Raw genomic sequence first — 144,179 nt, forward strand, 5'->3', positions numbered from 1 at the left:
CATCCACCCCCCGCAAATGTATAATTGAAAAAACAGCTTCAAAAAGTAATACATAGCCTTATTACATGTGATGAAAAAGAAAAAAAAAAGCAAATGCTTGGTAAACTACTGCTAGCTCTGGGCCATGCAGAGGCAATGGGACAGAGAGAGGAATTTTAACAGATTTTGCTGGGTTCCTGTCTACCACACCTAGTTCATACTATAGCTATCTATGGTGACAGCTCCCTTCTAGAACAGGTCTTCTACCTACATTTCTTTAGGCAGTCAAGGGGAAGGCCAAAGTTTCTCCTCAGTCTTTTGGACCTGTTTTCACCTCAAAATAATCTGCATGCCAAAGAGACATTTTGGGGTGGCAGATTTGGGTTCCCTACAGGATGAACCTCAAACAAATCCAGGTGAAAAATATCATTTAATACACCAAATTTTTAAAATATTTATTTCTAATGTAATGTAGCAGAAACACTGGCGAGAAAGGAATACACTTTCATTCTGAATTCGCTCAAAGGCCACACTCTCTCCGTAGGTTCCCTGACGGAGCTCCCAAGGACCTGGTTCAGCTCATCCAACACCGCCCTCCCTGGGTCGGGAGCCTTTCCGTGCGAACGACCCAGGCACCGGACCTAAGGGCTTCCTGACCCTCCCTGTTGAGAAGAGGGAGAGAGGTTTTTGGCCCTCCTCCATATTAAGTTGGCCCCCCGGCCTCTCTACCTCCTTAAGCCTCAACGGCTTTCCTTCCAACCGCTGCTCTTCCCTAGCTCAGCCACTTTCCCTTTTCCGGGACCGGCGCTTTTCCCGCGCCCGGAAGTGCGTCATCAACCTGCGCCCCACGCCTGCGCCCCACGCTGCCGCGGCGCCCATGGAAGCGCTTGGTTTCTGATCCTGGCGTGCGCTGCGGGGAGAGGGTCCTGGACTGAAGCAGGGGTCTCCGACCCTCGGCGCCACCGCCATGCAGGTCTCCAGCCTCAACGAGGTTAAGATTTACAGCCTCAGCTGCGGCAAGTCCCTTCCCGAGGTGAGTCCTTCTCCTCGCCGGGCAACCGCCCCTCTCCTCGGCCCTGTCCCGGGCTTGTTTCAACTGGGCCCGCGCCAGCCTCAGACTTGGGGAGGCCCACAGGCGAGTGACGGTGCCCGGCGGAGCTGGTCGGTGCTGGGAGACGAGGACATTGCTGTCACCGCGGCAGAAGCTAGGCCGAGGGGGTGACCAGGGTCTATGAGCTTGGCTTGAACTTTTTTTTGGCTAAGTTTCTCTAGAAGAGAAGAGGTGTTCCTTTGGGTCTTTATGGATGTTCACAGCTACTGCCACACCGAGGAGGAAAACGTGGACAGATTGGATGGCAGATACTTCTCTCCCGTTTTAATGCCCCCTTATCAGCTGTTTATTGAATTCCTGTTATATGCCAAGTTCTGGAAATACAGCAGTGAAGAGAAATGCGTACTTTGAGTCTGCTGAATTTATGGTGTGAACTTAACTTGATTTCGTGGAATCTTAGGACGTCAGAATTGGAAGATGCTTGGAAAATCACTGATTCTCTTCCAATCTTTTCATGTTTAAAGTATGCAAAGGATCCAGCGAGGGGAAGGGTGACTTGTCCACTGTCAGACACGTAGGCTCTGAAGCTTGGATTTTATTTCTTATTAGCGATAGTCAGTCAGGCCACTCTCGAAGCACTGCCATTGAGAGGAAACTTTGCGGAAGCTCATTTACGTTTTGAGACTACCTGTGAGAGCGTTGATTTAAAACATGCCGCTTTCTTGCATGCTGGTGTGGGTCTGAGTTCTGCTCTTGGGAATCAGAATAAATGTAACTCTTCCTTGTGTCTGACTCTAAAAAGCTTTGGAGCCATGATTAAATTCTTCTCAGAATTCAATTTAAGCAACTCCTTGTTCTCCAGCTGTTTGTCACACAACAGGATCTTTCTCATTTTAGTACTTTCATGCTGAGCATTTGCTGAGAAGTGAATGCGCGCAGGCAGCCCGGTTCTGTGTTGGATACATGATGAACATGTCAGATAAGGGTCCCTGTTGGGGAAAAGAATAATAAATAAGCAAGTAGAAGAACTTCGGATACCGATAAGTGCTTTGAGTGCCAAGTGTCTGTGAGAGCTGTTGTGGATGAAGTGTTCAGAGAAAGTGTTTGGACTGAAGCCTTCAGGGAAGGCCTCTCTACCAGAGGTGACATTTGAGCAGAAACTTGGATGATGACAAGGAGCCGGTCATGTGAAGATACAGGGAAAGGAAGAGTTTCAGTGCTGAGAGAACAGAAAGTGTAAATGGCCCACAGTGGGAATGCACTTGGCACACTGGAGAGACAGAAGAGGCATGGTTGTAGCAATGATGTGCTCAGATGCCAGGAGCACCCACCCCTCTCCATTGTGGCAACAAAATATGTATTTAAGAATTGCCAGGTGCCCTTTGGGGGCAAAATTGAGGTTGAGAATCCTTGCTTTAAGGTAATCATAATTGTTTAGTGCTTCATCATTGGCACCTGTTCAGGCAGTGGACTTCCTGTTAGCTAAAATGAGGTAGTTACAGAACAAAATCTGGTATTAGTGAATATGACTTTTAAAAGTTTCAATTTTTTATTATCAAGTGTCAGCTATTTGGTCAGTTATTTATCTAGTTCTATTTTTTGTAAAAAATGTATTTTTAAAGAAACTTTCTCCATTTATTGTTTTGCTTTTTAAAGTTTCAGTTAAATACAGTTGTTACATCTATTAATTATAACCCATAATATTTGAGGCTTACTGCTTTCCCTTAGATTGATCAGATGAACTAGTTTTCTCTCGTGCAAAACATAATAGTTCTAAAAATTTATTGTCTAGTGTATATAAATAGATACCAAAAAAAAAATTTGTATACCAGGATACATTAACAATAGGATTAGGATTATATATAGAGTATTTTCATTTTCTATGCTGTATATTCCTGTAAGTTTTCAATTTTTTTAATATAAGCATGTATTATTTTTGTAAGCAGAAAAACAGTGCGAGTAAATATGTTTGAAAATAAAGTCTCTTCATTTTCCTTAAGTGGCTTTCTGACAGGAAGAAGAGAGCCCTGCAGAAGAAAGATGTTGGTGAGTATTATGTTTTTTCGTTTCAGCTACGTTTGTTATCTATATTATACTGCTTTTAACTCATTTATTGTTACCATATTTAGTGAAAGCTTACAAAGATGCAGTGGAATTAATACAGTAGAAAGTAAACTTTTTGCTCTTTTCCTTCTCAGGAAATGTTCTGTTGTGGTTGATACAGTCCTGTGGGTGTAGTGTTTAATTTTACCTACTTACATAAAGGTAAAAGTGGCCTGTTACTGTTTCATGGATAATAGCAGAAGACTTAAGACTCACGGGTCAGAGACAGGGACTCCATTACATGCACAGCAAATGGCACGAGTCCCAGCATTCTTCTCTTAGCTCCCCTCGCCCTGAGTTCCATGGCAGTACTTGGTGTGGCCCAGGTGGATGTTCTGCATGCAGTGGGTTTGTGTTGCAATTGAGGACCACTGAACTCGGGAAGTCACTGCTTTTAAAGCAAGCAGTAAGCAGGCCTGGTTTTTGTCTAGAGGAGGCTCACCTGTCAAGGTTCCCAGCTGCATAAATTACCCTGAGAAATGGTTAGGTTAGGGAGTAGCCAGGGCTTGCAGTCTTTCCATACCTAGCGAGATGTGCCAGAATGCAAGAGGTCCTAGAAGGACGATCTCTCCTAATGGTTCCATACTTGCTTTGTTTCCTAGTGTTTCAAAATCTTTGTCCATTTGTTAAATCTACTTGTCAGTTTTTGAGATATAGAGACAATGAACATTTTCTTTCTGAACAAAGTAATTTTACATAGAAGACATGTGAACATGAACAAAAGAAGATCATTGTGGAAGATTTTGATTCTTCAAGTTATGGTAGCAAGGAAGATAGGTTTGTAAGATTAGTTTTTAACTTAAATCATTTTGGACAAATTTCATTCAATTTTCTCTATTACAATTTGTCATATATGAAAGCTGACTTAGCTTCCCATATATTTTGTTCAAATTATTTTCTAAAAATCAAAGACCTTAGATATTAAAGAAGTGTCTGGATGTGAGATAAATACCCCAAACATCTTGGAAAAGTTGGCTTTATATAGTAGTAAAATTAGATAATTAAAACTTTAAGTTGAAGGAAAACACTTGTTTTAGCAGTGCTTACTCATTTTGATTTCTACTGATTCTCTCATTCTACTTCAGTGTTTTAGTGTGAGAAAACAGATTCAGATTATTTGATGGAAAAATTAATCACTGACTGTTCTAACCCATCTCAAAATTGTCATGTCTTCCAAATTGAGTAGGCCATTCCTGCTCAATTGGTTTGAATCTTACAGATTGAATGAACAAGGCAATAATATGTCATAGAGTGATAAACAGCCCTTGCAATGGGCACATTGTTAGAATAGCAACCAGCAAGAACCTGCACTTCTTGTTGCAGGGAACCAGTTTTTGTGAGAGTACGTTGTGGTGTTTTGATCCCAGACAGATTGTTCCAAGTCTTCTTCTAGCCTGGATCCTCTTGGCTGCAGATCAGTGCTGCCAAAATGAGGCAGAAGTCAGCTTGGTAGCAGTTGCTTATATAAACTTAAGATTTTAAAGGTTTAAACATCTTTTTTTTTTTCTAATTTTTAATGATGGTTCTGGGGTTAAACCCACGACCTTGTGCATGTTAGGCATGTACTCTGCCACTGAACTATATACCCCCCCCCCAAAACTTGTTATTATTTAGGAGAAAAAAGTGATAAAGATTTTTGTCTTAGACATAATTGGATAACAGTAGTGGTTTAATGTTTATTCTGGTCTCTCTTTATCCAGGGCTTAAAACTGGATGTTTGATGCACTTCTATAGGCATTTTTTTTTTCAGTTAAAGATGATACTTTTTCCTTTTTGAAAAGTAAAAAGTAAAATAGTTTAGTGAAATAATGTATGAGCTAAGAGAAGACATCACTGTGTAGTGAGCGGGGCTGTGTTGTGTGCTTTCCCAAGGCTTGGAAGCACTGGGACATTGTTGACCTGTTTGTAGTGACTGCTCTGAATACTTCGTCTTCCTGTGATACAGAATAAGCACTTGATAGTTAAACCAGTTACTTATTTTCTTTCTTTGTAGATGTCCGTAGAAGAATTGAACTTATTCAGGATTTTGAAATGCCTACTGTTTGTACCACTATTAAGGTGTCAAAAGATGGACAGTATATTTTAGCCACTGGTAAGCATCTTTTTGATTATGATTTACACACATTTCATAGCAGGAAATGCTGTGGTGGGAAAGATCATTTTTTAAAAATTACCCTAATGTTTGATTATTAACATTTTTTAAACATGTGGAAATATTGAAAAAATTGTAGAGTGAAAGGACCATTTACTTACCTCCTAGATTCTTCGGTAGTTTTCTGTATTTGCTTTATCATGTATCTGTCTATCCATCTCTCTGCCGTCCATCAATCCATTCTGGGTTTTTTGATGCATTTCAGAGTACATTGCAGATATTAGTATATTTCACCCTGAAATACCTCAGCATGAACATCATTAACCAGAGTTTAGTATTTGTTTATGGCTCTTTTTTTTAATAAGATAAATTTACATACAGTGGAATGCACTGATTTAAAGTATTTCCTTTGATGAGTTTGAACAAATGCATCCACTCGTGTAGCCCAAACCCCTCCAGAATGCAAAACATTCCTTTCACCCAGAAATCTCCTTCATGCCCCTCACAGTCAGTCCCTGCTCACACCCATACATAGCCAGCCACTGCTGCGATTTACTTTCTCACGACAGATAAGTGTAGCTGGTTTTAGAACTTTATGTAAATGCAGTCACACACTATGTATTCTTGTTGTATAAGACTTACTTCACTTAGGAGTTCGTGTTTGAGGTTCATTCATGTCCTTATATGTTTGTTCTTTTTTAAAAATTACCAAATAGCATTTCCTTACAGGAATATGCCACACTTTGTTTATGTAATTTTCATTTGATGAACATCTGGACTGTCTTCCTTTTCCAGCTGTTATTGGGAAGGCATTATGAACAATCTTGTACAAGTGTGTTTTGAGGACATTGCTCTGTCATAGGGAAGGTGTATATTTAGTTTGATAACAAATTGCCAGATGTTTTTCCAAGGTGGTCAGATCATTTTATACTCCCACCAACAATGAATGAGAATTCCAGGAAAGGTCACTTTTATCATAATGATTTTCTCTATTGTGTACTAATATTTTTTGTATCACTAATATTTTATGTTAACAGTATTTATTCATCTGCATCAAAAAGCCATAAAATATAGGGAACTTTTAATGTATTATAATTTAGAGCAGCATTTACTCAACCTTTTTTGGTTGTGATTTTGATACTTATATCCTGTGTATTGTCTACATACATTTTTTTGCTGGCTTATCATTATCCATCTATATCTGTTTTCTAAGCACTTTCTTATTTGACAGAACTTTTATACATAAATGTGCCAATCTCTTTTGTTCTGTGTCAATGGTTGTCTCATTACTCACACTAGCTACATTTCTTAGCCTCCAGTTTTATGTTCAGAATATAGATTATATATATAATATGTAATTATATATTATATCTACTGTATATAGAATATATGTGTATATGTATACTGTATACTATTTTTAAATGAGATCTTGGGCTTTGATCCACGGCAGTAAACATAGAACTTCTTCATTCCTTTCTTTTAAAGTATGCTTTCTAGCTTTAAAGATCAGTCCTTTCCTGATTGCAAACAAGATAAACTTAAAAAAAAATACAAACATTATAGAAATATGTAAGATAAAATGTGAAAGGCCCTAAGATTGCACTTCACTGCGATAAAAGAAGTCACTGCTTATTCCTTCGCTTTTTCTGTGCAGTGTATGAGCGTTGCCACTGCTGAGTCTGACAGACGTGGGGGCACATTAGAAGCAGTACTTTGCAGAGCTCACCCGTGCTCGCTGCACTCAGTCTCCCTTTCACTTTGTAATACATTTTGGCAGCTTTCCGTATCAGTGGTTACAGGTCTGCATCATCCTCTTTATGAGCTATAGAATGATTTACCATCATCCATTAAACCATTGCCCTATTAGTGGACATTTCATTAGCTTTCAGTTTTTGGCCATTTGTAAACAATGCTGCAGTGAACATTCTTCATGTCTTTGGTACACTTGTGGGGGTGTTTCTGTAGAATAAATTTGTATAAGTTGAAATACAAGTTTAAGGTGTATAAACATCACATATTTAAAGAGATTGCCAGATTGTGTTCCAAAGAATTTTTAACAATTTATACTAATCACCAGTGTATGAGAGTAGAACATTTTTTGAACCTCTACCACAGTGCGGATATTAACCATCTTTTCATCTTTGCCATTTTATGGACAAAAGCTGTTTTATTGTTTTAATCTCCTTTGTTAGATTATTTGTGAAGATTATTAGTAATTTGTGTTTCATTTTCTATTACTGGCTTAGAAAAAGCATAAGAAAAACCTCTGAGGAGGGCTTCTTTTAAATTCTTTTTGTTCCATATGCGTATAATGAATCCTGCTCACCTCTAAACAAAAAGTATACTCAGCATATCTGCAGGGTGTTGATAGCGGGAAGTATGTTCTTTAGGTTTTACATCACATAACTTTTTTTTACAGGAACATATAAACCTCGGGTTCGATGTTATGACACCTATCAACTATCCTTGAAGTTTGAAAGGTGTTTAGATTCAGAAGGTAAGAGGTTAAATTTGAATTCATGAAAATAGTTTTTATATTTGATTGCTTCTCTGCTTTTTAAAATGTGAATAGGTTGTGTATTAGTTTTCTTTGATGTGTAACAAATTACCGTAATGCTCAGGCTAAAAAAAATCCATTGATTAACTCATAGCTCTGTACGTGAAGTCCACCCAGGCTCTGCTGCATTCTGTGCTCAGGGCTGAACTCGAGGTGTCAGCCAGTTGGAACTCTTCTAGGGCCCCTGGGCAGGTTCTTTTTTCAAATTCATGTTGTTGGCAGAATGCAGAGTTTGTTGTGGTTGTCAGACTAGGGTCCAGTTTGCTGCTGACTGTCAGCCTGGGACCACCCAGCTTTAGAGGCTACCTGCCTTCCTCCTTACCTGGTGCCCTCCTCCTTCAAGCCAGCACAGCTTACGGGATCCTTCCTGTGCTCTGAATCTCTCGGATTTTCCCTTCTCCCACCAGCCAGAGAAAACTGCTTTTAAAAGGCTCATGTGATTATAAATCTCTCCTTTGCTGTATAATGTGATGTAATCACAGGAGTGGTGTCTCATCACATTCACCGGGTCCGCCCACACTCTCCAGAGGAGGGGACTGTACAAGAGGGGAAGGTCAGTGGGAGTCATTCTTAGAATTGTGCCTGGCACAGGGAGCAGGTTGAAAGGGGAAGGCTCAGGTACTTTCAGGTGGCCTCACGTCGTTTGAGACGGAGGGAAGAAGTTAATGGGATACGTGTCCTCCTAACTTGTTTCTCTCTTTCTAAAATCAGTACAGGCTCCATGTGCCGCTAATTGTAACTTTTTGCAGTCTTTACTTTTGTTTAGCATGTATGTTATGAATTAGTAACTGTTTATCTTTTTTTAAAGCAATAATTTCTGTGTTTTTAATATCTGCTATTTTACTTTGAACATCTCGGAAGAACTGTAGCAGAATTTAGAAGTCATGTTTTTTGAATTTATCTGTTATTTGCTTCAGTTCTGCAGAAACTATAATTGATCTGTATTAAGAAATTATAAAACTTTCAATTTTCCGTTTGGTGTTTTGGGGACAATATCATATGGCAATTTTTTCTTGTTTTATGTAGGGACGAAAAAGAAAGAAAAAGCCAGCATTTGTACATAGTATTTGTGTTGAATTAGAATCTTTGCTTCAAGTCTGTATTTTTATTAAAAACATGAATTGATAATTGTATTTTTTCTTACTGTTTCTTATTTTACAGTTGTCACCTTTGAAACTTTGTCCGATGACTATTCAAAGGTATGCTTTATCACATTGGTTTATACTGCCATATGCTCAAGAAATGAATGAGTGGAATTTATTTTTATGATGATCCCATTGTTAAAAATGACTGTATAGTGAAATAAAACCTATCATTTATTTTATGAATATGTTTTTAGTTTGTCATATGTTTGTGATAATAGTGATAGGTACAGCCTTTGGCCAGTTTAATATCAAAATAAATTTTCCATCGCATGTATGAATGAAGCCTTAACTGTATTTTTAAGAATTGGTAGCAGTCATCTTTTTAGACCATCTTACATTCTAGATGTGTGATTTTCACGATTGCATTTAAACTAGGGTTATTTGCCAGGATGCTTTCATTTTCTTATTCATATGTGAAAAGAAAAATAAAGTGTTGTATGCTTAATTTTCTTAACCCTGCAAATAAGTGGTTGTGGCATATTGTGAAACAGTTCGAGACACAGCTAATATATATACATTTTCTTTTCTTTCTGTTTTGGTGCCTTTAGTGTATCTTTCAACTCCTGTGGTAATTTTCAACAGTTACAGGATTGTCAAGTGTCTTATCCAGTTTAAAATGAAAAATTTTTAGTGATGTCATACGTCATCTTGAAAGAGAACTGAATTTTCAGAGCTGACGTGCTTTATGTATCGTCTTCAATTCTGGAAGCTATGGAGTACAGTTTATCCTTCTGCCTATTGTAGCCGTTTATCATCTGTTTTGGGACGTGTAATTTTATTATATATTTTCTCTAGATATTGATAACTTTGCTTTTAAATACCATCTGCAGATTTTCAGATACCTTTGTAATACATTAAAATCAAATTTATACAAAGTGTTTATCAAACCTTGTGTAATAATTGTGAGATTATTAAAATGTGCTCTTAAGTAAATAGAAAATTACTCGCTGAAGTTTCTGAGCAGTGCCCTGCATTATAAAGTGCTTGTGCCAGACAAATGAAGGGCATTTGTTCTAAGTCTTTTCGGTTAGAAGGTAAGACTTGCAAAAAAAAAAAACAAAAAAAACTACCTAGAATGCAGGAAGGTATTAAGTAAATAATGGAGAGGTTTGATTCTTAAACACATCCCTTAATCATGACGGTGAGTTGTATGTATCCACATGTGTGTTTATACAGAGAAAGAAGAAGGGTGAGAGAACAGAATTCTTGCTTTGCCAATTGTAATGATGATAATGATGATGATGATGATGAAATGAACACTTTACCTAGAATCCTAAGCAAACAAACTTTTCTTTTTTCATTTTCAGATTGTGTTCTTACATAATGATAGATACATTGAATTTCATTCACAATCAGGTTTCTACTATAAAACCAGAATACCAAAGTTCGGGAGAGATTTCTCTTACCATTATCCATCCTGTGACTTGTACTTTGTTGGCGCAAGGTATTGGTCTAATCACCCCTTGTTTTTTCCTTTCAACTTCCCCAAGCAACTTCTGTTCTTAAAATAGAGGAGAGGGATTAAGAGAAGAGTCAGACATTATTATCCCTGCCTTTTGGTTGCTCAAAGGATGTTGTTCAAAGTGATTGGCTCATTTAGGAATTACATCATTGATTTATAATAGCATGGTAGTATAAATCTGGAGAGACGTGGGTAACCTAATAGGGTAACGATGGTGTGAAGTCAGTATCTTAGCCTCATTGCATGCATTTTAAAACTTTTTATTCTTAAATGCTGCCTTCTTTATAAAAATACTACATACCCATTTTAGAAAATTGGGAAAAAGTAAAGTATAAAGAAGAAAAGAATTACCCATGATTATGCCACCCAGAGGAAACCCTTGTTAATATTTTGTTATTTCCTTATAGTCTTTTCTTACATACACGTATAGATACATTTTGGATCCTGTATTTTCTGTGTTGTTTGTAAATAATATTCTACTTAATTACTTCATAATATTTCCTTGACACGTGGGTGGTTTAAATCACTTTTATGCATGAATAGACTCATAAACGAGATAATTGAATTTTAGGTTTAGAATACATTCTTGTTACCAGTTTTACAAAGGGAAGTGATGCTTTATGACAGACACATATTTTGAAAAATTATATTTAGTTGAAGAAAAGTTCATTGTCATTTACTGGATTTTTAACTTTATTAATTGTTTTGCAGCTCTGAAGTTTATAGGTTAAACTTGGAGCAAGGACGGTACCTGAATCCTCTGCAAACTGATGCTGCGTAAGTATTTTGTTTTAAGAAAACTGCTGTGTTTATTTTGGCCAGGAGATGGAGCCAGATGCCCAAGCTGTTGTCAGATAATGTGCATTTCAGCAGAGCTCTGGGCAACTTAGGTAAAAGAGTAACACTGAACTTTTTCTTATACAAAAAATTCACTGAAAGACCTGGTGATGTCTTAAAATTTAAAACAGAAGTTTTTTTTTAGTATCTGTGAAAAATTTTAAACTCACCCCCAAAGTTTAACTTGTTACTATTTTTTTGCAGTCTTTAAATTTTCATTCGTAATTTAGTTTTATGATATTTTCTTTAGTGGAGAAATTTTGAATTAACTTAAAGTACCATCTTTTAATTTTTTATATTTTTGCTAGTGGACATTTAAGGTTTTTTCGGGTTTTCCTTTTATCATATGTAATAGTCTATACTTTAGTTTTATTCAGAGAAATCCTTCAGGAATGGCTCTGTCATAATATTATTGCTGAGTAATAGCAACAAGAGCAGTGGTTGTTGAAAGCACTTACTATGTGGCAGGCAGTATTCAGTATTTTATATATATTAGCTCATTTTAATCTTAGAACAAGTTACAGTTGGTACTATTATTATCTCCATCTTACAGATAGGACAGCTGAGGCCCAGAGAGGGTGAGTAGCTTGTTCAAGGTCACACAGCTTATATAGAGTGGAAGCTGGGTTATTTCTCATCTGTGTATTTGAAGAGCTTGTTGGTTTTTCCTTGCTGCTTTGAAAGGGATTTTTAAAGATTGGAGGAATAGGTAGTGATAAAAATGAGGTAAAGTCTTGGTTTTTTATTGTTTGTTTGTTTTTTCACGTTGGCTTGAAATACTGTCATTTTCTTTAAAAAAAAATGACAGTAACTTCATGATGCATCATTGAATAATAAAAAGTTAGCTGCTCTTTAGCTGCAGAATTTCCTGTTTATAGTAACAGCTTTTATTTATTGTCTTGTAAACTTTAGATGCTGTGCTGAACATTTTGTCATTTTTCCGTTTAATCCTCACAATGACCATATGAGATTGGTAAAATACCAGTCTGCAGAAAAAGAAAATGAGCTTAGGTCAGTGTACTCCCCTCAAGCTGGTCACGTCTCAGGACTGGTGTAGTGACAGCCTGTGCTCTCTTTGTCTTGGGAGAAAATATATTGAGAAGTTTATTCTCATGGTGGTGGAATAGTATTTCTGAAGAAAGTCCTTCCTTGTCTCATCCCCCAACAGATAGAGTGTTACCCTGCAGGCCTGAAGCTCCTGTGACTGTGTACCAGGCACTTAACCCTTTGATGCCTCGATGTTTTTCATAGGCTGATGAGTGAGAAGGAATCTGCATGTCTTTCTCCACAGAACTGGGTTGACCGTTTCTTTAGAAAGTTTACTGAGTACCCCTCCCCCTAAAGTAGGTGCTGATCCTTTCCCTCCTTGCTTTACTATTGTAGGGAGAATAATGTTTGTGACATAAATTCAGTGCATGGCTTATTTGCCACGGGAACAATAGAGGTAAGCATACATTGACTTTTTTTTTTTTAATATTTGCTCTACATCTGATAACCAGTGCAGTTTTATTTAAAGACAGGGTTGCTTGGTTCCCAGGAGCAGGGTGCTGATGAAGCAACAAGTCTCTGGTTTGCTTTCCATGTGGTCCCACGGAGACGCGGCTGTTCGCCACTGCAGGCCGTGCCCCTTACGCTCCGGTTCGGCCTGCTTTGGCGCTGACCATCGGGAGCTGGGTGCGAAGTCGCTGCTGGATTGCCTGCTCCCGGGGGTAGCGTGACAGCCACCCTCGTTCATCCTTGGCCAGTATGTTGTGGAGTCCCAGCTCCCTGCTGCTTATTAATTTATGACTGAATTACTTTCCCTGAGGCTTATTTCTCTCACTGGTGAAATGGAGATAGTAACACTTAGCTTGCCAACTTTATAGAGGTGCGGGTGAGGGTCCCATGAAACAACCTGCATGAAAACATGACCAACTGTAGAGATGTATAGGGTCGTGTTCTGCGCATCCCGTATAGGAGCATTCAGTAAATATGCATTTTCTTTTTAAACTGCAGTACCTTTGAACCAGTGTCCTTCATACTTGTCAACAGTTTTTCTAGATTTGCATGTTTTAATTACAACACTGTTAAATACTCATGGTAGAAAACAAAGGATAAATGTGTCAAAAAAAAAAAAGAATAATTAAAAAAGTGCCCTAAGTGCCTTCCGGTCACCTAATCCTACAGCCAGAGGGAACTCTTGAATGGCTTGCAGTGTTCTCTCTTTCTTGTTTTTCTGTGTCTGTGCAGGTATGTGTATGTGTTAATGATATGTTTTTTTAAAAGCTTTTCACAAAATTAAAATTATATTATACCGTGGTTCTTCTTTTGCTTTATTTGAAAAAATAGAATGGCATATAATGTACATCTGTATACATTGGTACTTCTAATCACTACAAAGTTAAACTTATTTTTTTAAACTGATGGATAGGATCCCATTGTTTGAATGTACTGCAGTTTATTAAACTAGTCCGTAAGGAGGAAGTTTAGGTTTTCTTTATTCAGATTATTTTTATTTGAAAAGAGTAAGATTTGAAATGGGACATGAGGTTGATTTGATGGAAATGCATAAACCACGTTGATTGTGTTATAATACTGTCATGCCCAAGTCAGGCCATTGAAACATTATCTTGCTAATTACTTCTCTTGGGATTATGAAGGAGAAATTTTAAAATAATTTTCTTGAAAAAAAATAGTTTTTTTATTGAATAGAGTCCCTAACAGAGCAAGCTGGGCTGTATACCAGGAAACATGCTCTGTAAGAAAAGTTCGGTTTGAAAAGGCTGCTCTTTCACCAGCTGTTTTAAGACCAGCCCTGAGACATGTCAGTCGGGGGCAGACCCCCCAGCCCAAAGGCTGGGTTCCTGAAATTCCTTGATTATTAGGGGCTTGAAATTTGGTATGTATTGTCAGACCAGACTTTAAAACTTCATTTTTAATTAATTTTTATTTTATATGTTGGGTTTTGATTTCTTCTGTGACAGTTATTGTGATACATATATTAAATATTTAATATTGATACAGTAATACTTGCTTATTTAAATTTTCCCATTTATATCAAAATATCTTTCATAACTCCTCCCTATTCCACCCCACCAGCCAAATCAAGGTCCAGTCAGGGGTGGTCCATCACATTTTAGCTGTTTTTTCTTAGCTATTCTTTTTTTCTTTTTTCTATTTTTAATTATAAAAGAAATGCAACTCATGATGAAACGTTCAGCAGTTCTAAAAAAGGGTATACGTAAAAAGTTAAATTCTTATTCCCCAGGAGATAATCAGTGTTAATAAGGCTTTTTTTGTTGTTGTTATTTGTCAAAAAAATTTTCTAGTAGCAGCTATTATTTAAAATTACTGGGTTTTTTAATTTAGGGTCGAGTAGAGTGCTGGGACCCGAGAACGCGTGGTAGAGTTGGCCTGCTAGACTGCGCGTTAAGTAGCGTCACAGCTGATTCAGAGTAAGTAGAATTGAATTTGCAGTTCAAATATTCGTCAGCTTCTGATTTAAACAAATGTCTCACTACTAAACTAAAATCAGTTGCTGAAGAATGAGACTCTCAAGACATATCTATCTGAGATTGTGATTTTGTGATTGTTTTATGTAAAAATCCTTTCCTGTAAAAGCTCACTAAGTGGCTAAGCCAGTTGGAATTCCTTTCTGAAGTACTATGTAGAATGCCTTATTTATTTAGTTGCCGTGTCATTTTGTTAAAACAAACACACTGCAGGAACTTTTATTTCCAATTCTGTAGGATCTGGTGATGGAACCAGAAGTCCACCACTCCAGTTAACAGGCAGAAATACGTGCTTTGAATTTTGAGGTGGAGGGAAGCAATGTTTTTTTGATTTTTTTTTTGTTCCTGTTTGCTGATATCTACGTTTAAAACAATTGGAAAAGTAATTCACACTTGAGGGATGAAAACGTCTAGATGCTTGAATTAAGTAAGACGTATAAGCGCCTCTCCTTTCTCCACTCACCAGAGTATAGTAACTCTTGCACCTGTGGTACATATGTTTTCAGATATTTTTATATGCTCATATTAATACAAATACGGATTTATCACTCTCTTGTCGGGTCCTTGGCATAGAATTAGTTGCTGTAATCAGCTCAGGAATGCCTTTTCTCTGGGGTCTTGATAGTCAGGGAAGTGTCATTTTACTAGTATGAAATCAGGACTGTTGTCCACTTCTGACTTGTCATGCAGGACCCTTTCCACTGCAGAGCATTGCTTTTGGTGCTGATACTCTTGGTTACTGAGTCAGAAGCATATTCCAAATACATAGCCATGAACATCCATCATTTTGTTACGTTTAGAGGTTCTAGCTCCCCATTTGGGGACTAGTTTTTATTTCAGCTTGACATAGCTGACTTTAGAAATGAAAATGGATATACCCATGCCTGAACATAAAATTATTTCCTCTTAAGCAAAAAAGGAGATGTTTCTGTAAATACCTTATCCTGGCTTAAATCACAATGAAAGATATTGTCATAGTGATCCTTTCCCATTGGTTTTATATTTTCAGAACTTTTTTTTTATTTGTAGCTACTTTGAGAATACTTCTTACAGTTTTTAAAGACGATCATATACAGATTTTAAAGGTAGCTTATATTTATAAGTAATGGTTATTTTTTATTTTAAGAAATTTCGGATACAATTACCTTCAAATAGAAGACTAGAAATGTGATTTTCCCCATTATAACTGAATAGTAATAACGAATTTGTTACTTGGAAGGAGGTTTGGCCATATATGCATGGAACACAAATATTTTGGTTTTCAGGATCAACAGTTTACCAACGATCTCTGCTTTGAAGTTTAACGGTGCCTTGACCATGGCGGTTGGAACATCCACGGGGCAGGTAAATATGTTTAAGTTGGAAACTTCACACTTAAGTTACTATTTCAGAGGCGTGTATGTATCATGGGAAGCATCCACATACCTGTTCACTGTGGAAACAGAAAATGAGACGTTACTGTTTTGGCTGGAGTAGAGCGGATACTTCAGAATGCTGTGTTCTTTCAGTACCTTGAGAAATCTGGTTCTGGCCTGATGGTTGATCTGAGAGGCTCTCAAGCTGGAGCTGCAGTGGCATATGCCTCAAATGTTCTCTTGAGTGTGGTCTGGAACAGTTTCCTAGAGTGTATGGAACAGAGAGAGTTCTATGGTCAAACAAGTTTGGAATTCTGTCAGATTCCTGTCCTTCGAGATTTACAGTGCATTTAAATATATATTGAAGGCTCTGAGAATTCCTGTAGACAGGAAATGTGTTCAATAAGTATTTCCGAAACTTATTTATCAAAGGGACCTTTGTTTTCACCTACTACTCAGTATTCAGCACATCCTATACAGTGAGCGGTCAGTGGACCATACCTCGGCATTTGCATCTTCAGCATCTAAGGAGTCAAATGAAATAGCTTCAGAGATTTAATTTCACCTTTTCCCTCCCCTTCACGGCAGAGCCCACGCACTTGTAAGTTTGTTCTGACCTCAGCACAGGTGTGAGCCCTGCTTCCAGTAGAGTTGCTACCTCTGTCATCAGGGCCTAGAGAGGATCTGTCACCTGGGACTAAGTTCCAGCTTCACCAGGCCCCTTGCCTGTCGTAACAGGGCTCGGAGCCTTGCCTCCACCATCTGTCTTGAATCTGCCAGGACTACCTTCATTCTTGGTTCTGTCAGTAGCTGTGACAGTGCCTGGTACATAGGAGGCCCTCAGGGTATATGTTTGTTGAATTCACAAATGATATAAATTCTTGTGGACTTTCCCTTTTGGTTCCTTTCTTAGTGTATCTAAGTAGTTCTCAATCTTAGTGTGCCTAGAAATTACTCTGGGGTTGAATTCATAAAACCATGTATTGTGAGGGTAATTTAAGAGATTTTTCTGGAGTATTTTTGCTGTTTGACTTTAGAATTTTTGTTCCCTGAGTAAAGGTGTTCTTTGTGTTGATAAAAAGGTAATGAAACATATAGCAGCCATTATTCTAAGTTTTAAAAGTTTCTTTTTAAGATAAAATATTTAGTTTGCTTAAACAGAAATAACTCTTTTTTTCCCCCTTTAGGTTTTATTGTATGATCTTCGGTCTGATAAGCCATTGCTAGTTAAGGACCACCAGTATGGGCTGCCCATTAAGTCAATTCATTTTCAGGATTCCTTAGATTTGATTTTGTCTGCTGACTCCAGAATTGTCAAAATGTGGAATAAGAACTCAGTATGTATTTTTTGTTGTTGTTAAAATTACTTATTTGCATATTTTCCTAATTTTTTTTCTTTTTTTTTAATTGAAGAATAGTCAGTTTACAATGTGTCAATTTCTGGTGTACATCATAAAGTTTCAGTCACCCATGTACATGCATATATTTGTTTTCATATTCTTTTTATTCTAGGTTACTGCAAGATATTAGAGTCCCCTCTGCTCTACAGAAAAAACTTGTTTATCTACCTAATGTTTCTTTTCTTTCTGTTGCCTGTTTTGAGTTATGTGGGTTCTTGAGAAAGAAATACTGGGTATCCATTTGGGAACTTAGTTGGAAGTTAGGTACTTCAGGATAGATAACACTCATATTCAAAGTAGTCAAGATTGTTTTCTTCCTGTTAAGACATTTTCCTGATTTGCTAAAACTGACATTCACTTTGACATGTTCAGTTAAGTAAGAAAGTAAATCATTGTTTAAAAAATTGATCTGTAAGAAACCCCTAGACCTTGAGGCTCTCTTACAACCTTAGGAAAGTTTTATAAGCCACTGCTGTTTCCATATCAGTATTATTATACACCTCAATTTCACACCGTTTCCCCATTGCAAACAATTGGATTTTAGATATGATACCTTTACAATAATTTAGTGTTTTTCTTAAAAACAATATTTTTTAAGAGTAATTGATATTCTCTCCCCTTATGAAGTGTCCTTGAAAAAAGTAACAAAACCCTGTGCTGCTGACTTAATCTGCCTCTGCTTTTCCTTTTTCATTTGTTGATTACAAACTTAGCATCCTTAGTCAAAAAGTGTCACTTTTTAATATTCACTTTTGAGATGAAGTGGGTGGGGCGTCCAGCAGCCTCAGCACTGGTCACCAGAGGGCGAGCGTCAGTCTTCCCTGGGGTTGGGGGTGGGTAGAGTGTAGGCTCCTGTGCTCAGGGTGGAGATGCTGGCGACAGCCCCGTCATGGGTCAACCGCTGATCAGAATCCCTGGCTGCTTGGACCATTACTTTTTTTTTTTTTTTAACATTTTTGTTGAGTTTTAGTCATTTTACAGTGCTGATTCAAATTCCAGTGTAGAGCATACTTTTTCAGTTATACGTGAACATACATATATTCATTGTCACTTTTCTTTTTTGCTGTGAGCTACCACAAGACCTTTGGACCATTACTTTTGTTCTTAATTTTCATTTTGTTAACTCTCTTTGTATTACCCTTACTTCACGCCCTATCCTTTTCCCTCTGGATCTGTTGTGGAGATTCAGAGTTGTCCTTGGGGTGTGTGCTGTCTCTCAAGCCGTGTTTCCTTCATAGCTCCTGTGACAGTTTGTGTTAGGGAGCAGAGGGAGGGCTCTCACCTTTCCTCAGTTCTTCGAAGAATTACCCTGATGATCAGTCGCCCAGGAACTGACTTTGCTCCTTTGAGCTGGGAGGGTTCTGAGGGCTTTCTTAAGAAGATTCATGTGTCTTAGGCTCAAATTTTCTCAGCTGTTTTCTGATAATCCGAACTAATGTAATTTAAAACTATTTTTTGTAATACTACAAATAAAGACATTTTGTTTTTGAAAGTTCATAACATACTGATAAAGTAGAAGTTGTCCTTGACCTGGCTTCCATCCTGCCCAGAGGTCGTGACTTATTAGTGTGGATGTATCCTCCCAAGCCCTCTACCTGCTGCGTAGTTTTCCATAACGTGGATTTCTCTGAACTGTGGCACCTTTACTTTTTTCTTCCATGCTGTTATTATTATTTCCTTTTCCCCTTCCTTTCTTTTCCCTCTTCCATTTTTTGTTTCAGTGAGAACTTGAGTTGAGAAGGAGGTAGCTGTGTGAGTTGCAGTGTTTGTTGTGAATTAGAATCTGGCTGCTGTTTTTCATTGAGCATAAAATTCGTTTTTTTAACTATTCCCCTCCTTTACCATGGAGCCTCTAATAATGAGGAGCCTCTAATAAGTGCAAGACCTGGCAGACATTTTCAGCATGAGTTCTTGAAATCATGTTGTAGTTGCCACAGTAAGTTGCATTTTGGCGCTGTTGTAATGACTAAATACGCCCTTCTGACCAACACCCAGATTACTTGGTTTTGCTTGACTTCCTTCCCATGTTTATCTTTCTCATCACCTTTTTCCATTTCCATCTTCTCATCTTCTTTTTTATTTTACTTAACTTCTCTTAATTTTTAAAAATATAGCCCACTTCCCCCCACATTTAAAGCAAAAATATGTTAGCCTCCTCTGTGTAACAACTAACACTTCCTGTATTTGTAGGACTTTGTTTTCTATGTTCGTTATCTTATTTGCTCCCTCAGATCCTCGCTACCTAGGGATGGTGGATACGGTCTTCATCTTACCATGCTGAGCATCTTTTTTGGTTTCTTTGAGGACAAGTTTAACTAGAATGTATTTTCCAGATTATGAGAATTTTTTTTAAGTTGATGTACAACTTTACTTTAAACTTTACCCTTTCCACTTGTGTAGACACTATCGTTAAAAGTTGGTATTTATTTTTTTTGGATAAGTCACCTTTCCCCCTTGAGCCTCAGTTTCTTTGTCTCTAAAACAGAGAATTTAATAAACTGATACAACGAATTCCCTTAAGAATCTTTTTAGAGTCTATGATTTCAGTTGGTTAATTTTATTTTTTCCCATAAGCGGGATGTAGTGGCGTTATGCCTCCAGTTTATTGTCTGTATATCACATTGCTGAAAGTTGTCTTCCTTCAACTGTTTTCTTTTTTTCCTTTAACTATTTTAATAATTCCTTTTCGCTTACTGTTTTAGGGAAAAATATTTACCTCCTTGGAGCCGGAACATGACCTTAATGATGTCTGCCTTTACCCCAACTCAGGTATGCATGCATAGCAACGGGCCGTTCAGTGACAGAAACCTGCAGTACACTTTACTGGGGCTTAAACTCATTTTATTTCTCAAGATGGGTTTTGGCTTGGTTAGGACAATTCTTGGATATTGTATTTACCTGAAAAATTAAGAACAGGAAGTGGTGTGGATGATTCAGAAAATGACACTCAGTGACTCAGTCGTCAGCCTGCCTAGCAATTAGTAGGAGCTGGTTAGAGTCTGTGGGTCGGTGGCAGGTGAGGTGCTATTTTGGTGTGCACTTTAGCTCTTTTACATGATTAGTAATTGTGAGTGGAAGTTGACGTTCGGGATTTGGAGAAGGCTGGAGTTGCCTGATGATACACAAGGCGTAGTATGAAGCCACGGGTTTGGTGTATTCTATGTTGTATGCTTTCAGTAAATGACATGGCAGGTTTCAGGGTTTAACGATACCTTCCAGGCAAGTCCGTACAGAATTTGGGGGGATAAGAGAAAATGAGGACAGTTTCCACTCTTAGGCAGAGTTGTACTCTGAGTACAGATGAGCACGGATAATTTTGATAGACGGACACAAGGCAAAGCAAGGAAAGCTCTATCATGTTCGTACGCACAGAACTGAGATGCATGAGAGAGAGAGGGAGGGGGTTCAGCCAAAGCCATGAGAGGTGAGCGTAGAGGAGGCCTTTGCCCTGGGTTTGGAGCACCAGGTGAGATGTAGTCGGTGGAGTTGGGAGTGGTCCACGTGAGGGAACAGTGTGAGAAGGATGGGACAGGATGCAGCGCCATACATGGGGCTCATTTGAGGGAGCAGAGGAGCCTCGTGTGCTGGTGCCAGGGCGGCTCTGGGAGGAGTGGGGGGCCGCAGTGGGTGCACAGGCTGCGAGGTCTGGAAACGGCCCACTGAACAGCTTGGCTCTGTGTGTGGTCAGGACCCGCTCAGACTGTGCTTTCAGAAGGCAGTTCTGCTCACCGTGTAAAAGGCAGGTCACTCTTGAACTAAAATGAGTAGGAAGTGACACTTTGAACTGAGATTGGGAGCACAGGGGAGAGAGCAAATTTGGAGAGAAAGAATATATTTTCTTGGAACATTTGAATATGAGGAGGCAGTGGGGCAGTGGCAGGGTCTGGCAGAGAGCCTTAAACCTGGCTGCCCACCAGCTTCACCTGGGAGCTTTTTAAAAAGTACAGATTCCTTGGCCCCGTACCAGCTGTACTGACTCAGAGTGTCCAGGGGGAGTGTTATTTATAAAAGGCATCCCAAGTGATTGTGAATCCCTGCCCTGCCCCACAGCTTTACCCTGGGAGCCGCGTCCAGTGCACAGTGGAAAGGGTGGTCTCCAGAAAAGCAGGTCTGCAGACACAAAGTTTTAAGGCATGTAAATAGAGGTTATCGCAGAAGTGAAGGTTATCGCAGGGAGTGAAGGAGGTTAGCGGTGGGAAAAGTGTGGAGAAACAAGAAGAGAGCAGGACCTGAGCCCGCTCAGAGGGAGATGAGAAGGAAGAGCCAGCCAAGATGCTTCATACGAGTAGACAGGGTGAAGGTACAGGAACCAACAGTTGCCAAAGAGAGAAGCTGAGATGGGAGCGATTCTTTGGGTATTGCTCAGCGAGTATGAGTATCATGGACGTGGAGGCAGGAAGGAAAGAGCTCAGTTATTTAATGGTCTAAGTGATGGATGCTGTAATCTTAATTTTTCATTTCATCTTTTTATAACCCTGTATTGTTAGTAGTACATCTTTCCCTCCCCTCCCCTCCCCTCCCCTCCCCTTCCCTTCCCTTCCCTTCCCTTCCCTTCCCTTCCCCTCACTTCCCCTCTCCTCCCCTTCCCTTCCCCTCACTTCCCCTCCCCTCTCCTTTTCCTCCCCTCCCCTCCCTACCCATCTTTCTTACATCTTAAGAGATGGGAAAAGTGACTTATTTGCCCAGGGCTGGCCTCGCAGCCGGCGTGTGGCAGTCTTGGTTAGAGCCAGCCGTTCCTGATTCCGGAGCCCGTGCTCTTTCTAACTACGCAGTACTCTCTGGAGAACGATAAGAAACTCTGGATCCTTGTCATTAGCTTTTCATCTGTGACAGTTGGGAACATTTTATTGTAACAGTGGAGGTGAGTCAAATCATGATGAGTTCAGGAATTAATTGCAGGTGAGGATGCTAGGGTTCTAGTTCTAGAGAATTGAATGGTCTAAAATGGGGTCTGGGCCAAGTACAAAGATGAGTAAAACCAGGTGAAGTTGCAGTTGGAACAAGAGTTTGGCTGGATTGAGGGAGAGTTTGAAGGGTGCAGATAATGATCAGAGAAAGAAGTTCTCGACCTGTTTGGGGCCACCAGCCACATGTGGCCACTGAGAACTTGCAGTGTGACTCATCGGAATTGAAATGTGCTCTAAGTACAGAATACACATCAGATTTCAAAGACACTGAAAACAAAATGAAGTAGATCATTAATTTTTTATATTAGTTACATATTGAAATGAAGATATTTTGGACTATAATAAATATATTTATTATATTTATATTAATACAATAAATATATTTTAATATATTTATTATATTTATATTAATATAATAAATATATTAAAATTAATTTTACCTGTTAAAAAATTTTAATGTGTCTATTAGGAAATTTTAAGTCACATATGTGGCTTGTATGATGTTTCTTTTTGGCAGCGCTGGTCTAGACTTGGAGATGTTTAACAGCTTAGGATGCAGATTAAAAGTCAGCCACAGGCAGAGTGGAGCTTCATCTCCACCAGGTGCCGCTTTAATCTCACCGGAGGAGAGACGTTCTTCTAGTATCAAAAATGCTTTTATCCCACCTAATAGGAAAACAGTCATCCTCTAGTCTTACCTTTCATTCAGTCCATTTTCAGATTTCCCTGATTGTCCCCTAGATGCCTTTTTTCGTCCATTTTTTGGAATTAGGCTATAACCAAGGTTGTGTATTACATTTAGTTGTTGTGTCTTTTGTTTCTTTCAATCCAGAATAGTCCCCCATCCTTTTTTCCCCCTCTCCTTCATGGCAGAGTTTTCCAAGATCAGGTCTATAGTCTCGTAGGATGTCCCATGGATTTCTGTGTTTGTTTTCCATGGTGGTTTAACTTGTTCCTCCAGCCTCTGTATTTTTCCAGAGTAGAAGTTAAATCTAATGCCCAGTGCACCGTAGGTTACATATTTTGGCCAGAAGTGGTGCACAGGGCTGCTGGGCTCTCCGCATCAGGTCGCATCGGTCATCCCAGGGCCAGGGAGGAGTGTGGTCGCTGTTTAGGTGACCACCAGAGAGCTCTTCGTTCCAAGGTTCACTTTTCTGGAAGGTGGAAATTTTAAGGGTGATGTTTTGGACAGAGGAGTGACTTTACTGTCAAATAACTTATACGAAGTTAATCAAACATAAAAACTTGCTCAAGGTTTATTTCGTGAGACAGCGAGCCCAGTAAAGCAAGCCCCTCCACTGCTGCTTCGGGCTTTGGAGCCGAGCGCGGCTGCTTGGCGTGCTCTGCTGTCTTCCCCTTGCTTCCCGCTCCTTTCCCTCTGACACTGGCTGCCCTTTAGGGTTTTCACTTAATCACTAGGAGCTTAATCATATTTTAGAAAAGCTAAAACGTTCTTTTTTTATTTTCTCACTTACTCATTTTGGAGTAATTAAAGACAAATCACAATGACTGTTCTGTCATGTTTTTCTGATACTAAGACTGCTCAGAACATTGAGAAATGGTTCCGCCTTCCCAGCTCCTTTCAGCTCCTGCTTTTTTTGCTCAGTCAGCCTTCTCCACATCGGGCAGCCAGGTCCGGGCGCTGCGGGAGGCCCAGCCTGCCCGAGGTGCTTGGGGAGCCCCCCTGAGACCCGGGGAATCAGCATCACTGGTCTCAGAACCACCGGGAGCGGGAGATTTCTGTTCAGAAAGACCTAACTCAGGCTTCATAATTATACCCAGCCTGCTTCTCACCCGCCTTCTGCTGCTGCTGGCTGCTGTCTGGACTGTGAGATGTGATGTAGCCTTCTATTCTCTGTCCATCACCTCTCAGTACAGAGAGAAAGCTTTTCCATCATCTGTAAATATCCTTGGCTCCCTCTGTAGTAAAATCACACGCTCCACACTTACATCAGGAGTTGACCACGTGGGAAGCAATATCCTGTCCCCCCAGCACAGGGCTGTTCTCATAGCTTGTCTGCTCTGAGTTGCTCGAGGCTGTGACCTGATGCCGTAGGGTTTTCCTACAGAGCTTCTCAGATGTGTCTGGTGAGGGACCAGGGTTTTGTTTTTTGTTTTGTCTTTAAATTTCCAATCTATTGCAGATTGATACTTGTGTAAAATATAATAAAAGTGAATTACTAGGAAAAGGGTCACTCATTTGCATCTCGCTGCAATGTCAGATTGCTGTACAGGGTTCTACATACACTCTTCCTTTCAGTTTCTACACTTATCTCCCAGCTCGATGGCATTTCTCAGACTGGCCCTGGGAGCACACTTCGGCAGAGAGCCTTGTTCCTTCTTTTCAAGTGTGACCTTCAATGAGTCCTTTAGCCTCCGAAGCACATGCAGGCGAGACTTGTTCCGTGCATGTTTCTGTTTCTGGGGTGGTGGTGGTGGGGGGCACTGTGGCTGCACCAGACAGCACAGCGCCTCCTGGGCGCTGCTGTTCCACACCACAGTGTGTTCTCTTGACTCCCAGTGCTGATGACCTTTGCCTTCTCTTTCACAGTTCATATTTTTATTGTTGAAACCACAATAAATATCAGCATAAAGGAAATTTAAAGGGAAAAAGCCGCAGTTCTAGAGTCTCTTCACAAGTATTACTCTTTTCGTTAGAGAAGTTGTTTTAATTATGTGTTCATGTGTTTTAGATTGTTGTCCTCACACCATACATATGTATAATGTCTTTTGGTTTTTAGCTTGACATTATATTAAAAGCATTTTTCATGTTGCTTTTTGGTCTTTATATTTGTGCTTTTAAATGGTTTATTTGATTGTGCATGAAGCCTTTTCATTCTGTCTCCACTGTTACTGGAGTTTCGGAGCCTGTATTACGTGGGCTTTGGAGTCGAAATATCAGCTACTCGACTTACTAGTTGTGTGGTGACCTTGAGCAAATGATCTGACTTTCTGGGGCTCCTTTCTTGTCTCTGGATGTAACATGCCAGCACAGTTACTTCACAGTCTCCTCCTGTGCCTGCGATCATCTTAATTTCTGCTGAACTAACTCTTTCACCGGTTTGATTTTCCAGCTTCTTTCTTGTTAGGAACTTCTCACACTCCTTGGGCTTTGTGAGGTTGTTTGTTTCTCTCATTTATAGTTGGTTTCAATCCTGACCTTCCCTGCTGTAGTTTGGTCGTAGGCCAGCCTGTGTCATTGTCCATGTGTGGCCAGCGGCTATCCTGCTCCATTGTAGAAAACAGTCTGCTGCACCCAGTCTGAATTCTCCTGTGTAATTAGATTAGAGCCTTTTCTGTCAGTTTGATGGGTTCGGTCATGTTTCCTCGTGGAACGCTCACTGCTCAGTGTTCAGGACTGAGCCTCTGAAGCCGAGCTTAGGGGGTGTCTTTGGCAGAAACCTTCTTTTTGGGGGTACTCTGTCTCTTCAGTCCCTAGAATTTCTTTAATCACGTGCAGAGGTCTAGGAGGAGTTCTGGCAGTGTCGTTAGGGAAACTTGGGAACACATGTCAGTACAAGTTGTTTCTTCCCATCATGGCCTCTGAGCATTTGTTTCCAGGGTCATCAAAAGTGTCCAGGGGAGAGATTTATAGAGGCCACAAGCTATGAAAATGTCTCTGATTTTTTCTTTTTTTTTGCTTTAGTTTAGATATACATTCTTACTTTCCTCGACTTCACTATCGGCTGTATGTATTTTGGTGAAGGTTGGTCCCAGTTAAGGGCTCGCTCCCACTTCGGAGCTGATGTGCACAACGTGGTTCTGCTGAGAGAGCATTGATTTCCTGCTTTCTGGTTATTAGTTGCCCTCGTCTATCTCAGCGTTTTATTTCCGTAACAGCATTAAATATCATCACTTTTGCAAGCTTTTGCTTTAACAGAGGAGCAGCAAAAAGTACTTTTAAATCACAGAATCAAATCATTGTTCTTAACATTTAGTATATTTAACTATGATTATATGGTCTCATAATCCAAATGTCTTCCCTCTGTGGATTCTTCTATTGTATTTTACAAATAGATTTTAAAAATAAATAAAATTGGGTTGATATGTAAAGGTACTTAAAAACAAAAGCTCTTCAGTTTGAATTATGGCTCTAAAATTTTCTAGCTTGTGATGGGACCCTCAGTACATTTGAGCTTTATCTTTTTGATCTACAAAATAAGAATATTTCTTACTTCAGAGAGTTGTTGCGTGTTCACTAAAGTAAAATATGTGAAAGTGTTTAGTAAATGATAATGGACTCTTCAAATGGTTGCTGGTTTCAGTGTTGTTTAAAGTGCATCAGTCTGGAACGGGCTGTGAGGATTGGAGCTGCTTTCGGAGACTTTAGGAGAGGAGTGGCTTGCACACATGACACAAAACTGAGAACAAAACCGAGATATCTGAATACTCTGGTTCTGTACCAACGAATAATGGATTCATATGTTCTGTTGCTACTGGGGTTAAAAGGAAACCATTACTGAATGCCACAAATTTGCCCTTTACTTCATTTTTACTTTCTTAAAATGCCGATCCCCAGACTGAATTACTAACCACTCTTTTGGTTGAATCTGTTAAAGTTCCCTTGTGACTGATTCATTTTGGTATAGTAAGGGCTGTTAGATTCTTTACAGGTCTTTTGTAGTGTAGTTACACACATGTAGCCTTCCCTTTAAGTCGTTTTGTTTTCTATCAGGGTGTAAAGTTTAATTCAAACATTAGAAACTAGTTTGCTGTGACATTTTGTGGGAAATACTTTACCTTGGTTCTTTAATTCCTGATTAACAGAAAGAAGGCTTTCTTTCTTAACTTCCTTATTTTTATTATAATAAATAGTGCATCAAAACTATATTTATGATTCTGAAGCATAAAACTTTCCCTCTTAAAAATGATGGCAAACTTTATATAGACCCGAGCACTTCCTGGTGGGAACCGCCCAGTTACTTAGCTAGTACCCCTGAGCATTTTGCAGATTGGGAAGCTGGTCTTTCTGATACTTTAGGTGCCTCGCCTAGGAGGATCAGGGACTGAAGCCCGCAACCCGACCCCTAGGGTGCCTGGCTGCTAGCCTGGGTCTTCTGCCTTATACTGTGTTCTCAGCACCTCATGCATTTCAGAATGTAAAACATGTAGAAAAGGGTACTTTTCTTTCCCCATGTGTTTACTGTTTTCACTGTGTTTATTTTTAGGAATGCTTCTTACCGCCAATGAAACTCCCAAGATGGGCATCTATTACATTCCAGTAAGTAATACAAAAAGGAGTTATGATAAAAATAGAACAAGCAAAGACACTATATTTTTAAACTGGCTGCATTGAGGGACTCTGGGTCTGCATGTGGCTATGTAAGTTAGACACAGTGGTTCACTTGTAAATTCACTTTGCTTCCAGGAGGCAGTAAAATAATGCTTGACTGTTCTTTTATGGAAAACTACTTAATATCCCATTAAATTTTGATTGTAGAAATTCATCTTTATTCTTCAGGGTTACATTTTTTTGTTTGTTTATTTCAAAGGGTTTCAGAGTCTTAAACTTACAGCTACTAGTGATCAAGGGATCTAGCCCTCTTAAATAAAAGTCTAGTACTTCCCCAGTCATCTCATTGTAGTTTATTTCTTATAAAAATAAACTACATATGAAAGAATCTGTTAGATTGCCACGATCGGTGATGATGTGCCATTTACAGTCCTGTCCCTTTTTTTCTTTCTTAAAGAATTCTTCTCTTGTATGTCAAAAGCTTCCCTACCTTTACCTAAACAGAAAAGCACACAGTGCAAAGTTGGCATTAGATTACAGTCAGCAGACATCTCCATTTTCAAGGATTTGGGGAAAAAGGGTAAGAGGTGTGGGTGGTGAAGAGCAGAACTTCAGGGAGGTGAGCTCTCTGTAATCACCGTTAGCCTCCAGCTATGAAAATGCTTCATATTTATGATAGCTCGACCATGTGTGTATTTCCAAAAAGTATTCTTGTTGCTGTTGACTTTCTGTGGTTTCAGGAACCTGATAATGTTGTTGAAAGCACTTTGAGATGTTTCTTCTGGTTGATAGTGAAATGAAGGCCATTCAAACAGCAGCTTTTCCGTTTTTCTAAATTGTCCTTTTTTCCCTTTTTCCTCGGAGTCTCACAGATACCACTTCCATATTCCTTTCAGTTTATATCTTTCCTTGTCTTCATTGGATTGCAAATATTTATTGCTTTTATCAGCCGTGTGTCGGGCACAGTGCTATAGGCTAGCGGTATAACAGTGTATAGGGTACTGCTCCTTTCTTCAAGAGTTCGTTATTAGAGAATGAAACAAGAAAGTAGAAGATTTCAAGTCAGTGTGCTAAATGCTGTAACGGAAGTAAGAAAGGGTACTTTATTAGAGCATGTAGGAAGAGAGACACTTAACCCATCGTGGGACTGGAAACTGGTGGGAGGTGTGGAGGGTACTCGGAGAAACCTTCTCAGAGGAATTGATTTCTAAGGAGAGACCAGAAGGATGGTTCTCTATCCTGGAGGAAGAGGGTGGGGTGCAGAATGGGAGAAGGAGCTCGGAAGTAGAGGAACATAGTGTGCAAAGATAAGAGAGGGAGGATTCCACCCGACCAAGCTTAGGGCTAGAGGGACGGGGATGAGCTCCGCAGCCAGGGGTGGGGGTGCAGGGCAGGCTGTCCTGGAAGAGTTTTAAGCAGGATAGTGATATGATCAGATTTGCATTTTTGAAGGATTACTTTGGCTGCCATGAGGAGAGTGGATTAGATAGGATCTAACCTGGAAGCAACAAGAACAGGCCATAGCAATCTGCAGGAGAGCTGATAGTGCCGGGTACCTGTGCCAGGCCTCCGTTTTCAGTAGCTGGAGCTCTGGGGATTCTGGGGTAATCTTAGAGAGGTCTGATCTGGCTGGCAGTAATTTCAGAGGCCTGTTATCCTTGAGTAGCCAGGTGGCATGTCTTGGAGGTGTCCACTGATGAAGACTTGTGTACGTCACAGGTGCCTTCCCTCAGTCCTGTGTGACATAGTCTCCCAGCGTCAGCCCCTTTGGGAATGTCAAGAGAGGCAGAATGTATCAGCTCACTCCTACCCTTTACTTCTCCTCGGGAAGAGGTCTCTTTTTGTCTTAAGTGCTTATTGCTATGTTTTGATCTTCAGCTACTGCCTATAAGATGTTGATGTCTTGAATCAAAGATCCTTTCCCCATGTTAGAAGTGCGTGGAATCCACCAGCAGGAAGGGAGAAAGCACTGCCGGATAGAGCGGGGAGGCTGTCTCGGGGTCTGCTTCACTGACAGGAGCCACAGGCTGAGAGCCCTTTGGTGTGGAGCTGGGCAGGGCAGTTCTGAGTACTTTTGCAGTAAGGTCATCTTATCAGCTTGTGCCAAGATGGTGGCAGAGGTTGGAAAGAATAGAAGGATTATTAAGGTTGTAAGATCGACCTGGTAATGGATTGGATGTGGGAAATAAGGGAGAGGAAAGAACCAAAGATGACAACCTGCTTCCTGCATGATAAATGTGTGGACGAGGAGGTCACTCCTTGGATCCAGGAGGAGAAAGGGGAGTATTAAGCATATTTTCCCTTTGGTATTATGTTCTGCATTTTATAAAATGATCTTTAAAAGGAACAAACAAAATTTTATTATGCGAACAGTGTCTGCATATTCCTGTTCTAAGTATTGCGAAGAATAAGAAAATAAAAACCACTCATTCCCACCTTGATCATCTTTTTTTTTTATTGTTTTTTTAATAGACTTTATTCTTTTAGAGCAGTTTCAGGTTCATAGCAGAACTGAGCAGAAAATACAGAGTTCGCATGTAGCCCTCCCCACCTCAACATCCCTCATCAGTGTGGCATATTTGGTACAACTGATGAACCAACCCCACCTTGGTAATCTTATAAGCATTACAAATATTTACTTGGATATACTGCCTTTCATATATGCTTATAATGTTATATGTGTGAAGTCATCTTTTTTATACAAATTTACATTCTGGTTTCTTCAGTTAACAGGCGGTGAGAAACTGCCTTCTTGACAAATGTTAGCTTATCTCATAGGATCTTTTTAGTTTCAACCCTATAACTCAGATTTAACAGAGAGCTGTGGAAAAAAATCCAGAAACTGCTCCCAGATGACCGCGCGTGTGTGGACAGTAAGCGCAGATGTTCTTCTTGCTCAGCTAAGCACTGTGCTGCAGCTGGTACCTAGGGGTTCCCTCCTGACCTGCCTTTCTGCCCTGCTGCCTTGCGCGGAGAGATGTTTACTAAAGTGCTGCTTGTGTTTGCTTGGAACCTACTCTTTGTTGATACTCCTTCAAAACAGAGAGAGCCCAGGGGTCTGAAAGCCTGCCATTTTCCTAAGATTTTATCACATCCACCAGGCTGACACAGAGGTTCATTTGAGGCCTGTAGAACCAGAGACGTGTGTGTTGAATATATAATCCATGCCGAAGCTAGGGTCTTGGACTGTGATTTGTATTATCATCTTACGAATCAGGTATGAAACTTCTGTGTTCCCTGCTTTGGGGCAGTACTAAAAATGAAGACAGCTTAATGTTCTTTTGGCTTGTTAATTTTTGCCTTTCTGTCTGATGCCATCTTTCTTGAATACTTGAAATCTTTTTGGATTAAATGCAATTCCTGATTTACCGACTCTCTGCTACCTACATATCCCCATAGCAAGCTAGTCTTTGATGGCCAAATGGATTTTCTCCAGCCTTTTCCCCATTTTCTCAGTTCTTTCTTTTTTCCCCTCTTAGAGGCCAGAATCTGTTATTTTGTTTGTTTACTTGCTTTTTCAAAATGCCAGAAATAGTTTTTTAAGTTTGGTTTTCTCTAGATAGAATGTAATTTAATCGTAGATTAGTTCTTCAGCATTAACACCTTTCACAACTATGCAGACACCAGAGGAGATCCAGGTCCTGTGGCACCCAGCCTGGATCCTGCCAGTGTGCCTCACAGCGTTTCTGTTGGAAATGCTCCTGACTTCCAAGCCCACTGTGGGTCAGCGAGCGCCCAAAACCACTCATCACCAGGTGGCTGATTGCTTGTGTGCTTGATAATATGTATGGATGTGTAAACTTGAGGAAAAGATAATTATTACTTGTTTAGGAAGTTATTTGAATTAGAGTAAAAGTCAGTTGATTAAGGATATATGGCTTGGTTTTCTTTTTTTCTTTTTTTTTTTAACATGTAAATTTAAGCCACTATAAAGATAATATGCAATGTCACTGAACCTAACTTTCAATATTGGCAGTTAGATTATTTTATTTTAAAACATTTTCTTGGGGAAAAAAATTACTTATGTTGTTTCTGTTGCAATGTTTTTATTCTTTATAGAGAATCAACAAAATGTATTAACTAAATAGTTTAACATTTATTATTTAATTTAAAATTATATTTTAAATTTGGAAAGTGCTTTTGGAGCTGGAGTACCACAGATAGGGCAGAGTTAAAAATGTAAAGGGTTATTGAACCTGCACGACTGCTTCTGTTTCTCTCAGGAAATAGCACTTAAACTTATCCAGCATAACATGTAAAACCTACAAGACTACCTTTGCAAATAGGGATGGTACATATTAAGAAGCATATAACCTCAAGAATACTTGCTTCACTTAATTGTAACACAACACACATATCCTCACAAAGGCATGTAAAGCCAAAGGAAGTGCAAAAAAAATTAGTGAAATTTAGTCAAATTTTATGAAATGTAATGAAAAATTCAGTTTAATGAATGTCTATAAGTTTCTTAACTCCAGTGAGTTACCACTCACCAACCTGAAAGGTCTGCAACGGAGCCCAAGTCTTCACTTACCATCGCTGGGCTCATTTGCTGCTGTCTTCATGGGGGTTTAGTCTGGTGTAGGTCAAACACATTGCTTCAGTCCTCAAGGGGGCAAGAGGTCAGTAAAGGCTGCATGGTTTGAGGGGTAGTCAGAGAGGTGCTTTTGAAATAAATTTATAGCGTCTGAAAGTCAGTTTTACAGCAAGTGCCATGAAAATTTTTTAGTAAATATGTGGATGTTTTTCATTTGGGCAAATTTTGGGTTTTTTGCTCAGTAAAGAGTTAAAAATGAGTATCATAGTCTTTTCATCAGTATTTTTTTCTCTATGGGCTTTTGTGACTAAAAGTTACTTAGGTATGAACAACTTGACTGCTCTGTCTGTGGTGAATTGAATTTGTTGGTCTTGTTCTGAACTCAGCCACTGTATTAGACTATCTTTTATCAAGGTAGTTCTGGATACTTTTTGATCTTCCATTATGTGGTCTCCCTCTGAGATGGCATCTTTTTTTCAAGTCTAGTATTTCAAATATAACTGCTCAGATATGGTTTGGCATAATTTTCCAGAAGGCTTAAGAATATAGCCATACAGTGCTTTCTAACAGCTGTTCTTTACCTTCACCTCTTAAGAAGGTAACATATTTATCAGCCATTTAACTTGTAAATATGTCATTATAGTTTAACATTAAATTTGACAGTATCTTAAAAATAAATGCTTAAATTCTTAGGTGGATGACTTCTTTGCTCTTACGCTGATGAATATTTTTGTCTTCTCCTGCTTTTAAAAAGTAAATGTAGGGGACCAGCAAGTGCTGTTACTTATTCAGCAAGGCAGTAGTGGGCTCTGTGCAGGAACTGGGGATATGTTGATGAATAAAAGTCTTAATACCCTTCCTGCGAGTTACAGATGGGGTGTGGGGTGGAGGTTGATGATGGACAGATCTGCTGCTGTGAGAGCCGCGGGGACAGAGCAAGTGCTGTGGCAGGAAGATGGTTAGGGCAGCCAAGGGTCAGGTACTGACCACCAGTCCCCTTTTTTGTGTCTCTTATTTTTATGGATATTATCTTCCCCACTTTAATTTTAAAGTTTAGGATTAGAGACCTGGTCTTGTTTTATGATCATACTACATACCCGAGGACAAAATGGGGAATGACAAGTGTGTCTCACAATGTCTAGAAAGAATGCAAATAAACAGAATTTTGGCCAACAGAGAAAGTTCTGTTTTTCGTTGCAAGTCAGTTGTACAGTCAGGCGCCTTTTCTAAAGTACATTCCATCTGCACATATTTTAACTTTATCTCTAGGCAACAATTGACACAGTTGACCAGGCCTGCTTGAAATGCTGTGTCTGGCTCCTGGGACACCACATTCTCCTGGTTTTCTTCCCATTGGCTGATTGGCCCTTCTGTTTGGTTGTCTTTGTTGGCTTCTTCTGCTGGCTTGGGCAGGGCTTGGGCCTCAGCTCTCTCCCCTTGACCCAAATGTTAGTGAGCCCTGGGGCTTAGTCCTTGTTGCTTTTGTTTGAATTCTCTCCCCAAGGAGCTCATCTGTCCCCAAGCTCTGTAAGACCCATGTGCTGATGACTTCCGAATTTGTCTCCAGCCTTCCCTTCCCCTTGGAGCTACAGTTATATACCCACTGGTCTACTGGGCTCCTCCACTTGGATGTCTAATAGACACATTATATTTAATTCGTCCACAACAGAATTCTTGATCCCAGCTCCCCACCCCAACCCCGTCCGCCTCCCATTTTAGCAGAGGCACCATCATCCATCCAGTAATCTAGGCTCAGAGCACAGGAGCCACCGTGTTTCCTCCCCACTGCTACCTCATGCCTCCTCATCCAGTCCTTCAGTAAGTTGTATCAGTTCTTTCCAATATTGGTTCAAATCCAGACATTTCCCAGTACTTCTGCTCCTACTACTCATCCAGATTACCATAATGACCTCTTAACTGATCGTTCTTTTACTTAACTGATCTTTACTTTTACTTTACAAAAAGTGAAAGTAAAAGATGCCCCATTCTGTTTTACACACGACAGCCAGATTGCTTTAAAATACAAAAATAAAAACAAGACAAATCAGAATACATCACTCTTCTTCTCAAAACCTTCTAAGGCTTATCATTTTGCTTAGCATAACATCTTAACTCCTGTCATAACTTAAAATGTTCTACAAACAGGAAAAGACTAAAACACAGAAGTCTCCATTTTCTCTCACTGGTCAGAGAGTAGATCTCTGTAAACGATGTGTCCATTCACAGGGATCACCAAATGGTCAGAGCTTGAACCCAAATCCCCAGGCAGTGCTGCCAGCAAGGGAGAGTAACTTCTAGATTGTGAATTAGCCAAAACCAAAACACGAAATTAGTAGAGAGGAAAATTAGAAAAACAGAGTCAGAAACGTTTGGCTGCCTTTTTGGATTCATCTGGAGCCAAGGCACAGTGCCACACCTGGCTCCATCAACCTGTGCGGGGGGGGTGCTCCTCTGGACATGAAGCTCACCTGAAGCTGTCAGGTGGATCCACTGGCCATCTTGGTGAGATCTTCAAAACTGTTAATGGGTAATTTTCAAAAAGAAAGGTGGAATCATGACTTTCACATAGATACCAAATAAACATGTGGTAAAAATTTCACTTAACCTATTAAATAAGGGAATCAGGCACATGTCTTCAAAGGTGAAGTTAAAATAGCACAGACTTATGTTATACTGGGAGTGTGCACATGGACATCGATTGGCTTTTCCAAAGGTATGTCAAGACAGAGTTCATTTGCATGACTGTAGACACTGATCCTGCATTCTGTCAGTTACTGACTACAGAGTTGTGAAGTACGTCCCGTAGAATCAGAATCAAATAGTCTTGTAAAAGTGTGCTCTAGACCAGGGGGTTGGCAAGTTGACTGGACATCTAACTAGACACCAGGTCCCTGTTTTGTGAGTAAAAGTTTTATTAGAACACAGTGCGCCCATTCATTTATTATGTATTGTCTGTGGCACTTTCTGACTAAAAAGACAGAGTTGAGTAGTTGTGACAGAGAAAGACCCTGTGGTCTGGAAGCCCTAAAATCTTCACCTGGTCATTTAAGAAAAAGTTTGTGGACCACTCCCATTCTAGATTATGCATAGCCTTCTACTGAAGCACAGACTTTTCCTTATGTTTATTTGTTGTTTATAAGTTTATATATAAATAAATTAATAAATTTATAAATAAGTAAATAAATGTATATCCTTGTCCCAGTATAAAACATGGACACAGGGATATTGTTTTGTTCTTTTCATTGTTATATCCTCAGCACCTAAAACTGCCTATTACACTGTAGATATTCGATTATTATGTGCTGAGAAATTAATAAAATAAAAACATGAGAGTAATCTGATAACCATAATTTGAAGAATCTTTGATAATGGTTATATATTTTGACAGTGGCTGGTCTGCAATGCTTTTTAGCTGTTCTTATACCACATTTGAATTTAGCACTGGTCTTTTTCTGCTAGTGAAGTAAACAAGTGGAGATCATGACTCAAAAGTGCCAGAATATGATTTTAATACAGTAAGATAAGGGTCGGTTCCTTCGCTTTGACGATTTGTTCTAATCAGCAAGATCAGAGAATCTTGGGGAGATGCAGTCTTTGTGTTTGGGTGTGCTGACAAATTTCTAAAAGAAATGCCTGTCCAAAAGGTTTAATAGTGGTGCTGCTCCGAGGATGAACTCTTTCCTAGAAAAATATGAAAGTAAGGACATTTAGCTTTTGTTGTACCACTTTTGAAATTCGTGCAAAAGTTGGCTTTGCCTCTAGGATAGGATGGACTTGTCTGTTTTAAAGACTGGAAACCATGCCATCGTTTTTCTTCCCGTACTTTTTAAGCTGATGCCTCTGGAAGTGCCATGCCTGCTGCTCCCTAAGACTTGCCTTTGAATCTGGACCATGATCAGTTCAGTTGATCCACTTAGATTCAGAACCAATACTGAAGGCTTTGTGTTTACCAGTTTGACACCAGAGATTCCCCAGTTGTGAGATCTCTTCGGCCCACTAGTGTATATGGAGATGGCCCTGCATATATTAGTGTCCATGTAGAATCCTTAAAGTGATTGACCATGTTTTCCTTTAAAATGCTCATTTAAACAGAGAGCTGTTAGACCTAGTGACAGAAGTAATTTTACTAGAAATTCCTACATATATTGCCAGTGGCAACATATTCTCTTGGTTTAGGGAAGTAGGACCAGATGCAAAGAAAACTGTCCTCTGGGAAATTTGCCAACATGCAAAGGATGTACAAGACACAACGTAAACGAGACAGATGGTTGCTGAAATGTCTTCCACGATAAAGGGTTTTTTAACATGCTGTGAAGGAGCAGGGGAGGCTTTTGAAGCACAGAACACTAGAGCAGGAAGGGGATTTTGAGGTCATCTGATGCAGCCCCTTAGTGTATAGCAGAGGAATCAAGTCATTGGTTCAAGGTCAGTGACAAGTCAGTCACAGAACTGTATCTTGAAGGCATTTCTTCATTCCATGTTGTTTATGAAAAGAATTTTGAAATTAGTCCGACCTGAGTTTGAGTACTAGTTTTGCCACTTGTAAACTTTGTGACCTTGAGTTAAGTTACTTTTCCTATCTGAGCCTTAGTTTCTTGAGCTGTAAAGAAAGAAGGGTATAAGGCAGCTGTGTGCGATAAATACACTTTTTCAGTCATTCTTATGGTACCTGGTATGTAATAGATGTCCAGCTGATTATTACTGTAATACTTTCTTGCAATGAGTAAAATGGAATGGGTCCAGTGGCGAAGAGTATTTATACTTAGCATTGTACAGACCAGGGCTTCTATGTAGCTTTTAGGAGGAATGTGATATTGAGCAAAATAAAGATATACTGAAAAGGTTGTGACAGAATCATAGGTGTGAGTGAGGAAAGTGACTTCAGAAATATGATTTGGGATTGTTCAACCTGTTACATATCATATAAAACGTAGGTTAAGAAGGAACTATTGAATGTTGGTTTTGCTGTTGGTTATTGAAACAGAAAGCAGTGATGAAATCTGGTTGTTAAAATTAAAAATCTAATTTTAATTTTATTTGTTTTAAGTTTTTTGGGGGGAAGGATGGGCAGTAGTTAGGTTTGTTTGTTTGTTTGTTTATAGAAGAGGTACTGAGGATTGAACCCAGGACCTCATGCATGGTAAGCATGTACTCCATGACTTGAGCTATATACCCTCCCCCTCAAAAATCTGATTTTTAAAAGTAAAGTCCATTTCCCCACATTATATCATTAAAGCACACTTTTAATAGAAAACAGCAAATTTCTGTTTTCTTTTTTAATGGTTAAATACCAGAAGAAAAGATGAAAAATTAACTATAGTCTCAGTCAGACACATTCTCGTGTTGCGGAAAAATGTGTTACAGCTCGGTGTTATAGCTCAATTGTGACAGCAGCCTGGATCTGGGCAAGAGACCAAGCAGCACTTAGAGAGTTGGAGAACTCAGGTTTATTACACCAGCGGGCCCAGAGGAGTTAACACTCCAAGCTCTGGACCCTGTCTGTAGGTTTACACAGGCCTTTATAGGCTGCCAGCTTTACACTTTGCAACATCATATGCAAATAAAGTATAACAGAAGTTGACCAACCAGGAACAAACTTGGTAGAAATAGACCAATCAGGAGTGAGAGAAATAACCAATCAGGAGTGAGCTCCATGCAAATGAAGTACTATAAATGGACCAATCAGAAGTTAGGAAAGTGGACCAATCAGAAGTGAGAGTAATAACCAATCAGGAGTGAAGGAAATAACCAATCAGAAGTGAGCTCAGGGAACCAACAAAATTTTAGGGGTAAGTAAGCTGTTTCAGAGGCAAAAAGTGAGATAGAGCCTCTGGGCCAGGGAATTAGATGGTGCTAGCGCGAGAGTAGTGGCCCTGCTTAGGGGTCCTGCCGGTCTTTTTATGGGGCTTCCCGCCTCACTTGCTAATACTTCTGTTCCATTTTCTTTGCAGTTGGAAATATTTTAGTGGCTACTGATTAGATTTGCATGTAATCCTGTAATTATGCTCACTTAGTTTACACTCATTTAAATAGAAATCTTTCCAGGGAGGGTATAGCTCAGTGATAGAGTACATGCCTAGCATGCATGAGGTCCTGGGTTCAATCCTCAGTACCTCCCTTAAAAAACTTTGTTTAGTCTTACCTGTTTGACTTTAGAACCTGGTCTCCGTGTAAGAAGTTAAACCAATGAAATTACAGTTCAGAAATGGTAAATGCAATGGATAGAGTAGAAGAAGGGGAAAGATTTTTAAAAATATAGCTAGCAAGTTCAGAATGAGTGAGATGGTGCTTAGCAGCAGCATCTGTGAAAAAGAGATTTGAGGGGTTTATTCAGCTGTTAAGTCAAAGGAATAAATGTTACACAGAATGTTGGCTCTGATTCCACTTGTGAATGGAGTGGGGAAGGACAAGGTGGTACAACAAAGAGGTGATCTTGGAGATGTTAATGTGGTGAATGCTCACTGAGAAATATTTCACAGGTTGCGGATTAGAGAAAGGTCAGAAACGAGTTCAGGAATTGTTACCACGCACCATCCAGAGAAGACATGTTTTTAGGATTTAGGGAAAGTAAAAGTTCATAAAAGGAATTCACCCCATGTGAGGTAAGGAAAATGAATATTAGAGTATGGAAGAAAATTTTCATTATTGAGTGTGGGAAGAGCTATCAAAATATAGGAGGGAGTGAAGGACTGACCTTTTAGGGCTTCTGAAAGGAAGAAAAAGACAAATTTAGATGAAAAATAAGACTCATTTTAAATTGAGTTCAACTTAGAGTTCAAAGATGCATATTTTTTAGATGTCTTGATTTATAATTATGCAAATGGGACATATGCTTAATTTTGTTCTCCAAGAAAAGCATTTTGAAGATAAAGCCAAGCCCGTAAGAAAGATCTGGAGGAATAAGACATCTTACAGAAGGTAATGCACCTAATTTTATGGAGGAAAAGATGTGAGGTACATACAGGCAGAACATGCACATTTGTGGAAGAGTTAGATTCCAAATTCCATGTATTATCATTACCTTTCCCTAGTTAATAAAAAAAAAAGAGAGATGAAAAGCAGATACAGTTACTTTTAGTGAGCTTCCTTTCTAACCCAAGCTCCCAGCAGATCTATTTTAACTGAATTTCATCTTACGTATGAAATTGCTTTATAAGGTGCTGTGATCTATTTGTAATTTTTCAGTTACATGTTCATAACTGTGAAATGGGAAGTAAGCCATAAATGTCAGGTGGCTAATAAAGTATTCTGTTCTAATACAAACAAGTTGTTTGTGTCTTTTCAAAGGGGAAATGTGGACTTCCTATTTTAATCTAAACACTTTCAGGCAGTAACATAGTATCTGTGGCATTTTTCTCAACAAAGGAAATCCTCTCCATTTCCCATCACAATTTATTGGGTCACAAGAATAGCAGACACAGAAAGCATTAATGTGTGACACTCAGGAAGTAATTTTCTGAGCATCCTGTCACATTTTCAAAAGTTAATTTCAGTTCTGGCTAGGTAAAAATGAATAATTTCCATATGGAAATATTGAATGCACGTATGACATTTATTTTATGATATTAATATGTCAGATGATACTTATTTTTACTTAAACTGTTAAACATCTGGCATGCCCATTTTCTTGAAAGTGAATAACAACTTCCTATTCAGATGCCAGTTTGTCAGTTTTGACTCAAACGTTGACCAAAAGATCTTGTTTCCCATCTCTGAAGTTACCTCCATCTTGGCGCTTACCAAGTTGTTCTCTTTGTCAGCCTTGTTTTGAACAAGATAGAGTTGGAAGTAAATCTAGTATCCCTATGTCCTCGTGCTGTGGTCACATAGGTGGTGATGATAAAATATAGTGCTCACAACCAGGATTAGTTTTAGTTTCTGAGTTTGCCTGACTGCCTGAATCATGGCGCACTTTCTTTGATTAATATGCCAATCACCTACTGACTTTTGTTGTGTTTTGTTTTGTTTGCCTTCAAAATAAAAGACAAGTTATACAAATAGGCAAGAAATTTGGGCTACATTCTTTTAAAAGGTCCAGCTAATACAGGAAATGAGAAGAAAATTCTAGGACTTGGACATTCTTTACTTGTATTCGGTGTTCTCTCCAATCCCAAGCAAGTTTGTCTTCTAATGCACGGGTACTAAGCTGTAAGTACCATAAGAGCAGGAATATTGTGTGTTTTACTTTTTGCTGTGTCCCTGGTATCTAGAGCAGTGTCTGGTACTTTGTGGGCTCTCACTGAATACATGCTGATTTGAAGGAATGAATATTATTGACACTTCATTAAAAAATTTTTGTTATGGAAAAATACAAAGTAGAGGGAAATATAACAAACCTCCATCTATCAATCTCCTTGCTTCAGTATGATCTGCTTTTCCTCCATGCTTTTTTTTTGGGGGGGGGGATAGTGATTTGACTTGTATTATTAGTCCTTTAAATTGCTCTGGAAGTTTGTTATTGAAAATTGTTAGATGGAAATGAATAATTGTTCTTCACATTGGCTAGGTTGTATATTTACCTTCTTGAAGAACAGAACATTATTCATGGTTGAAAATAATATATAAATTATAATAAGTGTATTGACAGGTTAGATCTGCTTATCTATGTTTCTTTCATATCTGCACATGGTTGTGTCAATCAGTCGTTTACTTGTATGACTATTTTTTTAGAGCAGTTTTTAAAATTTCACAGCAATATTTTGTGGAAAGTAGTTTCCACATTCCACTCATACACACTTGTGCATGAGCTCGCGGAATGTACACAGCCTCCTCCTCCATCAACATCCTGCACCAGAGAGTCCATTTGTTATAACTGATGAACCCACATTGACACATTATCACCCAGAGTTACTGAGTTTCACCCTTGGTGTTGCACATTCTGTGGGTTTTGACAAATGTATGATGACATGTGTCCACCATTGTGTATCATACGGGGTAGTTTCACTCCCCGAGCTCCTGGCAACCACTGATCTTCTTACTGTCTACATTGCTTTGCCTCTTCCAGATGTCGCATAGTTGGAATCATATTAGCCTTTTCAGATTGACTTCTTTTACTTAGTAATATGCCTTTAAGATCCTTTCATGTCTTTTTGTGGCTTGATAGCTTATTTCCTTGTATAGCTGAATACTCTTCCAGTGTATGGATGTACCACAGTTTGTTTGTCGTTCACCTATTGAACTTGTTGCTTCAGGTTTTGGCAGTTACCAGTAAAGCTGCTCTAAACATTCATGTGCATGTTTTTGTGTGGATGTAGGTTTTCAGCTCCATTGGGTAAATAGTAAGGAGTATGATTGCTGCATTCTCTGACAAATGTATGTTTAGTTTTGCAAGAAACTGCCAAACTATTCCAGCGTGGCTGTATTCCCACCTGCAGTGAATGAGAATTCCTATTGCTCCATATCCTTGTCAGCTTTTGGTGCTGTTGGTGTTTTGGATTTTAGCCATTCTAATGGGTATATCATAATATCTCATTGTTTTAGTTTGTAGATGTCATTTATTCTTACATTGGTCACTGGAAGAAATCCCACTCTTTGATTTTTGTCTTTGTGGGCTTGACTTCATGGTCTATGTTGACTAGTTTCCAGTTTGAGTATTTTAGGGAGCTGGGTCATTCATTGAAGAAATACTTAGTAGGCACCTTTCATATGCCTGCACTGAGGCCTGGGATATCAAAGACCTTTTATTTGTTGCCTTGGAGCTTATAGTTTTGTGAGGGAGTAGACAATACAGTTGATGAATAGTTGTGCATACAAGGTCTTACAGCAGCACATTGGCAAGTCACCTTCCCGTAGGCAGGCGGGTTAGAGGGAGTGCTGATACTTGAATTCTGAAGAACATATAGGAATGAACCAATGAAGAGGTAGAAATGTGGATGATGGAATTAGGGAGATCTTTCTGCACACAGGGAATTGAAACAAGACACTGGAGCCTGAGATCTGTTCAGTGTGCCTAGGAGGAACTTAGGTTTTCCAGGGGAAGGGAGGAGTAAGAGAAACAAAACTGGAGAGAGAAGGGCCTTAAATCTAATCCTTTTGTACTGTGTTAAAGTTTTTGCTTTTGATTTAAAGCAGAGTGGCATGCATTTGAAGGGTTTTATTCAGGGGAGTGAGATCAGATATGTATGTAAGATTATTCTGCCTGTAGGCAAACTCATTCTTTCTAATAATTGTGCAGTTTTTCATTTTATAGAAGTGTCATAATTTATTTACCTAGCTTCCACTTGGTTTCTCTATCTGGCTTTGGAAGCAGGGGCTGGCACAGATTGTAATTGATCAGGGGAAGTCCTGAGGGCTCCATCTAAGGCAGTGGCAGTGGGCGGTGAAGGAAGAGACAGATATCCTTAGGGTCTGGCGATCATTGGGAGTGGAGACTGAGACAGAGATGGGAGACTGAATGAATGAATGAAGGTACCATTCACAAAGATAAAAGCTACAGAGGATGGAGTAGATGCTAAAAAGGACCTTTGGAGATGTTGAAATGAAATTGAAATTTTCTCTCCCATGTGTGCAATTTTAAACTCTGAAGCTTCAGATAATGCTCAGCTGCTTCCTGGGAGGGAGTTGTGGTCTTTTGGTTTTTGGTTCACCTCCGCAGAAAGGATCAAAAGTTGTGAGTGAGTTAGATTCTTGAATTTTTGGAGAGAAAAAGGTTCTTTTATACTTTCTTAAAGTTCTCTTCTCAGTATCACAAATACCAATCAAGGTGTTCACAAAGAGCCTCAGTCCTGGATTCAATCCTGGATTACAGGCTGGCGCTCGCTCCTCTATCAAGATTATCTGTAACAATTGATGTTTTAGTTTGGCATTGGAGGGGGCTTATTTATCACTTGATATCTCTGTCTGTATCTGTGCTTCTGTCCTTCTGAGGATGTTGTTTTACTTTAGGAAAAATGCTCTATTTAAAAAAAAAATCAAATATTGTAAAAATATATAACTTAGAAACAAGGAGCCCTTTATAACCACACGTCCCACTACCATTATTAACAAGATGGTGCACATTCTTTGCAGAGTAAAGTCAGTTCTCCCATTCCAGGCCTCCCCCTGTCAAATACACTAACGTATTTCAGCAGAATTGGGATCTCATGATGCATACTATTCCAAAGGGTTTTTTAGTCACTTAACATTATATTACTCTGATCAGATCAGATAAATATAAAGCAAACTCATTCTTTCTAATAGTTGCACATACAGATATGTCATAATTTATTTACCTTGTTTCCTATTAAAGGATATTCACCACTCATTTCTTTCAGTTTTTTAAACCAGCACACTGTTCCATAGAACTTTCTCTGATGGAAACGTCTAGATCTGCTCTGTCCAACACGGCAGCCACCAGCCATGTGTGATTGCTGAGCACTTGAAATGTGCTTTGCGTGCCCAAGGAGCTGAATTTTACGTTTTATTCCATCTTAGTTAATTTAAACTTAAATAGCCACATGTGGCTAGTGGTTACTCTGTTGGGCAACACAGCTCTAAACTATTTCAGAGTGGAGTTAGGTCATCAAGCTGCTTGCTTGAATCGAATTACTTGGGCCTTCATGGGTTACAGTCTAGTGGTGTTCCTTTGATGCTTAACGGTTATATAAAGTTTCTTTTGTAAACCACTTTTAAAGAAATATTGTTCAGTGTTAGAGCTCCTTAAAGAAAGATCTATGAAATCCTTCTCAGGTTTAGTTCCAAGAAGGAGTTTCTCTTTCCAGACATATCAGCATACTTCTCCTTATCAAGGAAATGATATCTTTCTACTTTATTACATGTCTCCTTTTGCCTTGGTTGCCATGGAATCCAAAGTTAAAGTTTTGGTTCAGTTACAGCAGGTGATGTTTTACCTCTCATCGCTCCTGCCACCAAACTGCATAGCTTTCTTTTTATTCTGAGTTGAAAGATTTCATTATGTGCATAATTTTCCTTGGAAAGCACTTCTCTTTTTAAAAATAATTAGATTTACATGAAGTTTGTGGAAATCTGTCCTAAGACTTCACTAAGAAGAAGATTGATAGAATATATACACTACTTCCCTCCCCTCCCACATACACACGTCATATATCTTACTAGGGAATCCAGCTTATCTTCACAGTGGGAAATACACATATTTAAACTCTGAAATAGACATTCTACCTAGAGTTGTAGAGAATTACTTAAGTACTTTATGGTTAGTTATATTTTATTCAATTATAAGTCAAAATTGAGTTCTTTTACCCTCTTGCTCTGTATAATGCTATGCTTTGACTTTCTTTGGGAATATATGGGAAATCTTATTTCCCTTGAACTTAAAATGTATTCTTCAGGATTTCCTAGTTCTATGTGTGGCACCCTGCAGATAAACGTTAACTGCTAAATGGTGGCAAAATATTTTCTGACCCTCCTGGAATAGCACTGTTAAGGTGTTTTAGCCTTAATTTTAAAATGTTTTGCTCTTCCTTTGTTTCTTCCAAGTTTCCATCCATAGATATTTTTAAATACTAAAATACTCTTAGTTTTACATGGACTTAAGAATTAAGAATTGGAAAGCATGAGAGTATGCAGAAAAATTATTAATAAATTCCTTTGCCTGTAAGGAAGTGGGGTAGAACCAGGAAACTGCTAATGTGGTTACCAGGATAACACACTAAAACCAGCTGTGTACCTTTTGGCAGGAATAAAATGACAAAACAAGATCTTGCAGAGTGCACATTACCAGGTGTGTGATCAAAAAGATAAATACATTCTCAAATGGTAAAATTGGCCTGGTGCCTTTAGCACCCATGGGGCTGTTGTGTGTGTGCATGTATGCAGACAGAGCCATCAAAGTTGAACATTTTTAGCACAGTTAGGGGATTGGGAGAGAAAAGGGCTGAAAGTAGAGGACTTTAACATTGCTTAGAGTCATTGTATCTGCAAACTCTGGATGTGAACTTGAGGAAACTGTGTGGGGATGTCAAGTGCAACATGGTGATAAACATCAAATGGTGATTTGCAGCAGAGGTGCAGAGCCAGACTCTTCAGGAAAGAATAAAGGGGAGACCTTGAAAGAAACATATTTTTCCTATTTAACTGACAGTGGACTTAGCAAGACAGGGGCCACATTAAGTTATTCTTTCCTTTTTCTTAAGAATTGAAGGAACATGGAAGCTGGGGACTTTTTCATGCTGTTTAATGCATTATTTGTAGTTTTCATGAAAAGCAGATAGAAATGTAAAGCTTTTCATTCTAACTCAAATTAGAATTACTTAGATTAAATATAATACAGTTTTGAATACTTAAGAGAACTTTAAGAGATTTGATTTATGAAGACATTTCATGGTTTTGAATACGAGTTTTGCTCTCTTAAGTTGCAGTGTTCATTTGAGAGTCATTCTGTTTCCCCCTTTCTTCAATTTATCAGGACTGTTTGGTGGTTACTAAGCTTGCATTTCTGAATGTCACCAAGCTCAAAGTCAGTGAAACTCCAGTGGATATATGCATTTCGTTTTCAGTAAATTGTTACTTTGGTTTCCCAGAAGCTTTCTTGACGTCCCAGCACCTCAAATAAATTTAAAAGGCGTGGTATGATTTTGTATGTCTTTTCTTTGGTGAAATAACAAAATAGGAGAGTCTGCTTTCAGATACATTTGTCTTTGTCTTTTCACAATGTGATTTTGCTCTGTTGAGGTGTGGATCTCTTTGAATTTGTCCTACTTGGAGTTGAGCTGCTTGGATGTGCAGGTTAATGGTTTTTGCTTTTGTTTTTGTTTTTACCAAATTTGAGAAGTTTTGGCCATGATTTCTTCAGATACTCTTTCTGTCCCCTTTATATCTCTTCTTTTGGGACTTCTGTTATGTGTGTGTTGATCTGTTTGATGACATCCCACGAGTCTCTGAGGCTTTGTTCAGTTTTCTTTTTATTTCTCGGACTGGATAATCTCGATTGACCCATCTTCAGATTTGCTAATTCTTTCTTTTTTTTTCCTTTTTCAGTTTTAATAGGTGGAATTATTACAGTTTGCACATATACATTATATTGCATGTAAATACATATATACAATAATATACTGCACTTTTTTTTTAGTTTAGATATATGTACTGATCATTGTTTCTAAGAACAGATTAGAGCTTTAGCTTTTGAAACTTACATAGTTATCAAGGGAATAAAGCCAACCACAAAATAAGAATCAACAGAATGTGGTAATCCAATCATAAAGGACAGTTAAATGTGCTTACAACATATTCAAGAAATCAATCATCTAAGTTATAAAAAGTAGTTCATTTGTATCCTTATTATTATTATTATTATTATTATTATTACTTTAGATTCCACATATACGTGATAGCATATGGCATTTTTCTTTCTCTTTCCAGCCCACTTCACTTAGAATGACAATCTTCAGGTCCATCCATTATTGCTGCAAATGGCATTATTTTATTCTTTTTATGGCTGAGTAGTGTTCCATTGTATATATGTACCACATCTTCTTTATTCAGTCATCTGTTGATGGACATTTGGGTTGTTTCCATGTCTTGGCTATTGTAAATAGTGCTGCTATGAACACTGGGGTGCATGTGTCTTTTTTAGTTTTATTTTTCCCTGGGTATATGCCCAGGAGTGGGATTGCTGGATCATATGGTAAGTCTATTTTCAGTCTTTTAAGGAACCTTCATACTGTCCTCCACGGTGGCTGCACCAATCTACACTCCCACCAACAGTGTAGGAGGGTTCCTTTTTCTCCATACGTTCTCTAGCATCTATCATTTATAGACTTTTCAGTGATGGCCATTCTGGCTAGTGTGAGGTGATATTGTAGTTTTGATCTGTATTTCTCTGACAGTAATGCTGAGCAATTTTTCATATGCCTGTTGGCCATTTATATGTCTTTTGATCATAAATGGATGTTGAATTTTATCAAAAGCTTTTTCTGCATCTATTGAGATTATCATATAGTTTTTATTCTTCAGTTTGTTAATGTGGTGTATCAGATTGATTGATTTGCATATATTGAAAAATCTCTGCATCCTTGGGATAAATCCCACTTGATCATGGTATATAAACCTTTTAATTCATTGTTGGAGTAAGCTTGCTAGTATTTTTTTGAAGATTTTTGCATCTATATTCTTAAGTGATATTGGCTTGTTATTTTTTGTGTGTGATATCCTTGTCTGGTTTTGGTATCAGGGTGATGATGACCTCATAGAATGAGTTTGGAAGTGTTCCTTCCTCTGCAGTTTTTTGGAATAGTTTCAGAAGGATAGGTGTTAACTCTTCTCTAAGTGTTTGGTAGAATTCACCTGTGAAGCCATCTGGTCCTGGACTTTTGTTTGTTGGGAGGTTTTTAATTACTGATTCAATTTCAGTGCTGGTAATTGGTCTATTCATATTGTCTATTTCTTCCTGGTTTAGTCTTGGAAAATTGTACCTTTCTAAGAAATTGTCCATTTCTTCTGCATCGTTGTTTTTGTTGGCATATAGTTGCTCATAGTATCCTCTTACGATCCCTTGTATTTCTGTGGTATCAATTGTAACTTCTCCTTTTTCATTTCTGATTTTATTAGTTTGGGCCCTCTCCCTTTTTTTCTTGATGAGTCTGACTGAAGGTTTTATCAATTTTGTTTATCTTTTCAAAGAACCAGCTTTTAGTTTCATTGATCTTTTCTCTTGGTTTTTTAAGTCTCTATTTCATTTATTTCTGCTCTAATCTTTATGATTTCTTTTCTTCTACTAACTCTGGGGTGTTTGTTCTTCTTTCTCCAGCTGCTTTAGGTGTACGGTTAGGTTGTTCAGTTGAGATTTTTCTTGTTTCCTGAGGTAGGATTGTATCGCTATAAACGTCCCTCTGAGAACTGCTTTTGCTGTGTCCCAGAGGTTTTGGATTGTTGTGTTTTCATTTTCATTTGTCTCAAAGTATTTTTTGATTTCCTCTTTGATTTTTTCCATGATCCATTGGTTGTTTAGTAGCATATTGTTTAACCTCCTTGTGTTTGCATTTTTTGTAGTTTTTTTCTTGTAGTTTATTTCTAACCTTATAGCATTGTGGTTGGAAAAGATACTTAGTACGATTTCAGTTTTCTTAAATTTGCTGAGGCTAGCTTTGTGGGCCAGCATATGGTCGATTCTGGAGAATGTTCCATGTACACCTGAAAAGGATGTGTATTCTGTTGTTTTCAGATGGAATGCTGCATAGACATCAATTAGGTCCATCTAATCTAGTGTTTTATTTAGGGGCTGTATTTCCTTATTGATTTTCAGTCTGGATGATCTGTCCATTGATGTAGTTGGGGGTGTTAAAGTCCCCCACTATTATTGCATTATTGTCGATTTCTCCTTTTATGTCTATTAACAATTGCCTTATATATTGAGGTGCTCCTGTGTTGAGTGTATATATATTTACAATTGTTATATCCTCTTCTTGGATTGATCCCTTAAGCATTATGTAGTGCCCTTCTTTGTCTCTTGTTAACAGTCTTTATTTTAAAATCTGTTTTGCCTGATACAAGTATTGCTACTCCAGCTTTCTTCTGGTTTCCGTTTGCATGGAATATCTTTTTCCATCCCCGTTTTTTCAACCTGCGTATGTCTCTAGCTCTGAAGTGGATCTCTTGTAGACAGCAAGGGGTCTTTTTTTTGCATCCATTCAGCCAGTATGTCTTTTGGTTGGAGCATTTAATCCATTTACTTTTAAGGTAATTATTGCTAGGTGTGTTCTTACTGCCATTTTGTTAATTGTTTTGAGTTTGTTTTTGTAGGTCTTTTTTTTTCTCTTCTTTTTGTTTTCTTTTCTTGTGCTTTGATGAATATAGAAGTTCCTTTAACATTTGTTGTAAAGCTGGTTTGAAGGTGCTGAATTCTTTTAGCTTTTGTTTATCTGTGAAGCTTTTGATTTCTCCAGCAAGTCTGAATGAGAGCTTCGCTGGATAGAGTATTCTTAGCTGTTAAGTTTTTCGCTTTCAGCACTTTAAATATATCATGTTACTCCCTTATGGCCTGAGGGTTTCTGCTGAAAAATCAGCTGATAAACTTATGGGAGTTCCCTTGTAGGTTATTTGTTGCTTTTGTCTTTCTGATTTTAATATTCTCTCCTTATCCTTAATTTTTGTTAGTTTGATTACTATGTGCCTTGGTGTATTCCTCTTTGGGTTGATCCTGTGTCGGACTCTGAGCTTCCTGGACTTGGTGACTGTTTCCTTTTCCAAGTTGGGAAAGTTTTCAGTTAGTATCTCTTCAAAAATTTTCTCAGGTCCTTTCTTTCTTCGCTTTCTGGGAACCCTATAATGCAAATATTAGTGTGCTTCTTATTGTCGCAGAGTTCTCTTAAACTATCCTCATTTCTTTTCATTTTTTTTTCTTTTGTCTGTTCTGCAGTAGTGATTTCCACTAATCTGTCTTCTAGCTCACTAATCTGTTCTGCATCATTTAGTCTATTCTTGGTTCTTTCATTTCAGTGTTACTCATTTCAGAATTTTTATTCTTCAACTCTGGGTATTCTGTATATTTTCCAGTTCTTTGCTAAAAACTTTGCTTTGTGCATCTATACTCCTCTTGAGTTCTCTAAACATCTTCACCCTCATCATTCTAAACTTTCTTAGATAAATTGCCTATCTCCTCATCACTTGTTTCTTCTGGGATTTTATCTTGTGCCTTGTTCTGGAAGATACTCCTCTGCCACATCTTGTCTGTCTTTCTATTTGTATTTTTAGGTAGATTAGTTATGTTTCTTGACCTTGGAGAAGTGGCCCTCTGTGGGAGATGTCCTATGTGTCCCAGTAGTACACTCATCTCTTGTCACCCAAGGGCCAGGGTCAAGCTGGTCCCAGTGTAGAGTCTGGCCTATGTTTGTGGATTCCTTCCACAGACTTTGGGACTATTATTTTCTTGTTTCTGGTATCTGCCCCCTGGTGGATGAGGCTGGACTAGAGGCTTATGTAGGTTTCCTCGCAGGAGGGGTCGATGTCTGCCCATTGGTGGGTGAGGCTTGGCCAGACCTCTGGTGTGTAAGGCCCTGTCTAGAGGCTTTTGTAGCTCAGGAAGTCTGCTGATGGATGAGGCTGTGTTCCTACTCAGTATGTTGTTCGGCTTGAAGCTTCACTGCAGGCTGTTGGGTGAGGTTGGGTCTTGGTCATAATGATCCAACCAAGATGTCAGCCTCCAGGAAATCTCATGCAGATAAACACTCCCAGAATGTCCTCCACCAACTGTTATGTCCCCTGGGTGAGCCGCAGCAGTCCCCTGTCTCCCCAGGAGAACTTCCAAAATGAGCAGGCAGGTCTGGCCCAGGTTCCTACGAAATCACTGCCTCTGTCCTTGGACATGGTGCACATGAGATCCGGTGCACACTTCCCAAGCAAATGAAGTCTCTGTCTCCCCTAGTCCTATACGGCTCTTGAGGTGAAGCCCCACTGGCCTTCAAAACCAGATGTCCTGTGGTTACCTCCTCCCACTGCCGAATCCTGGGTCAGGGAGCCTGACATGGGGTTCAGTGCTCTCACTCCTGTAGGAAGGCCTCTATGATTTAATTGTTCTTCAGCTTGTGGGTCACCCACCCAGGGGGTATGGGGCCTGACTATATTGTGAGCACACCACTCCTACCTTCCTTCTGTGGTTCCCTCTCTGTTTCCAGCTGAAGCAGATCTTTTTTGCCAGGCTCCAGTCTCTTTTCCTGGTGACTGTTCAGCAGTCAGTTGTGGTTTTGCTGTAGTTGCGAGGAGAGGCGAGCTAGTGGTCCTACTGTTCCACCATCTTGCCTGGAAATCCATCTCAAATTTGCTGATTCTTTCTTCTGCCAATTTATATATATCTATTGAGCCTCTCTAGTGAATTTTTTATTTCAATTACTGTATTTTCCACCTCCAGAATTTTTTTTCATTTTTCAGTTTTATTAGGTAGAATTTATTTACAGTTTGCACATATGCAATATATTGCATGTAAATACACATATACAATATACTGCACGTATTTTAAAAATGTACGTATATGTACTGTTCATTATTTCTAAGAATGTTTAGAGCTTTAGTTTTTTAAACTTACATAGTCCAAAGGAATAAAGCCAACCACAAAGTAAGAATTAATTCAAAAAGATATATACACCCCACTATTAACGGCATCATTATTTATAATGGCCAATATTATCGAAGCATCCTGAGTGCACATCAATAGATGAGTGGATAAAGAAGATACAGCATATATGTGTAATGGAATACAACTCACCCATAAGAAAGGATATTTTGCCATTTGTGGCCCTTCACAGAACTTTTTTTTAATTGAAGTGTGGTTGATTTATAATTCACTTACAGTATTTAGTTCTTTTTTAAAATTTCTATCTCTTTATTGATATTCTGTTTCATGAGGCATTTGTTCTCATACATTTTACTAGTTCTTTAGACATGATTTTTTTGTTTGTTTTTTGGGTTTTATTTTTGGTGGTGGTGGTTGTTTTTAGTTCTTTGTGCATATCTGTAATAGCTGATGTAAAGTCTTTGTCTGGTAAGTCCAGTGTTTGAGTGTCCTCAAAAAGTAGGTTCTGTTGACTCCTTTTTCCCCGCTGTGCATGGGCCTTGCTTTTCTTTGGATGTCTTGTAATGTTTGGTTGAAAACTAGATGTTCTAGATAATACAATTTGGGAGTTATGGAGCTCAGATCACCCCTACCCCAAGTTTATTGTTGTTGCTGTTTGTTTAGTGACTCTCCTGGACTAAGTCTGTAAAATCTGATATCTTTGTTATATGTGGCCACCAAAGCCTCTGCTTGGCTGACTTAATTGTCAGCTAATGACAGCTTTCCTGGAACCAAAAAGTCTCCCAGCGTTTGTGAAGGGATCCTTATAAACACAGGTCGGATCATGTCACTCCTCTGCTTGGACCCCTCCCATGGCTCCCATCTCACTCAGAGGAAAAGGTAAAGTCCTGCAATGGCCTGCGAGGCCCTGTCTGATCTAACCCCCTACTGTCTCCCTCGCACCCTCTGTTCCAGCCATGCTGGGTTGGTCTTTGTGATGATCCCCAAACATGCCAAGCAGTTCTGACCTCAAGGCCTTTGCAGTTGCCAGATGTTCTCATGACTTACTCCCTTCTCTCCCCCAGGTCTGTATTCATTTGTCACTTCAACATGGGCTTCCCTGTCCACCCCTCTTCCCCTTCCTGTCTTCTCCATCACCCTTCACTGCTTTATTTTCCCCTCAGCTCTTACCACTGTCTGTCATACTGTACTGTCTTTCCTTTGTTTATTTATTGTTCCCCTTTCTGGAATGTAAGCTCTTTAAAGGTAGATATTCTTGTTTTGTTCACTGCTGTGTCTACAATGAAGAGAAAAATGCTGGACAGCAACTATTTATTAAATAAATGAATGGTGATCTTTGGCATTCTACTCTTAATTTAAGAATGAGGCACTAAATGTGATTGGAAGCTCTTTGTATATGGTGGTCTTGCCTACTGGTAGTTTTCACGCTAACTCTTCAGCTAATGACTCCAGGTATACCTTGGAAATGACACAGGTTTGGCTCCAGATTACTATAATAAAGTGAATATTGCAATAAAGTGAGTCACACGAATTTTTTGGTTTCCCAGTGCGTATAAAAGTTATGTTTACATTATACTGCAGTCTGTTAAGTGCAATAGCATATCTAAAAAGGAACGTATACACCCTAATTTAGAAACACTTTATTGCTAAAAAAAGTACTGACCATCACCTGACAGCTCAGGTTTGCCACACACCTTCAGTGTGTAAAGAACGCAGTATCTGCAAAGAGTGATAAAATGAGGTCCACGCCTGTATTAGAGGATTTCCATATGTCAGCATCGGGAAGTCTGTCTTTGGGAATGTTTCATTTTCTACAGATAATCCTCAGTTTCTTTCCAGGAATGTTAGGGGTTTAGGGTGGCAGGAATGGAAGCACAGCAACATATGCTTGGCTCCTTGCACTCTGGTTGCTGAGAAGGAAGCTAGGGTCACCCTGTTTGATGTGTAGGCTGCCATTTAATTGTGCTGATTTCAGCACCTCCACTCAAGTCAGCTGTGTGCGTACCCACTCACGTGGAGCATCTTTCCTTCACTTTCTCCAGAGAATTATCCTCTGGCTTCCCAAGGGGTGGTGGAAGAAACATTAGGTACTCCTCGGCTCTATCATCTCCCCTCTGGTCAGGCCCATCTTCCCAGATACGTGGAGCCTCCCAGGTCTTCCCAAGGCCTCTAAGGGAAGAATCTACTCCCCTCTCTCTGTGTTACCCATCTCTTTTAGCACCAGCATTTATACCATGTTAGATTCCTTCACCACTGTATTTTCTTCTTTTGTTATTTTTTGTCCTTGAAGGCTAATACCTTTTATATTGATTTATTGTCATTTTAATAGGCTTGGGAGGGAGAAGAAATAAAAATACGTATGTAGTGTGCCAGTTAAGTGTTGCTTGGGGTGTCCTGTCTCCCCTAACCCTTTGCGCATAGACACTCCAGGATCTCATGCTTGTTTGTACTCATAGATTAACTGTTGGTTTAATCAGCTGATGGTAAGAAAATGGCATAAACAATCTTTTATTTCCCATTTGGCCTTATTTTATTATCATTTAATTTCAGCACGTGAACTACTTTTCAAAAACTAAATCAAAATTGAAATCATGGCAGATAATAATTTATAAATATTTTAAAGTGCTGAAATTAAATTGCTCTTTTGCTAATCTGATGTTTAGGAGTGTGAGAACAAAGCGCTACAAGTAGAGTACCTTCAGATGACTCATAATTACTCATGTAGATGCATGTAAACCTGGATATGCAATTAGGCAGCTCATTATGTTGCAAATGCAATTACATGCGTAGATTCATGGCCACTCCCTCGGCTCACCCAGCTGTCTCCCTTGTCTCAGACTTATGATCAGTTATTATTAAGCCCCAGTTGTCAGAATTTGAAAATACATGCTGGTGCTAGTGGTGCCTTTCAGCTAATAATGGAGGAAAAGTTTGAAAAGAAAGTTTTCGTTTGAGTTTATATATTGCAGAGTTGGCAAAATCCCATTTTCCTTCTGGAGAGCAGGCTATCCATTTAGAAAAATTATCATTAATCATAGTAGTAGTTAATGATATTTACAGTATAGTATACCTCCATCGTCTCTGATCTGCAATTCTGAAATCCAAAAAGCCCTGATTTTATTTTTTTTTAATTAAATAACTCATTGGTGGCAAAACCTGACCTGCTTCATTAGGACTCAGACCTGACAAGTAATTACTAGGCTCTTTCTAGTCTTTATTTATCCAAATCACTGGTGTGAGTATGTATGGATTTTCAGAGAGTTATTAATATGTTTGATTATGGACCACTGCCCCATACTCCCCTGAAGATTTTAGATAAATACAGTCTACGTACAGCGTTGCCTTTTGAAAATGCAGAAAATCCTGAACTTCAAATGCTTCTTTGCCTCAGTAGTTTCTGATAAAGAGTTAAGGCCTTATGGTAAGAGTAACAGATTTCAAATTAGATGAGTGTTAAATTCTGGTAAGGGGTGGAACTCCCCACCGCTTAGAGCGTGAGCTCTGGGCCCTCACTACGGTTGTTAATTTTGCTATTCTTATCATTGTTTTTATTACTGTTCTAGTTCCAGAAACTGATATTTATTTTTACATTTAGAATGTCCTGAAAACAGTTCTATAACAAAATAAATAGATAATTTACATGGTAGCTCAGTGGTAAAATTATTTTTTATTTAAACTCCATTGTAGCTTATCTGTTCAGTGGTGTCATTATAACCTAAATAATGTTTAAATTGAGTTTCTAGGATTATAGTGCTATAAGATCACTAAAAAGTAAAATTGATAATTCTTCTAACAAAGCATCTTCCTTATAATTAATAATGAGTAAAATATATATTAATTTTCTATAACATTAAATTCTATTTGGTATGGCAGTTGTTTTACTGAATACAAAATCATAACCCCTTACCATTTTTCAAGGCCTAGTTCACATGTCTCCTTCAAAGATATCTTGATCTCCTGCCTCAGCAGATAGAGGGCTCCCCAGAAACATTCTAGAATTTCTCTTCTGTGGCACTAATCACATTATGTTGTACTTGATTGCTTTCTAGACTTTATATTTGACAGTAAGCACTTAGCTTTTAGTAAGTTTTGGAATGAATGAGTGAAGTTGAGGAAATTAAGAATCACTAGTCCTTCACACAAGTGTTGTGTGTGAATTAACGTTTCCCATTTGGTTTCATTCTGCTACCTAATGTTATAGAGTATACTGTGCCTGGAACATAATAAATGTGAAACTCAAATATGTGATGAATGAAAATTGAAGTAAAATCTGCCTCCTTACATTTAGCGGGTCTGGTTGTATTCTCTGAACTTACAAGAATATACTTAAGTCCTTTTCCCACGTGATACGTTATGCTCTCTTACACTGTCACCATTCTCTTTTCAGTGTTCACTCAGACCCACTTCACACTGTATGCTGTAATGCATTCTGAAAATTGTGTAAAAGAGTATTTTTTAAAAATCAGCTTTGGGATCTTATATACTTCTGTGTGTTCTAATATAATTATATATCAGTTAGAGTTTCTCATGCATAAGCCCATTTGGTTCAAAGTTATTGTGGGGAAAAAAAAGTTACTTATTGTGTGTTGATACAGTTCTACCAAATGGAGTAATTAAGAATTTTCTTAGTTTTAAAAGTTTTTAAATTGTTTTTTAAATCATTAGTTTAAAACTCAAGATAACAATTTCATATTTAATTACCATTTTATATTATCAGTGATTTTCATTTTGATAGTAGGAAATATTCAGTAGCATTAAAAGTAAATAGGATACATTATAGCATTTATACTGAATTAGTACAATTTGGTTCTTTGTCTCTAATAGTACTTTGTTGTTATTTTAATCCCCCTTGATCTGTTAAAAACCATCCATCCAGTAATCCTCCATACTTATTTTTGCCTTAGCACAACTTTGTGATGTGGCATAGTGGTTTTTCAAAAGTGGAATGGGGCCAAGGGTACCCTGCTCTATCAGCCCCCTAAGAATTTTAATATTCATTGTCTTTCCTTCCCACTCTTAGTCATATTTGTCCATTACCAGAAAATATGAGAATTTTGAATTTTTAAATTAAGCAAATATAATTAGCATCTTAAAGGTAGATTGTAATCATAGAGGCAGATGACCTTGGGTACGTGGCATGTATTTTCATGTACTTGAAACTTGGTTCTTCTGCCTAAACGGATTAGAGCAAGTAGATACTTGGCTGCATTTGAGTCAAGGCTTTCCTATAGCATGCTGATAAAGATTCTTTCCTGTTTTGAAGGATGGAGTATTTCCATTTAGATTGATTGATATGATTGTCATTAAAGTTGCTGAGGGACTCACAGTATTCCTTGATAGCAGTTTGATGAGTCAGATATCCAATTCCTTACGTTTACTGGGTGTGTGATTTTAGGAAATTCTTATACATAGAAAGTGGAAGATCATTAACAAACAATAGAAGTTTAAAACAGATCAGTCTTCATCAAGTTTCTGAAATAAAACTCTTATGGTGCATAAAAATGTAGACAAGCGATAAGTTTTTACTGCAGTATAGTATATAGCAGTATAATGACAATACAGAAAACCTAGAAAGTTTTGATGTAGTAGTAATAGTATACCAGTTGTTTAAAAACATGTTGTCTTCAAGTTGTAAAGCCTGAATGTAAGAATACATTAATATATTTTAAGTAGTAGTTGAAAGAGGAATGTATGTATGAATAGAGACAGCAAAGAATTTTTACACAGTAGTTAGTGTTTTGGTCCTTATAGGAATATCAGAACTGTGCACATGGTTGACCCTTCCTTATTGGTTAAGTGACCACTGTTTTGCAACTTAATGGTAGACCTTTGAGGAAAGCTCTAATGTGGATAAAACCTGCAGTTAATACCAGTTAAATCAGTAATTTCAACTTTGTTATGGTAATTCTGATATTTTTTTCTCTGAATAGGAAGTAGGGAAACGTGATTAATAAAATCAGCCCATTAGATTTAATTTTGTTTTTGATGGAAATATTTCCTCCTATAAAATTTAATGGCCATGAATTTGATTGCAGAGATTGTTTACCATAACCAGACCTGTCCCTGGAGAGGCAATTTAAAACAATTCCGTTGGAATCCAGATAACTAATCAAAAAGGATGTTGTGGAACATTATAAAAAAGGTCTATGTGAAAGTAAGATCTGGTCTGATATTATGATATTCCTACCCCTCACCCCCCAAGAAAAGTCAGTAAACACAGTGTAATAATCTATCCATTGTCTTTGAAGCCCATGTTTAAGACTGATGTAAGCTTTAAAGGTGGAACTACTTTATTATGAGGCCCTCTGGTAACCAGTGCTCCCTTGTATAAAAGGCAAAATAAATCTGACTTTCATCAAAAAGTGTTCTTATATCCAGTAGTTTTATGGTGAGGTATTTCAGTGTTTTTATCTGAATAAGGACAGTTAGAGAATTCAAAAAATACTTTCACCAAACAGGACCCTCTGAGTCTTAATACTTTGTGCAATGAAATTCATGAATGTATTCATATGTGCTTTATATGTGAATGGATTTATTTATGAAACATTTATTGAACACCTACTACTTGGCAGGGAATGTTCTATGTACTAGAAATTAAGCACTTAAAACAGATGAAGCTTAAACCCTCCCAGGAGGACAGTATCTTGGATCTTACATTCTAGAAAAGTGCTAGTAGTGTATTTTCCTCCTCTCTAAAAGAGGAGAAGGTGGCTGTCCTCGGTTGTATGCCAGTATATGACAGAGCTTTGCTTTTGCGGATTTATGACTGACAGGAAGCAGATACCCTTGTAGTTGCAGGTGCCTAAACTCTGACTCTCAGAGGATGCCCCATGGTCTTCCTAGCTTGCTCATGTGTTCATTCCAACCTGAAGTCCTTTCAGATATACTTACTGGGTACCCCAGCACAGCCTGTTTCATCCAGCCCTCACCCGTCTCCCCCATGGACTCAGCACAATCTCAGTTCACTGCTTTAAATGCCTGAGCATGTATGCGCATGCATAACGTATGCTCAGCTAGGTTTTTAACACCTGGGGGGAGAAGAGAATGATCGGGGACTTTGGTTTAGTGCAGTGCTTTGTATGTAGGAGCAATTAATATCAGTATTTTTTGACTTCAAGCTACTGTCCTAAAATTGCTCAAGATAATAGCAATTTCTTTAAAGTGGTCTACACTGAATTTTTTTTAAATGCCTTGCATTTCTTGAAGGTTTGTCTTTGATGGTCATTTCTGTTTTTAAAAATTGTATAGATTATATGATTAAGAAACTTCTTGATGGGACTTTTTAATGCTCATTAAGAGTTGTTTTTCGTGTTTATGAGCCCCATAGCCTTTGGTGGGAGTGGCGGGGTCACCTTCACTAATCAGGCAAAATAATGTAACTAAATTAGAGTGGCACTATCTAACATCTGCTTTTTTTCTTTTTAATGATTAAAGAGGGTATTAGGGTCTGTGTTTCTTTGTTATAACTCTCTTGTGCCTACCTTTCCTTCTCCAAAAAGGTTAAGCTAGATTTAATAATTTCCCTTACGAGTTTTGGGGGTTTTTTTCCTGTATAATTGATTACTATCAAAATACACAGGCAAGCAGTCAGTGGAAGTTCCATTTTGTAAGAGCCCAGTGCTCTCGCTTCTGAATGCCTCCCCTACGAGAGAGGATTTCAGTATTGTGGCTTTCCCACTGAGTGTCCCTTCCTTTGGGATATGCATTGACCTCAGTGGGCAAGGCATCTGCTGGGAAAGATTTGTATCAAGGGCAAAAAAGCAAAAAGCAGTCACAGTATTTTATGGAACTAATTGAATTACAAATTGAAGTATTCATATTTTATTACATGGTTATAAATTCTGTTCAACCCTTTGTTCCTCAGCCTTTCACTGGGACTAATTATGGATCCTGGCAACCCATTTTAGATTAAATCTGAAGAATTCTATATACAGAATTTTAATTTTGAATGAATTAAGTGAAGTGGACCATATAAGATAAAATGTAATGATCAGGTAGTTAGTTGATAACCCTTAAATTTTACATTTTATACTTTGTTTGTCTTGAGTGGCAAACTTTAAAAATCTGGTGTACCAAGTATGCTTTTGGGGATGCTAGTACTGTTCTGAGTGAAAGAGATGATAGAAATATGGATGAATATTATTATTAGTACCTGAAATTATTTGTATTTTCATAGTTCTTATGTAAGAATATTCACTGATATCATTGTATCCCAACCTGAGATTTTATTCCCTTATAAGCCTAAATTCTTCCTGCTTTGTTTATTCTCTTTCATTGTAGACTTGATTATGCACATTGCAGTTGTTTTTCAGCACTTGTGATAGAATCCAGGGTTTTAAAATTATATTTAAGGAAATTCGGTTGTAAAATAACGAGCTCCTAGTTGACATGGTGAGAGTGTACGTTTGCTAACCTTTTAATCTGCAGGTTTTAGGTCCTGCTCCCAGGTGGTGTTCCTTCTTAGACAACCTGACAGAAGAACTAGAAGAGAATCCAGAAAGCACAGTTTATGATGATTACAAATTTGTCACCAAGAAAGACCTTGAAAATTTAGGTAAAAAAAAAATTATGAAATGTTTATTAAATTATTTCTACTTGGTTTTTTTTTTTTCAGTTTTGAACATTAGAAATGATGGAGTCACACTTGTCTGATATTCCAAATCTTCTCTTTCTGACAAATCAGATATTAAACATAGTATGTATCATCAAGTTTATAATCTCTGCTTAGAAAAGATTCAGATAAATTCAGTTTACTGAAGCTTTTTGTATCTTATGTGAGGAATAATTTTTTTAACCTACTACCTATGTATAGGGAAAACATCAGTCAAGGAAGCAGTGATTTTTTTTTTCAAGTACTATTTGAATATAATAAGATTTTGAGAAATTTCAGAAACTGCAAGTAAATGATTTTTGGCTCCCTTCTAGGTTTGCTTATTGAGAGATCTAATCCAAAACTTAGAACCCGTAGGTTGAATTCTCAAATACAGAGAACCTGAGCTAGGTTTAAAGAATACAGACAAAGAAATGTTTCTCAATAACCACCAACACTTAAATAGGGCTTACGTGCACCGGGCAGTATTCTGAATATTTTACATACAACTCATTTAATCCTCCAGCTATGGAGTGGATGTTATTATGATTTCATTTTAGAGGTAAGGAAATTGAGGCACAGAAGGATTAAAGTATCTTGCAAAAATCTTCAGTGGTCGTAAATGTGAAGGTTAGAATTTAAACCTAGAGTCTGTGTTCTTAACTTGAGCCATAGTGACCCCTCTGAAGAACAGATTTATCTTAGTTGACTAGTCTAGTTTGTAGGATAATGAGAATAGATTTTACCAATCTTGTTCTATCGTTGGGAAAAGGCTACTTAGCAAATTGTTGAGAATGGGAAGACTTAGAGGAGCCATTCTCCGCAAGTCTAGGCAACTTAGTTGTCTTTCGAACAAATAGATGTACAGCAGCAGCTGAATGGTTAAAAAATAGAATCATGTAACAGATTAATAGAGAGATTCTCAAACTTTATCTTTAACCTATATCTTACAGCACAGTTAATCCAGGCAGAATTATTTTCTACCATTTAACCACCAAAATAATCCTTTAAATTTTAATGTGTTTTAAAAGACAAGAGTTGTACTTAGCCTTTAAAAGAACGACTTGTGAGTGAAATAGGTGTTCCTACTGAAGTGGCTTCTTAAATATCTGCAACGTGATTTTTGCAGTAGGTTTGTCACACTCACCTACGTTCTCAAATTGGAGAATAAAAAGTCATTGCTATTTTGTGGATTTTTAAAAACTACTGTGTTTAGTGTACTTTGGGTGCTTTTTCAGTCTCTTTACTTTGTTTACTTTGGGTGAGGAAGGCAGTTATAAAGGTTTAGATATAAAATGATAAAATACATTCATACTGCCTAATTTTAAAACTATGGAAATAGATATAGTATTCAACAAAGTAGTTATACTAGAAATTATTTTTAGGTAAATTAATATCTTTTCATTTTAAATGAGCCATTGGTTATTTTTCAACAGATTTTACCATCATATATAGAACCTTTAAATAACTTATGTGAAAGTAAAAATTAGGCCAAATAATTTCCCTTATTTCTTACGATTATAGCATTGAGTACTTGCAAGTTCTGACTTTCCCCAGCTGTGCCCTTTAGCAGACCCTATAGCATGGTTTCGTGGACTGCTGCTTCTGTAAGAAGTGCTGGATGGGTAGCACCGTGGCTGATGTCATGGGTGTCAGAGAGAGGCTGACCTGGGTTCGCATCCGTCCTCTCCCACTGTATCTGTATGCCTTGGCCAGGTTTCTTAAGCTCATTATGCCTTGGTTTCCTCATATATAAAATGGCAATAATAATAGTTCTTACCCATAGGGTTGCCTGGAGAATGAATCAGATAATGCCTGAGAAGTACTTAGCACAGTACCTACACGTAATACATGGATGTTACCTATTATTTTAAGAGATTTGTGGCAAATAAGTTTGAGAAATGCTATGTTAAGCAAAGTTAAATCAGTTTCTTATGGACTTCTTTGAGCCTTCACTGTCACCCGACACTATAAACCTCTGGGAGGAGAGGAAAGTATGAAACGTTTCCCAGACTTAATTGATCATAGAGCCTCTGCCTCCTCAAAGATGTCTTAGTGTTCTGTGCAGCCAATGATGAGAAAAGCTACCTGTCAGATTCTCTGTTTAAAATTTTTAACGTGAAAATCTGCTGGTTTTTATTTATGACCTAACTTGGAATAATTCTGGCCATGAAAATAAGTTTTATATACTTGATAGAGGAAACACAAATTATAAATACCTGTGCAGGCACCTAAACGCAGATCGCTGTGCATTTGGACATTTCGTTAAGGTTCAGCTCCCCCGCCCCCACCTCCCAACCCCGGCTTTAAGTTTCTACTTTGAAAATCCAAACCCTGTAGTTTTACTTATTAATTTTTCTCTTAAAAATTTTTTTATTTTTTGGGGAGGGGGGGATTAATTAGGTTTATTTATTTATTGATTTTTAGAGGAAGTACTGGGGATTGAACCCAGGATCTTGTGCATGCTGAGCATGCACTCTACCACTTGAGCTATACCCTTCCCCAAAACCCTGTACTTTTATTAACCTAACAAATTCTAAGAAAGTATTTTTCTGACCAAGTCTTGTAATTACTTTTTGAGATTATCGTAATTTTTGCCTTTTGATATTGTTCTATAATGTATACTGTTCTGTGCATCTTTGTGATTTTTGCCTAGTACATGATTTTTAGGTCTGGAGGGATGTTTATTTAAAAAATTTGGGAATCACAGGGTAATTTTTTCCTTGGAAACATAGTCACTTAGTGTTATACCAACTAAAGCTGCTGTTCATGTGAGTATATCACAGGTGGTCTTATTTTGAAGTTGAATATTCTTATAACCTTTCTCTTTGTAAATATTTGCAATTTATACTTTCTGACATAAGCAGAGCTTTCTTATGTGATATGACCACCACTAATTGTGAATGAAATCTGCTAAATCTTGGACACCCTATGAAAGGTATTGTTTAAAACCTGGTTCCCAAACGCTGATTAGCAGTGAATTTTTCATTCATCCACAATGAAGTATGTGTGTATATAGTATTTATTTTGATACAGACTTGCTAACTGTTCTTTCTTGAGAAAAAACATGCCCTTTCTACACCGTTGTTGTGACAGTGTTCTTTGGTTCTGGAAATTACGGGTGATCACAGTGGTCTTCCCTCACTGCCATCACTGTTCCTCCTTGGCAGTATGAAAGTTGACAACTCAGCGTTGATCCAGTATTATTTTTAAAATTGAACTGGTTTGTGGAATCCAAAAATCTTGAGAACCACTGGTATTATAGGGAGCTCCCCACCTTTTTTTTTTAACCAGTCTGTCATAGTTCATAAAGACACTTCCATTATTTTTATGCTTAGTGTTGATATTAAAAATAAGTAAAGATGATATTGTTGAAGTAGGTTAAAATTTTCTTCACAGTTATGAAGATTAATAATTCTAATCCTTAAATTTTTACTCAGAAGTGAAATTATAGTCAAATTGTCCATGAAAAATTGTTGAATTTTAATCAAGATTTCACAAGGGCCTGCCCTCTCCTGATTAACTTTTCCCAGGGCTCACACATCTCATCGGATCACCTTTTCTCCGGGCATATATGCATGGATTTTTCATGGACATAAGACTCTATCACAAGGTAAATACAGAACTGCAGTCGTTTAGGTGACTCAGGAGCAGTCTATAGCCATTTCTTTTCTACTTGCTTGCATTTCAGTAAAACATACCTAAGATTTGTAATAAGAAATCTGTCTATTCTTTGGCTTAATATTCATGGTGTATATGAAACATGCTGCTAAATACAATTCCCTTATTTTTAATTTTTTTCACTTTGTAAAGGTGAAATTGATGGTAAATCCATTTGCTTATGAAGAATATAGGAAAGATAAGATTCGACAGAAGATAGAAGAAACACGTGCACAGAGAGTCCAATTAAAGGTAAATCTTGACTCATCGTCGAATTTACTAGAGAAGAGAGCACTTTGTTTTCATTTTGTTTATTATTCAAAGAAAGCTGCCGTCCATTTCTTAGTTTCTCCATCCTTAGTTTACATCTTTTATTAATACTTTTGATATTTTATTTTGTTGTGAAGGTGGATACTCTACAGTTGTATCATTGTGGACTCTGTGCTAATGTCATTGTCGAAAATAATACCAGGTGAACTGATACAGTCAGCTCTACAAAGAAAATCTGATGCTGTTTTCAAATAAGTTTAGATTTTGGAGTTTTGTGGCTCTGCTAATCCCATTTCTTACTGATACTTGCTCACATCTTAGGCTAGCTGCTTGGATCATGGGAAGAGGTCATTAGACTATGTCAGGGTCCAGACAAGAGTCAGACCACACTAGTTCTATTAATAGAGGAATTTAATGTAAAGAATTGTTGCCAGGTATTAGAGACTGAAAGGGCGGAGACACTGAGGTATTGATAAGAGAGGCAGCGGCCGGGGCAGCCGGAAGGAGGCAGCCTGCTGAGCAGAGTCCAGACTCTGAGGAGGACGAACAGCTGGCAGTGGGGTCCTCCAGGTGGAAGGAGGCTGTTCCTGGGCAAGTGGGAAACCTCAGACTGGGCTCCCCCTCTGCTGGGGCCACCTGTTGTCACCGAGGCAGAGAACTGTTGACGTGGGACATCAGCCCAGCAGCACGCCGACAGGAAAGGGCAGACCCATCTCCTTCTCCCGCTTCCAGTCTTGATTAAGATTAACTACCAAGAAATACAGTCACTTCTAACTGAGCATTGGTTAAAACACATACACACACACTCATGCTTTCAGTACAAGAGACTAGTGACAGGTTTTTCCTTTTTCCAGATTATTTGTTAAGTTTTTAAAAGTGGTGAATGTGTATGTGTTGGCCAGGGTAGACTGGGACTTGGAGGACTTTTGTTCCTGCTCTTCACTTTAACCTTTAAAGTTGAATTACAGGTGTTTCAGTACAGCTTTTTTTTTTTCTCTACTAGAAATTGCCAAAAGTGAACAAAGAGCTGGCACTTAAATTAATTGAGGAAGAGGAGGAGAAGCAAAAATCTACATGGAGAAAGAAAATTAAGGTAAGATTTTATAAGCCAGAGAAAATGTTGATCGTTTCTTCATATTTTTTGGATAATAACTTGTATCTTTTTTCTTTTCAGTTTAAAATGCATTTAGTTTTCTTTCTTTCTTTCTTTCTCTTTTTTTTTCTTGCTTGTAAGATAGTATATGCTCAGTATGGGAAGTTTGTAAAATAAAAAAGAATATAGTCACTCATACAATTCTGCCAGGGAAAGGCATCATTAATATGTTAGTGAATTTCCTTCCTGTCTTTTTCTGGTTTGTTTTTATTCATTTATTTTTATTAAAGTATAGTTGATTTACAATGTTGTGTTATTTTCTGGTGTACAGCAGAGTGATTCAGATATATATGTGTATGTGTAATTTTTTTCTTTCTCAGATTCCTTCCCATCCTTCCTGCCTTATTTCTCTTAAAATTATAAACTCTGATAGCAGGATACTATTGTATCATATTGTATATGTAAAGTATTTATCCTAGTTCTATAAAATAACACAAGTGGCTTCCCATTTTATTAAAAATTCTTATAAATATTTTTGAGAGCTTCATATTCTGTCTTGTGGATGTATTTTAAATTGTTTTTTTTCTGTTAAATATTTAGATTGCTTATTACTTATTGTCAAAGTAGTTTGTTTATAACTTTGGAAGTGACTAGTTTTCGTTTAGACCTGGGACGATCGGGAATGTGCACTCTTACAAATGACCACTGTCTGTCCTCCTTTACTGCTGTGGAATAGACCAGGATTGGTCATAACCTCCATAAAGGTGACGCTGATGTTGTCAAGACAGGAGGAGATTTTTCTAATTTTCCCAAATACGTGAGGGCTTCCTCATTCCTCCCCAGTGCTGCTTGGATCAGGCAGACAGATGGCCAGGCTGGGCTCCTCTCTGGATTGAGCTGCAGAGATCAGCTCTCTCCTGAGAGCCTGCCGGACCTGCCCGGGTACATGGCCCAACCTGGTACCTGGGCCAGCGGTGTGGCGCTCCCGGGAGGCTTTGTGTGCTTGCTTAGGCTTTCTCTGTTCTCTCTCTAGTTTTTACCCAGGTAAGTGAATGGGAGATAAGTGAGCTCTTCGTGTGTTTATTTTTGTACCAGTCTCCCCTACCACGGCAGGGGACTGCAGCTGAAGGGTCTTGTGTCTGGCCCCCTTACTAACTCGTTATGTCATCGTGGGCAACCCTCAGCTTCACTGGGTCATAGCGTTTTCGTCTGTTAAGATGCCAGGATAGGAGCAGGGAGAGGCATTCTTGGTGCTGAGCTTTCTCAGTGGGTTCACACTTCCTGCTCCCTGTGTCATCCTCTGCTTCCTCAGCCTTTTGCAATCTTCTTATCATGCTCTGTTATGTCTTCTTAATGTATTGTTTAACTCTTGTAGAAGCCTTCCTTATGTAAATACACGAATAAATATATAGATGGCTTTTATGTTTCCATTTTCATTACATGAATAGTATGACAGTATTGAGACAATTACTTAAGCCTGTTATATAAATTTACATATCTATGTGCTATGGCTGTGCACCTTCTAATTTACATCAATGTGTTTATGTATATACTAAATGTATATATATATTTTTTTCCTTAAAATGTTTAAAATGTAAGTGCTTCCAGGTACCGTGAGTTTCTCCTCAGAGTATTCACATTAATTTTCTCGTTAGCCTAGCCTGAGGAGGATTAGGGAGGTAACCTTTCAGCTTCGTAATGTCATTCTGCAAGTGTAATGAAAGTGATCTTTGGATCATGCCTTCCAGCTTCAGGAGGAAGAGAGAGGAGCTGATTTAGGCTGCAAATGTACTCAGGCCTGTCTGTGTTTTATGCTTATGAGTCTTTATTACATTTAATATTACAGAGAGTAGGACACTTAAATTAAAATTTAATTTTGATTGTGTATGCTGCATGGTATACACACTTCAGGAGCCTTTTTAAAAGATCTTACATGATTATGAAGATGTGGGGAAAGCCCCCTTTCCTCACCATCCCCCCTTTGTTTCACAGACTTCTGTTGAGGTTAAGGGTGGCCAGAGATGTAGACCACTGGCTGTCCGTGCTGCACGGTGGTGCAGGATGGTGAAAACAACCACGAGAGCTGAAACCGTGCTCAGTGATCTGCAGAGTCAAAGGGAAAATCATGGTTGTCTATGCCTTTTAAACAGTTTTGGTCAGAACATTAATAGGGTCATCCGCTAAGGAACCGTCAGACGTGCACTGCTTCTGCTGCAAGTGCAAGAAGGAGGAGCCCTAGAAACCCTCATCTCCCCCTGTCCAGCAGTCGTTTCCCCTCAGCTGTTGGAAGCTGGAAGCATGGTGTTTGTGGCTGTGTAAACTATAGAATCCTGCTAGAAAGTCATGTTTGTAAAACGTGCTCCTGGTTTGCTTTTTAGAGGCTTGATGACCCAAATCAGACCCCTTTATCAGAGCTCAGTTTCTTTCCAGAAATACTTAAATATAGTCATCAAAAAATCTGATGCTGTTACTAGACAGTTTGTATGATTTGTTGTTTAACAGTTTTATCTAATTAAAATGACCTTAAAAACCATTCATGAATTAAGGAAAGAATCCTTCATTATAATTGTGAAGAATACTTGAAAGAATTGTTAAGTCCATCAGCAGTTCATTAGTCTTGCCTTTGAACTCAGCTCTTCAAACCCTCGAGAGCTTTAATAGCTCTGATAACTCCTGATTTGAAAGTCTCTATGGTGCAGTTATGATCTACTTTGGCTCCAAATGAAATTTCATGGAGGCAGACAGTGAAATATGTTCCCAGATATTGCTACCACTGACAACAGAATTAGATTCTAATAAGATGTTTACCATTGAGTTGATGATGTTGGACCTACAGTGGCAAATGACTCACTGCATAATGTCAAGAAGCAGTATCTGGACCATATCCCAACTTAGACATTTGGTGATAATAATTCTAATTGATTCACTTACTCTCTCAGCAAATACGTATTGAGCTCTCAGGGTGCAGAAGCAGAGGCATGCAAATGGTGACCCATTTGACTTGTAAGGGTCCGAGTAGTGGTTTGAACCACTTCTTTTTACAAGTGCCATTTCTTGCCTGTTGGCCTTTTCTACCAAATTTTCACTGTTGCTTTGAAGTCTTTTATGAACGGACTTTCCTGGGATTCTGCAGCAGCTGAGCCAGGCATTGTCATGTCCCATCTGCAGGCCGAGTGGGTTCTGTGGCCTGGGGACCCAGGATAGATGTCTTAACAGCCTCAGGGATTATTCTGTACCATGAGCAGTTTGTATACAAGTCATTATTCATCTCGCTAGGGAAACGTGTAATCATGCACAGATGCTGGGTCAGATTAGATCGGTTTTAACATCCAAAATATTATTTTTAAGGCCTTTTAGTACCAATTAAAGATAATGTTTTTGTTTGTCAGCTATCCCTCTGTCCTTCTCTGTAACCTCCTCTCCTCCATCTCCTATTTTCACATCTCCTGACACTTTTGCCTTTCCAGCTGATTATTTTGGTGTAGAACTCTTGTCTCTTACTATTGCCCATAATGGTGCTTTTTGACTTTTTAAATGTTAGGCACTGCTTTTCGATAACCTTCCCTTCTAGTAAAATTATCTTGTGATTTTGGGTAAGGCAGTATTCAGCATTTATTTGGTTACAAGTATGCAAATACTCCTTACCACCTGAGTTGGAGTCATATTTCCTGCGCAGCCTTAGTCTTCCTGCACTGAGTAGTTGACTTTTTGTTAGCTTTCTGTGTAATTATCACTAGTTAACTCTCAATTCTTTACCAGTTGTCTAAATCTCATCTCAGGATAGTTATATGAAGATCAGTTGTCAGATTAATTTTACTTTCTTCAAGAAGTCTCTTTGACATCTTCCTGCCAGCTCCATTCCAGAACCGTCATCTTCAAATCCTGGTTCTCAGCCAGCATCCTGGCAATTCACTCCACCTCACGCCCATGTGAGACACAGATTATAAAGGACTTTCAGTTTTCTGAAGGAATATTGTTTCCAGCCCAGACAAGCATTCATTGTAGGGTATAGTGAAGAGATTTGCAAGCACGCACGTTCTCAGCAGCCGCAGCGACACATTACCCCGACATGCTACTTTTCCTCAGGAAGTTCCTTAGGATTTTCTCCTCCAGGATACACGAGTCAGGCCAGAAGGAGGAAGAGTCTGAGGAAGTCCCCGGCGCTGGCTCTGTGCCATGCTGGGGGCCGTCTTCCATCCAGAGACCCGGCCCGCAGTGCTGGCCTCCCGGCAGGCCCTTTTGCTCCAGGGACTTCGGTTCTTCAGTGCTGGGACATTTTCTTGGAAAAAAAATGTTTTAAGTAGTTTTTCGCTGCTATGATCCATAGTCATAATCTTGAGTGGAAGCTCTGAGGTGGAGACAGGGCTCATCAGTCCCTGTGTGCCGACCTGGCCGAGCTGTTTACCTGGGGAGGTGCCAAATGGCAGGATCTCTTCAGTTTTTCTCTTGCCTGGCCAGATCCTCCTGCTTCGAGAGTGACGGCTTGGCTGCCAGGGTTCTGAGGGCTGAGAACTATCATCAGGAGGGCTTGGGGTGTGGGGTGAGGTGGCATCTCAGCCCCTCGTGTCTGGATGCTTCCCTTCTTGCCTTGCGGCCCCCACTGGCCACCTCCTCCCCTCCAGAGAAGCCTGCGGTTCAAGTGGGTGGGTCCGTTTCATATCCTTCTCATCCTTAAGGGTTTGTGTTGTCTTTTTTTAAGTCCCCTTTCTATTGTTTTCATGGGGTTTTAGTGGAGATTAGAAGGAGATGCTTGTGTTCAGACCACCATCTTTACTCAGAAGTCTGCATTGCCTTAATTTCATAGGTATCATAATATACTTCTTTGAAGCAGGGCTGTGGTATGAGCAATACTTTTAAGATGTTTTCCAAATTTTAATGGCAAGTGTTTAGCATCTGTACATGTGTATGTACAGGGCAGGTGACGAACCAGACACTTGTAAACTGCTGTAGAACATTGCTACTTACATCTCATCCTGCCTTTTTTTTTTTAAAGACAGCTGTGAAAACAAACAGACTAGGAAAAATCTCTGGGGGAAATATTTTTACAGCTAGGTTAGAAGTTTTTATTTTATATTTGTTCATCCAAGGCATACTTGTCTTTAGGCAGTGCAATTTATTTGTTTTAAATTAAGGGGGAAAAAAATACTAGCAACATATTCTTTCTTAACATGTTTCTCTGTTGTTTATTAAATATGGTTATTTAATAAGTACAGTAAGATGAAAAAGAAAAGATTTCCCTTGGGTTTTGTATATGTATTTCTTTTAACCTAGATTCTAATAGCTGTTCATTTGAAAATATTTGGGTCTTCAGCAATATCACCTATCCTGTACTTACAGATAACTCCAGAATTTATCCATTGTAGCCCCTGCCTTCTCTCCTGAGACCCGGTGTCTCGTTGCAGGCACCTAATGGTGTCTGTCAGAATCCTGATGTCAGTCTCCTTGTGCCATAGACCTAACCAGTCTTAAACGGAACATAACTTCTTTTTTTTCCCTGTTAACTTTTCTCAATCACTGGATTTTTTTTAAGACTTAAATTTTTTAGAATAGTTTTAGGTTCATAGCAAAATTGAGGGGAAGGTAAGAGATTTCCCATATACCCTCTGTCCCCACACCTGCGTAATCTCCCCCCACTACTGAATATTCCCCTAGCAGAGGGGACATTTGTTACAATCGGTAAACCTACATTAGCACATCCTAATCACCCAAAATTAAATGGCCTAGAGAGAAAAAAAATGGATGAGGCTATCCAATAAGGGAAGGAAATATCCCTTATGTTTCCAAATAACTCAATTGGAGGCAGTAAACTTACACCACCAGCTCCCCACCGTGTTAATTCTTGACTTACTATCAATGTGTAGTTCCTCTCCCAGTTTTTGAATATGCAGTCAAAAGATTCAGTAATTTTCGTTCAGTACAATAGCTATGTTTAAAAAGCCATGTTTCAAACACATAACTTTCCTTGAAAAATGTTTTGCATCAAAAAATTTTAATTGAAGAAAATTCTTTCTACTCTATTAGGCTTAAAGTTAGCCCAAAAGTCTCATTCTTAGTTCATTATGTGTAATGGCCAAGTAATACGTATTTTCGTGAAATAGATTAATAGAATTTGTTTGTGGGTAAGAGATAAGGAATTAGAAAGTTCTGGAAACTGGTTCTAAAAAATTTTGTAATAATTTATGTAAATTATGCCTTATGCAGCTTCTTAACTTATTATTGAATGAACTGTTTTTAAGCCATCTTTCTGGTCAGATTTTATTGATATTAACTTTAAATTTTGCATTCTTTGTCTTACAGAGCCTTCCTAATATTCTCTCTGATGATCGATTTAAAGTTATGTTCGAGAACCCTGACTTCCAAGTAGATGAAGAGAGTGAAGAATTTAGGCTTTTGAATCCACTTGTTTCCAAAATTAGTGAAAAAAGGAAGAAGAAGCTAAGACTCTTAGAGCAACAGGAACTTCGTGAAAAAGTAATGTTCTCTATATCATTTAGAATATGCTCCTGTTTGTTTAAAGTTTTCTGTCTAAGTTAGAAGAGTCTTTGAGTTAACTTGAACTGGAATTTGTTTGACCTTTAGCTTAGGAATGTATCTTATTTAATTAAAGACATTTTTTTCCTGATGCATGCAATGTCACATGCTCTAATGGGCTAATGCTATTTAAAAGAAAATAATGGATCAGTGTTTTTGGTTGGGGAAAGGAGCTGCTTCTTACTATTTTTATTTTCAGGAAGAGGAGGAAGAACCGGAAGGAAAACCAAGTGATGCAGAAAGTTCTGAGAGTTCAGATGATGAAAAGGACTGGGTTGAAGAGGTCAGGAAACAGCGCCGACTTCTCCAACAGGAGGAAAAAGTGAAGCGTCAGGAACGACTCAAGGAGGACCAGCAGACGGTCCTCAAGCCCCAGTTTTATGAGATCAAAGCAGGCGAAGAATTCAGAAGCTTCAAAGATTCTGCCACAAAGCAGAAGCTAATGAAGTAAGTAATGCTGCCCTCAGTGGTGGCTCCAGGTGGTGGCCCAGCTTTCCTTTTCCTCGCCCGGCACCTTGCCCTCAGGGTGGCATTTGGATCTTGGGAGTAAATGTGAGGGAAGGACCACAAGGCCTGAGGGGAAATACGCTTGTCTCTATTGTGATTATTTTTAACAGCGTTTTGAGGTGTGGTTACATACATAAGATAACGGGGTCTGGCCCCCTGAGTATTGGTAAATACACACATTAGAGCATTTTTATCCTGCAGAAGCCACACTCTTAAATTATAGTCGTAATTAAGAGATAATCACTTCTTTAACAAAAAGTTGTTTTTAAAAATTAGAATTTCAGTTACGTTTACGCTCATCTTAGTTTACACGATTATTAAAAAGATCACTTGGAAATTTTGCTAGAAATTCTAAGCCTTTTGTAGATACATTGAGAGATCAGAAAAAGTGGTTTTCTGGAATAGTCAGATACAGAGAGGCAGAAAGTAGAATGGTGGTTGCCAGGGGTTGGAGGGGTGAGCCATCACTTAAGGAGGTACGAGTGTCAATTTGGAATGATGAGAACATTCTAGAAATGGGTGGTGGTAATGGCTGCACAACAGTGAGTGTCTGCTGAACTAGTCACTTAAAAATGGTTAAAATGATGTTTTATGTTATACATACTTTACCACAATAAAAAAAATCAACTTTAAAAACAATATTATTTGGACAGTTATACCTGTCAGGTGTCTAAGTTAGGAACAAGCTAGGTACTCAGGTCCAAAATGTGTGTAAGCTCTAAGTCGTGTAAGTCTCCGCTTTGAGAGTTTCTAGGCTGAGTATTGATACGGAAGATCTGAATGGGAATAGAGTAGATGATCTTGAAAGAAGAGCCTGGAGGCCTAGGGAGCCCAGGAAGATGGAGGAGGAAGAGGCGGGCAGGCAGATGAGGTGTTAGGTCAGCCGGTGCTAGTTCTGTACCTATGCTTTTTGAGCTCCCAGCTCCCCATTTAGAAAAATGTGGTTTTTCAGACAGAGGAAGTGTCCGAGGGGGGGAACTTCGATGGATGGGCTGAATTGTTTCTGGAAAGAGATATGCTTATTCATCTTTATTTTGCCAGTTTTAGCAAATCTGGGACACCAAATGTTGAGTGAATCCTTCACCTTAGATCTAGGATCATCTAGAAGTTCTGATTCTGACTCACAAAAGATGCAAAGAATCTAGTATCTTCTGAAGAAATTTTTTTTACCTACCAGCCTCACTCTTTTTTATAACACCTTTCTTGAAATATAATTTATGTAACATACAATTCACCTAGTTAAAGTGTGCAATTTATTGGTTTTTAGTATATTCACAGAGTTTTGTGCAACCATCACCACTATCAGTTTTAGAACATTTTCCTTATCCACAAACAAAATTCCTTACCCCATTAGCATTTACTCCCATTTACCCCCACCTCCCATCCCCAAGCAACCACTAATCCATTCTCTGTCTCTATACATTTGCCTATTCTGACATTTCATGTAAATGGAATCATACAATAGGTAGCGTTTTGTCTGACTGCTTTTACTTAGCACAGCGTCTTTAGTGTTCATCCATGTTGTAGCATATGTCAGTACTTCATTCGTTTTTATTGCCAAGTAATATTTCAGGGCGTATTGTATTGTATATATTGTATTCATTCATTTATCAGTTTATGGATATTTGGGTTGTTTGCACTTTCTGGCTATCGTGAATAGTGTTGCTGTGGACATTTGTGTGTAAATGTTTGCATTGACATATGTTTTCCTGTCTCCTGGCTACACACGGTAACTTTATGTCTGACTTTCTGAGAAACTGCCAAACTGTTTTCCAAGGAGGCTTCTGCATTTTACATTCCCAGCAGCAGTGTGTGCAACCTCACTTTTTATGTAGCTGTTGTTCTTAGATTTTTATTTGGAGTCCTACTCAGAAGCAGCGAAAAGACTGCTTGTTTCCAGTATTCCGATTCTGTGGAGTGCAATTTTTTTTATTAGATTATCTACAGGCTTTGTCTTGCGCTATTTACTTTATCCCTAGTTCCTGAATTAGTCCCTAGACCTGGGTAGACACTCGATAAATCCTTACTAAAGTGTGAATCTTCTGTGCCTTGGCTACATGTCAGGCAAGTCTGGAAGTTACCATTTCACGATCTGCTGAAAAAGAACTTATTTACCCCCAACCCACTGACCAGGGAAACCTGGGAGCAGCAGTTTTCAGTGTAACCATGGTAACAGAAAGTCATGATTTGGGGGTGAGAGGCATGAATTAACTCACGAACATTCTTGTTTTGCTGTGGGTTGTAGTAGGATATTAATGTAAAACACAAAAGGGTTGAAAATTTAGTATGTAATGAATAAATAATAGCTAAGTTAACACACTGCAATTACACATTCTTACTAAGTTAAGCAATTTTTTTGAGAAGATGAGTTATCTGAGTGATGATACTTACATGAACTTAGAAGAAAAATCCTACCGCTTAAAGTAATAACCCTTTGGTATGAATAGCCTGCAGTTTGCTGGCATTCTGGCACAAACTGCTTATTGAATTCTAGTATTGATGGATTATTTTGGCAAATCCTGAACCTTGCAATATTTTAATATTATTTAATGAATATTGAACCATTATCCTTCAGACAGTTAAAGTGACTCCTTATGTTTTTTCTGCAAGTCACTACAAGGCAATCAATAAAGCACATCAGAATCGGGTGTATTATGTTTAAAAGTACCCTTGAACTTGCCCAGCCTCAAAACTATTTTTCTATGAAGGGAAAAGTGAAGAATGAATCCTAACTATTTTTCTATGAAGGGAAAAGTGAAGAATGAATCCCAAAGTTCTCTTCTTTGCTTGGCATAGTAACATGGCTTTAGATAAATACACATGTCTGTCAGCACATTTTTATATGCCTTACAGTGCTTGATTCGTGAGTTTATTCATCCACCTGTCAGCCTCTCCACCCACCCATTCATCAATCAAACATCCATTGAGTTCTTTGTGTGAACAGAGTGCTGTTCTAGGCCCAGGGGATGGAAAGGAAAAGCCAGCTACCGTGCCGTGGCCTTGCCGCCCTGGTTGATGCTCTGTGAGCCAGTTAGAGGTGTGGGGACGTGTCTAAGAAAGACAGGAGTGGATTTTTAGACATCTAGGGAAGTCTTTGTAAGAGATCATATTCAGCCGGGTCTTTTGAAAGAAAAAAGACGAGCACTGAAAGCAGGGTGGGAGAGATGTTCTTCAAGGCAGAGGGAGCGGCATGGATGGAGGAGTGCTGTGTGAAAGTTGAGGGAAGAGCTCGAGAGCATGGAGGAGGTGGCCAGAGCAGAAGGTGAGCCCGAAAGGCGCATTGGTCCCAGAGCCAGGCCCTGGCTAGCCAGGGAAGGGTCGTGAGCTAAGATCAACATGATCAAGTCTATTCTGTCTCCCCCCCAATTATGTAAATACTTACACAATAAAAGCAGTATTTGTTGGTTGTAGAAAGTAAAAATAAAAACATACAGATATAAAAAGCCCCTATTTTCCAGAAACTGTTATTAAAATACCTCAGTTTTAGAAGATGCAGGGAGAAACTGGGCACATGAGACCAGTTAACAAACTAGTTCCAGTGGGAAGTGATGAAAGCCTGAACTGCTGGGCGGAGAAGGGCAGACAGACTTAGAACCAAGTTATTCATAAGAAGTCTAAGATGAGACACACTACAACATTGTCTGGTTACTCATTTAATATTAATGGAGAAATGAATGGTCAGAGGTGAGGTTGAAATGTCTAGCAATGTTGAGATAAAGAATACAGAATAAAAAACAAGTTTAAAGCTAAAAGTATTGAGCTGGGTGTTCAGCACATTAAGTCTACAGGACCAAATGTTTTCCTGGTAATGTTCAGTAGACAAATGGAAATGTAAGAGGTGGCCCGGATATACTGATTTAAGAAAGATACCAACGTCCTTGTGGGACTGAAACCACTGTGTTAAAAAGGCTTCCTATAAGTGTGCTGAGGGAGATGAGGGCTAAGAGTAGAGTCCTTGGTTAACAACAAATATTTTTGAGTGTGTGATGAAAACCATACACCTCTCTAAAAATGTGCAAATGCACGCAAAGTAATACATATTGTAGAGGTGTCAAGAATATACCAATACCAGTAGCAATAGAATTCTGATGTCGGGCGCCGGTGAAGGAGAAGATGGGCAGTTAACATTATTAAGGAGTTGCCCAAAAGTTAGTAGGAAAACTGGAAAGAGCCAAGAGAATGTCAGAGAGAGAAGTGTGACACCATTGTCAGATGGAGCAGGGGGGCCCGCAGAATGGAAGCTGAGCAAGGCCGTAGGAAGATGGTCTTGTTGGGATTCATGTCTCAGTCCTTCAGCCCTATGTCTCACTGCAGTGGATTGATGAATGAGAGATGTAAAAACATACTGTGAATAATTAGTCAAGATGGTTCTTTTGAGACATTAGGCAGTGAAAGGAATCAAAGCCATAACTTGGTAAGAAAGGCTTTTTAGGCTTGAGAGATATGACTTGTTAGTATATCTAGAGAGAAAGTAACCACAGAAGGAAAGGGGAGAGGGAAGAAATGAGAAATTGGACTGAATGGGCAGAACTGAACTGAGTGAGTGATCGGGAGTGAACAGGGTCAGGAGCACCCGTTAAAGAGCTCTTCAGAGACAAGGGAAAGAAGTCAGGATGGGTGGGAATAATTACAGTTATAGATAGAAAGACTGGGAAGTTCACGCTTGCTGGCTTCAGTCAGGAATCTGGGCACATGAGCCTCTCCTGCTATGTGGGGCAGCAGTGGTCTGCAATGCATGATGAAAGTGTTGGAGATAATCTGTTGGAAAACCCTGGAGAAAGAGACCTTGGAATAACTTTCTAAATCAGTAGCTGAGGAGATCCCCTCTTCTTGGGTAATAAATACTGCCTGCTGGGTGGCCCTTTCAGTTCAGTTCATGAAAACATTCTTTGAAGCGCCTACCCTGTGGTAGGTCCTGGAAATTCAAAGATTTCTGAGCCACTTTCTGCCTTTGAGGAACTCACAGCTTCTTCACCGGGTACTTTAGTAGCTCTTGGTGAGCCACTTACCATGTCTGCAACATTATCCACTCTGAATTAAACAATGATGGCCAGTTTTTACTCTTCAGCTAATTTTCCTCACTGATAGTGGATAAGAACTGAAGGAATGCAGCCTTGATTTAATACAAGCATTTTTAAAGTCTAATTTTTTGAAAGCAGTTTAATTCCAAACCCACGCTTTAAAAGACAAGAATCTTTTATTACTCAAGTAATATACAAGCATATCATTGTAATATACAAGCATCTTATCATTATCATATGCAAGCATGTCATTGTTGTAATGCTCAAGAACACAAGATGAAGGGTGAGAGTCTCCCAGCCCACACTCCCCCCCCACCCCAAGGTAACCACTTTGGGTGTCCTTTTAGAATTCGGTCACCCTCGCGTATGCGCCCACTCACCTGTACAGTTGTAGCTCTCCTGTCTTTGGTGTGAACAGATCATACTGATGATGTTGCTGATTCACTTGCTCTTTTCATTGAACAGTAAATTTTGAAAATTTTTCTTTGTAAGTGCATGGAGGTCCCCTTATGGCTGCATAAATACTTCCTAAGATGGTTGAGCCATAATATCTAATTTTGGATGTTTCAGTTGTTTCTTGTTTTTCTCTTCCTTTTTTCACAGTTATAAATATGTACACATGTGCAAGAGTTTCTTTAGAATATATTACCTAGTGATGAAATTTGCTGGATCAAAAGAAGCGTGTGAGCAATACGGCCAAGTCGCCCTCCAGAAAGGCCTTGGGGCCTTTGCACTCTTGCCAGGGTGCCTGTTTCCCCGCATTTGCAGCAGCAGTGGGTATTAGGAATCTTTTAAATTTTTAACTGTTCGGAAAGTTGAGACAGCAGATCTCATGATTGCTTGTGCTTACATTTCCTGAGGCTTTGAAGCAACATTATGCAAACTGAAAGCACTGAAATAGTTTTCAGTAACTTTTGCAGTGTGTGTAAATATTTATCAAAGTTGTAGACTTAAAACAAAGTACTTAACATTTTTAAGTACTTAAAATTCACCATTTATCTGTGGATTCCATTTCTCCATTCTCTTCTTACTCCCTTTGATGTAGGTGGTTCCTTTCTTTTAGGTTAATTTAATCCTTCTCAGTGCTGTACTAAAGCAGGTGCCCTGATGTATATTTTCCACTCCCCTACTTCCTTTTCCTCACCAAGTGATTTTTAAAACTCAGTTGAAGAGCATTACTTTTTAAAATTTTTTCTTTTTTTAATGGAGGTACTAGATACTGAACCCAGGACCTCGAGCAAGCTAAGCATGTGCTCTACCACTGAGCTCTACCCACCTCCTGAGGAGCGTTACTTTTAATTAAATGTTAGCTCGTGTGTGTTTTAAAGCCTCAAAGAAGTGTATCATTCAGCCACTGTGGGATGTCTATTGAGTCTCTGATTTGATTTTTTCCCCTTGTAGTGTGTGCCCATCTTTCTTTTTTTCTTTCAGTAAAGCCCTACTGATAATTTAGGTTCTTCCTCAAATGGTCTCCCCATCCTGCACTGAGTAATTACTCCCGCTTTTCACCTTCTAAAGCCTGAATCTGTCACCTTAGCAATCCCCACAAATGTGGGGAGGGAGGGTGCACGTTGTTCATCTTGTATCAGTGAGGTCATTTTTCCTTAAAATTCTTTGCTATCAATGACAAAGTAGCCAAAAGCCAGCCGACCTGAGCCAGGACAGGAGAAGGGACAGGATGGGGCAGGCCAGCCCCTTCCCGCCTCCCGCATGGGCCCACCGGTCCTGAGTGAATCACCAAGAAGGACGGGCAGGGTTTTCTGCCTTTTCCTCTTCCGTTACGGTAGACGGTTTTCAGGTGTCTGACTTCTTGACTCCTCTCTGCCGGAGTGGTAGCAGGCTGTGGAACTCTGCGTTCCAGAGCTGACTGTGAAGGGAGGGAAGTGGAACTTGCTTTCATGTAGAAATCTCTCCCTCGACCTGTCTGATCTCTTGCCACGGCTCCTTCTAAAGCTCAGCTGTCTCTCCAAGGAGCCGAGACAGAACAAGTTTCTGCAAGTGCACGTCAAGGTGCACTGAGAGGAGACCAGAGCGCCTGCACCCCATCACGAGGAAATAGGTCATCCTTAAAAGAGTAGTAATTTCCCACAATTGACTTGAAAAGTCTTTTTCTTCGCAAATTAGTGTTTTCTGTGTATCACCTTGTCTCAGTGGCTCCAGAGTTATTCAGAATTAAAATCTCACAGTTTATAGCTCTGAAAGGAAGGAACAAAAATGAAATGGACGGCTGGAGGAATGTGCTTAGGCTGGCATGAGTCACACGCATGCTGGAGTTGGTTTACACTTCACTTGTGAATTCTTGTTTTTTTTTTAAAGGCAAAACCAAATCTTGATTTCATTGTCATGTGAAAGCTTGTCATTTAGAATACTAATACATTTCTGTAACAAAACCTTATAAATCAACCATGGTCTGACACACACCTGGAAAGCAGAAATTCTTAGATTGGAATCCTGGTTTTAGACTCAAATCCTTATGTGGCCTGGGGCAAGGCATAGAACATCTTCCCTGCCTTTTTGCCATCTGTAAAGGATAAATACTTCTGTCTCAGGGATGTTGAAAGGATTAATTAGTTAGTCTGTTAAGAACTTTGAAGATGAAAAGTACTTTAAAAGTGCTTCTTAATAACATTATTGCTTAGAAAAGAGTGCCACTTTTATGCTAACCACTTTATGTCTCAAATTATATAAAGAAGGTATATTTAGTACTTACTGGTAGTCATAAACCAGAGCTAGATCTCTCAGGGTGTGAACATCAAACATTGACTTCAGAATTTCAAAGGAGCATCACTCTTTAATGGATCATTTAGGAGTTGTGTTCTACTCAGTAATTAGTTACAAAGATCGTATTTCAGGAAAAAGAAGACCCTTTCATACAGTGCACCCCCCTTTTTTAATTCAACCAGGTTTTTCAAATACTAACTTTAAAAGGGGTGCATTCAGTTTTAAATTGGTACAAGGAGGACTGGAAAGTACATTTACTGTTTTTTGAGGAGAGAACCAAATAGAAGAGAAAACCATATTCTTCTCTTCTTCCCTCTCCTCTCTCCTAGTTTCAACCTAGGGGTATGAAGGTGTTGCTTTTAGCCTTTCTAGAAGGATTAGAGCTAACATTAAAACTTACTGGATGTGTCTATCTTAATTCTGTTTTTTCCCTCTAAACCAAGTTAACAATGATCTTATTTTATAATAAAACATTATTATACAAACATGCAATGAAGTCCTGTATAACTGGTACCAGATTCAAGTTTAACATCTTGATTGTTGCAGATGGCATTGAATTGCAGTTCACATACAGCAAACCATGACAGGGACAAAGATTACAGAAAGAGACCTTAGAAAAGTTAGGAAAACGTGATCAAGAAATGAAATGAAAGTTAAATTCGGGGTAAAGTGTGTCAGAAAGAGGAATTCAAGGAAGAGACTGAAAGGAAAGGCACCTGGAGAAGTCACAATGAATAGGGCTGACTCAACATTTACCCTCAGTGTAACTGCTTTTGTTTTCTCTGTGTAATCAGACGATTTCATGTTCCAAGTTGCTCCAACTGTGGGTGTTGAGTCCAGTCCAGTGAGCTAAGCCCGAGTAAAGGAAAAGTCAGAATCCTCGTAAGCACTTCTCTGTGGCTTGACCGGAGGGCTTCATTTGTGTTCACGCCTTTGTAGAAGGTGAATGAGTTGCCGAAATACTCACATACCTAACTTATGTGTGGTGTAAATATCAAGTGCTCTTGAAGCATAAGGGCCACTGACCATTGCAGAAAGTTACAGGCTTCAGGAATATTGCTCCTTGTATTTTGGCTTCAGAAATATGATTTAGTAAGGTAAGTAACAACCATTGAAATATGTGGAACCACCACTCAAAATATGAAATCAGTGGGTGTTTGGGGCAGCCATTGTTTTCACTGCGCATCTATTGAGTATGAGTAATGACTGAGTGCTTGGGATTCTTTCCATTGATTGTGTTGTATGAATGCCGTTTTTTGTCTTTACCACACATGTAAAAGAGTCAGTTCTAATTAAAACTTGTGTCAAATGGCAAATCAAAACATAATGCTAATTAATGTGTCATTCTCTTAAATTTCCTACAGTAAAACCCTTGAAGATCGGTTGAAACTTGAAGCAAAAAATGGGACATTGAGTGTATCCGACACCACGGTTGGCAGCAAACAATTGACATTTACATTAAAGAAGGTAAGTTGCTTTTTAATGTTCTTTTTTAGTTCACAGGAGAAAATTAGCCTTCCAGTCGTGGTGTGTCTGTGTCTGACCTCAGAACTGCCTTCCCATGCTTTTCCCCTGCTGAGGAAGCTTCTGTTCCTGTTCGAGCATCTTCCTTACTGCCAGAACCCCTCCTGCGCTGAGAGCATGCTGCTTGGCTTTGGCAGAGCAGGCGTGTCTCCGGTGTCCCGAGGGCCCTGGTGACCCCAGAGCTGGTACTGTTGCTGAGGAACCAGCAGCGTGGTTTCTGGGTCACTGGGCCACCTGAAATGTGGCCTTGTAAAGCGGAAGTCCTGACCACATATGGCTTTAAAAGAATAGTTGAAGCTTATGTGGACTTTAAAGAAACTCAAGAACTGGTGAGTTCCTGACGTTCCTGGCGGTAAGAGCAGCTTGCCCAGGATGTGTCGTTTCAGAAGAATTTCTGTCAGTAGTAGGTCCTATTCTCAGCTGACTTACAAGAGTCGTTTCTTTAGCCAGTTTTAACGATGCCTGGCCTGTATTAAAGGAGGAATCAGCTGGTTTAAATATTTGCTATTAACTGATGAGTGAAACTGCATGGTTTTATTCTTCAAAAAAATTTATTCTCAGTTAGTTTCCTTTAATATATTTGTCACTGGGAGGGAAAGAATGACAAAGACTCCACCTCCGTTTCTTTTTTAAAATTGAGATACAATTCACATATAAAGTTCACCTCTTAAAAGTGTACAATTCTGGGTTTTTAGTATAGTCACTAAGCTGTGTGATCGGTACCACTATCTGACTCTGGAGCGTCGTCGTCCCCACAAAGGAAACCCCCTTTTGCAGTCTCCCTGCACACTCCCATCTCCCCAGCCTATGGATTTGCCTGTTCTGAACATTGTATATAAGTAGAATCATACAACATGTTTTCTTTTGCATCTGGCTTCTTTCACCTTATGTTTTCAAGGTTAACCCGTGTTGTAATATATACAGGAACTTTATTCCTTTTTGTGACTGAGTAATACTTCGTTGTGTGGATAGATCACATTTTGTTTGTCCTTTAATCTGTTGATGGGCCTTTGGGTTGTTTCTTTTTTTTCTTTTCTTTTTTGCTATGAATAATACTGCTATGAAAATTCAGGTGATGTTTCTGCATGGACACATGATTTCCATCTTCCTGATAACTAAGGATGGTGGAGCATGTTTTCATGAGCTCACTGGCCATTTGTATATTTTCTTTGGAGAAATGTCTGTTCAGATCCTCTGCCCACTCCTTCTGATCCTGTGACAGTTCTCTGATGTCATCAAGAGGCTTGCAGATGATAAGAACATTTTTTTTTAGTTAGTATCCATTATCTTATATAGATACAATAGAAAGAAAAGGCAAAATTAGAAGAAAAAATTGCTTTTTCCTTGTGCTGAGAACTCTTCAGATTGACTCTTTCGGCAGCTTTCACGTAGGTAATACAGCAGCATTAACTGTAGTCGTCACGTGTACGTTACGTCCCTCGTACTTGTGTCTTATAGCTGGGAGTTTGTACCTTCTGGCCACCTTTCTCCAATTCGCCCTCTTTCTGTCCCCCAAAAGAAGTTTTTATTCTAAGTATAAGAAACTTTTCAGTTAAATCTCTCTCCATTTAGAGCAAGTTTGCACTCTTTCACTTCTCACTTAAATAAACCAAAACTGGGTGTGTGTTCAGAGTAACTCACTGTGTATACCTGGTTTCTTAGCAATTTTCTGTGTGGTTTCAAACGTCTCCTGTTCCCCTCTGAAGTTCAGGTCGCCAAGTGGGTGGCAGGCGTAGGGCAGCTGTGGGGGCACTTCTGAGGCCTCGGGGCCGTACCGGCCGCTGGGCGCTCCCTCTACTGCTCAGGTGAGCTTTCAGGAGGATGCGAGCACATTCCTTTCCCACCTTTTTTTCTTAATGGGAAGCTACTGAATTGAATATCAGTTTGTAATTCATGGTAAAGTGAAAATAAGCTGGCTCTGTTTTTGTTTTGTTGTTTTTTGTTTGTTTGTTTGTTTTTGCTAAAAACAGAAGCACTAAGTAAGAAACACTTAAAACAGCCTCGTAGAGTCTGGCAGAGGCTTTGACACTGTCTTTGGGAACATCAGCTGGGGTTTGACTTAGGCCAGTTTTATCATTTGATTCACGAAATTTTAACTATTAAATCTTAGTTTTATTTAAGGACATTTAGGGTTTGTTTGTACGTATATTTTCTGATACCGATCTCTCTCTATACTAGGCATGCGATACACTCAGGTAGAACCCCAAGTTTCCCCAGGTTTTCATGTGTACTTTCTAACATGTGAATCAAGTGAAAAGGAGAAAAACTATGCTTTAATATTATTTTTAAAATGAATCAGTCACATGACAGCGACATCTTCCAAATGCATCCGCTGTTCAGAGAGAGGCTAAGAAGAGTTTTTTTTCTGGGCGGAGGCTTGTCTGCAGGACGATTGCTGCTTGCAAGCTCCTGTGTGGGCTCCAGCCTTTGTGGGGTCCGTCGGGCAGGGCCTCCCAGAATGCACTCTGGGCGGCGTAAGGGACTCCTGGAAGGTTGCTTTGCCAGCAGACACGTGAGGGAAATCTGCAACTGGTGCCCATACTGGAGGCGTGTAACAGCCTCGACTCAAAAGCTGCAGCCCACCCTGTTTACCTTTACTTAGTACCCCACTTCTCATCCAGAATTATTTGGGCAAGAAACATTTGTCTTGGAGATCCTTTTTAACAGGAAGAAACGAAACATTAAGTAACCAGTGTTCACTAACTTTACAAGAGTCTTGATGACAGCATTATTTTGTCTGCTAAGGAGCGTGCAGGTTCCCTCGGGGTTTCTGAGTTTTCCATTGATGAATGTGTACTACTTGCTCTGTGCCATGTGCACAGACACACAGGACAAGACAGACTTGGTCCTTGTCATAGTCCTCCGTCTACAGAGAGAGGTACACAGACAGTGACATCATTGTAGTGTGGTGAGGGCTCCCAGGGAGGACCGAGGGCTGGGACTGTCGGGGCCTGACCTGGAGGGGAGGTTGGGGGGTGGTGTCAGGGAGGGACACCTGTGGAGCCTACGTGTGTGAAGTAGCCGTCAAGGGGAAGGAAACTGTGGATCAGATGTAACCGGGAAGGTGCACGTGGAGCTGTCCTGCAGGGCCTTGTCAGGAGGGCGTGTTAAATTTTAACCTCAATCCTAAGAATCGCGGAAAGTTGTTGAAAAGCTTCAGTTACCAGAAGATTGACATACCATTTTTATTTTTAAAAACTCATTGTGGCCATTGCAAGCGTAGCAAACTGAGAGGATGGGAGAGGAACAGGCCCCTGCGTGGTCCCCTGGAAGGACAGAGCCCTGAGTGGAGCACGGGGGAAGGAGGAATATCCACGGCAGGCTTGACTTTGAAAAGGCTCTGAAAAGATGATGATAATCAGAAAAAGAAATAATTCTGTGTAAAAGTTTCCTAGAATAGGGTAATTCACCCCTTTTGGTTTTTACAAATTGCTCCTTTCTCACAATTCCCTCACCTCCCAACTCGTTAACTTTCAAATATTGAATAATACTATCTGGAAGTAAATATGGAGACTTTCTCTTCAAGACTGAAAGACAAATAAATATTTTCAGGTGCATAGGAAAGTACAGACCATAGGCAGGCAGGCTGCAGGGGGTCTGAAAGGCAGTGCTTTTCAGCTTTAGAACTTATGCCCTTCGAGGGTTTTCCCAGTTTACCTCCTGTCAGCTCCATCAGCTAAGTTTGTTTGTCTGTTTTTGAGCTTCACAGTTAGTAGTGTGTATTATCTAAACCCTCAAATGTGTTTTTAAAACTACACAACTCTTACCACCATCGTGGATTCAGCGTTGATACTCTTCTGAGAATTTCTGCTAAAAGTAGTGGAACTGTTTGGAGAGGATCTGGCTCTCCCCTGAGTGTTGAGAACAGTGCCTTTAACGCAGCCAGCCTGGAACCCACGAGCTCATCCCAGCCATGAACTTGGGATGTGTCTGCCTAGCATTTAATGGTAGATCTCTGCCTTTCAAGGGGAGTTTGGTTTTTTTGGAAATAGCCAAAAATTCTTTGGAACCAGCTCTGCTGACTGGATGCTTTATCGTGGGTGGGTTATTATACATTTTTAGTACACCGAAGTATTTTTTGTTTTTGTTTTTAAGGTAATGTGAGTAAACTAATGAATGATGCTCGCTTAGAAACAAATGACAGTTCTACAAGAGAAGTCGTGGACATTTTGAAAGCAGTAGCATCTTCTTAAGTTGCCTCTCTTGCGAGGGGCTGTACCTTTGAAAACGCCACACGAGTGTTGTGCGTCGGTTGAAAAGCCAGCCTCAGACTTTGTGGTTCACACTGATGTGTCCGGGCCCTTCTCTTGCCCCTGGGTTTAGAATTCAGGTTTTACTGTCCTTGTGAAGGTTGGCCCTCATCCTGCTGTCCCCGCTGGAGCAGTGTCCATGGACAGGCCTCTCACATTTCTCCCACAGCAGGACTGTGATTGGTGGTCGTGCTGTTGGCATTCTGGTGGTTACAAAAAAGGGGTGTTAGCGTTTTCTCTCTTTCTCTCTTCGCTTAATCTTCTCTTTTAGTCTGAACAGCAGAAGAAGCAGCAGGAGGCTGAGAAACTGCACCGACAAGAGAGGAAGACACTCCGTCGTTCAGCCGGTCACCTGAAGTCAAGGTCCCGGAGAGGACGGCCGTTCCACTGAATCTGGAAATGGTCCCCCACACGGTTCAGAGGGAGCACATCTCCCCCGCTGATGATCATTGAAGTGTATCAAACACAGACGGGGGCGCACGTTTCTGAAGTTCCACATAAATCCTGGCTGTGCCTACAGGGATGGAGAGCTGGTACCTGGCCCCGACCCCAGGTCAGACCGTCAGGCTGGTCCCCTGGCCCGCACAGTGCCCCCAGAGAACTTCTGCACATTGTCGCTCCTGCGGACATTATTCTTTCCCCCTGGTTTTAATCAAGTAAAGCCGGTTGTTTTTTAACGTTGTGAAATGCGCACCATGAAATGAAAGGTTATCCTGTGCTAAAAGCCAGGACGGATCGTCTTCTTGGAACTGTCTTTCTTGCACTGCCTGCTGTCATCACAAACTGCCCAGAAATGCGTTCCTGTCGTACCTTCCCGTGGGCATCGGTCATGTGTGTTTGTAAGTATATGCAGGCAGGAGTGTTGCTTATTTATGTGTTAGTTTGGGATTTAAAAAAAATTTATTTTTATACCAAGACAATATAAATTAATGGCAATACAATCGGAAACAAGAAGTAGAAGCTACTGGGTATTCTTTTAACTTTTCACAAGATTAAATGCAGATTTTTTTTTAATCTTTCTTAAGCACAATTGGAGATATACTGGTGGAAAAAACATTTATAAAAATAAATGCTTTCTTTTGAACAGCTTTTTGGAGAGAGACCCATTCATTAAGTTAATTTGAAAATTAACTTTGGTTTTCTTAGTTTTGTAGGTGTGGGTGTGATTTTGGAGGTGCATTTCTTCATATACAACTGGATGGTAGATGAACTTGAGATGCTGTGAGCAAACAGGCAGATGTGTGAATTAACATAAACGGGCTGTAGACCCTGTCAGTGCCGCGGGCAGCCGGATGCAGGCCTTCCAGATCAGGCAGGTCCTCCCTTCTTTGTTTTCTCCCTCCTGTTTCTACGTTGTTCCTTGTCTCTTCAGGTCCCCCTTCTGCCTCTGCTTGTGTGCAGACTGGCCTGCTCCCCGCAGCAGGCAACAGTGTGGGTCGTATTGCTACCTCTGGTCTGAGAGGCAGAGTGTGTTTCCAGAAAAAAATTGTGTGTGTGTGTGTGTGTGTGTATGTACGTACAGACACTGTCACCAGGAAGAGGCTCTTGTTACCTGGGCAGCCAACCCAACCTGTGTCGTGGTACCAGCCCCACCCCCCACCTGTTTCATTTCCTGGAACTTTCCTTTCTCAGCTTATCCCCTAATCTGTTCATGGGCCTGTCTTGTGACTTTCTTCTCTGTTTCCCAACTGCTCTGTTCAGGCTGAGAGTGTGAGAAGTTAAAGGAGGACGCTGCCAGCTGGAGTTCTTCCCTAGGGGTTGAGGGTTGTGCTCCAGGCCTGGGGGTCAGGCTCTCCCACACCTCTACCTGGCCTTCCCAGACCCCTTTTTTCCCTCTTTCTTTGGGGTCCTCCCTGTGGTGTGGGGACTCAGTGCACCCCGTGTGAAATTCCAGGCGCAGTGGCGGCCGCTGATGGAGGGGGCTCACTGCCTAGGGCTCATCTGAGTCTGGGCATTGGAGCGTCCCAGGTCTGGGAGGGTGGATCCACTCTGGACACTTGGGACGCTGGCAGTGGGGCCAGCCTGACCCGGGGTGGGATCCCAGCCCTGTTGCCCACCAGTTCCGTAACCACTGACCATTTAACCTCTCTGAGTCTCATATCCTCCTGTCAGTGAGCCTGACACTTCATTTAGGTGAGGAGTAAATGGGGTTCATCCGTAGTGAGCCTCTCACACAGTGTGGGACCCGGGAGTGCCCGGTAAAGCATCTCGCTCATCAGCCACCCTCTGCTCCCCTCTGCACATACCTTGCTGAACTCAGCGTGATCTTTATAGTCTTTAATATCAAGGTTTTCCTGGAGCGAGGTGCCCTCAGCTTTTGTTCCAGGGGCTTCCTGAAGGGGCAGATGGAGGGGCCTAAGCTGAAGCTGTGACAGACATTCAAGAAAACCTTGAATAGACAGTCACAGGATACATCCTCCAGCCCCCACTGTCCCCCTGCTGATCCCTTGAACAGCCCTGCCTCTCCAGGATGGAGACTCCTGGAGTACCTGCTGTGACCCCCATGTTTCTTTGAAGTCTTCTGTTTTAAAATGTTACACGAGTTTCATGCTCCGTAACTTTGCTGTTTTTCCAACATCTTCCTCACCAGCCCTGGGTCGGGGCAGTGCTTCTCCCAGGTCTCCACCACAAGATGCAGGTAGGAGAGGCACCACCCAAAGATGGGCTTGGGTTTTATGGCACGACCATCCTGGGCGTTACTGAGCGATGACTTCTCTAATCCTGCACCAGGCCCCAATCATTCTCTGGTTCCCCCGTCCTCATGCCTAAATTTCTTTTTCCCCAACTGTTAAAGAATTGAAATTTTCCCCCCCAACTACCAGAAGAAGAGAGGTTTCTTTAAAGTGGGAGAAATTCCAGCATGACTGCGTGCTGCTAGGAATAGTCCAGGAAAAGGAAAAAGTGATGTCAGACAGGGGACAGTATTGGAGTGACACTGGTGAGTGAGTGTGGCAGTTGTTGCTGCTGCTGCGTAACAAATTACCCGCAAACATAGTGGCTTAAGATAACAGTTACCTAACAGCTTCAGTGGATCGGGAATTCAGGAGCTGCTTTGCTGGGTGGTTCTGACTCCTGGCCTTTCATGAAGGTATGATCAAGACACCAGCCAAGGCTACAGTCATCTAAAGGCTTGACTGGGGCCAGAGGCTCCCCCTTCCAAGCTCACGCCCACAGCTGTGGACAGGAGGCCTCAGTCCCATGCCACACGGGCCTCTCCATAAGCCTCTGCTTGAGTGTCCTCCCTTCCTCCAGAGCAAAGGCTCCCAGAGAGCAAGAGACCACGATAGCAGCCACAGTGCTTTTCATGACCTGGTATTAGAGGTTCCACATCATCGCTTACACTGTCTCTGGTTTGTTACAAGTGGGTCGCTAAGTACAGTCACACACGGTGAAAGAGGAACTAGGCGCCATCTTTTTAGTGGCAGGGGTGTCAAGGAGGATTACAGATCAAGTACAGGGCACCCAGTTACATTTGAATTTCAGACAAATGACTTATTAGTATAGATACATATAGATACATCCCAAATATTACATGGGACATACTTAACATTAAAAACTCACTTATCTGAAATCCAAAGGTAATGGATGACTATATTTTCATTTGTTAGATTGGGCAACCCTAGAAAGACTTCTTGGACATTTTTTAGTTCCAGCACGCTAGCTTCAGAGGGAACGGGTTTTAGAGCTCTGACCTCACACAGACACGCGAGGAGGCAGAGGACCAGGCAGTTCAGGCAGGCAGGCGACAGAGAAGCAGATGGATGCAGAGCTTTTTTCTCACTGGAGAGGCCAGATTCAGGCCGAGGCGAGCTGCTTTCCCCGCTCACCTCGTCCTGAGCTGCTGTGCTTCCGCACCGAGCACCCGCTTGGTGCCGAGCCCTTGTTCCGGGTGAGCGTCTTAATCCCCAGGAACCATCCACCCAGTTCCTTTCTCTGCCTCCTACCCCGGGATCGTCTTCGGAGAGCACCCAGAGTAATGAAACACAGGACACCGAGTTGAGAAGCCTGGGTTCTGCCTTTGCTTTTCTTCTGATTTTATTGCCTCTCTGAGTTTCCAAAATTCTACCTCAGTATTTTTCGGATGCTTTTTTCCTCTGTTCCACAGTAAGAAACACATTTGACAGGGCGACCCAGGACACGTGTGTATCAAAAGTGTTACCACGCGTACCCCTCAGCATTTAAAGCAGGCTGGTGTTTTTCTGTTCTATCCTATTACAGTTCCTTTACCCCCACTCTCCTCCCCAAAATAAGTTCACGCCTGTTAAATTGATTTCACGACCCCTCTAACGATGGCTCCATCCCTGAGCTGGAAACCGCCACCTACCCTGACAGGTGAGTTGTGTCATTAGGCTCCAGGAGCATGTGGCAAAGCGCCTAAAATTTGTCCCCCAAACCTGTAATTGTTGCTATGACTTCTAATAGTGATAAGTTGTGTAGTGAGACGTTTTGCTGGAGCTTCTGTGTGAATTTTTTGAATGAACACACTAGATGAGTATTTTAACTGCTTTTTTCCCCCAAAGTTCTATGTTCAGTATAAATTAAATGCAAAATAGATTTTATAGGACAGTGTTAGTGGGTTTTTATAAGAAAATTTTTTAAGATTTTGTGATTCTTAGGTGAACTTTCAATGCATTAAAAATCTGGGTGTTTTATTTGATTGATTTTGGTTTTGAAATGGTTTTTAAACCTCACGTTACTTGTGTAGCCAGCCATGAAGTTGAAACAAAATCCTGCAGTTTATGCTGTCATTATTTTTAAGGAAATATAGATGATGACAGTTACATAACTCTTTTACCCTTTGTAAAAGACCTGTCTCCATGTTTCTTGTTCGATGCAAAACTTGTCTCTTTTGCGTTGAGAATACTAAAAATAATGTCTTTTAGTCCAAGAAAAGTCCAAAGCAAATTAATGTGCTGGGTCTTGAAGTGACTGAATTCTACTAAAAACTTTGAAAGAGGGCAGCAAAGTATTAGAAAAAGTATACATGTAAATAAATATTATAAGAAGATACTTGATTATTTCTTTGACATCCCTATCCAAATTGGCATAAAATTGTTTTCTCCTCAGGAAAATACGGAATTGCCTTATATTTGGCGCTTCCTTACATTTAGGCCTATATAGCAGCTTGATTTAGGGAACATGTAGGGAAAAGAAATTCCAGTCCTCATAATTTTTATTCTTGAAATTCATTTTTTTATTCTCATAAATTTTCCAAAATTAGTGCAATAAAAAGGCCTACCGGTTACATTTGAACACTTCTTTGGGGGAATTGGGGTGCTGCCTCCTACTCAAAACACGTTAACCATCACGAGCACATCCTGGGTGAATGGCAGTGTATTAACCAAAGTTCTGTCCTTGCGCTTGAAGATGCGATGGCCTAGAGCCAAGTGTCTGTGTGGCGTCCTGCTGCCCAGCTCCGGGCTGGACACCAGCCACATGCTCCCTGTCTTCCTGCCTACTGAGCCGCACACACGCGTTTTAATTGGGGAGGAAGTTGTTACTCTCTGCCGGTGCTGGGTTCCAGACTCTGTGACGATTTTGTAGACCCAGATGGAACTTCAAAGTTGCAGGGCCAAATGCTTTCCTGTCGGGTGGGAGGGAGGCCAACTGTGTTTTTCTAGTAGCCTTGAGTTTCTTTCCGATTCAGGACAGCATCATGAATTCCAGACTCTCAGGACCTTCAAGTTCAGCTGGCCTGATTGGATTTCCCCTGTTGTGTCCCTTTGAACTCACCGTCCAGTTTCTGCTAACACCCGGCTGACAAACGGCCCTCCTCCCATGTCAGACGCTCCAGTTGTGAGTTAAAACTGGGGAACTTGAAACCTCCTTCCTCCTCCTCCCCTCCCCCTCCCACCCCTGCTGGGTCTGCCTCCCAGGTTCCCCAGGGGCAAGCCTCCCATCGGCCCGTCGCCCCGTCGCCCTGCTTCCGCTCCCTCAGCACCATCCCTGCTCTGTCCACTCAAGAACTGAAGCTCTTAGATGAGGAAAGCTCATCTCCCAGTTTTGCCGGGTCTGAGACCTGCTTCTCCCACACTGCAGGGCTCCTTTGCATGCTGGGCACTGTCTCGCCCTTGGCTCATCCTCCCCCACCCACACAGGTGGGGATGTGCCCTGGGATTCCCTCTTCCTCTCACAGGACCACCTCTCCTACCACACGGCCTCCGACCTCTCATCTGTGTGCCCTCCAGCACCTCAAGTCAACATGCCCGAAACACAATGCATTGGCCCCTTGCCCCACCCACCCAAAGACTTGTCCCTCCTCCCGCTCACTCTCCAATAACCTGAGTCAAAATCATGGTTCGTATCAGTATCTGTTGATCTCTCTGTGCAGATGACCAAGCAAAGGGCTCTGTTCCCCTGGAGCTCACATCTCCATGGGAGGACGGACAACCTCTCATAATAGTAGTAGTGATGAGCACCGTGCAGGCTGGGGAAGCGGAGGTGGGAGGCCCAGATGGGACCCGTTACTGAGTTAACTAAGCTACGCCAGGGTGGGCCTGGCTGAGAAGGTGAGAGTGGAGCAAGGCTTGAAGGTGGGAAGGGACACTGGCCAGGGTGTCTGGGGGAGGAACATTCTAGGCAGAGATACTGAAGAAGCCGTCAGAGAGCTTGTAAAACAGAGTTCCTGATTTAGTGGGTCTGAAATGGGGCCAGAAACTTAGTGCTTCTCGAATCACAGCTGTTGCTGCTGCTGACCTAGGCCCGGCTTTGAGAGCCACTGAGCAGAGGCCCCAGGAGAGGGTTTTGCCTGGATGTTCAAGGAAGAACCTGTTGGCCTCTGTGTCTGGCACGGAGTTTTGGACTTTCGTGATTGAGGCAGGAGCAGCTGGATGGGTCTGTGGAAACCGCCCCGGCCCGTAGATGTTGGCTCTGCAGACTGAGCCCCAGCTGCAAGGTGCTGGTGGAGCAGCACTTCCTGACCTCAGACCCCCGACGGCCCCGCCTCCTCCTTCCCTCCCACCGGTCCTGATCCTCCAGGCCAGGCCGCTTTTTCTGCACAGGAAAGGCAGCAAGAGTCTGGGGTCCCCCAGCCATGCTGTGGGAAACTCTGAGCCTTTCATGATGAAGGGCTTTCAAAACCCAGAATGGAGTCTAATGAGCAGAGAAAACAGAAGGAAACAAGAGGAGCCCTGGGTTTGGCTCAGACTTGCTCGTGGTTAAGCTACCAGTCAGTAGCCAAGTCACTTAACCCATCCGTGCCTTGGTGTCTACATCTATAAAATGGGTTTAATAGTATCTGTCCCCTAAAGACTTCAGAGGATGGAGCTTAATGAATGAGGTCCATTAAACTCCTCAGAAGAAAGGCGTAACTAAATATAAAGCACTATTGTAATTAGCTCTCAGGTTCTTTAAACCAGGTCGCATCTTGTTTTAAGAGGGTTACCATGACAACAGGTTTGTTTGAAAAACACACACAAAAAAAGTGCAGCTGTAAATCTTACAATAAGTAAACTTTATTTTCCTGGTTTCTATTGTAATTAAGAACCAAATAGCTCCCCACTGATGGTCTTCCACTGACAGCCAGCCATCACTGAAACTGTTAACTTCTGTGTCTTGAATGCCACTGTGGCACGGACTGCATGATTATTTCTTCTGCACACGTAATAAATGATGTTGAGTTAGTGAATTCACAGCTCCTGGCACTCCATAGGCTCTGAGTGTTTGCTGGCTGCGTAGAATGGAGATATCATCACACCGTTAAAAACGTGGAATTGTATTAATCAGGGTTCCCCAGAGAAAACAGAACCTGCAGGAGATTTTATATGTGTATGAAGAGATTTACTATAAGGAATTGGCCCACATGATTACAGAGGCTGGCAAGTGCCAAGACGTGCAGTCAGCAAGCTGGAAACCCAGGGGACCCAAACTAGGGTGTAGTTCCAGTCTGAGCCTGGAGGCCTGAGAGCCGGGAGAGTGGAAGGTGGTGTCCCAGACGGAAGCCAGCAGGCTGCAGACCAAGAGCCGAGTTTTCAGCCTGAGTCCGGAGGCCAGAACAGACCAATGTCCCAGCTCCCAGGCGAGCAGGAAAAGTTCCCTCTAGTTCTGCCGTCTTGTTCTATTCAGGTCTTCAGCAGACCAGATGGGGCCATTCACACTGGGGAGGGCCCTCTGCTTTGCTCAGTCCACCCGTTAGAATGCTTATCTCATCCAGAGACACCCCCACAGGCACATTGGAGATAATGTCTGGCCAAGTGCTGGGCCACCCTATGGCCCAGCCGAGTTGACACATGGAATTAACTGTCACACTGATGTTTGCCACCCACTTACTGTATGCAAGGCTTGGAACCCCACACACCCCGAGTTGCTGGCTCAGCCTTGCTGAATGAATCAAAGGTCAGTGAACAGGTGGACACGGGGAAGACTCGCTGGTTTCAGCCAAACGCGGAACAGAAACCGGGTGTTATTTCAAGGCATCAGCAAAGGTTTGGGAACAGCCAGGAGGCTTGGGAGCAGGCGTGAAGAAAATACTACAAATTCAGATTGGAAGATGAGGCTAAAAAGGTTAAGGAGGCTGGCAGAGAACACAACTTGAGTCATTAGCAATGAGGAAAATGATGAGGTTGGGTCTGAGGTGAGCAGAGGGCCAAGGTGTGTCCCAGCTCGAAGAACCCAGTGTTGGCTGGGTTTTTCCTCTCTCCTGGAACAAAAAATGTGCTGTCTGTCCATGAACTTCGAGTGAGAAAGCAAATCTTCTCCAAGACCAGAAGTCCTCCCTGCTGACTCGGCAGGTCTCTGTGCTCCTGGACTTGCAATCACAGGACTGTTTCTGTTCAGAGGGCCCGACCCAAGGCGTGTTCGCCGCTGCTACACCCACCCTCTCTGACTGACAGACTGACAGACCGACAGACAGGGGCTGCATGCCCGGCCTCAGGGCTGTCAGGAACCCAGCCAGGCTTGGAGCTCAGAGTGTGTGGCCAATCAACCTCCCCCCACCCCAGCCATCTCACCAGGAGAGGGGAATCCAGAATCCCCAGGGGGTGCTCTGCACGCAGCGGAACCTGGGGCTACAGATCGTACCAAGAGCCAAGACGCTCCACCCACACTCCGAACAAACTGCTTGGAAAAATGCAAGCCCTTAGGGACACACCACAAATTGTCAGAAAGGAATGGGTTTGGGAGAATCAGGCTTTGAAGAGAAAATAAAGAAGCTGGCAGAGGTGCATGAAGGAAAGACAGGAGGGAGTGACGTAGAGCGGGCACCCGTGTAGGCTGGGTGCGGGGCTCAAATCTGTGCTGGGAGGTTGCCTTATGGAGCCCAGACACCAGGCTGGAGGGCGACTATGGTAGGAAAACTGATGTTCTAGTGGGGACAGAGCCCTGGCTGGTAAGCGGCAGAGCCAGGCCTTGAAGGCCACAGGCTAAGGGGCCAGCCCTTGCCCAGACTGGATTGGGGGTTCGGCCCCAGGGCTGGGACGGACTGGGCTGAACTGGATAGGCAAGGGGGACAGAACTGACTGTGGCCATTAGAAACCAGGAGGGCTTCCCAGCAGAGGGTTCTTGCAGATGAGAAGCAGCAAGTGGCAAGAAGGTGTGATGAGCAGGAGCAACCGACAAACGCAGGACGTGGAGGCGGACACGTGGAAGGAGCCCCCCACCCCCACAGAGCTCCTGGCTGGCAGGGCCAGGCGGCCATGGCAGCTCTCGGAAATGGGAGGCAGGTCCAGACCTGTGGGCCTCTCTTCACCCATGAGGGCAATCCTCCTGCCAGAGGGGGGGATGGGGCGTTAAGAAATGACTGCTGGAAAATAGTTAATTTCCTTCAGGGTTTGGCCTAGCAGGTAGGGTCATTGCCTCTCATGTGGTCAAGTACAGCCCACAGGAAGGAGAACCAGCATGGTCTCCTTTCTTCATGGAGAGCTGAGTGTCAGGCGCCACACGATGTTACACGGAGAAACTCAGGTTTGGGGACTGCGACCCACCCGCTCACCCTCAGCCTGGGGAGTCCACAGGGGCCTCGCCATCTAAGGGTTCTGTGCGAGTCTCCTCACTCTCCGTTCTTCCTGTCTCTTATTATTAATTTCTAAATCTTAGCTCTTCATTCCCAGGGCCATCCATCGTCTTTACCCTTAACCCTCCAATTCACTCTTCCAGCCCCGGCCATCTCTGGGGGACGGGCTGTGTCGGCCCCCAGCAGCCCCGTCACAGCTGATGCTGATAAAGGGTAAGGGGGCTGGAACAGAATACACGGCATGCCTCTCACCTGTTCTGGGTGCTGCAGCATCTTCTGGTGACAACAGTGACATCGGGCAAGGCCAGGGTCATGGGCTGAGAGTGCCCTCACAAAAGGCCGTCGGACTGGCCTGTACCTCTGTGAGCTTTATCAGTCGTGTGGGTCGAGAGTTCCTCCTGGTTACTGGTACCCATAGCAACTACCTCTCTGCTATGGACCACTCCCCCGCCGGGCCTCCCACCTGCAGAACTCCAGGTACCAGGTTCAGACGAAAACGGCCGTGTTTGCCATTTACTACACCTGGAAATTTGGAAACTTTGAAACTTCCTGGAATTCTCTGTCACATGGGCATAAGTATTTCTACCTCACGAAGCTGTGGGAGCATTTCGGGAGGTAAAGTGTGCAAAGAACCAGACAGTGTCTAGAAAATGGTAGGTTGTTCAGCATCCCCTCCTCTTCCCCGCCCAGTCTTGCCAACACATTTGGCCCAGCATGAAGCCAACTTGGCTGTAGGTGCGACACTACAGGAACATCCTTCCAGCTGGTTCTGCCCACAGGACAGTCATCTGACTGTGTGACAAGGTGGCACTACCATGGAAACTCAGCCCCAAATGAGGTCCAGGCCCTACATCAGTGAAATGGGCTCGCACTTGGGTCACAGGCTTCGTTACCATGGAGGCAGTCGGTGGGGTCCTGGGTTCCGCCCCTCACTGCCTGACCCCGTTTGTACCACCACTGTTTCACCAAGTGGAGCCAAATCTCCAACAGATGGTCATTCCCTCTTCCTGATACAACCTGCCAGACAACTTCCATCTTGGGAGAGCTGTCTCCAAGGACGCTGCCGGTAAAGGCCAGAAGACACTTCCTGCACGTGTTTCTCCTGCCTCCTTACTCATGTGGCTGGTGGTTGCCGTGGCCTCCCTTCCCTGCTCAGGACATCACTGAGACTCCTAATGGAAAAGTCCCTTCTGTCCTTTTCCTGAAGTTTCCTGGATGAGAATAAACCCCAAGCATTGGGTGATTTCAAACATCCTCCTGCACCCATTCACCCCTGTCCTTTCTCCCTCTGATTTCAAAATTCTAATCTCTTAGGTGTCAAATATTTGACTTTTTCCAAAAGCTGATCTGTGGTTTAAATAACAGCACACAATACAGAAATCTGACTTACAGCTCGGTAGTTTTTAGAAAATATTTCTGTCATTTCTCGGCTGCAGAATGTCTGCTGGAAACACCTCAGTGTGTGTCCATTTCTCCCCGAGGGCCTTTGCTGGGCAGAGTGAATGGCAGGAGGCAGCCAGGGGGCGTGGGGCGTGGGAGTGACTGGGGCTGGAGGAGAGGCACCCGAAGCTGGGGGCCATGAGGCCCTGGGCGCCTGACTTGGTTCACCTGCCTGTGTTCCCAGCTTCCCTTATGAGAACATGGTCTCTAAACAGTACGTGGGGCTTCAGAGTTTATGTCAGTTATACTTGAAAAGACTTGTTCAATGAGTTTTCTCTTCAAATCCTACAAGCAAGATGTTTTCTGAGCCCCTAGGATGTACCTTGCATTGTCCCAGGCAGTGGAGGGAAGGCAGGGGGTTTATAAGAGACAGATAAAACCATGTCTCTCCCTCCATGGGGACACAATTCAGCCAAGAAAAGCATAACAGGGCAATACAGGGCAGGGGGGTTGGGGGGAGGAGGTGGGTCTGAAACTCCCGGCACAGGTCTGGCCCGGGGAATGAGTGACCGCCAGCAACTCTGCCAGGAGGTGCCGAGGGCTCCCTGGGAGCACTGGGGACTGGGTGGGGGGACCTCGATTCTGGAGGAAGTACAACCGGGCAGCTTCTTGAGCCCAAGTATGACTTGCCCAAATTGAGCCCCTATTTCCTCTGTCAGCACATGACCACGCTCATTCCAACAATGGTTCTTTTCAGAGGCAGGGCCCGGGTGCCCAAAAGGCTTTAGGAGGAAGCTGGGGGTCATGGGCATGTGTTGGTTTCCATTTATACCAAATGGCTTTGAAGCCCTCGTCTTCTCTGGCATCTTGGGTGGGTAAGGTCTGGAAGGAACCAGGACACTGTCCTCTGGGCCCATCTTGGACCCACTGGTCATCCCAGGTAGCCACCCTGTATCTCCAGGCGGCAGCCTCTTGGCGTGTCCAGGGGGCAGTGAGGTCCACCTCTGGTGCTGAGAGGATCCCCCAAGGCCGTGCTCTTAAACCATCAGGCCCCACCTCGCAGCTCAATTTTACCTAACTCTTATTAGAAGAGAAACACATGCTGATTAATTTAAATGATTTAAACATTATAGAAATGTAACAAGGAAAGTGAAATTCCCCAGAACCCCGTTTCTCCAGAGACAACCACTGTTTTTAATTGCTTGATCTTCATGGTGTTTGGACGTTTGCTGAGAGAAAGTAGCTCCGAGCTGGCACGTGGGCTGCAGCCTCCACTGTCCGTGGGGTGCTCGCCAGGCAGAGCGGGTCCGGGGCCCTGCCAGGGGGCTGGGGGTGCTTTTTGCCCTTAAGGAGCTTTCAGTCTAAGGAAGGAGACAAAAATCCACAAGAAACTGTCATGACCAAGAAGAGCCTAAGGAGACATGATGACTAAACGTAGTGTGGGGTCCTTGATGGGATTCTGGGGCAGAAATAGGACATTAGGTAAAAAAACAAGAAAATCAAAGTAGACTCTGGACTCAAGTTAGTGAAAATGTTTCCGCATCGGTTCATCAACTGTAGCAAATGTGCCACACGAATCTCAGATTCTCGTAATAGTGGAAACCGGTGCGAGTCCCTGGGGACACGTTGTACCACCTTCTCAATGTTTCTGTAAACCTAAATCGTTCCAAAAGATTGTGTTATAAAAACAAAAACATGAGATTAGGCAAAATGATAAGCGGTTTTTTGAGGTGGAAGGAACTCAAGGCTTTTGGCTCCAGGGATTGACTCAGGGACCCTGCGGGGTGGCCTCCTGGGTGGTGGGCCCTCCCAGCCACGTGGTGGGTGAAGGAAGCCAGTCGGATATTCCAGGAGAGAGCAGTCAGAGCTCCATCTGGACCCTGGTCCTCATCCTTCCCTGTCAGGGGCCTGGACACGCCCAGGAGAAAGGGAACAGTAACTGGTACTGGGGGGACAGAAGCCGCCTTACTGCTCTAGCTCAGGCCGCCTCTGCCAGCCACGCAGGAGGGCTCGGAGGTGCCGACAGATGGATGATCAGTCGATCTGCAGATTCCCGGTCGTGTTTACAGTTGTTTAGTCGCCAGAGGTCAAGTCCAGAGAGCAGCTCTGCGGGCCCCACAGCTTCCTGCCCGCGGTTGGCCTCCGCCACCGTGTTCCTGTTAAAACGCTCGAGGGGTGTTGGAGCCGAGGGAATTGACCAGCAGACCCGGAGAAGCCCGGTTCCTCCTGGTTGCTTCCCCTGGACGTGTGTTTGTGAAGGTCTCTGCCATCACAACTCTTTGGAAAAGTCTAGAAATAGGAAACAAGAGTCCCAGCTGAGTGTCTAGGTGATACGAGAGTCTAAAAAGAATTAAAATCATTTCCTCCACGGCTGCCAAGTTTGGAAGCCCTACCCAGATCTGCACATCCTGCACATGCCTCAACTTGAATCTCCCTCCCTGTCCTCCACTCCAGCCCGGCCTGCACACGGGGAGCCAGCGCCTTATAGCTGATGTACAACGCTGTGTTAGTTTCTAGTTTACAGCAGAGTAATTCAGATATATATAGATAGGTAGATAGATAGATAGATAGATAGATAGATAGATAGATAGATAGATAGATATTCAGTTATATATATATGTATGTATATATATATTCTTTTGCATATTCTTTCTTTTTCATTATAGGTTATTACAAGCTATTGAATATAGTTTCCTGTGCTACACAGTAGGACCTTGCTGTTTATCTATTCTGTATATAGTAGAGTGTATCCCAAACACCCAATTTATCCCTCCTTCCCCCTTTCACCTTTGGTAAGTATTAGTTTGTTTTCTATGTCTGTGAGTCTGTTTCTATTTTGTAAATAAGTTCATTTATGTCATATTTTTAGATTCCACATATAAGTGATATATGATATTTGTCTTTGTCTGACTTACTTCACTTAGTATGACCATCTCTAGGTCCATCCATGTTGCTGCAAATGGCATTATTTCATTCTTTTTTATGGCTTAGTAGTATTCCATTGTGCAGATATACCATAACTTCTTCATCCAGTCATCTGTCAGTGGACATTTAGTTTGTTTCCATGTCCTGGCCATTGTAAATAGTGCTGCTATGAACACTGGGGTGCATGTATCTTTCAGATTGGAGTTTTCTCCGCATATATGCCCTGGAGTGAGATTGCTAGATCATACAGTAACTCTACTTGTAGTTTTTAAAGGAACTTCCATACTATTTTCCATAGTGGCTGCATCAAACTACATTCCTAACAACAGTGTAGAAGGGGTCCCTTTTCTTCAACCCCTCTCCAGCATGAAAATACCATTCTTAATTCAGGTTAACAGTGGCCTGTGCTGTTCATGAGGAAGAATTACTCTGCTAATTTAACCATTTTTAAGAAAATAGTTCGGTGGTATTAAGTATATTCACGTTGTTGTGCAACCATCACCACCATCCATCTCCAGAATTTTTCACCACCCTAGACAGAAAGTCTGTCCCCCATTGATTGACCTGATAACCTCTATTCTGCTTTCCATTTCTATGAATTTACAATTCTAGGTACCTCATATAAGGGGAATCAAACAATGTTTGTACAATATTTGTCCTTTTGTGTCTGGCTTATTTCACTAACCATAATGTTTTCAAGATTCATCTTTGTAGTAGTGGCATGTATTGAATTTTTATTCTTTTCTGTGGCTGAATAGTATTCCATTGAATGGATAGTTCACGTTTTTTTAATCCATTCATCTGTTGATGGACACTGGGTTGCTTCCACATTTTGGCTGTTGTGATAATGCTGCTGTGAACCTTGGTGTACAAGCGTATTTTTGAGTCCCTGCTTTCCATCCCTTTCGGTATATACCTTGGAGTTGAATTGCTGAGTCATATGGTAATTCTATGTTTAACTTTTTGAGGAACTGCCAAACTATCTTCCACAATGGCTGGACCATTTTACATTCTCACCAGCAATCATACCAGGGTTCCAATTTCTCCATCTCCTTACCAATGCTTATTACTTTCTGTTTTTATTTTCATTATTTAAAAAATTATCTATTTTTTATAATAGACATCCTGGTGGGTGTGAAGTGGTATCTCCTTGTGGCTTTGATTTGCATCTCCCCACTGACTACTGATTTGGCCATCTCTTCATGTGCCTGTTGGCCATATCACATTTTGAGAAATACCGATGTACGTCCTTTGCCCATTTTTAATTGGGTTGTTTGGCCTTTTTGTTGTTGAGTTGTAGGAGTTCTTTCTATATACTGGCTATCAACCCCCTATTCTATTTGATTTGTATCTGTCTGTGCACACACACCTGAGAGCAGAAGTTCACGGTGCACACATACCTGGGTTAACCAGGAGGGACATTCTTAGGCATTTCATATTCCAGGAAAGGGTGTCCAAGTTAAGCAGGTGTCTCAAGGGGCAGGACTAGGAACAGGTGGGAAGGAGAGAAAACAGAGATAAGAGGTGGGGACAGAGCTCCATCCAGGGTCTCTCACAGCTCTGGCCTCCCATGGCTGATCTCTACAATACAGTGTTTGGAAGGCTCTTCAGACACAGGTAAGCCTTCAGGGCCTCACCTGGCAGGCACCCCACTCAGCACAGCTCCCTCAGTCCTGCTGAAGGTAACTGCATGTCCAGTAAAACCAGTACACCCCTGGGCTGTGTGGTCCAGATACCCTTCACTCCAGCCAAGGGAACGCTGCTCACAGGGTTTTTCTTGTTACCCCAGGCATTTCAGACTTGACTGGAAGAAGGAGAGGCATCCTTGTAAGCAGGAAGCCCACCTCTCGCCCTGCAGCCTCTGGCGGCTCCAGGCAGGACCCCAGCCCCTGTTCTATGCCCACCTGCACGGGCTGAGGCTACGCCAGCTCTCATACTATAGGACAAAGGCTACTAATTCAAAGGGACCCATGATTCTCAGGATGGAGAGAGTCCCCTTGGGTGGAAAGTGTTGGCGGGATCTGGGTTTGGGCGGAGGAGGCAGGCACGGAGGAGAAAGAGCCCTGGACTTGGAGTCAAATGTGAGCGCAGTGACCCGGGGCAGGTCACACAACCTCGGGAGCCCGTTTCTTCACCTCCCAAAAGAGGGTGACGCGGGGTGAATGATCACATGTATAAATGCACTGTAAACCACATGAGCACAGGTCTATCTGGCTGATGCCGTGGGGTTGCCTCTCGAGCTCTGGCTCAGGCTCGCAGGTGATCCTCAGATGCTGAGCGCCTGAGCTTTCATGCATTAATGTGCACGTGATGAATCTGAATTCAATGTAACTGGCCAGACCATTTAGGAGGTTGTGAGGGTGAGTAACAGGCTTGATAACAAAGCCTGTCACTGGTGGGGCACCTAGAATATTCCAGACACTGTGCCAGTGCTTTTCCACTTGTGGAAACCCCAGGGGCAGATTCCGTCTTGCTTTGCAGAAGTGAGAGCCCAGAGACTGCTTGTCCAGGTTGTCACGTAGGGCCAGAGGTGGGACAGTGGCCCGGGCTGCGTGGGTTCCACACCTGCTCAACCGCACCCATCGCTGCCGGCTGTGGTGGTGACAGCTGACTGTCCCCTGCACTCCTTTAGTGAAATGGCATGCTCCCAGTTTGAGTTGGGTGCACATCCTAGCACGAGGTTGCATCCTGGAGCCCCGGGAGGGATGTGAGAAGAAGTCACATGTGTTGTTTCCATGTCACCAGACTGAAGGGAAGTGCCCCACCCCGCACCTCCTCTCTGTCTCTCTTCCCAAGATCAGGAGCGTGGACGGGCTGCTGACCCAGCTGTGACCACACACGCTGGGGGTGGCAGAGCCATAGGAGTGAGGGGATCTGGGCCCCTCGGTGACTTCTTGCAGCTCGGCCACCCCATCAGCTCAGACGACTTCCTTACAGACTCCTCCAGGAGGGATATACAAGGCTCTCTCCTTGGGCCACTCTCTTCTCCAGGCTTCTCGCCACAGCGGTTTTGCCCCAAGCCTCACTAATGGGTGTAAATGCTAAGTCGACATCCTTGTAGCCTTGCCAATAAGGACCCTGCCAGGCCCACATCAGGCCGGCTCCAGGCTCCATCTAGACATGTAAGGGTCAGAGTCTGCACAGCAGAATCTCATGACTGGGTGGTTAAAGCCATCTCTAGGCAGCTAAAGGGAAAGGTACCCCTTCCAGCAAAATCTTCTACAACGTTGTGAGTTTCTTTGCTTGCCACAGTAAGTCCTGTCTTGGAATAGAAATGGACTGGATGTGGCTGGAAGCTTTTTCTGAACAAGTCCTTCTTTGCAGCACCACATTAAAAATTTGAAAACAAAAACATAACCAAACCAGACTCTGAGGAAGTCCCACCTCCTTCCATTCCCGAGGGAACATTCCAGAAGACCCTAGTCTGTCCTTGCTCCTGTCTTAGTCCAATCCTCATCAAGTGGTGCTGGCCACACCCTTGTGTTCTCTTCCAGCCACACTTCATTTTTCACCAAAGGCTGAGACTTTTCCAAATCTTTATGTTCTGGTTCCTTTTTGCTTAACAAATCTGTGTTCAAACCATTCGTCTCGTCTTGCACTTTTAATGTAAGCCGTCAGGAGGAGCCAGGCAGCTCCTTCAACGCTTTGCTTAGAGATCTCCTCAGCTAAACACCCACTCCCATCGCTCACAAGTTCTACCTTCCGCAAAACACTAGACTGTGAACACAGTTCAGTCCAGGTCTTTGCCACTTTGCAGCAAGGACGGCCTTTTCCCCAGTTTCCAATAACATGTTCCTCATTTCCATGTGTGGCCTCATCAGACTGGCCTCTACTGTCCATGTTTCTACTCACGTTCTGCTCACGACTGCTCAGGAATTCCCTCAGATGGTAAGGACGTCCTCCCAGCGCTCCTCTCTTCTTTCCAAGTCCTCCCCAAAACCACCCTCAGCTTCCATATTTAGCTCGCACCTCGGAACTCTTGAAGCCTCTGCCCCATGACCCAGTTCCGAAACCACTTCCACATTTTTAGGTATTTGTTGTAGCAGCATGCCACTTCTTGGTACCCCATTTTGGGGCCAGGATTCTCTGTCTTTCCTCTACAGCTTGACTGAAGTACGTGAACCCTGGTCAACCTGTTCGGGGATTGCCAAGGCGGAGTGAGGGAGGGCAGCCACGGCCCCACCTGCCCAGGACCGGCTCTTCTCGCCTTGCCCTGCCCATCACGCTCATGCATGAGGCTCCCCTCTCGTGAACACACACAGCCCCCACCCCACCTGCCCACATCACCTCCTTCCCACCTGCTCAGCCCTTCCTGCACCTCCCTGTACCCATCCCCTCCGGGGGTAGGAATTTTGTCTGTGATGCTTGGTGGATCTCTATGGATACAGTTTCATCATTCAGGGAAGCAATGAGTGTGGATATTAAATAATAGTTATGGAAAAAGAGAACAAAACCCACGCCAGTATTATTACACAAGGCGTGATGCATTCGACGAAGAGGGTAGACTTACCCATCTGAGTCACAGCCGATCTACTTGTCAGATTCCTCAAATTGTGCAAACATCCCAGTTCCTCATCTAATGGGTGCTTGCCACCCAGTCAGGCTCCAAGGATTAGGGCCCTCCGTGTCACCACTTGGATTTGAGCTTTTCCAGGCGTGAACACCTCAGCGCCCCCAGGATCTGGGAGGAGGCAGTGAGCCACACGTCAGAGGGAAGACACAAGCCCAACGGGATGGAGCCAGGTCCTGGGCCGGAATGTGGGGCTCAGCGCAGCCCGAGGGGAGGATGGGGCCTCTCGAGCTGCCAGGAGCGAATGCCAGCTCGGGCCCTCTGCTCAGCCCTGCAGGACGGGGCTGGGCCAGCCCCAAGCCACTAAGCGTAGGTGCCAGGACCCTGTTCTCCCAAAGCTGCTGCTCGGCCCCGCTAATTGCCCCCGTCTAATTGCTGGTGAGTCAGACACACAGTGCCCCTTAGACCAACACCGTAATTTACCGTCACCTCGGCTGTGGTGGAGCTCAGCCTCTCAGCACAAAAGAACTTCGGGTGAATCGTAACCGCATCTGATACCATCTGTTTGAATAACTTTCCTGTCATTATGCCGGGTGAACTGCTCACCACAATGGGAAATCTGGATCTGGAGAACACTGAACAGAGCCATGTCCTCCAGTTTCCCTCAGGCTGGCTCTCAGCAGAGAAAGCTCTGAATGCCAGCATCCCACGGCCAGACTGGCTGCATCTTCGTGACTGTGAGCAGCTGGCTGGGTGGGGAAGGCCGAGGGGCCCTCCTGCTCGTTCCTGCCGAGGGGAAGCTCCAGCCTGCCAGCCTCACATCGAGGGGCTCAGGTTCTCCGCCTCTTGCCCTGAGCATGGAGGAGCTCACTCGCCCGAGGGGACCCAGCCCCCGGCTGGACGTGGGGACTTCAGCACCTGCCCCTGCCCTGAACATCCCTCGCCTCACTTCCCTGCCTCTCTGGTCTCTTGGTCACCCGTCACCTGGCTGTGGATTTTGGCCCCTTTGTTCTCCCTCTCGCTCTCCCTGGAGAACTTCACACGTCAGGCCGCCTGAAGCGCAGGATTGAGCTGCTGCCCTGCGCCCCGGTGGGCCTGTGCCAGGAGGACCGGGATGAGGAGGAAGAGGCCGGCGTGCAGATGAGGAGACCGAGGCTCAGAGGGTGGACGACCGGCCCGAGACGGTCCTGGGCCCCAGGCCTGGAGGAGGGGCACCCACCTGGCTCGTCCCTGACACCCTCACACATCTGGGAGTGTAAATCCAGGAGGGCTCCAGCACGCACGTCTCCCCACACTGACCCCCCTACCCTAGAGATGTAGGGCAGACAGGGTTTCCACCTTTGCACAGATCTTGGTCCTTATCCCAGCTGCCTTGATGCCTCCAGAGGAATTTGCTATTTGAAGGCATCTGTGATTAATCTCTTCATAAAGCAAAGAATCATTCCATTTTTCTGTTGAGAATATCTAAATTTTCATAAATAGGGATTGTCTAAAGCAAAGTTGCCAGTAAAAAAATAAACAGATAAATAAAAAGAAAGAAAAGGAAAAAAAAAAGAAATGAAAAGAAAAAGCCCAGGATGCCTAGTTAAATCTGAATTTCAGATAAACAAGTAATTTTTTAATACAAGTATATCCCAGCTCCTGCGTGGGACACACTGATACTCACTTGTGACTGGGGGTCCTGTAGTTCACCTGCTGTTATGAATTGTGTCCCGCGAAATCCACACGTTGAAGTCGTAACCTCCAGTACCTATGAGTGTGACCTTATTTGGAAATAGGGTCATTCAGATGATCGAGCTAAAATGAGGTCCTTAGGGTGGGCCCTAATCCAAGATGCTTGTGTCTCTACAAAGAGGGGAAAGTTGGACACAGACACAGACATAGGAGAAGGCCATGTGAAGATGATGGCAGGATTCCAGTGATGTGTCTACCAGCCACGCAACGCCAGAGACACCCAGCAAACCACCGGTGGCTGGGGGAGAGGCCGGGACAGATTCTCCTGTGTGGCCTCAGAAGGAATCAGCCTTGCTGACACCTTGATCTTGGACTTCCAGCCGCCAGACCTGAGAGATGATGAACTTCTGTTGTTGAAGGTGTTCAGTTTGTGGTGCTTTGTTATGGCAGCCCTAGCAAACCAAACAGCCGGCATAGAGTCACTTGGTCTGAAAGAGTGGGGCTTGAGGGCCCAGAGGGAGGATCTGGCCCGGGGCATTGGCAGGGATGCGCTGCAGGCTCAGGTGCCATTTGCTGTCTTCAGCGTGGTCCTCAGGGGTAGCAGACAGAAAGGCGGTGTGTGGCTGATTGAGGCTTGCCTTATAAGCCAGACCAGAAGGCAGGGTCCTCGGGGAAGAGGGAAACTGAACCCCTTGGATAAGGGCTCGGGCAAGGCTGCGTGTGCATACAAGGCGAGCCTCGAGTGGCCCAGTGTGCAGACCTCTGCTGCATCTGGTTTGCTGGTGGGGCGTGGTGGCAGCCCCCGCGGACCGCTGCAGCCCCGCTGTTTGGGGAAGGATATGTGCAACGCCTCTTTCACGGCCTGGAGAAATCAGTGATGCCACAGTATTGCTTCCTAATCGTGCAGGCAGGGCTTCCTTCCCGTGAGCAGTGCCCCCGGAACAGCAGCCCCCTCCCTGGAAAAACGCTGCCGACACGTGTATCCTGGACAGCTGGCGTTCAGAGTATTTCCTCTCAATTGTTTGAAGAAACTCTTGGGGGTAAACATGGAAAAAGCTGGCCTGTGCGGGCAGCCCGCCTGAGCCTGGAGGTGTGGCCTGCCCTGGGGAATGTGGCCAAAATGTTGAGGGCCTCCCACCTGCACAGGGCCTTTTTTTCCAGATGACCTGTAGAGCTATGGGGCTTGACAGGACAAGGGCAGCATCATTTCTTGGGGGATCAGGGGCTCCCCACTGCCTGCAGCAATGTGGGGGTCTGGAAACTGAGCAGGGGGCACCCTGCTGGTCCACCGCCCCAGTGGAGCTGCCACCCGGGCTGGCACCCTGGTTCCCCCTGGGGCTGAGGAAAGCATGCTATTGCTAAAGGTACTGGCAGACCGGTGGCCCTGGGGCAGCTCCCCCATGGCCTACTGTCACTTCTGGGGCTGAGGTCCAGCTCTGCCCACTCACTAAGCATCGTCCCGTGCCCTGAGGACAGCACAACTCTGTGCACACCTGGCAGAGTCCCATCTCAGTGGTCCCCAAGCCCCTCCACCTGCCGTGGAACCTGCACTCCATTCAGGTTTTCATTTCATTTCATTATTCCTGGGTAGAGACTGTGAGCCGGTTTAAGTTCAAGCTACCGAAGGACCGTCTAAGTCAAAGAAATGAAAACTGCCTCGGAAGGTAATGACTGTGGGTCCACGGGTCTATTCAGACAGAAGAGGGGCAGCCGTGGAAGGAGGGCCACCAACGTCACCTCAGGGCCTGGAGTGGGGACAGATGGTCCTCCAGGTCTTCCAGCCTGGGCTTCTCAGAAGCCGTGTGACTAAGCGGAGCACACAGGCCAGGGGCCGTGCATACACACTGGGCGCAGCGTAGGGGAGCCTGTGGCCCGGACGCTTCCCCCGGCCACTGCCCTCCAAACCCCAGCCCTGCCTTTACGCTTGTTGCAGGGCAGGACCCGCCATCCCCGACACCGCTTGCCCCTTCGCCCAACAGAAATCCCACCTGTTAGCACCTGCCCTTCCGGAATAAAGACTGTGCTTCTCAGCCTCCCTGGGACCAGGTGTGACCGCGTCACTAGGTTCTGGCCCAGGGGATATAACAGAAGTGACAAGCACCACTTCTGGGAGCCGATGCTTCTTAAGAGGGGAACGTCTCTTACGATCTCCTGCCCCTTCTCGACGGCTGGAAATTCAGGGCAATGGCCACGTTCCAGCTGCCATCTTGGGCCATGAGGATGAGACACACACACACACACACACACACACCCCCATATGAGGCAATGAACGTTGGGAGGAGCCCAGATCCTGGTGATTTTGTGGAGCTCCTGTACCAGCACCAAGAAGACTATGGGCTGAACTTCTGGGACAGGAGAGGATGAAGCTTTGGATGTTTGCCTCACAATGCCAAATCAGATGGCTAACGTACCCAAGTGACAGTGATACCCATGACTTTACATTTCCTGGAAGGGAGAGACCAGGGTTTATGTTTCTTTGTATTCTTTTCAGCACCTAACACATAGTAAGTGTTTTCATTTGATTTGATCCAACCTTTTAAGTCCTGTTACCCAGGGAGTAACAAAATCTATACAGTGACTTCCTACTGGGTCCAATAATGCTTCTCTGTTTTCATTCTAAAAACTACCTGTTTTAAGTTCCAGACAGGCCTATATGAGGGATGCCACGCTCACTTCTGACCCAGTGTGTGTTGATCACAGGTCTGGATTACATCACGTCTCAGATCCAATCTTTCCAGATGGGAAGTTCCCGCCAGTGGCTGCTGAATGAAGCCTTTGGCCCAGGCCATGTGTGGGTCAGCATCCTGGAGCGGAAGGGCCTCCAGGAAGGAAGGGCTGGGGTCAGTGGTCCGAGGCTGGGCAGCCCCTGGAGGGTCGAGCAGGCCTTCCGGTGCGGGGCCTGTGGTGTCCTGTGGACGGGAGCCACCCCAGCAGAAGGGGGGACAGACCGGGCTGTCCGTGCTGGGGACTAGCTGGAGCCGGGGCGCCCTCTCAGCCAGAAACCAGCCTTGTTGAGGAAATGAATCGTGTAGGAGTGAGAGAGGACAGAGCGTCGGGGCCACGAGGCCAACTTCCTTTGGGTGGAAAAGAAGCAGCCCTTTCTCTGACAGTGACCGTGTCCTCCTGGCTTGGGGCAGGGAGCTAGGAGGATCCTTCACGTTTCCCTCTGCACACATTTGTATTGTCTCTAGTTCTTCACAGCCTCTTTGTCTACTTCTGTCATTGAAAAGGAAACATTTTAAATAGATTCTTAAGATAGAAACTGTTAGCAGTTAAAGCTAAAACCCCAGGAATGTCTCTCCACAGCCTTCTCTGGGAATGAGACTAGTTTCCAGCTGTGGGGTCAGCCGACAAGGGGCACTGGTGAGAAAAGCGGTGGGAATTCCAGTGGCTACAGGAACTTGGCTTTGAGGGGACATGTGGGGATGGAAGCCAGCAGGTTCTGACTGGAGGGGCATCGATGTCCCTGTCCTCTGGGCACCAGGCGGGTTCTGGGTCCCAGCACCCTCCCCTGTCATCTGGCCCTTGACCAGGGATGACCAGCCTCACATTCAATTTTGTCTCTAATCTTTTTCTTCCTGTGACATAAAGAGCCAGGCAGCAGCAGCAGCGAGCGTGTGGCTGGGATTGAGTGAAGGCAGGGGTTCATGGCCATTAAGTAGAGGGAAGGGCCACGTGGCCGTCCACATGGAAAGATTCCACAGGATCTCTTTCTTTCTCTCCCCGCTCAGTTTATTCCTGTAGCCACTAAGCGGGGCTCCCTTCAGAAAAGGCTAACGGCGGCAGAGCTCTGGGATGCACTGCATGGCAAGACACCCAGGTTAGGGGGTAGGGGAGACATGCCCTCACCATGGGCGGTGCCTGGGCCCCTCACCCACTGTGGGCTTCGCTCCTTTAAGAGCTGGATACCTTGGGGGACTCTGCACGTGGTATCCATCCGCTGCTCACCCCAGAAAGCCAGTGTCTACCCATTTTGTACATTAAGAAATTGAGGCTGACCAAGGTCCCACAGCCCCTGAGGGGCCCTGCTGGGGTTTGAATGGGGGCCTCTCCATCTTCAGAGTTGACCTGGACTTGCTCCAGGCTGGGGCAGTCCCGACAGCCCGCTGGGCAGGCAGACGCAGAAAACACCTCCTGAAGTGACCTGAGGGTGCGGGGTACTTAGGACAGTATATCGTGGTTCATTCATTTTGCATTTACTTATCAGACACCTGCTGTGCACATGGCCTGGTGTGGCTCATAGGGGTACCAAGGACACACAAGGCCAAGTCTTCTTTCAGGAGCTGGCCGGGAGGCTGGGAAGCAGGGTGGGGACAGCCCGGCATGCAGACTGTCAGTGCTGAGGGACCCAGGAGAGAGACAAATCTCTCCTGGAAATAAAAGTGTCATGCAGGAGTGCTTACTGAATGCAGCTAGGTTGAGCTGAGCTCCAAGCATGAGCAGGGCTTGAGTTGGCGAGAACAAAGGAAGAACATTCCAGCAGGGAGAAACAGGTTGAGCAGTGGGTCAGAGGCAGACATGTGGAAGGCATGCTGGGCGGCAAGAGATCAGCCTGGCTGCAACAGCCAAGGTCGTGGTGGGGTCTGGAGGGAGGTAAGTTTGGATGGTACAGTTCTGGTACATGGTACAACGTGGAGTGGATGAACCTTGAAGACATTATGCTAAGTGAAATAGACAGGTAATAATAAAGGACAAACAAACAAGGGCCTCGTCTACTCCGTCTCAATCATACTTCTTTTCTAAATCCACTAATTGCACAAAGATTTTTTTTTTTTGGGTTATTAAAATCTGACTAATAACTTCCCATCTTCTCTATCTGTTGTTTTTGCAAACTAACCAGAGGCTTTAATTATATCTTTAATAAATGTGTTCAAAATCCACCAAGACTCTATTGGAAATTTTTGAAACAGGGGATTATGTTCCCAAGTGTTTTTGCTATTGTTCCCAAGTATTTAAAGTGTGCAGCATGGGGCAGGTGAGTACAGTTTGGTGGTACAGTGTGCTTAGCATGCACGAGGTCCTCGGTTCAATCACCAGGACCTCTTTAAAAAATTAATTTTAATTAAAATTAAATTTTTAAAGTGTCCAGATATGGCAAGTTTTTTTTAATTGACACCTTGATTACCATTTGTCCCCCTCAAAAATCACATTACAATAGGAAAATTTTCAGACGTATTTTTCAATGCTCAATTGTACAAGATAAAGCAAGTACATTCTTAGAGTTATCAGAATGTCACTTTTTTTCTGAAGGGACAGACTGTGGGCACGTGCATGGGTGTCTGTGGTTTAAGTGAAGGCCCGGTGATGGTCATGTGATCAGAGAAAGGCTCCCTACATTTGGAACATTGGTTTTTTTGTTTGTTCTCAGTTCAGTGGAGCTTTCAAGTCTTTTGTCACAAGATCACCTTTGGAGCTCTGTGGAACGGAAGATTTTCTTCACTCCTACCTCATTGCAAAGTAATGAAAAGATCCTACTATATTTAAAAATCTTGTTTTTGTAAAATTAACACTTCTGATGGAATTGGTCTTCGGTGTCATCCTCTTTACCCTCCTTAGCGATGAAGGCAATGCGTTCCCTGCTGTCTTTGTAAATTGATTCTAAATTCTTTCTTTCTTTTCTTCTTTTTTTTTTTTTTTTTGGTTCCAATAAAAATGCAGACCCAGTTGCTTACAGAGTCTTTCAATAACACATTGTTTTAAAGAGGTCATTTACAGTTGAGAAAATACCTTCTCGGGTAGTCCTTCCTTTAGTGGCTCATTAAAAAAAATAGTAGTTCTTTGTGCATCTCGTTCTTGAATCATAATCTTTTCCAGATACAGTGACAATATCTGTAGTTTTCTCCCGTTGTGTATCGCAAACTTCCCACTGAATAATTCGTTCTACTGATTGTCTGTTCACATTTCACTCATGTCTCCTAGGCATTTTCCAACAGTATTTGTTGACAAGGGAATGTATTTTGCTTCGTTACCATCTTGTATTCCATCATTTAATCCATTTAAGCGTTTGCACACTGGTCATGCCTCTTAGACTTTTCCTACTAAAATAAAACTCGAAACTTCTTCTTCTAGACATTTTTCATTAGTTTGTGAAGAACTAGATTGAGTAAAGAAAAGTTTGTAGAGAAGAGTATTGAGGTGTGTCTTGGGCTCTGGGTACTGAGTTTTTAAATGTGTTGTGGGCAGGGGTGGGAATAGCTCAGTGGTAGAGCACATGCTTAGCATGCAAGAGAGCCTGGGTTCAATCCCCAGCACCTCCATTTAAAACAAACAAACCTAATCCCCCTCCAAAGTAATAATAATTTTAAAAATAAAATAAATGTGCTGCCAACTGAACAGACATCACACAATACAGCACAGAAACATGAACTTCAAGGGAGGCTTCTTGTTAGCCCACACAATCGGTATAAATCCAAATGGTCTTGATCATTGTTAAAGAAAGGCTGACTTCTTGTCATAGATCACTAGACCTGCGTCGTTTTTATTGGCTGTTTGTCAGCTCTGAACTCTATTGTGCAGGGTTCTCTGACATCACTATTGACCCCAGTCATGTCATTTTTCCACACCAATAACTAATTCTCCAATACTTTGATGCCAACTGGGTGACCAACAATCTGATTCCAACACTATCTACCTGGCGTTAACATGAGGCCCCACAAGTTGAAGGCTCAGTCCTATGTGATGTCCCCAGTTCAGATGCCAGCCACACACGGGGTCCCCAGGTAAGCCACGATTGGCCCCGCTGTCTACAAATTCAGGTGTTCCCACAGCACTCCCCTGGCCCTGACCCATGTTTGATAATTCACTAGAATGTGCTTTACTTACGGTCACAGTTCCGTTTTTTGCAATTTTATTAGGCAGAATTATTACAGTTTGACTGCACGTATACAATATATTGCATGTAAATACATACATACAGTATACTGCACATTTTTTTTAGTTTACATACATGTACTGATCGTTATTTTTAAGAACAGTTTAGAGCTTTAGCTTTTTAAACTTACATAGTTATCAAAGGAATAAAGCCAGCCACAAAAAAGGAACCAACAGAATGCAGTAATCCAATCATAAAGGACAGTCAAATGTACTTACTACACAAATTCAAGAAATCCATCATCTGAGTTATAAATAAGTTGTTCATTTGTGTCCTTTTGTTTTGTTTTGTTTTTAGATTCCACGTATAAGTGGTATCATAAAACTTTTTTCTTTTTCTTTCCGGCCAACTTCACTTAGAATGACAATCTCCAGGTCCATCCATGTTGCTGCAAATGGCATTCTTTTATTCTTTTTTATAGCTGAATAGTATTCCATTGTCACAGTTTATTATAACGGTACAAATGAACAGCACAGGACCGGGCCTAGAAGGGCCCGAGGCATAGGAGCCTTGTCCCCATGGAACTGAGGTTCACCACCCTCTGGCAGGCTCTGGCAGGTGGGTGTGTTCACCAAACCCTGTCAGTTAGGGGGTTTTGATGGCAGGTCCATTACACAGACAGATTGATTAGATAACTGGCCGTCGGTGATTGAACTCAACCTCCAGCCCTCTCCCCTCCCTGGAAATCAGTCCCGACTCTATAACCAGGGCTTGGTCTTTCTGATGGCCAGCCCACTTCCTGAAATTATCAAGCCCACTCCTCAAGAGTCATCTCAGTGTACAGACGACACTCTTAGCACACAGGAAGTTCCAAGGGTTTTAGGAGCTCCATGCCGGGAACTGGGATGGACCCAAATCTTAATTTTTCTTTAATCCCATGTCTATTGTTCCCTTGGGCTTGTGTATTAGGATTATTTTCAGTCTTAGGTTTTTCAGGTTTTTTGTTTTGTTTTGTTTTGCTGGAATATTTCAAAACCACTTCTCCATTTTACTACAGTTACTTTACTTAATATCAGATGATGTAATCCAAAAACCCACAATGAATCCCTTGGGTACCAATGATCTGCAAATGTGTCACGATGCTAAAAAGGGACAAAATGTGGGCGAGAGTGCTTTGTGTGTTGTGTGCAGGACAACCTTCTGACATACACGCCACGTGGGACCAGTGTCAATTTGAGTAATAAATATTTGTAAATCTTACTTTCTTCAGATGACCGAGTCAGTGAAGACTCTCAAGGTTGGGTGAGTCATTCACCCATTCATCCCACAAGCATGTGCTAGGAGCCTCTTGGGTTCCAGATGCTGGGGCAGGGCTGAAGCCACAAGGTCAAACGGCACAGTCTTTGCCTTTGAGAGGTGCACGGCATGGCCGTCAGTCCAGAAGAACAAACAGTTTCATGGTCGGGTGTAAGTATCATTGACTGAAAAAAAGTTGCACAGTTTAAAGTTGAGAATTATGGTTTATTTGGCCGAACTTTTCAGGACTTGAAGACCAGGAGGCAGCCTCTCATATAGCTCTGAGGGACTGCTCAGAAGAAGTAGGGAAGAAGCCAGGCTATATAGGAGGTCAGGTATTCAGAACATTAAAAGATTACTGTTAATTACAGAAAACCAGATATCTCAAGTTAAGGAATTTAGTGTTTCTATGTGTATGGGAAAATGCAAGAGTCTGGGCTCATTGAAACCATTCCTTCATTATGCCCCTTAGCTATCTAGGGCCAGTACCCTGTTCTTTCCCATCCTGAGTCCCCTCAGGGGGCCCCACTGGGGGTGGCTGTAGTGGCTGAGGGCTTGGCAGCTGGCAGCCTGATGGTCTCCATCCTGAGCAGCTGTAGTGTCCTGATGGCAGCAACATCCTTCATTTACTGATACGGCAGGCAGCATTTTTCATCCACAGTATCATGGTCAGCGCTGGGACCGGTAAAGGGGGCACCCACATCAGTCATGAGTCATAGGAAAAGAGTCAAAGATAAACTTCCAGGAGGAGGTGACGTTTCTGGCTGAGTCTTGAAGGTTAAAACTATGACCTAAATCATGACAATAAAGTTCAGGAAATTACAAGGAATGCAGTGAGGCCAGAGGTAAATTTCCTGAGGCTGAATTGGTCAGAAGAGATGTTGGCAAGAACGATGGGCCAAGGAGTTTTGATCTTATCCAGATGGAAACAGAGGCCAATGGAGGGCTGAAGGAGGGATGGTCAGGTAATGTTCGAGTTTTAAGAAGATCTTTCTGGCAACAGGTTGGAAGATGCTACAGAGAGAAGGAGAGACAGGAGACAGGGAGTCAGCTCAAGGGATGCTGTAATTGTGGAATGGTGTGGAGGAGATGTGGCTCCGGGAAGGGGAGCTCTGGGGTCAGCAAAACTCAACGTTAAAGGCTCTGTCCTCCATGAGACAGACCTCATTTTAGAGCCACTGCAAGCTCAGACCAGCTGGCTATAAATCCGGGGATTCCCACAGACTCCCTCAGGTCTGATAATTCCCTAGAACTACTCACAGAACCCAGGAAAGTGCTAGACTCAATGGTTACAGTTTTATTGCAGCAAGGTAAGAATTAGAACTGCCCAAAGAAAGAGGCTTGTAGCGTGCGGTCAGGAGGGTTCTGAGCCTGCCTAGAGCTTCCATTTTCTGCAGGGTCGTGGCGTTCCTCCCGCGGTGAAGTGTGACAGTTGTCAAAGACGACTGCCAGCTAGGGATGTTCTTCCGAGCTTTGGGGTCCAGCATCCTGGGTGGATTCCACTACAAAGGCACGACTGATTGACTCATGGGCCACGTGGTTGACCTCAGTCTCCAGTGCCTCCTCCCAACCCCAGGTTGAGTCTTAATATCTTGTGGCTCCAAGCCCCAAGCCCCCAGTCACATGGTTGGTCCTTCTGATGTGACCACCCCTGTCCTGAGCTATCAGTCAGCACTGACCCTCAGGTGTGGTCTGAGGGGCCCACTGTGAGTAACAAGACCCCCCATCACGTGGGAAATCCCACGGGTTTAGACGCTCTTCCTGGGAGCAGGCACGGGCCAGTCGGAGTCTGTATGACCCAGAACCCTGTGGGGATGTGTGGATTACAGGGCCTGAAGATGGAACATGCTGGAAAGGGAGGGTTTCGGAGTAATGGTTGGAGGGGCTGTCACTGGGGAGAGACAGGGAGGGGCTGAAGGAGCAGAATCTGTTTTTCTTAACCCATCATTGGCTATGGGGCAGTGTCTCTGAGCCAGCCTTGCCCAGCATGGCCCTGCGGTGCTGCGGGGAGGTGGGGGCTACAGAGTGGGAGAGAGTTCTGAACCCTGTCCTCGGGATAAGCCCCCACTCTCCTCCTCTGAGGCCTCCAGGCCCGGGGTGGCTGTGGGACTTTCTGTGCCAGAAGAGCCCTGGACGAACCAGGACAGCTGGGCTCCCGAATCAGCACCGACTTCCTCCTGAGAAATGAAGAAACGAGGCCACACGCGTTCTAGAAATCACCGTCCCCCAGCTCCAGTGTGCCTGCGTGGCCTCTGTGCTCCAGCCATGCTGCTGGAGCTAGAATATCCTTCACCAGGGCAAGAAATAAAGGTTTTCCAGACACAAGGTCAAAGCAAAAAGTCAAAAGAATATTAGGTTCCAAGGCAAGCAGTTTCTGGACAAGCAGGCTCGATCGTTTCCGCCTCTCAAGGTTGTGATAGGAAAAGCCCTTTCTTTTCTTTCTGGACCACCCATCACAACAGAACTAAGTGAACAGCAGAAAGCAGGAGGCAGCCAGCGTGGCTTGGCTAACGAGCCATTGCTGGGGCTTGAATGGGGAGCTGAGGGGAGCGCGGCTCGGTCTTTCATAGCCGGGGAGCAGTCAGACAGGAGGCGCCTCTCTATCTAGGTCCCAGGACGGGGCGATGCCAAATCTGAAACGCCAGCCCGAGCAGCTGATGACAGGATTGGAGGGTGTGTTTGGAGGCCTGGCAACTGCAGCTCAGCTCAGCTAGGCCAGGGCCCAGTCTGGGAGCCCGCCAGCTTCCCACGTGGGGAAGAGCACGCTGGTGGGGGCCGGAGGGAGGAGGGGCTCAGGCCTTCTGCCCACGTCTGGGGTGGGTAGGTGGCTATGCACGTGCTCAGGGGCCCCACGTCATCACTCCCTCTGGGCGCTGGGTGTTGGTCTCTCCATCACTGGGTGGTTCATGGCCTTTGACTGAGGTTCAAGGTCCAGGAAGGCCATTGCAGGTCTTGGATCCAGGACCCAGTTCTCACATCCTTGTGTGTCTGTCCGCTAGGTGTCCCACCTCCGGAGCCAAGCCCTTGCCCCTTTGAGCTCTGCAGCCGCCCTCCTCCCTCCAGCTCCCATGGGCTTGCTCTGAAGCCAGATCCTTCTTTTCTCCGCCAGGCACTCTGGGTATCTGAACGCGACTCCCTTCTGCGTGAGTCTTCATGTTCTCCACATTAACACGCCTGGCTTCTGTGCTTCTGACCAACTGGCTATAACTTGGAGGTTCCCATGACCCTCTCCCCTGGATGACTTTGCTAGAGTGGCTCACAGAACCCAGGAGATCAGTTTACTGGCTGCTCACCAGTGTATCATAAAGGGATGTGATCGAGGATGCAGATGAGTATCCAGCTGGAAGAGGTGCCAGGGCCAGGAGTGTGGGAAGAGGCCGGTACCTCCCTGCCCGCCCCAAGCACACCACCCTCCCCACCCTGCCCTCCCCGCCCCGGCTGTGTCCACCAACCCAGAAGCTCTCTGAACCCTGTCCTTTGGGGACATTTATGGAGTCATCCTGTTGACATGATTGATCATTAACTCCATTTCTGGCCTCTCTCTCTTCTCCGGGGAATGGAGGGATGGGCTGAAAACTCCAAACTTCTAATCACAACGTGGTCTTTCTGGTGACCAGCCTCCATCCAGGAGTCCTCCAAGAATCACCTCATTAGAAAAAAAACACACCTGCTATCACCCAGGAGATTCCAAGGGATCTAAGAACTCAGGTTAGGAACAGGATCAAAGACCAAATGTTAGAACAAAAGACTCCGCGTGCTCTTTCCACTAAGGGAATCAGAAGGGTCTCAGGAGCTCTGTGCCAGGAACCAAGACAGAGAACAGTATATGTATTTTCTACTATCTCACACCAGCACAAAAAATTAGGAGGCAGGCCCTCGTTCAGAAATTATTACAAATTTCAATATGGCAGGAACAGAGCGCTAAAGCAAGGCCCTGTATGACTGCAGGATCTCACGGCCCCTGTCCTGGTCACTCTCTTGTGGATACCCTCTGGCTTGTCTGTGTTCTGCTTAAAGGGTGGGGTCAGGCCCACGGCCAGGAGAAGGAGGCATCAGTTGAGGTGGGCATCGGACCCGGTCCCATTGTTGCAGCCTATGGTCAGAGCACAGACCACTGTCTTCTGAACCCCTGGAGGGCTGGTTTATTGTCCACTAAACCTCCCATCCTTTTCGCGAGGATGCTGGTCAGTCCATTGCCATTCCTTGGCGTGAACAAGTTCTTTCTGACTTTCTTGCCAGAGCAGAGCCTGAGCTCTCATCACCCGCTTGGAAGAGAAGCAGATGTGTTTGCTAGAACGCCACCCAGTTGCCCCAGACAGATATACACCTGGGGACGTGGGTCTATTCAGAGGTCCTGCTGCATGCCTACGAGACCAGATGTACCAGCAGGGCTGCAGGGCCCAGGATGTTTGGGAAGGTGGTGTGGATGTTGGAACATACTCAGGTGGGCCTGGAGGGAGGGACAGACACGGGGACACTTGTCTGCAGGCCTGAAGCCTTGCTGGGCCCCCACGGGACTTGGACTTCAGCCTCTGAATATGTTGCCGTCTGGCCTCCTGCCAGGCCCTTCTCTTTCTCCGGCCTTCTCTGGTTTTCCTTCTTAGTCCCAAGATCTACTTTCCCCATCAGCTTTCCACAGCCCGAGGCATGAACCTGCCTCCGGGGGACTCCTTATCTCAGGATCTCCTGGTGGGTCAGAGCCCATGGCTCTGAGAGAGAGCCCCCAGGCAACATTGATGTGCCTGGAACAGCTGGGAGGTAGGGGACAGGGACAAGAAAGAGGGCCCTGGCCCCCACCACTGCTTCACTCCCAAAGCCCCAGTTTTGACTCTTAGCCTGCCGGTGATGAGTGCATTGGAAAAAAGTTTTCTGTGGCTTTACTGTATGAGTCTGAGGACCCCTGAGGTCGTCCAGCCCCATCACAGCACAGGTGAGGAGATGGGGGCCCCGAGGACAAGGGGTTTGCATGTGGTTCAGCTCCAGGCTGACCGGGTCCCTGACCCTGTGGTCAGGGCTCCCCTCTCTCCTGTGCTGTCTGACTCCTTCCAGTCTAGGAGCCAGACAATGACCTCCCTACTGCACTTCTGGGCTCCCCCCTTACCTGGAGTCCCGGGGGCTGGACTCCTAGGGCTCTGCTCACATGCCTTGCTTTACTCTTTCCTCCAAGCAAAGTGCCCCAGAAATAAATCTGAAGGTCATGCACCCCTGCACACGCAGCAGCTGAGAACACCACCCTGGGATCTTCTCTTCTGAATCCTTTAATCAAAGAAAGATCATCTTTTAAAATAAGCCAGCAGTTCCAGAGTTTTCTTACTTGCTTGTCTGGATTCTAATGTCACTAACTTAAAGCGCATCCCGCAGGCAATCATAGAAATAAGCCCTGGGGAGAGTTTTGTCTATTGAAAGTGTTTTCAACCTCAAGAGAAACCTCATTTTGTACAATACACAGCACAGTAAGTTTAACCAACTTTTTCGGTTGTTAAATGTAATGCTGCTGTGGACATCCACATACGGGGTTTTGTGCAGACACGTACTTTCACTTCTCTGGGGTCCAGACTACGCGGCAGCGCCCTGGACACTTCCCGGGCCCTGGCCCCACTTCCTTTGGGTCAGGTCAGTGTCCTTCCACCCATCACACTCTTTATGCACAACGAAAACTGAACATAAGTTTCTTTCTTACATAGAAGGAGTCAGTTTACTAATGGGGTCTCCATGGAGCTCCCTGGGCTATTCCCTGGCTCACTTATCAGCAAGCACCCTGGGGAGGGAGCCTGGGAGTCGAGGAGTGGGCCAGGCACTGCCTGGAAAGGCTCTGGCTGTGCTGTGTGGGCGAAGCTCCGAAGTTCTGTCTCCGGCAGGGACGCACTGCGCTGACCCTGCTCCCGCAGACCGATGATGGAAGCACTGTCAGGAATCGTTTCCTCTCCAGGCGCCCTGGCCGGGGGCAGTTCGCAGCCCCTTGAGAGACTCACCCTCACGCCCTCAGACCCCTGGAGTTGGTTCCTCCCCGGCGCCTGTGCGCCTCACCAGACTAGATTTGGATATTTCCGCATTAAGGCACCTTCCGCAAAAAAGCAAAGATTCCTGGGGCTGCAGCTATTCAGGGGAACTGACAGGTGGTGCCACCGGCAGCTCTAATGCAGATCTAACCCCCATCAGAAAAAGGCAGCAACCTTGTGCTAACGCTGCTCCCAGGCTGCTGGACCAGGGCGGGCGCTCACGTGCGGGTGTCATCCTCCAAGTTCAGCTTTTGCGATGGGCTGTATACGCAGTGTCCTGTCTGCTCTTGCTGTCACCCTCTGAGCTGGAGATCATGGTGCCAATTCTAATGACAAGGAGATGGATGCTCAGAGGGGGTGAGGGACTTTCTAAAGTCACACGATGATGGAGCCAAAAGCCAGGAGTTGAACCGAGTTCTATCTTGGACCAAAAAGAAAAAAGAATCCAGAGTCAGAGGAGATAGAAGTGCCTCGCGTGGCCCCAAATGCTGGGTTGGGCCCAAGTTCTGGCCTTTTTCTGTCTTGTTGGGAAAGATTTTTGGAGTAAGGAAGCTGGTCACCTCCTCATTGTCCCTATCGCCATTCCTTCCTTTGGAAGATGTTTTCATATCCACAATCGCATCAGGTCCCCATTATCTAGAGGGTGTCTGTTCCGTTTCTCAGGAACAGAAACAGACATCCCACAGCTGGCCAAAAGGAGATCAGGTGAGTTTGTGGAGCAGTAGGTGGAAAGGCTCAAATCCCTTGGAGGAATGTTACAAGCGTCACCCTCTGAACAGCTGCAAACCAAACCTTTAGGGACAGAAGTTCAAGAGAGGAATGGCCCCCCAGGGCCAAGTCAGGAGGTCTGGCAGCTGAGTCCCCAGCTGCCAGAGGAAGGCTCTCTGCCCATCCAGGGCCACATGCCACCAAGTGTGCTCCCGAGTGGCTCTGCAGAGGGAGTGTGAGTTTCAGGCTGTCTTCAGGGCTGAGGGATCCAGACCCAGCACCTCAACACCTCTCAGGTGGCTGGGGCCAGGCTAGGGGACTTTCCTTCGGGGGGCAGTCTGGGATGGCAGAGGGGATTCAGGGAGTGACCCCAGCAGGTAGGGCAGAATGGAGCAGCTCCAGACACTGGGCGGACCACCAGGATTTTCTCCATGAAAATGGCAGTGGCCTGGCTGCCTGCAGCCACAAGTTAGGGGAGCTCTCCCCCTGTGCACCCCGGGAAGAGAGGCCACTGGTGATGAGTAGCTTGAAAACAGCCAGCCTGGTGGGGGCCTGGGCAGGCAGCAGGGACCCGGTGACCATCATGAGCTTGACGTTCAGTAACTGTGGGTGCAGGGGGCCCCAGGATAGGTCTTAACACTGACCAGAGCAAGGGCCATAGAAAGTCGGCATCCAAAACATTCCAGCTAAAATGCAGCAACAGGACACTGCAAGGAGAGAAGCCCCAGAAATAAATCTCCCAAGGCTGACATTTAAGTGGAAGCATGTTTAGCAGCTCCCTCCAGGGCGACAGGGTTTTTTGGTGGTTGTTTTTTTTTTTCCTTTCTTAATTTTCTTTCATAGATATTCCAGTTCCTTTGTTTCCATCAAAAGGACTGAGTACTTATGTGCTTCATCTTGCTCGGCTGCTTCTGGCTCCTTAGACAGAGCCCTGTGTCTCCAGGTGAACGCAGGGTTTCAAAGTGATTCCTGGCCCTGATTTGTCCCTGGTCCTTTCAGAGGCACCTCCCCAAACACACTGTATTCTTAAAGCATCACGATTGTGGGTGATTTGGAATAAATCCTCACTGAGCCCCACTCCTCCCTGCGGGTACAGTGGTGCCCATGACCATGGCTGCACACGGAGATCACCTCCTGGGAGTTTGAAGGGACAAACTGGTGCATGAACCCCACCTTGGGTCCTCGTCTGCTGCTGAGAGATCCCGACACAAGGTCCCGGCGAGAACCACACTTCCAGGGAACTGGGCTCACAGCACAAGGTGCCAACTGACCAGTCATGGGCAGGACGGCCCTTGGTTCTCACAGTTGTGTGACTTTGGTGAAGTTCCCGAGCTCTCTGGGCCTTGGGCTCCCCAGGTGTGAGTCGGGGAAGCAGCCTGTCTTCTGCGTCTCCAAGGACTGGGAGAACATCGTGTGAATGAAGGACGGGCCAGCCGTGGGCCAGCACCCAAGAACTGCTGTGCCTTCAAGGTGCAGGTGCGAGGGGGTGGGATGGGGGATTTGCATTTCATTGACCTTGGGAATGGGAGCAGGCCTGCACTGACTGGAGACACTGAGAACAAGGCATGATGCCTGCTGGCTCCGCCCTCCTGGGATTTCTTCATCCTTCTCAGAGGGTCTGCGGGGAGGAGGTGGGTGTTCTCTCCAGGGCTTCCGCAGGGAGCAAGTGTAGGCCTGGTGGGACGTGGTGGGAAGCAGGGAAGAATGGCAGGTGTCGGTGGCAGAAAGTCCCACATTCGCTACCTGGAGGTCTCGCTTGGATGTGGAAAGAAAAGAAATGATGTTGTAGTAGTTAGAACGGAGGTCCTGGGGCCACGCTGCCCGCATGACTCCTCTCTGGGGGCTCCGAAGCCTCCAGTCAGACAAGCAGCCCCTTGTCCTTCTCCCAGCTGCCCGGGCCGCTCTTTCCTTCCTGTTTTCCAACAGCTCCCAAAGTGGTGGGTGGGGAGGGGGAGGGGGGCACACAGAGAAGAACTGCAGGGGACGAGGGTCTGAGGCCTGCAAGGGAATTCACATCCTGTGTGCTCCCAGGGCTGGTAGCGCATCTGTGGACCCCTGAATCCTCACACTCTGCGTGGTTATCCTGGAGACAATGACCTTGGAGGGCGGGGTGGGGGGAACAGTGACCAGGGCCTGTGCCTTCACAGGGGAAAGACAGAAGGTGAGGAGGACCCACAGGGGGAGGCCCGGCACCCACCCTCCAGCCTCCTTCCCCAGGTTTTTGCCTGCAAGTCCTCTTTCTTTCCACTAATGTCAGCTCCCAACCTCCTCCACGACCCCAGCTAGGAATGGGTCTGCTCCCCTGCCTGAGGCACAGGCACCTCCTGTGTTGTCCTGTCTGTGTCTGCGTCTTTCCTCCCCTTGCCCTACTCCCCCCAGTGGACTGGAAAGGCAGAGCGAGGAGCATGAGGGGCAGCCACGTGCTGGGCCTTGGATCCTGAGGCTCAGGCGCTGGGCACATGGCTCACGTGGGCTGGTGCTATGCTCCGGGCCTATCTTATAAATGTGGGCGCCCAGTAAGGCCGTGGAGGGTTTCCTCTAGAATCTCTATGTGTCTGTCCCAAGTGTGCTGCTCCTGGTGGTGGCATCAGGCCTGGCTCTCTGTCCCTCTCAGAAGCTCTAATCCTCGCATCCTTGGCTACCACGGGCTCTGAGGTTGGCAGTTAGGTACCCCGGCCAATGCAGTATTTTACAGCAGAAATAGCTGCGGGCAGCAGCCGCTCAAGAAGATAAGGACCCGAGGCTGGCCATCCTTACCATCAGGGTCGCCGGCAGCGGAGGCCCAGCTGGCATTCCAGGGCCCACAGTGGGGAAGCTGCCACTTCGGTTGCCTTGCTCGCCGAGGGCGCAAGCCGCCGCGAGGCCTCTGGGGTAGACCATTTTGAGGGGTGTGGGCTCTGTGGGGGCGGCTGCTCCTAATTACATGGAGCTTGATTAAAGAAGACAGGCTCAAGACACGCTAACAGAATCAGAGAGCTTATCTTTGTAGCCTCGGCTAATGTGACTCAAAACTAGAGAAGAATCTGATAACTCGGGGTGAATTCAGCGCCCTCCAGGCCTCTTCCGGAAAAGCTGCTCATTGATGGGAAAGCTCAGGAAGCGTGGGAATTTATGGGCACTCTGGGAATGCTGGCCTTGCTGGCTTTCCCAAGCCCCCAGAGCTCCCCTGCCACTCCCCTCTCGCTGATAAAGCGCAGACCGTCTGTCTTCCTCGCCCACCACCCTCGTTGTCTTCAGACCAATCACCCAGCAAGATGCAGGGAGATCAACACAATCTTCTGAAAACAGGGCATGTGACCTCCACTACCAAAAAAAATGTCAACCTATTTTGTCAAAAACTTGGGGAACGTATGTAAGAATGGATTTGAGAATATTAGGGAAGAAAGAAATGGAATTTAAGACAAGGCTGATTTTATTAATATAGCTGCACTTAGCAAAATTCTGGAGTCCCTGGGCCAGCCCGGGAGCTGGGGGCAGTGCTGTTGGCTCGGTCTTGACTGGAACCTGGCTCCAAGGTTGGCCTAAGAGAAGGGAGCAAAGCTTTCAGACATTCCTCGCAGCACTGCGGAGCAAGGAATCCAAACACTTCCGGAGAATAAATGGTGGGCAGGTTGTCCTGTGTGGCCCCACCAGTTCTCTGATTTCAAAGGGAATGATGGGGTCCTGAGTGGCAGACGGCCCTCAGGGAGCAGCATCCAACTCCTGGCCAGGTGGCGTGTTCCCAGAACCTAGGTGGTGGCCGGAGGAGCCGGCTGCAGGGGGCTTTAGGCAGAGGCTAACCCACCACGGGATGCCTGGCCCTAAATAGGTGAGCAGACACCGAAGCCCTCGTTGGTCTATGGGACTGAAGGCACGTCGAGCCTGACAGGCGGAGGCCTGGGCTGGGCCACCAAGGTGCAGGGTCACAGCGCTTCACCCGCCCCCCAGCTCAGAGCCCCTGGAATGGCAGGGAGGACGTGCTCTCAGATAACACTACAGGTAAGACCTGCCTAACGTCTCCCCAGGGGCCACGGCCATTAACAGGGGCTTGTGGAGTGCGCAAGAGCACCCGAGACCCTGCGGGGTTACCCGACGCTGGTTCCGAGCGCTAATGACTGAGGACCAGTTACAGGGTCTGATGACCGTGGCCCACCAGTGACCACGGAGGCCCGGGCAGCATTCCAGGGCCCACAGTGGGGAATCTGATCTGTCTTTTCAGTTACTTTGCTCACTGTGGGTGCAAGCCACCGCGAGTTCTCTGGGGTAAACCATTTTGAAGAGTGTGGGCCCCGCAGGGCTGGCTTGTGGGAGTCAAATGATAAAGTGGGTTTTTTTTCTTTTTTTAAAGTAGGTTTTTGATTGACTCCATCATACATGGGCCTTGTGGATCCAGGACCCCACCCCACGGAGACCTTCCTGGACGTACGATTAGAATCCCACACTGGCTTCCCAGCTCCCAGGAGGCAGATTGTCACAGTAGGAACCAGCTAAGTGTCTGTCTCTGAAGCTCCCTCTTCTTCCAAAAAGTAACCAAGCAAGACCATAACCCTGGTGAAGTCAGAGGTCGTTTCTCCACTGAAGACTCAAATGATGCAGATTCATTCCTTAATTTGGGCTCTGCAGAGGCCTGAAGGTCCTGGAGGATGACAGCAGATTGTTGAAGCTTAGTCAGATGGTCCCTCCAACTGCAGCCACTGTTCCCACTGTGCTCTCTGCTGGGGCAAAATCCTCCAGTCGTGGCTTCTGTAGAAAGGCCCTTTCTCTGTCCACATATGCAGAGGGCACCAGCGGTAGTTTTTTCACCCGGCAGGGCCTACAGTTCTCCTTCACTGCAGGGGTGCTCTGAGTCCTTGCCATGATTTGGTCCATGGGGACTGTTACCAAACTAAACTTAGGTCCGCTCACCTGACATGCAGCAGAGCCAACCTGCTGGCACCACGTTGTGGTGAAGGAAAGTGTGGTGTTTACTGCAAGGCGCCCAACGTGGAGCCAAGCAAGGAGAATGGGCAGCTCGTGTTCAAAAGACCCGAACTCCCTGATGGCTTTTGGGGAAGGGTTTTTACAAGGCTAGGTGAGGGAGAAGGCCCGAGGGTGCCTGATCAGCTCATGGACATTCTTTGATTGACTGGTGGTGCGGTAACCTGGTGGTGTTTTGGGAATCTCAGTCATCAACTCTGGTTCCAAGCCATCTGGGGTCCAGGTGCTGGTGGTCAGCGTGCACTCCTCCACCTGGTGGGGGTTTCAGCTTCTGTAAAACAACTCAAGGCTGTGCCTCAGAACATTCTCTCTAGCCTTTGAGGAGGAATTAAGGGTTCTTGACTTTGTCTTATGGCTAAACTATTATTAATTTTGTCTTGCTTGACTGATTTTCCTTTGTTTCTGCATTTTCTCACTTTTCGGATTAACTTTGCTCTTTAGAACTTGGGGAAGGCCAAACAAAAGGCCAGATACACAGAGGGGACTGTCTCTGGAAAGGCCCCGCAGGGTCCTCCTCAGTTTCTGGACTTGAATTGTTTCAGAAGACGACAGGCTGGACCACTCTGATGATGACCCCACGCTGATGGGATCCGGTGAACAGGAAGTATCAGGTATCATCCAGATGCTTTTGGAAGACACACATGTGCCAGAGGACTTGATAAAGCCCTCCCACCTGAAGGAAGTTTCTGGAACTGGTTGGCATATCCCCGCCAGAATGAACGTTCTGCCCCACACGAGGAAAAAGGCACAAAGCATGGTGAATCCCTACAGATTTTGGAGACAACAGATGTTACATTTCCGTGGGCTGCTCTGTCTCATTTTGAACATAGGCTCTCAGTGCTGTGGCCGGAGCGAGAGGTCTTCCTGGGTGACGCAAGCCTCAATGTGGGGAGCACTGCCAAATGGTCCCGATGGTCCAGCAGAACCAGGGATGCTCCAAGCGCCTGTGTCAGACCCGAAGGCAATGGCACAGAGGCCCAGCGTTTCAGAGCAAAGCCATGCTCTCATCAGCAAGTAACTGTTCTCCGCTTGAGAAACAGCTCCTAGGCTGAGTGTCAGCTGCTGGAGACGCCAAGAAACCGTGACCCAGTGCTGAGCACCGTGAGCTCAGTGAGGTCTGAGCCATCGATCTGTGGGGCTGGGTGCGCCCAGCAGCAGTTAATCATCAGGGGAGGTGATTGTGCAGGACTGGGATTGAGAAGGTCCCAAAGGCACAGGTAAGTGGAACGGGCAGGTGGCTCCCCTCCCACGGCATCGGCTTCTGCAGCATCCCTTCCTGTCCCCAGGCTGACCCCACGTCCCGCTGGGGAGTGCCTGTGGCTAGCTGTGTTCCTCTCCTCGGGCTGCAACAAAGTAGCACAAACAGGGCGACTCAAAACAACAGAAATGTCCCACAGTTCTGGAAGCCAGAAATCTACAATCAAGGTGCTGGCAGAGCCGTGCTCCTTCTGAAAACTGTAGGGGAGAATCCTCCCTTACGTCTTCCAGCTTCTGAAGGTTGTCAGCAATCCTTGGCCTTGGCTCGTAGACGTATCCCTCTGTCGTCCGCGCGTGTGTGTGTTTCTCCCCATCTTATAAGAAAAGCAGTTACATGGGATTAGGGACCTCACCTTCACTAACTACATCGATAATTAACTTATTTCTAAACAAGTCACATTCGGAGGTCCTGGGGGTTAGGACTTTAACATATCTTTCGGGTGAGGACAGTATTCAGCCCACGACACCAGTGGACGGAGAAGTCTGAGCCTGGTTTAAGGATGGCTCTGCCTGACCAGTGGATCCAGGGTCCTGCTGGAATGGAGTCCTTGGCATCAAGGACTCACAGAGGCACAGCTCTGAAGGCGGTGGGGCAGGGGGATCCCTTCGGGTGAGGGGGGGATGCTGAGCAGCACACGTGCCATCCTCATCAGCAGTGAGGCTAGACCCCTCGAATCTTGGTTCCCTGCCTTCCAGATAGTGGGTAAGCTAGCCAGTACCCTGTGCTAAATATCGTTCTGTTTCAACTGGTAAGAAGGGACAGCGTTACTGTAACAAAGAACCCCATGATATAAACACCCCTTTGTGTGCTTTCTTTGATCAGAAAACACAAATACATAAATATGCAAACAAAAAGCTTTCTAGGGTAAGGTGATGCAGAGCACAGGGACTTGTGATGCTAACAGGGAGGTAAAGGCGATGGGGTGAGGAGACAACAAACTGTCAGCTGGTTTGTACCTTGGCCCCACTCTTTTCACTCAAGCCGTCTATTTGCAGGGGGAGAGAGTGAGAGAGAAAACAGGCTTTGGAACTGGCCTGGTTCTCTGAACCTCTCCGAGCCTTGGTGTCTGAGCTAACATGGGGCAATGAATTCCAGGGGACACGCTGGTCTATGGAAGCATCTCCAGGCGATGCTCCTTGAAAGAGGTGCTTGTGGAAGATAGGAGGAGACTCGGAGGATCCAGGTTTTGTGGGACCTGAAGCTCATTCAATTTGGGAAGCCCTGCTTGAGAAAAAGAGGACACAATTGTGAGTACAAAATTGCCAGCTTCATTCTGGAAGTAGGGGAAGCAGCAGGGGAGACGCAGCTGGAAAGAGATCTGTGGAAAGTCAGGTCCAACTAGCAGCCCTCTAGGCCGCTGGAGACCAGCGATCCCAAGTCGGGGAGGGCATGTGGGGCGCAGGACAGGGAGAGGGCCTGTAAAAAAGAACTGGTGTGTGCGTGTGTGCACGCGCACGTGTGCAGGACGGGCCTGAGGACATCGGGCTGCTCCTCCCGGAGGTGCTGGACCCTCTCAGGTGCTCATGTTTCCCTCGGGGAGGGGAAGGGAGGGCCAGAAAGGGCCGGATCTGGGGGCCCCCCGGGTCTGAGGGAGCCAGCCAGCCGGTGTGATTACAGGAGAAAACGATTCTGGCAGGAACTTCGTGAGTAAATTAAAGGGAGAGAGAAGCAGCAAGGCAGGGAGCGGAGAGGGGTGGCTCCTGGCTCACTGGGCATGATGAGGCGACCCACGCCGGCAGAGGCCACATAATGCAGGCTTTATATGTCAAGGAGGAGGCGGAGCCTGGTGGCGGCCCCACCATCTGGGCCGTTCAGACTTAAGACAGGGAGAAAAGTAGAGAATTCGACCTGAGGGGACGTGTGGGATCAGGGAATCAGCAGGAGGAGAGAGTCTGTCTCCTGTTAGAAACATAAATGGTGAAGGGAAGGGCTGAGAGACAGGGGTGGGGAGGAGACGGCACAAGCAGGCCAGGTGAGTGGAGAGCCCCTGGCCGGCCCTGTCCTCACCAGAGCCTCCTGTACATTAGCCACAATCCCTAAGAATGTGGCATCACCTCTACAGGTGTAGGTCAAAGAGGCTTCAGAACTTGCTCAAGAACATAGGCCATCATGTGGCCTCTCTCTCCCCAGATGCTGTTTCCCCGTGCTGCACAGCGGGGTTCGTGCCCTTCTGCTCGTTTGTCTGAAGTGCCCTTTGCCCGTATCATCCTCCCTTCATTGTCTCTGCATCACAGGTCATAGCGGCAGAGCCGGGAGTGGTTCCTGGGGCCGGGCATCACAGGCGGAGGAGGGCTGTGAGTGGCCAGCCAGCTGGGCCCCCTGCAGAGAAGGACCTCTTTCTCCACTGGATGCAAACGTGCCCTCCACTCATGGAGCCGGTCAGAGGTGGTCCCACCCCAGAAGCTGCTTCTCCTAATTTCCAGACTGCGTGGCTGCCTCAGCCCAGCTCAAGGTCCTCTGTGACCTGTGTGACCTTCCCCCCACCAGCTCCAATCTAAGCAGACCGTCCCACACACCCTCTCCAGCTTCCCTGCCTCCTGGGGGCCCAGGGGAGAGCCCAGCCCACCCACACACTGCGGGCAGGGCACGGGGAGGCCAGGAGCAGGAGAGAACTGGCTGGGCAGGAAGGATGATCTCAGCAGTTGGGGAAAGGTCGGCTGGAAGCTGTCGGGGAAATGATTCTTGTGATTAGAGGGAGGCCAGCGGATCTGTTTCGGAGTCCAGAGACTTTGAATCTGGTGACGGGCCAGCCTGAGTCCGCACTGTCCCAGCAGGGAGAACCGGGAAGCACAGGCTCACCCTCCCGCTGCGCAGGTGGGGAGACTGAGGCCCGGAGCTGGGACCTGGACCCAGCCCTCCTTCTCAGTCTGGCTGACCTTCTTAGGCACCATCCATCCGCCAGCAGCGCCTGGGCCCTTCCCTGCAGGCCTGCCCCCAGGCCCTGTGCAAAGAACAAATGAGAAGCCCCACCCAGGGGAGAGAGCCGAGCAAGCCCTTGGCAGGCAGCTCTGGAAAACGGAGACGTCACTCATAGCAACATAGTTAACTCGCCAAACGTCAGATTTGAGATTTCAGTTGGCTTTTGGGCCGCACAGCCCAAAGCGCAGGGCTCTCTCATGAGAAGCTGGCAGCGAGACACTCCCCCTGCACGTGGCCTCCCAGGACCCAGAGCCGCTCTGTTCGTCTTCCAACTGGCAGGAGGTGCAGTTGGGTCCCCAGGGGTCTGTCCCAAAGCCTCAAGTCAGCCCGGGGCAAAGAAGTGGGGGTACCTCCCCTCTCCTGCCCCGCCTGCCCTGCCTCGCCATCTCCTGCCTACCGTTTCCCGAGCACTAATGTAAGTTTATAATTCAAACTGCCTTCCTATGATTATGAGAGAAATCCGCGATCATGAGAAACTCAGAAAATAGGAAAAGTGGATGAAGAAGGCAAAAATCACTCATAATCGCACATCTGAGTGATCATAGTGATACTGTGGACTGCATTCTTCTAGGCCTTTTCAACGTATAAAGACGACTTCAGAAAAAATAGTCATAACTGAATCCCACTGCCTGCTGTTTTGTATGCTGGATTTTGTTTTGTTTTGTTTTTTGTAACCGAATATAATATTCTGTGGATTTTCCCACATCAATGAGCATTCTCTAAAACAAAATTCACTTTTTTTAAGCCTACATTTTTGGAGAGGTTATGATACCATGGTGCCTGGCATGTGGTAAATTCTCACTGCCAAATAAATATCTAAATAAAAACACCAGTTCGTTTCTGCATTCCACGACTTCCACCTCTGAGCCGGCTGGTCTCAGGTCTGACTCAGGCCGGGCAAGACAGACACGAGAGATTTGGAGGCACCCGTGTAATGAGGGGTGGTGCAGGCACTAACGTTAAGAGCATACATGCATTATCCCGTCAACCCACACAGCAAAACTGTCAAATGGGACAATGGGGCAGAGATGGCCTATTTTCCCCCAGTGTTCCTGCCCCTTCTTTCTTAGCATAAGGAACCTAATTTTAGCTGGACACATGGCTGCTGGAATAAAGATTACATTTCTCAGAATTCTTCGTTGCTGAGTGTAGCATGTGACATATTTTGTCCAAAGGTTTTAAGCCAAAGTGTTGTTTGTGACTCCCAGGAAGTGTCCTTTAAAGAGAGCGAAGTGTTGTTTGTGACTCCCAGGAAGTGTCCTTTAAAGAGAGCATCAGAGAACCCCACTACGCTCCTTACTCCTTCCTCCTAGCTGGAAATAGGGCATGATGGCTGGATCTTGGCAGCCATCTTGGGCCTGGAAGTGAAAAGGTTCCTGCTGAAGGTGAGAGAACAACAAGAGAGAAGAGGCCTGGATTCCTGAAGATTGTAAAATCACTCTGCCAGCCTGAGACTACTTACCTGTAGAAGTTTCCATAAGAGAGAAATAAATTTTTATCTTGTTAAAAAAAATTTGTATGGCAGGACTTTTAGAGCCCTGGGCTCTCCCCATAGACAGCTCCCTACTATTAGGGAATGTTGTTAACATTTACTGAGTGCCTACCACTTGCCAGGCATATTATATACCTTATTTAATGAAAATTAATATAATTTAGCTTAGTTTAATTTTACCAACAAACCTGTGATGTTAGTTATTATCCCCATTCTACAGGTGAAGAAACTAAGGTTCAGAGAGACTGAGGAACTTGTCTAAATCACACAGACAATGATAGAGTCTCACTTCCCAATTCCTGTTTTTCTCACTCTCTCTCTCATTGCCTCCCAGATTCTCCTGGGTTCATGTGATTTTGCTTCTGAAAAGAAGAGCTCCAACCTGAGAAGTTCAAGTTCACTAAAAGGGGCTTTTTCTTCTTGTTTTCTGCCAGCCTCGCGTTGGAGATGAAGTTCCAGAAACCGAGCCATTTCTCAGGGATTTGAAGGAAAACTGACATCATGTTTTAATATCGGTAAGTTATTTTCTTTCTCTGCTTCAGGAAAAAAAGAGGCCCGTCGTCAGCTAGAATAAATCCAACTCAATTACCCTTATTATAGTGATTACCATTCATGCCACTCTAATTGGCTTCTCTCGGCATTTTCATTAAGAACCTGCATCTTCAAAGGTTTATAACTCAGACACATTTTCCCTTGGAGCTGAATTTTGACTTTAACGGCCAGATCGGGAACCCAGGCGCCGGAGGTGCTGCCACAGAACGAAGCCCGGCCTCCAAGCCAGGTCTCTGTGCCTCAGATGGTGGGAGCAGTTCTGCGCAGACAGCTGGTCACTCCACACAGTTGTCTCCACATGGATCTGAGTCTTGCTGGGACAGGTCCCAGGGCTTGTCAGATGGTAGCAGGGCCATGGCCTGGCTAAGGCCAGGCTCCAGCCAGGGCTGGGGCAGCTCATTTCACTGTGAAACAGCCCCTCCGGGGGCCCACCCCATGGGGCGGAAGGAGGCCAGGACAAGGAATCAGAAGACTGGACTGCAGTCTTCACTCTGCCCTCGGCCACCAAGTGCTTGGCCCTCTGCTTCCCCATCTTCAAATTGGATAATAATTGTCATGAGGCTCAAATGGGATCAACCGTAGAAAGCACTTAGGGAGCGTGCTGTGCAAATGTGAGTCTATTATGGACCCCAGGACACCAGGTTTCTCTCTCTCAAGGGGGCAGCTAGGACAGGCTGGTTTTCTGGGCCCACAGAGTCACTAACTCAAGTCAGTTGTGCCAGTGGGTGTCAGGCCATGGAGAGCGGCGTCTCCTCCCCTCAGGTGGATGGGTGCCCAGATGGCTGAGGGCCCCCTGCAGGGCAGAGAGGCAGGGCCTCTCAGAATGTCCTGGGTTCAAATCCTACCACTCTATTTATTTTGGGCAAGTCTCTCACTTCTCTGAGCCCCAGTTTTCACTTGCATAAAGTGCAGATAATAATTCTCACTGTATACAATGCAGGCCAGCCCAGGTTGGCCCTCGACACCTGCCAGCAGGACTCCTCCATGTGGACATTGTATCCACACCTCGATCTCGCTCAGTCCAGGACTGGCTCCTGAGCTTCCCTCCCGCCCTAGGCCCTCCCTGAACTGGGGCATCACCTGAGCTGGGGACCTGAGTGTCTCCGGGTCCTTGTTTCTCACATGCAACATCCAGGCCGTCACCAGCCCTTTTCAATTGTGCCTCCTAAATTTGGGGAGATTTCCTCCTCCTTTTTCACCTTCAGCTTCTCCTATGGAGGTAGTGACAGCAGTCCCCACTCTGGTTCCTGCCTCCATTCTGCCTCGACACCACTGCCCAGCTGGCCCGACCGCATAGTGAATGCGTCAGCGTGGACCCTGCTGACATGCCCTCCCCACAGCCAGCATCCCAGCACCACCCAGACCGCCCCCCAGCTCCTTCCAGGGTGAGCGCGGCTGCCTGGCAGGGCCACTCCACCTCCTCAGCCCCAGCCCTGGCCTCAGCTGGCCTCCCTCCAACAAGAACAATTGCTCCTGGCCGCCTGCCCTGACACACTGCTCTCGCACCTGTGTCTTTGTTCCAGTAGCCCCTCGGCGACATGTCCTTCACCTCCTCTTTTTGCTTGACTGACACCTTCTCAGCTTGTAGGACCTGGACCGGGAGCACCTCTCCATCAGAGCCTCGCCCACCCTCCTCCCTTCCCTGGTGCTGCCAGCCATGCTCTTCCTGCAGGAAGCAGAGGACAGGGGATCCTCGACCGGAGTCGGCATTCGGGGCTCTGCAGGGAAAGGGTCTGGCAGGTCTTGGTCTCCCCAGTTCCACAGAGTACCATTCAGGGCTGAGCACTGGGTTTCAAAGCTCACTAGGACACAGACATGCCAAAACAATCCACAGAGCAGTGATCATCCAGGTAATCCTGAAAGTCCTAATGGATCTCCCTTCCTCTGGTCTCCTCCTTCTCCAGTCCTTCCTCTCCTAGGCTCCCAAAGGGGTCTTTCCAAAATCATTTAGATGATGTTACATCCATTGCTTTCTGGGCACACAGCCCAAGGCTTGGCATTCAGGGCCCCTTACCTTCTGGCTCCGTTCTTGTGCCCCCGCCTGGACTCCCCACCCCTCACCGTTGCTGCAGGGCTGTTTCTCATGGCAGGAGTGCCCTGACTCACTCCTGCATCCACTGTGGAATTTCCACTGGGCACCCAACCCTGAGCTGGGCAGTGGGGATAAAATGGCAACCAAGGCATGGCCCTGCCCTGAGGACCCAGAATCCAGGCCCCTGTGCTCCCCATTGTATGGTCTGTGTCTATTCAGTGAATGAATGAGTGAATCAATTAATAAGGTAAACAGATGACTGAGTTCAAAGAAGTTGCCCTGAGAGAAGAGGTAGGAAAGATTAATGAGTAAAGTGATGCACTTTTATGCATTCCTGTCTGGGGGAGGGGGGTTGGGCAATAATGTAATTTCTGCTAGAAGGAAAGTGTGACAGCAGGTTGTCATGGTCTCAGTGTTGTGTCACTTCCCCACCTACATTCCTGTGTTGAAACTCTAACCCCCTACCCGACACACACACACACACACACACACACAATGTGATGGTATTTGGAAGTGGGGCCTTTGGGAGTAGTTAGGTTTAGACGAGATGGTGAGGGTGGGGCCTCCATGATGAGATTAGTGTCCTTATAGGAAGAAGAGAGACCACGGTTCTGTCTTCACCCTGTGAAGACAGCCAGAAGGTGGCCGTCTACAAGAAGGGAAGCAAGCCCTCACCAGCAAACGGATCTGCTGGCACCTTGATCTTGGACTCCCAGCCTCCAGAACTGTGGGAAATCAATGTCTGTCACTCAAGCCACCCAGTCTGGTGCATTTTGTTATAACAGCCATGCAGACTCATACACAGGTGAAATGCCACAATCACACCTGCATTGAATTCTCCTGATAAGAGAGAGTCCTCCATGGAGCACACCTGCATTGGGTGCACAACACGCCTCCAGATATGCCAAGAAAATGTGCCCAGACGGATGCTCAGGGCTCAGGGCCCTGGTCAGCCTCATACAGAAGAATCTCCATGCTCTGGGGACCACAGAGGACACCTCAGCCAGTGACCTTTCAATTCTGTGCCCTTCACTGCATTGTCACACAGGCTTTCGGCTCTCCTCCTCCATCCTCACTGACCTGATGCAGTGTTGACCATGAGCCAACACATGCCAAGTTTAACCCACATCTCCTCATAGTCTGTCTATTGAAGGACTGACAACATCTTTTTTTAATTTTAAGGGCAAAAATGTACATTACAGAGAATTTGGAAATTATAGAAAGATAAAAAAAAATTAAAGTCACTTGTAGTCACAATTAATTACAGTTAACATTTTGTTAGATTTCTTTCCATTTTGCTCCCAGTAATTTCCTATGGGCTTTTCCCCCCAAATGGGATCATGTTATAGATATAATTTCATGCCCCTTCATTCACTGGTGTGTTTGGCTAACGTTGTATGTAAGTATCTTCACGTGTCATTAACTGTTCCTTCATTTGTGGATTTTGATTTTTTGTTTCTTCATTCATTCAACAAGTGCAGGTTCCGAGGCAGCTGGGTGTGTGGTGGGCACTGAAAACGCAGAGATCATAAAACATGTGGTTCCAACCTCTGAGCAGGTTCCCACCGGGTGGGAAAGCTGGGTGGTAAATGGTCTTTTGAAGGGTGACAAGGGTTATGAGGGAGAAGCATGGATGCTCTGGGTACAAACAATAGGAAGGCCCACCTGGTCTGGAGAATTTGTCAGGAACTGGGGTCAAAACCAAGATCTCAAGGCTGTGTGGAAGTATCTCAATCCAGGGTGCAGCTGAGAGGGGATGTTTGAAGCAGAGCAGCCCGAGGTCTGGGAAGTGCAGGGAGCATAGGAGGAGAGAGAAGAAAACCCTATGGCCAGCATGGAGAAGCCTGCCCCGTCCTCCTGAGCATATCCCCACAGGGACAGATTTCTGCTGGTCCACACACCTGGCCACCCCCGTCCCAATTCACCAACCCAGGGAAGCCCTGTCTGTCACTCACCAAGCCCCTAGGACTAAAGACCAGAAATATTATGCCTGTGGGGAGATAGGGAGACAGTGGGGGGCACTGTACATTCGCCAGTGGGCTCCCAGATTTAGGTCTTCAAGGACGGGCCTGGCTATAAATCCTGTAAAAGGTAGGCACTTGATCTACCCAGAAGGGGAAGACAACCAGCGATGCCTAAGTGCAGCAGGTGTGCCCTCTTGGACCCTTGCCCTATCTGATGCTTATGCTAAGTGAGAAAATGCTCAGGTGTGACTTGCCAAAGGGATCATGAGTAGGGAGGAAGTGCCTCTGGTTCCAGTATCACCATCTATACCTCTTTCTGGCACCGAAAGAGCAAACTCTAATGGGTTTCATCACCCAGAGGCCTGGCCTGGAAACAGCATGCTTTCTCTACGTTGACAACATCTGGACTCCCCCGCCATCATCTGCATCCAAGCAGAAATTTTTCCAAGGGTAGTCATCTCTTCAGGTATTTTGTGGAGTGAAAAAATATCTATTATTAGAAAAACCATCTTCCAGCTTGGAAACCCATTTCTGGAGGCTCCCCTACAAGGCAGGCTCTTGGCTCAGAAGGTTGACTTTGTGCTGCTTTGCTGGAAGGTGGGCGGTGGGACAATGAGCTCCCAGCATGATGAGAACTGATTGCCTTCCCCAGCCAGCCTCCTCTTTTTCCTTTCTAATGTGATCCTGACTGTATTCAGAGTGGGAATGTGCTCAGTCCAAGGGGAGAACCAAGACTGGTATAAGAATTCATGGCAATCTGATTCCATTTGCTAGATTCTTAGTTTCTTAAGGTTCCTCACAACAAGCTACTCACATGAACACGTCTTGGACAATGAGACACATGGGGGAGTCTGCAGAGGGAGCTTTGGCCTCCCTGATGAAACAGACAGACGTGACTCATGCTATCTCATTCCTTTTTTTCTGTTTTCAGCATGGATGTGATGTTTAGACTTAAGATGGCCATTTCATAACAATAAGATGACGATCTGCAAGAGGGGAAATACAGAAGGAATCTGGACTGTCCCCTAACCCCAGTGGCATTCTTGAGCAAATGACCCAATACCACCAACTGTTCACCTCTGGATTTCTTATCATATAAGAAAAATAAGCTGCTCTTTCTACTACTTGTATTTGAAAGAATTTCTGTTTTATCTTGCATGTCTAAAATCTCTAAATTTTTCTAAAGTTGGTTTTGTAACTTTTATAGTTCCAGGGTGTTTAATCTGAGCAAGTACCATATCTGATATGGCAGAAAGAATGTTATGTTTCATTTCAAGGTGAATGATCTAATAGAAGACCTTTAGCCCATTATGCTAGAACTCAAAAGGGCTACACACCCAGGACTAGTGTGACCAGAAGCAATCTTCCTTTCTTCCCCCACTTTAGAGACTACAAGGACCAGTTTCTTGGCATTGAGGGGGAAAAGTTCATTTCTGGAAAGTTACAACCCCACGCTAACCCTTGTGCAGACTGGTGGCCCACATTCACATCACCTGAAGGGTCCAAAAAACTTCAAGAAGCAAATTTAGAATAAGGTGATTCTGGAATAGAAGTGATCCTAGGTACATGGAAGTAAGTGCAAATCCTTTCTGGAAGAAGTCACATTCATCTCAGGCCTCAAAAAAAAAAAAAAAAAAAGGAAGAAAGGAAAATTCCCACTAAGTAATTTTTCAAGAACAATAAGTAGCATTCTGTGAAATATAAAGAAGCACACAGGGAAATGAGGCAACAAAAGCAAGAATAAGCAGAAAAAACACAGCTAATATTTCAATGTATATTTCATATTCATATAATAGATTTATATGGGAAATTTTCATATAATAGAATAATTTCATAATTGGGAAAAATTATAAAACTGCTTATTATGTTAAATAAAATACAAGCTTAAAAATAGTTGCAAGAAAGGGAGTACTATTAAAAATAAAACTGACCTGATAGATTTTTTAAAAAAGAATTAAATTGATTTAAAAAAAATAGGTATACGACAACTGAAATTTAAAATTCAATAGATAGGTTTACTAAGAAATTAGATATAGATGAAGAGAGAATCAGTGAACTGGAAGGTGGGTCAGAAGAAATTATGCAAGTAACAGCACAGAGAGATTAAAAAGATGAAAATCATGAAAAAGAGGTTCAGGGACAGGAAGGATAGAGTGAGGATGTCCAAATACATTAATTGGAGTTCTGAAAAGAGAAGTAAGAGAGAAGGGGCAAAGATTGAAGATATTGTTGAAGATATTGTTGAAGAGATATTGTATATCTGAGAAATTTTCAGAACTGATGAAAGATGCCAATCCATAGATTTAAGAAGCCCAGCAAATGCTTAGGATGAAAAAAAAAGTGAAAAGGAAATTTAGATATTGAGTGCCCATGATAGCTCTGTCTCTTACTGGCAGGTTAGCCCAAAGATATGTCCAAGGGATTGATATTACTCAGCCAGTCCTGGGACATGGAGTTCCTGCCAGGGGATGAGCAAAGCAAGTGCAATGACAATAACTGCTTCTGCAAAACCCATCCCTTCTTTCCTGGCCTCAGTCTGCTGAGGTCCATGATCAGAGTGGCAGCCAAGGTGTCAATACATCTGATCTTCCACTGTTTGTTATTTATAGCACAAAAGAGTTGAAGAATATGGTGGGAACCCCATTCCTCCAAGGCTAGATTAATTTATTATTAAGAAGTCTAGTATGAATCCATTGTTTCCCCTGCTCTGCCCTTTAACTTAGTCTCCATGTCCACCTTTGTATTGCCAGCACTTAGGATTTGATAATAAACATTCTGAGAACTCTTGTCCGGTAAAAAGACTTATTGAGAAAAGTTTAATCTTGTAAATTCTTTGAATATCAAAGCTTAGGTCTGATGCAGTACAATATCTCATTTTACGAAACTGGAGGCCAGAGAAAGAAGGGAACAAAAAGGAGTCTGCAACAAGGCAAGCCTGGGCCAGGGTCTCTAACTCGCGATCCAGGATGTGCTCCATCACTCAGCTGCTCACTTCTCAGAGAATGAGGAGGATGGTGATTTCATTCTCGGGTATGGTATTTCAACAATAGTTTGTTATAGCACGTACCAGGGTGTGTGAAAGAGAAGATTCCCCAAAGCTTCTCAGGGGTGACATTGAAATACAGATATAGACACCCCAACAGATCAAAACAGCCCCAGTTACATAACTGCGACAGCAAATGGTGAATCATTGCCGCGTAATGGAAAAATCAGATTGGTCACTAGGAAAAGTAAAAGGATCACTGCGGTGAGTCACCGGGCCCACCCTCCTGTGGAGTCTCCGAAACGCTACACCTACTGGTTGATTCAGAGTCTGGGCTTTGTCTTTTTTTCATCCACATCGATGTTTCGATATTTCACAACGGAGCTTCGCAAGTGATGTAAATTTCCAAAGAAGGTTGAGCCAAAGCTCTTCAATCTGTCTCTGGACTGTTTTGATGAGTGGGCTCTGCACTTACACCCGAGGAAGATGATAGCTTAAAACGTAATATTAATAGCTAATGTTATTGGGTGCCTACTGTGTTCCAAAAGGACACTCAGACTCTTGAGATTCATTATCCTGATTAGCCCTCATAACAACTCTGTGAGACAGACATTGTCCCCATTTCATAGATGAGAGAACTGATGCTAAGAAGAATCAGGAACCTGCCCAGAATCTCAGTAGGAAATCACAGAGATGGAATTCATCCCAGGCAAATCCGCCCTAAGGCTATCCCTCTTTCTAAAGAATGAAAGGTCTCCTTTGTGATGTAAAAGAAAGGCAGACCTCCAGGTGGTGGTTGTCACAGGAAAGAATGGAGAGGGAGTGGAGAGGGCCCTGCTTCGCCAGGGCTCCCAAAGTCTCTGCAGTAGGGGTGGGTTTCCCCCTTCGGTAGATTGGAAGAGTTGAGATGGGGGAAGAAAAGCAAGCACAGCTCTTGGAAGAGGCATTCTTGTTCAGTTCAGTTTGCTCAGGTGAGCAAGGCTTCCACTGATCTGTTACTCCTTTGGTAGACCGTGTTTTAACTCAGCCATCCACGACCATGTGCAAAGTTCTGGAAGGCCACTTTTTATTCAGCAATGCTGAGGAGCACTTAGACGGAGGTCTCCCGGCAGTCCCCTGCTCTGGCCTATACTGCATAATGGAAACTCACCCAGAATAACATTTTTCAAAGAAGCTGCTCACTTGGCAGCCTGGGTGGGGAGGATTACCTCTTCCTCAGGCAGTTCCAGCTGAGCCACATGAAGACAAATTATTTTGATGGCCTGAAGAATGATTCACTTATTTATATTATACATCACTGGTATGACCCACTTCCTCAACCACATTTCTTTAATATTCAAATTTGTCAGCTGAGCATGCATCAACCAATTTCCCAGGAGCCTCATAGACTCAGTCCAGAAGGGCCAGACCTTCCACCTCCAGTTGTAGAGAAGTAAGGACCCGACCCAGGTTCCCTCTTGCAGTGGTTTCATCACAGACTTGAAGGATCATGGTCTAGTAGCACGGGTCTCACTCAGTCTAATGGTTCTCCCCCTGCTGGGCTGGAGGTGGTTCCACAGGGTACCAGAGAGGAGAAGGGGTCTTTGCCTGTGTCCACTCAGCTGTGACCACCCCTCAACTCTCTGGTGACAGGGGCGCCACGGCCTCCCTCAGGAGTGTGCCAGACCAAGGCCACCTGTGCCAGCCCTCACCTGGATCCCTGGGTCCCAGCCCCTCCCACCTTTCACAGTCTCAGTCGCATTGGGCAGCGGCCAGGTCAACAATGTGTTCTCGTTGGAGCTTGTCTCTCCCACCGTCAGAGGCTCATGTGATGCTGAACTTCACCTGCCGCACTCCATACACTTACAGAGATCGACTCAAAAAGGACTGGAGATCCAGGTGTGAAAGGTGAAAAAGCAAAGCCTTCAGAAGACATCCTCATGGTCTTGGGATTAGCAAAGATCTCTTACACAAAACACAAAAAGCACTAACCATAGAGGGAGGAAACCAATTCACTGGACTCACCTAAAACTAAGAACTGCCGTTCATCAAGTGGCACCATTAAGACAGTGAAAAGGCCAGCTGCAGAGCAGAAGTCATCTGCCATATGTACACCTTTTTTTAACTGAAGTGTCCTTGATTTGCCATGTTGTGTTAATTTCAGGTGCACAGCAAAGTAATTCATTTATACATATATATATATGAATATGAATATACATAGTCTTTTTCAGATTCTTTTCCATTATAGGTTATTATAAGTAACTGAATATAGTTCCCTGTGCCATACAGTAGGTCCTTGTTGTTTAGCTATTTCATATACAGTAGTGTGTATCTGTTAATCCCAAACTCCTAATTTATCCCTCCCCTTCCCCTTTCCCCTTTGGTAACCATAGTTTTTTTTCTAATGTCTATGAGTCTATTGCTGGTTTATAAATAAGTTAATTTGTGTCATTTTTTTTTAAGATTCTACATGTGATATCATTTGTCTTTCTCTGGCTGACTTACTTCACTTAGTATGATAATTTCTAGGTCTATCCATGTCACTGCAAATGGCATTATTTCATTGTTTTTTATGGCTGAGTAGTATTCCATTAAATATATATAAATATATAAATATGTATATACACACACATACACACCCCCCCCACATCTTTATCCAGTCATCTGTCAATGGACATTAAGATTGCTTCCATGTCTTGGCTATTGTAAACAGTGCTGCTGTTTTGAACATTGGAGTGCATGTATCTTTTCAAATTAGAATTTTCTCCAGATATATGTGCAGGAGTGGGTTTTCTGGATCATATGGTAAATCAATTTTTAGTTTTTTAAGGAACTTCCATACTGTTCTCCACAGTGCCATACATATTTCTCACAAAGGGCATGTACTCAGGAAAAATTTTTTTTCAATTCCCACAAACCGATACTTATCAGACAAACCAATAGAAAAATAAGCAAAGGACGTGGACAGGCTCTCCTCCAAAGAATAAACCCAATTGCCAGTAAGCAAATGAAAATAATGTTTGACTGCATTAGCCATCAGGGACATGCAAGTAAAACCACACAAGAAGACAGACAGTACCCCGAGTGGATGAGGACGCAGGGCAACTGGACCTGTCATAACCTGTTGTTGGGAGGTGAAAAGGGGAAAATCACTGGGGGAGACTGCTCAGCAGGATCTAGTGAACTGGACAGAGGCTGAGTTCTCGTCCAGCAATTCCACTCCCAGGACGTGCCTGACACGTGCCCGACAACACTACACACATGTGCATGGAAGCATGTGACAGAATACTCACAGGAGTCCAAACTGAGAGTGACCCAAGTGCCTATGGATAAACTGAGGTGTAGTCACACAGCGAAACAGAACACAGCAAGGAGCATGAGCTGCTGACTCTCGTAACCACGTGTGCAAGACACAGACATGATGCTGAGCAGAAGCAGCAGGGGCAAGAGAGAACCTGCTGCTTGCTTTTCTATACATGCAGCTCAAGTGCAGTAGAAACGGGTCTTCGGGGTAAGGAGAGTGGTTCCCCTTGGGAGAGTGAGTGACTGGGAAGGGGCATGAAGTGGCTTCTGGAACATTCTTCATCTTGCTCTGAGTGATGGTTTCACCTTTGGAAAGTTCATGGAGTTGTTCCCTAACAATTTGTGCACTTCTCTGATGCAGGTTATAGTCAATGAAAGATTTTCTTAAACAAAATAACAGGGAAAGGTCAAGGTCTCCATTCCCTGTCTTCCAGGAGGTGTCTCCCTGTTTATGAATTGGCCCACCTGCTCACCCCTACTGTGATCTTGAACTTTGTGCTTCAAGGATTATTTCCAGGAACAGGCTTTGTCCAGTCAACGAACATCTGTGACTCTTCCGTGTGTCATTCTGGGCCAGCCCCCCCGGGTCCTTTGCCCAGAATAAGGGATGTGCTTTGCTTTTCCTGCTAGAGGAGCATCTGGCAGCTGGAAAACAACAGCTTCTCTCACCAAAGCAAACAGCAAACAAGTTTTGCCTCATATCCTGCTACACACACACACACACACACACTCACACACACACTGTGTACACACACACACACACATACACGCTGCTCTCTGAATATCCAAGCACTGCAAACCCATTAAAAACATTTAGAAAACAGAGGAAAGAATAAAGGAGAAAATAAAAATCATCCATAATCCCATTGCCCAAAGACAAAGGGAGTTATCATTTTGTCATGTTTTCTTCCAGTCTTTTTCACACATACATTTTATGAATACATTTTTAACTGCTTAATTGAGGTATAATTTTATGCACAGTAAAAGTCACCTGTGAGTGTGAAATTCAATGAGTTTTAGTAAATTTACAGAGTTGTGTAACCACTGGCCACCACAACTGAATTTTAAAGCATTTCCATCCCCTTCAAAGGAACCCTGGTGAACATATGGTAACAGACCCCATTCCCACTCCTGACCCCAGGCAACCATCCATGTGCTTATCGTGTCTATAAATTTGTCCTTTCTAGACATTTCACAGAAATGGAATTATCCAGTTTGAAGTTTTCTGCAGCTAGCTTATCTTACCATCAGTTTTTTGAGGTTCATCCATGTTGTAGCAGTAGTTGCTTTTTTGGTTGAATAATATTTCAATGTACAAATAGACCACATCCTGTTTATCCATTTATCTGCTGATGATCATTTGGATTTCCTCCATGTGGGGCAACTATGAATAATGCTGCTATAAAAGATTATGCACAACTTTTTGTATAGCCATTTTTTAAAAAATTTCTCTTGGGTAGTTCCCAGGAGGGGAATTTCTGGGTTATACGGTAAATTTATGTTTAACTTTCTAAGAAACTGAAAAACTACATTTTTTTAAAGTTTCAGCATACATTCCCACCAGCCATGTTGACACTTAGCTACACACACAAGTTTTTAAAATTACAGTCAGTGTAAAGTGGGATCTCGGTGTGAAATGGTTTTAATTAGCATTTTCCTACGGACTCATGAACCTTTTGCATCTTTTTTGGTGAAATGTGTACTCAAATATTTGGCCTATTTTTTAATTGGGCTGTTTGTCTCCTTATTGAGTTACGTGTTCTGGATGCAAGTCCTTTATCAGACAGACGACTGACAAACACTTTTCCTCCTGTCTGTGGCTTGTCTTTTCATCTTCCTAATAGTGTCTTTTAAAGCACAAAAGATTTTAATTTGGTGATGAAGTCTAATTTATCAGTTTTTTTCTTTTACCACTTGTGTTTTTGGTATTGTCTCTAAGAACTGTTTGCTTAGCCCAAGGTCACAAAGATTTTGTGCTGTTTTCTCCTAAAAATTTTAAGCTCTTATACATACATCTACAATCTATTTTGAGTTAATTTTTGTGTAAGGTGTCTGCTAACAACCTAAATTCATCTTCTGGCACATGAATATATAATTATTCCAGCACATTTGCTGAAACACCATTCTTTCCTATCATATACACATACATATCCTATGCCAGGACTATGCTGTCTTAATTATTGTAACTTTATAATAAGTTTTGAAATCCGGA

The 144,179-nt window shown here is 43.5% G+C and overlaps 1 protein-coding gene across 1 annotated transcript; it reads left to right on the top strand.

The window, feature by feature from the left end:
• Window positions 1–806: 806 nt before the first annotated feature.
• Window positions 807–86,363, top strand: NOL10 (nucleolar protein 10). Its single transcript, XM_006197109.4, has 21 exons — window positions 807–1,012; window positions 3,031–3,076; window positions 5,127–5,225; window positions 7,645–7,722; window positions 8,944–8,981; window positions 10,235–10,371; window positions 11,101–11,166; window positions 12,610–12,670; window positions 14,575–14,660; window positions 15,983–16,061; window positions 17,260–17,409; window positions 20,175–20,241; window positions 27,548–27,600; window positions 59,538–59,664; window positions 63,234–63,313; window positions 63,514–63,612; window positions 64,634–64,723; window positions 71,021–71,194; window positions 71,454–71,701; window positions 80,868–80,970; window positions 85,549–86,363. The coding sequence occupies exons 1-21, from the start codon at window positions 947–949 to the stop codon at window positions 85,666–85,668; spliced, it is 2,067 nt and encodes a 688-aa protein (XP_006197171.1). The 5' UTR covers window positions 807–946; the 3' UTR covers window positions 85,669–86,363.
• The last annotated feature ends 57,816 nt before the right edge of the window (window positions 86,364–144,179 follow it).

The sequence above is a fragment of the Vicugna pacos genome, chromosome 15, assembly GCF_048564905.1.
Source record: "Vicugna pacos chromosome 15, VicPac4, whole genome shotgun sequence".
Classification (NCBI taxonomy): Eukaryota; Metazoa; Chordata; class Mammalia; order Artiodactyla; family Camelidae; genus Vicugna; species Vicugna pacos.

What these genes read in the sequence shown, in the direction of transcription:
- NOL10 (XM_006197109.4), top strand. Translation starts at nt 947, where the DNA reads ATGCAGGTCTCCAGCCTCAACGAGGTTAAGATTTACAGCCTCAGCTGC. An exon ending in CCTGCAGAAGAAAGATGTTG is followed by an intron (nt 3,077 to 5,126) that starts GTGAGTATTATG and finishes CTTTCTTTGTAG; the next exon opens with ATGTCCGTAGAAGAATTGAA. An exon ending in ACAAAGCAGAAGCTAATGAA is followed by an intron (nt 71,702 to 80,867) that starts GTAAGTAATGCT and finishes AATTTCCTACAG; the next exon opens with TAAAACCCTTGAAGATCGGT.